Genomic DNA, 118,646 nt, shown 5'->3' on the forward strand with positions numbered 1-118,646 from the left:
CTGAAACAGGCTCCAGGCTCTGAGCTGGCAGTCAGCACAGAGCCCGACGCGGGGCTCGAACCCACGAACCACGAGATCATGACCTAAGCGAAAGTCGGACGCTTAACCGACTAAGCCACCTAGGCGCCCCCCAAAGCTAAACATAGTCTTAAATGTGGGAGCAAGCAGTTGGGTTCCCACCTGTTTACCCAAGTGAGTGGAAAATTCATGTCCATACAAAAACCTGCACATGAACGTTTACAGGAGCTTTATTCATAATTGGAAGCAATCAAATGTCCATCAAAAGATGAATGGATAAACAAACTGTGGCATATCCATGCAATGGCATGGTCTCCAGCAACAGAAAAGAAATGAGCTATCAAGCCACGAGAAAACATGACAGAAACGGAAATGCATATTGCTTCATGGAAGAGTGTCTGAGAAGGCTACCTACTTTCTGATTCCAACTATTATGACATTAGAAAAAACAAAACTATGGAGACGGTAAAGAAGATTAGCGGTTGGGGCACCTGGGTGGCTCAGTCGGTTAAACATCTGATTTTGGCTCAGATCATGATCTTCTGGTCTGTGAGTTTGAATTCTGAGTCAGGTTCTGTGCTGACAGCTCACAGCCGGGAGCCTGCTTTGGATTCTGTCTCTCTCTCTCTCTCTCTCCCTGCTCCTCCCCCACTCACGCTCTATCTCTCTCAAAAATAAACATTAAAAAAACTTAAGAAAAAAACAATGGGGGGAACTGGGGGGGGTGGGGAAGAGGGTTATATGGGAACTCTACTATGTGCTCAGTTTTCAGTAAACCTAAATTTGTTCTAAAAAATAAAGTCTCTTGGGGTGGCGGAGAGGGAAAATGGGTGATGGGCATTGAGGAGGGCACTTGAGATGAGCACTGGGTGTTGTATGTAAGCCAATTCGACAATAAATTATACTTAACAATAAAAAATAACGTCTCTTATGGGTGCGGGGCTGACTCATTCCCTAGAGCATTTGACTTGACCTCAGGGTCAGGAGTCCAAGCCCCCCGTTGGGCACTGGGCTTATATAAATAAATAAACTAAAAAAAAATTTTAACAAGTCTGTTAATTAAAAGAGAGAGTAAACTAACGGATCTGTAAAAGAATTAGATTAAATTATCTCCAAGGTCATTTCCAGTTCTGACTCACACTCCAGCTCCGGGCCTCAGGGTCCGCATGTAGGATAAAACCAAGACGAGTTTTGAGCGCCGCTCGTGCGGAAACGGAGAGCGGCTCTCGAGTCGTCCAAGGGTCCAGAACAACACTGCACAAGCTGCCCCTTTGGACCCCGGGCCTTCCGCGACGACACCACCGCCACCCAGACCTCGCCCCCAACTCTCTGCGCTGGCTCTTCCCAGCCCAAGCGCTCGCAGGGCAGGCAGCTGCCTAGGCCACGCCCCCGCGCGCCATTGACTCTCCGATTGGACGGCTGGGAGGAGGTGTGGCCGGAAGGGGTGAGTCTGATTGGCAGGGCGTGGCCGGCGGCGTGAGGGGAACATGGCGGAGCGTGTCAAGAAGAGGCCTTGCGGTCCGGTAGGTGGCGGGACGTGCGGTCCCGGGCAAGACAGGGGGTGGGGGCGCGAGAACGAGCCGCGTGGGGGCCCGTGGCGGGGCAGTGTCTTGCTTCCCGTTCCCTGTTTGTCGCCCACCCGAGGCCGGAAGCCCCGGGGTGCCTCATGTTCGTAGCCGCGTGCGCCTCTGCCTGGATGAGAACCGGGGGTGGGGCCCGGGCCGGGACAGCGGCAGGTAACCCGTTGCCGAGCCCCCTTGCGGCTACTCTGGGCGGAGCCCCGATTCCGGAGGTTGCACCCTGCCTTCCATCTCCAGTCCTTTCGTGGCGTATCTTCTGACTCCCAGGGTGACAGCAAGCGGGCTCTCTTTCTCTGAGCCGGTTTCCTCTTCTCTCCTTTGAGACCTCATTCAACAACTTATGGATGCTTACTGTGTGCCAGACCTGGTATTAGGCACTAGGGCATAGCAGGGCCCTGCCCCCCGATGTTCTCCCTAGGGTGGCCGTGTGGGGGTGTTCCTCACCAACCCCGTTTTACAGGGAGGGGGCAACTTCGAAACAGAAAGTTGGACTCCCCCCCACCCCCACCCCCTAGCTGTGATCATTCATCCTCACTCCTACACCTCTTCCCATTTCTTCTCCAGGGTGAACACGGCCAAAGGGTCGAGTGGCGAAAATGGAAGCAACAGAGTAAGTAAGGGGCTGGGGGTCAGCGGTGGGGGATCCACTGAACCTTGCCCAGCGCCACTCCAGCAGTGCACTGCTGAACCCTGGGGAGAGCCACCGCGTTTGTCCCCTCTGGGTCCCACAGCACCCAAAATGGGAAGGAAGGGGCCAGAAGCCCGTATGGCTCCTCTGGCTGTTCACTAAACGGCGCTGGAGAGCCCAGGCTGAGTCCTGCTCAGACGCCACCACCTCTTCGACTGCTCCACGGCGCTGTCTGCCCAAGCCCTCTCCCCGCCACCAATCCAGATGTCCTCTTATCCAGAGAAAGAGGAGAAAACGAAGTGGAAGGACCTCAAGCTGATGAAAAAACTGGAGCGACAGCGGGCCCAGGAAGAAGAGGCGAAGCGCCAGCAGGAAGAAGAGGCAGGCGCACAGAGAGGGGACCAGGGTGAGCAGGCCGGGTCCCGGGCAGGGCAGCCAGTGACCCACTGGAAGGGACCTTAGAGTCCAGGGGGTGCAGCCATGTTGTCCTGATGGAGACACTGAGGCCCAGAGAATGGGAGAGGCCGGGAAAACCGAATCCTCACCTCCCACGTAGGTAGGTTTAAATCCTGTGGGCTGTAAGTGTCAAATATCATAACTTCCTGTCTCCAGGACTCATGGTCATCATGATGGTGGTTTTTCACTTTTTCGTTGAGCGCTTTGTGTGTTTTAATTTAGTTTTTCATTTACTTATTTTGATTTTACTTTAAAAAAATTTTTTAATGTTTATTTTTGAGAGAGAGCATGAGCTGGGGAGGAGCAGAGAGAGGCAGACACAGAATCCGAAGCAGGCTCCAGGCTCTGAGCTAGCTGTCAGCGGAGAGCTCAACATGGGGCTCGAACTTACAAACCGCGAGATCATGACCTGAGCCGAAGTCAGACCCTTTAACCGACTGAGCCACCCAGGCGCCCCTTTATATATATATATATTTTAAAGTAAGCTCTATGCCCACCGTGGGGTTTGATCTCATGACCCTGATATCAAGAGTTGCATGCTTGGGGCACCTGCGTGGCTCAGTTGGTTGAGCGTCCGACTTTGGCTCAAGTCATGATCTCATGGTTTGTGGGTTCGAGCCCCGCGTCAGGCTCTGTGCTGACAGAGTTCTGCTAGCTCAGAGCCTGGAGCCTGCTTCGGATTCTGTATTTCCCTCTCTCTCCGACCTTCTCCTGCTCACACTGTGTCTCTCTCTCAGAAATAAATAAAACATTTTAAAAAAAAAAAAAAAAAAGAGTTGCATGCTCTACTGACTGAGCCAGCCAGGTGTCCCTTATTTTGATTTTATAATAAGAATGTGGTTTTTTTTCCCCCGGGGCGGGGGGGGGGGGGCTCGGGGGAGGGCGCGCCTGGGTGGCTCAGTCAGTGGAACATCGGTTGACTCTCAGTTGCGACTTGGGTCATGATCTCACAATTTGTGAGGGCTGCTTGGGATGCTCTCTGTCCCTCTCACTCTGCCCCTCCCCCACTCGCGCTTGTGCTCTTTCCCTCTCTCAACATAAATAAACATCTTAAAACAAGAAACAATTTCTTTAAAAAAGATTATTTTTTTTTATATCATTAATTAATGTCTGTCCAAAACAATCTCCCTTCCTGGGGCACCTCGGGGGCGCGGTCAATTAAGCATCTGACTCTTGGTTTCAGCTCAGGTCACGATCTCACGGTTCATGGGATTGAGCCCCACATCTGTGCTGTGAGCACAGAGGCTGCCTGGGGTTTTCTCTCCTTCTGTCCCTGCCCTCCCTGCTCTTGCGCACGCTCACTCTCTCTCTTTCTCAGTAAATAAATAAACTTGAAAATAAAATCTCCCTCCCCCCCCCAAATACAGAAAACTATAAAGAAAGAAAAAATTCCAGCAAACATTGCAGTGAAAGTTTCTCCAGATGTTATGTTACACCAGCTTACACACGTGCAGGGAACATACAGATACAGTTTTATAAAAGTGGGACCACTTTATCCATGAGCTTCTGGACCTGGTTTTTCTCGTCCCACATTGTAGCCTGGGTGTCCTTGCACATTGGTACACCTGGATCTACCCTGACAAATTGTATCTTTTCCCCTTGTCTACACCCAACCCGCAAGAGGGTTAGGGCGTTATAACATAATCTCTAAGCCATTGGCGACAGAAACTAAGCATGTCAGCTCTTTTACACACCAGAGAAGCCCTTCATGGGTGTTCCCGCATGTGGCTCCCATTGGACGACTCTGGGAGGGAGAGCATGGCAGTCCCTCTAGAGCGAGACAGCCTGAACCCAGATCTCCACCATCTTGCTTTTTGTGTGACCTTGGGCCACAGGTTTGGCCTCTCTGGGCCACAGGTTCTCCACGTCTTGATGGTATCATGGTAATACTTTTTAGGGTTATTGGGTAAATGCACACATATAAAGGCACTAAGAATAGCTGTCTTTACTATCCCCATTTGACAGCTGGAAACGGAGGCAGTAAGGGGCGGAGCCAACATAAGAACTTGGCCAGTGTCCCTAACCACTCCCCAGTCTTACCCAGCCGTATGCCCTCCTCACGGGAGCCTCGGAGACCCTGGGGTCCATCTTCCTCCTGGGGAGATTGAGGCCTGCGAAGGGGAGTTGGATCTATTTTGCTGACCTCAAAATTCCTCCCGGAGGGAAAGTTCTCTCACTCTGAGCCCTGGGATTAGAGGAAGAGAAGGGAGAGCACAGCCCTGGCCTCTCAGACTGACCATGAACAACCCTCCCCTGCCCAGGTCGGCCCTACACCCTGAGCGTGGCCCTGCCAGGCTCCATCCTGGACAACGCCCAGTCGCCAGAGCTTCGCACCTACCTGGCCGGGCAGATTGCCAGGGCCTGCACCATCTTCTGCGTGGATGAGATCGTGGTGTTCGATGAAGAAGGCCAAGATGCCAAGTGAGGAGCCATCCAACGAGGCCCCAGGGTTCAGGGAGCAGGGAGGGGCTGCTTGGATTGGCTTTGCTTCTGTGCTTTTTCGCTGCCTGCTCGCCTGGGCTGGGAAAGGTCTGAAATGCCCCCCAGTGAATCTGGTGGAAGAGTCACAAAGCAGGGGACCGCACAGGTCAGATTGGGTGGAAGAGCTCTTGCAAGGAGCGCAGTGGGCTCTGGAAGCCCTGTCTCTCGCTCTCTCTCCAGGACCGTGGAGGGTGAATTCAGGGGCGTCGGCAAGAAGGGGCAGGCGTGCGTGCAGCTGGCCCGGATCCTGCAGTACCTGGAGTGTCCGCAGTAAGGGGGTGAAGGGCAGACCGGCCTGCATGTGGTGGGGTGGGGAGGGCGGTCAAGGTGCGGGTCAGGCAGGAGGTGGCTTCCCCTGGGAACTTTCTGAGATCTGCGTTCTTTACCAGGTACCTAAGGAAGGCGTTCTTCCCCAAGCACCAGGATCTCCAGTTTGCAGGTAAGGCTGGGGCCGGTGGGGGGGGGGGGGCTAACCCCCGTTTCCCATGGATCATCCCCAGACCCTGAGAAATTGCAGCGCGGTTGGGAGAGCAGGCCCAGGCAGGGCAAGGCCGGTGTCTGGCGGCAGGAGGCAGGTCTGTGACCTGGAACTTGGAACTCATACCGCTGCGTGCTTTTGCCCCCGTCCCCTCACCCCCCAACAGGGCTTCTGAACCCCCTGGACAGCCCTCACCACATGCGTCAGGATGAGGAATCCGAGTTCAGAGAAGGCATCGTGGTGGACCGGCCCACCCGGCCAGGCCACGGGTCCTTTGTCAACTGCGGCATGAAGAAGGTAGGACTTGGGAGCGTGGGTTGAGATGTACGCTGGGGACACGCCCTGGCTTTGGAGGGCAGGGAGGGTCATGTGAGTGGGGAGCCCTGGACCCAGGCATCTGGGTCTGGAATTCCTCCACTGATGGCAGGTTTCGGCCAGAGAAGTGCCCCGAAACAGGGCTCAGTAGATAAAGCCATAAACGGACGGTTTCTTGAAAAGGAAATGAACAGGAGATAGTTCTCATGCTCAAACCCAGCCCAGCCTAGCCCTGCAGCAGCAAGTCCAGAATCCCTCTCGGGCGGCTCCAGTGAGGATGCAGACCCGCACTGGGCCTGGCGCGCTCCTCGGCCGCCTGGCCAAGCTCATGTCTCCTGGAGTCAGAGTCAGAAAGACTTCCATGTGTGGTTCCCTCCCGCAAAAAAAGAGCAGATCAGATATGATTGGCTAAAAGCAGACCAGGATGGCCCAGACCCAGAAGAAAGGAGGAAACACGAGAAGCCTCTAAAGGGAAAGAAAGGGCCCCATATCCTGAATTCAGAGCTGGCGCAAAACGCGGACATCGCTTGTCATCCATCCCACCTCCCATTTACCTCATGCCAGGCCCGGGCACTGGAACAGCCACTGTTGTTTTACGGAGAGTTTCCCGATTGACAGATGAAGAGAGCGAGGCTCCGAGAGGTTAGGTGGCCCGCTCAAACTGCCACAGCTAGTAAATGGCACGGCCCCAGCAAAGACTGGGATTTCATCTCACGAAATACTACCTACTCTGTGCCAGGCCCAGAGCCTTCGTCTCTGCCCAGTGTCCTGGGGTAGTCATTTCACAGGAATGGTCTCTTGTGAGCAGGTCTGGCAGGTGCCACAGAAAGGGGACAGAGGTTGACCTGGAGCCCTTAGGTCCCCGGCCGGCCCCCTCCCCCCAATTCCCCCACATCGGGGAGAGCACTGACCCCTGCTGGTCCTGTGGGGGAATGGCACCCATTTCTCGTGGCTTTTCCCCAGGAGGTGAAGATTGACAAGAACTTGGAGCCTGGACTTCGAGTGACCGTGCAGCTGAACCAGAAGCAGCTCCCAGGTATCTGGAAAGTTCCCAGCCCGGCCAGCATTTGGGCTCAGGGCCGCCGCCTTCCACCTCCTTGTCCCTCGCCCCCTCTTCACAGCCTCTCTGCTTCGTCTCCAGAAAGCAAGACCTACCGGGGTAAAGTCGTGTCTTCGCAGGACCCTCGCACCAAAGCCGGTCTCTACTGGGGCTACACAGTCCGCCTGGCCTCCTGCCTCAGTAAGGACAGAGCTTCCTCCTTTGAGTATCTGGCCTCTCTCTGGGAGGCTACAGAGAGCCTTGCCTGACCCACAAGGCAGACCAGGGGCTTTGTCCTGCCACCTTACTGTGTGACCTTAGGCAAATGCCTTTCCTTTTCTGGGCCTCCATCTCCCTGAGTGCGCCTCCTGGAATACTGTGAAGGACTTCTGAGGGAAACGATCACGATCAATTAGTAATGTCTGCCGCGGGGCTGGGACTAGGACGGAAGGACCAGATAGGAGTTCTTAGAGCCCCTTCCTCCCCACCCTCTACTTGGTTTCCCCAATCTAATGCATGCGTGGGCTCCCCCTGCTCAGTCCCGGACTTCCCAGGAACAGTGGAGGGCCTGGGTGTGGCTCCCTTGCCGGAGTCCCCCTCCCCACCCCTCTGCCCTAGTGCGTACACACACACACACACACACACACAGCTGTGGCACGGAAGCGGGACTCCGGTGAACTCCCACCCCCCAGGTGCCGTGTTTGCTGAGGCTCCCTTCCAGGACGGGTATGACCTGACCATTGGGACATCGGAGAGAGGCTCAGATGTGGCCTCTGCCCAGCTGCCCAGCTTCAGGTGGGTACAGCCCGGGGCAGGGGCTGGGGAAGGAGGAATGGAGCCGGAAGCAGTCTGCCGGGGGTGGGGGGCAGAGCTACACGGCCTGGGCCCCCACCGCATAGCTGGAGGTGGGGGCTGAGCGCTCCGGGGAGCTGCATGCGGTGTGGCCTCAGGGAGCGGCCACTGACCCCCTCCCTCCCGGGGGTGCAGGCACGCTCTCGTGGTGTTTGGGGGCCTGCAGGGGCTGGAAGCTGGAGTGGACGCCGACCCCAACCTGGAGGTGGCCGAACCCAGCGTCCTCTTTGACCTGTATGTCAACACGTGCCCGAGCCAGGGCAGCCGCACGATCCGCACCGAGGTGAGCCCGCCCGCCGCCCCGCTCCCACCCCAGGCTGTTCTCCAGCCCTGCCACCCGCCAGGGGTGTGTCCAACGCGTGGCCCAGCCTGCCCGAGGCTGTGTCCAGCAGCCTGCCCTGGAGATGGTTTCCTCACTGCCTCAGCCTCTGACCACAGCAAATTCCAGCAGGGACAGCGTCTGAGTGAGCTGGGGGGTCGAGAGCCCTGGGTGCTGGTGCCCATCCAGCTGCTCCCAGGCTGGGTGACCCTGGCCACCCCTGCTCTGGGCCTGTTTCCCCAGCTGTGCGCTCCGTGCTGCACTTCCTCACGCGTGACTGTGGTGGGCAGGGCCGCCCTTCCCACTGGGCCTCACTGGCACCTCGGTCCTGTGGGGCACAGCACGGGACACAGTATGTGTGTCCTGGACATCCGGGGAGCTGGTGGACCCATGTGTGAGGTCACACAGGCAGCACACTGTAGGCACCTGGCTTCTGTTACTGTCACAGGGCGGGGAGTAGGCAGGTGGACTGCCCCGGGCTGTCCCCAGGGGTCCTGCAGGGGCCGGCAGCCTCCCAGCAGGAGGCCCCCCCCCCCACACCCACCCCGTCCTAGGGACTGAGAACTTGCTGCCTGTAGCCTCCCCTAATCCTGACCCTGAGAGGCGGGTATGATTCTGACCATCCACACTTAGAGGGAAACCCTGAGGAAGAGCGAGGCAGGGCCCGGCCCTGGCACGGCGTGCAGCCAGCCGCTGGCAGATGGGCAGGGTGAGGCTGAGCCTGGTCTGAACCGCTGAGGGCGGCAGACCCTGGCGGGTAGAGCACTGCCAGGCTGGGAGCCGGGCCCCCGCCAGCCTCCCAGGCCCCCAGCCAACGCGTTGCTTTACTTCTCCAGGAAGCCATCCTCATCTCCCTGGCCGCCCTGCAGCCTGGCCTCACCCAGGCAGGGACCCGGCCCAGCTGAGGGTCCCGTCCGGCCCACGACAGCGGAGCAGCAGCAGGAAAGCCAGAGGTTCCTGAGGTTCCGCCAGCACAGACACGGCCACGACTTGTCTCCAAAAATCACCACCTTTAATGTTAATGCAGCCCGGTTCCCAAAGTCTGGCAGGGTTGCGGCCTTCACTTGCTGCCCGCACTGATGGCCTTCAGGCTGCCTGCCCGGGCCAGAATGTTTGGCACGAAGAGCAGCCCCGAGGCCCGCTCGATGCTCTCGATGGGCACCAGGAAGCGCTCCAGCGGCACGGCCTCGTCCACAGGCGCGTTGGGCATCACGTAGGAGCGGAGCTCGATCTGCCCGCCTGCTGCCTCCAGGATCAGCACCTTGAAGAAGTGGGTGGGCACTGCCACGTGGTTCTTCCCGATGACCTGGTACTTCACGTAGGACTTCCCGTCAGCCTCCGTCCTGCGGGCAGACCCGGGCACACGTGGCCTTTCAGGGCACCTGGTCGGATCCAAGGCTGCTCCGGCAGGACCGCCACCTCAGCGCGAGGCTTCTGGGCCCTTCTAGGCTCCCCAGGAGGCTGGGGTCTCCCTGCAGGGCGAACACTCTCCTACCCTGTTTCCCTCACGCCCAGCCCTGGGGCAGGCAGGGTGGGTGATGGCAGTAAATGTTACCGAGAGAATCGGGCCTCGTGGACACTCGCCTTCCTTCCTGCAGACACATGCTTATGCTCCACCCTCCCCTGCAGGCAAGGTCAACGAATTCCCAGAGCCAGCTCAGGCACCGGTGTCCAGGACACTGGCTGGGTGACTTCCGGTCCTCCCCATTTCAGCAGGCCATAGGAGGCACTCGCTAATTATCTGTGCCTCGGCCAGTCCCTGCTGAGCGCTCATCGCAGTGACTCCCTCCCCCCCCCCCCCCCCCCCCCCCCCCCCCCCCCCCCCCCCGCCCTTGACTCCTAAGCAACCACGAGGTAGGCAGTGGCTGTTATCCCCATTTTACAGGAGAGGATATTGAGGTCATTTGCCCACGGCACTGCCCCGGGCCTGGATTCTATCTCGGGCCTGTGGCTTTTGCCACAACCTTTTGCCTCCCCCATCTCCGTCTTCAGTAAGTAGGCCAGAAAAATCACTGAGCATGCCCAGAGGCGCTCACTCCCTTCCACCTGGGAGGCAGGGCTGCAAAGGGACCGGAGTGGAGACTCAGGGTCAGGGCGATGGAGTTCACACCCTGGCTCCGGGGGAAGAGCGAGGAGGGCTGCTCCAAGCAGGGGAGACCGAAGGCAGGAGCCCGATGGAAGGCTTTCTATCTGGGCAGAGCGGAGTCCGGGGCACATGGCAAGAGGTGAGGTGGGAGAGAGGAGCAGAGGCAGATTTGGGGCCTGGTGCCGTGGGCAGAGGAGACGCGGCCTAGTGGGGCACCCCCACGGGTCTCTGGCTGTAGATGTGGAATTAGGGGGCCTGAAGCAGGGAGCGGCCAGGTGTGTCGAGAAACCAGATGACATGATGTGGCGCTGAGTGTGGACCCAGGGGCTGAGGCGAGGCTGGATGGTGTGAGTGGCAGGAGGGGGCCTCTAGTGGGCGGGAGGGCCTGGCGCCCCCAGCCCCCCCTTTCCCCCGCTCTAGCCTTACCTGGGCAGGAAGAGTGGTCCTGTGCACACGTAGACATTTTGGTAGGTGCAGGTCAAGCTGCGGCTGTACTTTTCCAGATTATTCCAGGCATTCTGGTTGAGGTGGGGCACCTAAGGTTGGAGACGTGGGGCTCAGAGACACGGGCTGGCGCAGTCCCCCACCGCCAGAGGGCAGGAACTGGCACCAGGCTGTGACAGTCCAACAGGGAGTGGGGTGGGAGAGCATGCCGAAGAAACCAAGGTTCAAGGAAGCAGAGACTCCTTTAGAGCACCTGGCCTGGCTGTGAGGGTGGAGCCAGACAGAGCTGGGGGTGGGGGGGGGGGTGCTAGCCTGTGCCCACCTGGAATGGGAGGGACTAGCATCCCAGGATCGGAACCCCCAGGGGCTCATGGGAAGGCTGGCCAGCTCTCCAGCCCTACGTGCTCCTTCCCCAGTTTGAACCACATGCAGAGCCCGGCTGGAAGTCCTGGATCTGCTCCTGACTCCAGCCCTGGAGCTCGCCAATGTTCTAAACGGGCGGGGAGCTGCGGCGCTAGGAGAGAAGTCAGATGGGAGGCTCAGACCCCTCGGGCTTCACCCAGAGCCGCAGGTCAAGTCTCCAGGCCCTGCTGGGAACAGGCCTAGAGGTAGGGCGCTCAGTGACTGCTCGCCGCTGACTGTGTAAATTATTTTCCTTAGACTCCTGTAAGGCTGGCAGGGTAGGGGCCATGGCTGAAAACCCACGTTCCCCCAGACAGACTGCCAGGGTCTCCTGCTGTGTGACAATGGACCAGTCACTCTGCCTCTCTCTGCCTCAATTTCCTCATTACAGAGAGGATGTGCTGAATGCTTGCCATGGACCAGGAAGCGAGCTCAATGCTCTTGTTTGCACTGTCCTGGGTTCTCGGCGCTGCTGCGAGAAAACCGAAGCTCAGGGAGGTGCCCACAGTCAGGCAGGGTCAGACCAGGTGCCGGGCGCCCCTGTGCTCGCTGCCTCCCGCCTGGGGCGCGCGGGGCGACCAACCAGGCGCCTGACGGGAGCGCGCCCCGGGCAGCTCCCCGGCTCCGCAGCGAGCGCGCCGAGGCTCCGGGGGGCGGGGAGCGCGGCCCGGGGCGCGGCGCTACCTGGGGCGCGACGTTGCTCAGGTAGAAGGTATCGTCCATGGCCTTCTGGCTCCAGCGGTGGTTGGCGGCGGCGGCGAGGTGGCCGCGGTCGAAGCCGCTGCCGCGGTAGTCGGCGTTGGTGGCGCGGTGGTACGCGTGCACCGAGTCGTCCTCGCGGAAGTCGCACGAGCGGCGGTCGCCGTCGCCGCGGAGCCGCTCGGGCCGCAGCTGCTCGACCACCCAGAGCGCGCCGCGGGTGCGCGGGTCGTAGCACAGCACGTACGACTCGCGGCTCTTGAGCTGCGCCAGCCCCGGCAGCCCGTACTTGGCCAGCTCGCCGGGGGCGCCGCCCGCCGGGGCCCCGGGCTTCGCGGGCACCGCGGGCAGCTCGGCCGCCGCCGCCACGGGCAGCACGGGCAGCCGGCCCAGGAGCCCCGGCGCCGCCCGCGCGTCCGCCCGCCGCCGCCGCCAGCCCTCGGCCGCCGCGCCCAGCCCCGCGCCCAGCGCCAGGGTCAGGCCGGCCCGCAGCGCCCGCATGGCGGGGAGCGCGGCCCGCGGCGGCCCGGACACCCCGCGACCTCCGGCGGCCGACCCGCGAGCCTCTTAAAGGGGCCGCGCCGGCGTGCGGGGCCCTCGGCGGAGCCGGGGGAGGGTAGGGGCGTGAGGGAGGGGTGCGATGCCCGTCGCTTCCACTCACAAACGCTTCGAGGAACCGGGGACCCCAACTGAGTGGGTCTGGACCGGCGCGCGGCGGACGTCCCAGCGTCCTTTCTTTGCCCTTTTAAGACTCGCACGCCTGGAGGGGGTGGCGGTACGTGTCACCTCTCCCCTGGCTCGTGACTGGCCGCCGCCGCCCGGCTCCGCCCCGCCCCGCCCCCTCACAGGACCGCAGCCGGGGACCCTCCTCCGCGTTGGCCATAGGAGTCCCACTTAAGGGTCAGGCTGCTTCCATCGCCAGGTGATTTAATCTTCAAGAGAGGAAGCTCCTAGTTGGCAGAACAAGGAAACAAGGCCAAGACCCCGGTCTGCCGGACACCAGAACCTACCCTCCCAACCGTTACAGCGAAAGTCAGGGGTTCTAGGACATTGGCAAGTGTCTTAACAGCCCCGGGACAGGACAAGGATGCAGGCGGCTGACGCCAAGTGCTGGTTGGAACAGAAACTGGTTACGATCCCAGAAGTCAGTCTGGCAGTATGCATAAACGCCTTAAAGAGGTTCAGACCTTTCAACCCACTCAGAGGACCGAGCTGGGGAAATGAATGGGGAATGCAAGGATTTTAACCACGAAACCTGCCCCACAGTATTACTCATAAGGGAGGCTGGGATAAGCAAAATATTCCAAGATAGGGGCTAGTTTCAGATACTTTTAGCATACCAGAATACTGTGTAGCCCCAAAAACATTTTAAAATCGTACAGCAACTTGCTTAGCACCTAACGGGAGACGGGACATAGGACATAAAACTATCTAGAAAATGACCACAACAATGTAGCAGAGACGAACGCGTTCCTAGTGATCTTCTCTAGATTGTGGGTATGACTTATCTCTTGGGGTTTTGTCAATCTCAAAAACAGCTTGCGGTGTAATCCACTGCGCAGCATCTACTTCCCTAGCGCCCCCCCCCACCCCCCACCCCCCGCCCTTCTCCGCAGCTGCAAACTTCTTGGTTGAGCTCCAAGACTTGAATGGATTCTTCCAACAAGAACTTCCTGGCCTTGTTCTCCGCGCACTCTCAAGAGCTTCCTGCTGCATCCCCGCTCGGACTTTCCCGGGAGGTCTCAAAGGTGTCAGCCCATCACAGCACCAATGCCCATTGCAAAGAACACATGATTTATTAAAGACAACTTGTCATCAACAGCATTGATTCAAAAAACAAAAGCAGACTCCCATTCTGACCCTGGAATGAGACCTGCAGAATTCTTATAGCCCAATCTGTAAGTGTCCCAAGTCCTAGGGACAGCTCCCCAGCCAGGAAGCCCCTGGCTCTCAGGGCACCTCCCTTGAGAGTCTGGGGCAGGGGAATCACCAAGGGCCTGTCCTTTCCTCGGGCGGTATGCCACTGGGGAGCGCAGTGTAATCTGGACATGGTCCCTGTGCTCTCGATCCTCATCCCAAGGTCAAGGAAAGAGCACTGGACCTAAGTCTGCCACTGAGGCAAATCGGATGCAGTGATTCAAGTAGTATGGCCCCAGGAGGGTAGGCAGGGAACAGGCAAGAGGGAATGCATAGGGTGTGTGGCCCAAGCCTCAGGCTGTGAAGGGCTCGAAGTTGGGACTGAACCACCAGCTGACGAGTTCTGGGAAGAGACTGAGCCGGGCTGGTGGGAAGCAGGGTCTCTGTACCATGCCGGACACCAGCCGCATTGTATCCCTTACACTCAGCTGCAGTACAGAGCTCAGAGGCGCCCCAGCCAGAACCTGCTGGAAAATCAGGAAGGTCCCAGAGGCAGGGGGAGAAGAGGCTGACTCTGACCCTGGGAGGTCAGGAAGACCTCCAGCTGCTTTTATACCTTCCCAGCCCCGTCCTTCATCCTCAAACCAAGCACTTGCCAGTCTGCAATAAATAACCAGGAGTCTGAATAAATACAGTAAAAAAATCTCCCAAGTACGGTGTGTTGGGAGAGGCGGCGGCAAAAAGGCAAGTGCATAAAGTCCCAGCAGCGTCCAAGGAACAGCCTGGTCTAGGAGCCACTGGGGGACAGCTCTTCCTGGGCCCCACAGCCGGGCCTGGGACAGCGGCGCAAAGTCCTGGCTGCCAGACTCGGGAAGGCTTTGGGGACAGAAGGGCCACTGCTGGCCAGTCTGAGGAGAAGCGGAGCCCCTTGCTGCATCGCCCAGCTTCCAGATCCAAACCACCTGCTCCCTGCAGGAGGGAGGGCGGGCTTTGGTCAGAACATGCTCACTCCTCCCACAGCCCCGCAGCAAGAGCAGCCAGCTGCCCCTGCCCCAAATCCTGGGAACAGCCCAAGCAGGTGACCAGGGGCAGGCCAGCACGTCCTTCGGCCGGGGGGAGCCTGGCTCTCCTGGCACCACGAGGACCCAGGGCCTTGAAGCTCAGCTACTCCTGGCCCGGGGAGACTGGGCCCCTGCCCTATGGGACTTGCTGCCCTGGGCTGGGACCTGGAAGCCTTGAGAATGACCGCTAGTTCTGAAGCCCTTGGATCCCAACCCCTGGTACACCATCACTTTCAGGTCCTTTTCCTCTGGGAGAGAAGAGCCTTTTGGGGGATTCTTGGGAAGACCCAGCTCTCCCTCTCCTCCTTCCTTTCCACCCCCGGGCGGAAAGGAGGGTAAGCGGCCCAAAGCTCTGTGGGCCATCATTTCTCAGCAGCTTCTGGTTTCCAAGATTTCTGTCGGGAGCCGATTCAGGACCCTGCAGTGAGGCACTGTGGACTCCCTCCCAGTCTGTGCGACCTGGGGGCCCAGGGCTGGGAACGTGGCCAGGATGCAAAGGCCGAGGTTGGCCCCCAGGGATTTCGCTGAGCCGGACTCCTCATTCTGTCTCTGGGGTTCATGGAGTGGAGGGGAGGGCGGGGAAGAGCTGGGGATAAGGCACCCCAAGAGAAAAGGACAGAGGAAGAACGACGAGAAAGAGGGGGGCAGACAGAGCGAGAGAGTCACACACTCCCTCTGTGAAAGAGGCAGAGGAAGGAGGGAGGGAGAAAAAGAGCCCTCGAGGGACCAAAGACACCCTCACTCCCCTCACATACACACAGACACACACCCCACACCCCACACAGGAGCAGCAGACACCTGGGAGATGAAGAGACACATACACGCCCACCTGTGACTACAGACAGAAGCACACTGGGGGGGCGGGGGGGGACAGAGGGTTTGACCTGGGCCTGGCAGCTTCTTAGCTCCTTCACAGTGTCACCTTCCCCACGGAGAAGCCTAAGCACCAACCCCCAGAAGAAGTGGTTTCTGGCTCAATTGCCAAGCACCTCCCGAGACTGGAGCCCAGAAGACCAGAGCCGGAGAGCAGGAAGGGGGCAGCAGCACAGAGGCAGGGACGGACCCTTGCCGGCGCCCGGTACCCCAACGTGCCCCAGCCCCAGGGAACCACCTCACAAGCTCCTACCTCGCTCAGCAGCCCGGGCCAAAGGTCTCCGGGATGAAGAGCAGGGAGGGGGCCAGGGCAGGGGTCAGGAAGGAAGGAGCAGGGCACAGTGTGGCCCCGGCGGGAGCGGCCGAGGAGGAGGGAGCCAGGTGAGGAGGCCTGGGGCGGGCCACTCCTGCAGCGTCCCCTCAGGCTGGCTGGAATCCCGCGGGCACAGGGGTCGGTGTCTTCTCTCCCAAACCTGGGCCTCCCACCAGGAGGCTACTTGGAGTCCTGGAGCTCCTTGGCTTTCTGCAGGATCTGGCAGACGTCCGTGATGGGGTAATCCTGGGCATGGGGAAGGTCAGCAACATGCCTCGTAAGTCCGCTCACCCTTCACCACCGCGGGCCCTTCCCACTGGGCCCTGTCGCCCAGCTGGGCTCTGGGCCTCGGGGACAGAGACCACAGGCTACCAGGCACCCGCATGCCACCCAAACCTTTGCTAACGCTACACCCGCCGCAGCACTAGCTTAACCGACCCAATCGGCACCAAGCAGTGTCACAGCCCCTTCCTTAGGCCACCCTCCCTCCTCCCTCTCCTGCCATCAAATCCCAGAGCGCCATTCGTCATGAGCCTGGTAATGGGCCGGACGTTGCTCATCCGTTAGCTCAACGGGTCACCTCATCAGTCTGGTGAGAAAGTGACCGTGACTGTCTCGTTTACACACCTGCTCAAATTACTGAAAAGCAACCCCAGGCCGGGTACTGGAGAAACTAAGGTCTGGAGAGGTTGTCGCTTGGCTTGGGTCACGTGACCAGCACAGCAGAACGAAGACATGAACCCAGAGCTATCTACTCCTGAGCCTGAGTCCTTGACCCCTACGCCCCAGCCTCCTCCCCCAGGTCTGAGCGTTTTTGCCAACAAGCACTACAATGTGCCAGGTGCCACTGTGTCCCGGGTAAGATTAACTTAGAATACTTGGACCGGAGATGCCAAATCATTCACTCAGGGCGACACCACTCGAGTGGCAGGACCAGAATTCAAAACCAGATCCCAAACCCGGATCTGCCTCAGGAGTCTGCCTCTTCTGCCCGGTTCCTGACCCCATCCCGTCCTGGAGGCTGGCGTGGGTGGGCGCATGTGTGGTATCTGCCCCATGGCCGGAGCCTGACTGGCCCCTCCGGACCCCATTACCTGCAGGAGCCGCATGTTTACAGTGAAGTCCCCTTCCAGCAACTGCTCCCGGATCAGTCTAAGGAAAACAAGTAGAGGGGCGCCTGGGTGGCTCAGTCGGTTAAGCGACCGACTCCTGACTTCAGCTCAGGGCGTAACCTCACAGTTGGCGAAATCGGGCCCTGAGTCGTGCTCTGCGCTCACAGCACGGAGCCTGCTTGGGACTCTCAGACCCTGGGCCACAGAGCGCCGGCCCAGCAGGCCCCCTTCCTGCCCGTTGCTCACCACCTGCAGCGGGACACTGGCCCGAGAGGTCCAGAGGCCCCTCCTCACGTGTGGCCGCTGCCCCTCTGCTCGCGGTCGTACTCACACGAGCATGGCACAGCACACCAGGAGGAGGAAGTCGAAGCGGCTGTCGTCAGCGAAGAGGGAGTCCCAGATACGGATGACGTCGGGCAGCAAGAACTCCTGGGACAGCAGCAGCGTCAGCCAGCGGAAGGCAAAGAACTGGGGCTTGATGTTCTGCTCTTGCTGGGGAGACAGAAGCGCAGGGTGCGGAGGTCAGCTGCCGTGCAGTGCCACACGGCCTGGCAGACTGGCCACATGTGTCAGCGCCAGGCACACCGTGGGGGTGGGAGGACGGCATGGGGGCCACTGGGAGAGCCTCGCTTGCCCGGAGGGGCAGCCGCTGCTGCGGCCAGCTGGTGCTGTCAGATCTTCGATTTTTTGAGAGGCCAGAAATCCATGCTTTTATATAAGCTCTCTAGATTTACAAGTGGCTTAGGTTCTTTTAAAACATGGTATGGAGGGATGCTGGGTGGCTCGGTCAGTGAAGCATCCGACTTCACTCAGGTCATGATCTCACAGTCCGTGGGTTCGAGCCCCGTGTCGGGCTCTGTGCTGACACCTCAGAGTCTGGAGCCTGCTTTGGGTTCTGTGTCTCTCTTTCTTTCTGTTCCTTCCCCCTCTCATGCTCTTTCTCTCTCTCAAAAATAATTTAGGGGCGCCTGGGTGGCTCAGTCGGTTAAGCATCCGACTTCGGCTCAGGTCATGATCTCACGGTTCACGGGTTCGAGCCCCACATTGGGCTCTGTGCTGACAGCTAGCTCAGAGCCTGGAGCCTGCTTCCGATTCTGTGTCTCCCTCTCTCTATGACCCTCCCCTGCTCACGCTGCCTCTCTCTCTCAGAAATAAATAAAACGTTAAAATTTAAAAAATAAATAAATAAATAAATTTTAAAAATTTTATAAATAAATAAATAAAACTTGGTATGGATTAAGACCTCAGATTTATGGACAGACGGACCACAATGGGGCATGTAGTGTCAGCCTGGCCTCGTGCTTAAAGTGTGAAATACAGGATTTCATTTTGTTACTCTCCAGATAATAGCCTGACAAGGCAGTTACTCTCCATAGGGACAAGCCTTCTGGTCAGCCAGTGAATATTACTAACTGGATAACTGTGTTACAAAATAGCAGAAACATAATTCTGAATCTGTTTAAAGGGATATGTTTATATGTATTTTCTCGTTCACAAAATTGTTTTTATATGGGATTTCTTTTCACAAAAAATAATTTGTTAAAAATGAAGTTCAGGGGCACCTGGGTGGCTCAGTCAGTTAAGCGTCCAACCTCAGCTTAGGTCATGATCTCAAGGTTTGTGGGTTTGAGTCCCACGTCAAGCTCATTGGAGCCTGCTTCGCATTCTGTGTCTCCCTCCCTCTCTGCCCCTCCCCCACTCCCTCTCTGTCTCTCTCAAAAATAAGTAAACATTAAAACAAATTTTCTTTTTAAATGAAGTTCAGGAGTGAGCCACCTGGGTGGCTCAGTGAGTTGAGCGTCCAACTTCGGCTCAGGTCATGATCTCATGGCTCGTGAGTTCAAGCCACAGATCTGCTTCGGATCCTCTGTCTCCCTCTCTCTCTGCCCTTTCCATCTCCGCTTGTGCTCTCTCTCTCTCTCTCTCAAAAATAAACATTTAAAAAATAAATAAAATAAAAATGAAGCTTGCACTTTTTACTCTCAGTGGACTGCTACCAAGCTAAAGTGATTCACCATATGGTAAACACGCTGCAGGGTGCCTGGCACACGATGGGCACCCTATCAACTTCCTCTTCGTGCCCAGCCTGCTAAGCTCCCAAGCCAACTGCTGCCACAGGCTTCCAGTTGCGCCCCAGCTTTCAGGCTGGCACTCCCAGGCGGGAGCAGGCCACTGTCCATTCCCGGACTCAGGCGAGAACTTGCCCGGGGCCTGGGAGGCCTGCTATCCGGGCCCCTTCACGTCCGTCCGCCTCGGCCCCGGGGTCCTCACCAGTTTCAGGTAGAGTTCCATGTCTTTGTCCTTCAAGGTGGAGTACACCTTCTCCATCTTGTAGGTGATGCCACATTGCGAGTCGTCCAGGCTCTTGATGAAGTTGTCCCGGATCTCAGCCATGAGGTTGGTGAAGCAGAAAAAGGTGTCTGCCTCGGCGTGCTCTGGTGACAGGGGTGGGGGCAGCGCAGCTGCAGGGCACCCGATGCCCTCCCGAGTCCCGCCCCGCCTCTCACATGCATGCCCTCTCCCCCCTTACCCCTGAGCTTCTCCGGGCCGCCCACCCTCCTCTACCCTTGACTCTACGCTTGACCAGGCTCCGCCCCCAGACTAAGGACACCGAGTCTTTCTTCTCACGTCTTCTGGCAACACTGTACGTGTCACTTAGCAACTGATTACACGCTCTTCCGATGACAGTTTCCCAATCATTATTTATTTAAATCCCTGTCAGCCATTCAGCTTCCTGTAAGTACATGGCACCTCCTTTACCAGAACTTCAGTTATAAACACGAAGAGATCGATAAACTTCGAACATTCTAGAAAGCCTGAACTGGAGAGGATCTCAGAGACGACCCAGGTCGCCCTCTCACATCTGACGCAGGGGAGATGAAGGCCCAGAGAAGGGAAGTGAGTCGTGCATCCTGATAAGGCCCATTAGCCAGGCTTTCCTGGGTCCCTCTTTCTAGGGGGGGCCCATGAGGGAGGTGGGCAGCCAGGAGCCCTTTTACCTTTCCACTCGCTGTTGGGGTCGGTGGCAAAGGTGTAGTAGAGCGGCCCCACGATCTCATTCATGCCCTGCACGTACGCGATGCCGGGGTTGAGCTTGGCGTAGATGAACAGAATGCGCTCCACCACCTCCCAGTGGGCCTCACAGCCATTGGGCAGCACCTCGTACTCATTCAGGGACGATGGCCCCGAGTTCTTGTGTGGGGAGCACATCTGGGGAAGAGGGGAGGGCCGGTGAGGTGGGCGGTGGTACAGATGGTGTGCCGCTCCCCCCGCTGGAAACGTTCACCACGCAGCCGAGACTCCCAGCTTGGGGTGGGGGGACACAGCACGGCAGAACCACGTAGAGAAACAGGCCGACAAACCCAGAATGCGGGATATTCCACAAGACGGCTGGACTGAAGTCTAATTTATGCTGATAAAAACCAGAACAGCGTTTACCTTGGCAGTGAGGGTTACTGACTGGGAAGGGGCGTGAAGGAACTTTCTGGAAGATGGAAATGGTCAGTGTCTTGAGTGGGCACATACGTAATTAAGGCCTACATGTAAGTAAAAGTTCATCTCGTTGCAACTTAAGATCTGTGCATTTTACTGCATGTAAGTTATTCTTTACTTTTTAAAAAACCTGTAGATATGTAAAAAAAAAACCAGATAACTGGCCAAGATCCTTCAAAAAGTCAAATGCTGGGAGGGTGGGGGGAGGCAGAAGTGGAGGCCTCTTCCAGATCAAGAGACTAAAGAAATGTAACATCCTGATACCACACGTAAAGCTTGACGGGTCCCGGTTGCGAAGTCAAATAACAAAAATATTCTGGGCACAACCGAGGACATCCGATCACAGACTGGACGTCAGGGGTTACTGTGGAATTATCGTTCATCTTCGTAGATGTGATGGTGACAAAGGAGGACATTCTCATTCCCAGGAGACGCCTGCAGGCTGATTTGGGGGTGAAGGGTCTGGGCGTGACCTTACTCTCTCCACATAGAACACACCCACAAACGTGGCAAAACACTCACAACTGCTGAACTTAGGTGGAAGGTATAGAGTTGGGAATTGTATTCGTCTTTCAAGTTTTGCTCACATTTCACAGTTTTCGTGAAGAAAAGGTCGGGAGATGAATAGAAGAGGGACCCCTGCTAAAGGTGGGTCCTCATGCGCCAGAGCAGGGGTCTCGGAGAGCGGGGCCGGCAGGAGCCCCGGGAGCGTGGCAAAGGGCCGGGTGCTGGGGGCGCCCGTGTGAGGAAGTGACAGGCAAACATAGGCAGGCCCAGGGTGCGCAGCCATCCTGGAAGCAGAGGATCCTGAAGACCATGTCCCTCCCCCATCAGACACACACGTGCAAACATATACACGTGTACATGTGTACTCACACACACACATCGCTAACATTTACTGACAGCTTGCTACGTGCAAAACCGTGCTCCACAAGCATTCCTCCAAGAAGCCCTCTGAACCATTGAGAATATCTGTTCAACACCATTTTGAAGATGAGGAAACTGAGGCTCAGAAATGTTAGGTCGCTCACCAAAGTCTCACATTACATGCCGGCAGTGGGACTTGAATCCAGACCGGCTGACCCTGGAGCCTTGTAGCCCAGGCCTCAGACAAGTGCCCTGCAGCCTTCCCAAAATCTTCAGGGCCTCGGCCTCAACTCAACCTCTTGGCGATTCAGAAGCCGGCATGGTGGAAATGATTATGCCCAGTTTACAGAAGAGAAGATCGAGGCCCAGGAAGGAGAACCTGGTATTACTCCCCCAAAGTCAAACACGCGTTCAACTTGAACTAAATTGGCCAACCGCAGCTCTAGGGATGAGGCTTCTGGTCGGGCTCTCTGCCACTGGGACCAGGTGGAGACCTAAACTGGGGAAGAGCTTGGCTCTCGGACTCCAGTTACTGCTGTGAAATGAGGGAAGACAGGTCCCCCTGCCTTGCCCTGTAGCCAGGACATCAGCAGCAAGTAAGAACGTCGCCTACATGGCCAGCCTAGCATTCTGCACCCCCCGGCACGTGTCACTCTGGCCCGGGCACAGGGGACCTGGAACCAGCTGTGAATGGCCCTTGTCGCTCTTGCGGCAGAAAACGGCTGCTGTCCTGGAGCCTCAGAGGCGACATCAGTCACGCACCTGCGGCAAGAGAGCTTCTGCTGTCACGAGTCTGCTGACAGTTACAGAGGATTTTTCTACTGTCAGCGGACAGTGAAAAGTTTTGAGGAAAAACTGGGAGTTCCACGTGCTAAACACAGGTGTAAATTAAGGAAGACGGTAACACGCGTAATTTGGCTACGAGCACCTTCTCAGAGTTACAGGAATCTGCTAGAAGACTGGGGTTCAAATGAGCGCTGTGAGTTGGCCAGTCCAAGTCCTATCAATTCCAGCTCCTAATCTCTCGGGCCCACCCACATTTCACGCCGGCCCCCAACCTCCCACCAGCCACGCCGGGACCTCCATTCCAACCCTCTGACAACACCCACGGGAATCCTTCACAAAAGCTGACCCGAAGCATGTCACCGCATTGCTCAGAATGCCGCGAGGGCTGTCCAGCCCTCAGGACAAAGTCCCGGGGCAGCCTCGCCACCGCGGGCCCTGCCAGCATCCTCGGGCAGCCCCGCCTCCCGCCGGGCCGGCCTCTATTCCCTGAACACACCACGCTCACCCCTGCCCGAGGCCTCCACGTCTGCCCTCCTCGCCACCTGGAATGCACGTCCCTCCTAATTCCTGGACTCTCAGCTGAAATGTCCCCACCTCAGGGAAGTCTTCCGGGACACCAAGGCCAGTCAGGTCCCCACTGCCACCGCTGCTCCCACACTTTCTCATCAGCACGTGATCACTTTTTCAAGAGCCGCCTCCCCTGCTGTTCCTTCAGCGCACGCTAGGACCCTCCCCCGGCACCCCAGACCCCCGGACTTGCAGAAAGAGCCCCAGAAGTGGAGCCCACAGGACCAGGGTCACTTTGGGGAGCTGTCGGGGAAGGTGGCCTGTGGCCAACGCCCCAAGGGAAGCAGGAAGGAAAAGGCTGTCACAGGGCAACCCTGGGGCCCCTGGGCTGGCTCTCACATTGGTGACTCCACTCCGGTTCCGGGCCACGGTCTGGGATTTCAGAGTCGTCTGTTCCACCCGTTTACGAAGGGTCTCAAACTCATTCTGGGGGTCCAGGATAAGGAGGCAGGGGTACTCGGTGGCTCTCTGGAAGAAAGATATGTCCGGGCACAACCTCCTGTCAAGAGAGAACAGGAGGCAGTACTGTTACTCAGGGTGAAGGCTGGGAGCATTTCGTCAGCACCCCGTTGTTGAGTGCGCCACGATTCCGAAAGGCATTTTTTGTGTTTTTAAAAAAATTAGTAACATTTGGGGCACCTGGGTGGCTCAGCTGCTTAAGCGTCTGACTTCAGTTCGGCTCAGGTCATGATCTCACCGTTAGTGAGTTCGAGCCCTGCATCAGGCTCTCTGCTTTCAGAGCAGAGCCCACTTCATATCCTCTGTCTCTCTCTCTCTCTTTCTCTCAAAAATAAAAAAAACAATAATAAATTTAAAAAAATTAGTAACATTTTTTGGGGAGGGGGAGACATAGAGGGCGAACAGAGGAGGGGTAGAGAGAGAGAGGGAGACAGAGAACCCAAAGCAGGCTCTACATTGTCAGCACAGAGCCCAATGCAGGGCTCGACCTCATGAACTTCGAGATCATGACTTGAGCCAAAATCAAGAGTCAAACACAACTGACTGAGCCACCCAGGCGCCCTTGTAACATTTTATTTTTAAAAATTTAGTGGTTTTTTTTTTAACATTTATTCATTTTTGAGAGAGAGAGAGAAACAGAGGGCAGGCAGGGGAGGGGCAAAGAGAGAAGGAGACACAGAAACTGAAACCGGCTCCAGGCTCCAAGCTGTCAGCACAGAGCCTGACGCAGGGCTCAAACCCACAAACCACGAGATCATGACCAGACCCAAAACCAAGAGTCAGACGTTTAACTGACTGCGCCACTCAGGCGCCCCTAATATATCCACATTCTTATTTGTACCTCCATATAGATACACACACATATAAAAGTTTTAAGTGTCTTTATGGCCTCATAATCCAACTCTTCCCTTTAACCACAGCCATCTTTCCATGTCAAAGAAGTTTATCTAAAAAAAAAAATTATCTAATATGTACAGGGTGCCAAGTGTAGTGTGGTTCAAAGTGGTTACATTGATAAATAAACTTAAAGAAAGTGGTTTTGTTGCACGTTGCACGACAGGACAGTAGAGACAGGGCAGCACACAGCTGACGAGGGGGACGTCCACGGCACAGGGAGAGGAAAACTCAAGGTGGGAGAGTCTCCAGAAGGTGATCACATGGGTTTGGTTTGGTTTCCAGTTTTACTGAGATGTAACTGACCTACATCGCTGTCGCTTCAACGGGGAAAGCTTCCCTCGTGTATGTGACTGCAGCACAGGCCCGCTTTCCAGACTTCTCACCCCAAGCGCACTGCAAACCTGCCCCCCAGAAACACTCCAACCGCTCCCAGTGTGAGACGGAACTGGTTTCTCTAGACTCGGGTTCAAGACATGGTTCTTGACGCAAAGACGCAAACGGTCCAGATGCCTTGTGCACTGAGGCTGCCCGAGCACCACCCCGAGAATGCAGGAGGCGAGCCCCCCTTCTGCATCCTGGCTGAGCCGCGCTGGGCTGGGTGTCCAATGGGAGCCATCCGAAGACGGGCCTGGACAAACAGAGCACGGACAGAGGAGCAGCGCCCAGGGGCGTGAGGGCCTGGAAACACAGCCGGCACCCGGGGAAGGCGGAACTGAAACCGGGCAAATAGGCTCCAGATGCCCAGCCCCAGCCACTCAGCCCCACAGCGGGAGCTCCCCGCCACAGCTCCCCACGCAGCCTCGAGGGAGATCCCACCCGCTGCCACACTCGCCGACCCCACAGCAGGCAGGAACGTGTCCCCACGTCCCTCCGCCAAGCGGAAAAGCACGCCCACGCACCCACTGAGGCTCACAAGTTTTCAAAAAAAACACTCATCTGATCCTGTCATTCCAATCCTCAAAACCTTTGCATGCCTGCCCCACGTCCTTGAGATCAAGTCCAAGGTCCAACCCCCGCCTCCCTCTAGTGTGTCTTCAACCACACTGGGGCCTTCACACTGCTCCTTGAACGTGCCTCTGTGGGCTTTCAGGGCCTTCCCGCAGGTAGCTCCCCCCACCACAGCCTTTCCCTCCCTCTTCCCCCAAGGCCTCTCACTCCCGAGACCTCAGCCGAGGCTTCCCCCAAAGCCTTAGAGCACCCCGACCTCTTCCCTCAGAGCACTGACCACAATGCTGACTACACGGCAGATCCGTCTCGCTGAAGGACTATCTAACCATCCTCCCCAGCAGGTTCTAAGCTCCTTAAGAAGAGGGACCGTGTCTGTCAATTCCGTGCGCAACCCTGAGCTCGGCACTGAGCCTGCCACACAGTAGGGCCTCAGTATCTGCTGCAGGAAGTATCCGATGAGCCCATAAATGCCTGGGGCATGACAAACTGAGGCAGGGAGAAAAGACAGTCAGGCACCAGCCCCATTCACAGGCCGATGCCCTGGGGCCTGGACCCACCTACCGGACCACCCTCCAGCAGCTCCTCAAACGCCCACCTGTGGGCATGGGCTGCAAAGGGAAAGGACAAGACTGGGAAACCCCCCAGAATCCCACGGGCCAGCTCCTGACGCCCAGCACCCTGCTTACCGGACATCTTTGTCGATTTGCAGCAGCACCTCGTTGTCCTTGAAATAGGTGTTCCACCGGCTGTCGGGGTTGGGGTTGAGTGGCTGTGGGGAGAAGATGAGCAGCTCTGTCCTGGGTCCAGCCAGGACCCCAGGGGGCAGGTTCTAGTCTGGGGTCCTGAGCAGAGGCCCCGCACCAACAATCCCACCAGAGGCCCAGCGGGGGCTCCGCGACAGCCTGTGAGCTACTGGGGAGCCTCCGACATCACCTTCCGCTCTGAGGACACCCCTGCTGGGCAGGGATTATCCTTTCTGTCTGGAATGCTGCAAATACTAGGTGCTCACTAAATGCTTGTTGAATGAATGCGTGTTGTAATATTAGGTGTCCTCGATTCTAATTCATCAGTATTCTGAATTGTCAATTCTAAACTTTGGAGGATGGGCCTGGGTCCATCCACGTCCACTTTCTACACATGGGGAGGAGCTCAGTATTTGAGGAGAGAATGAGGCTCCCTCCAGGCCACAGGACGATCGCTTATTCTCACTCTTGCCCTGCTCTCTCCTCAAGTATAAAATCACAGAACCTTCCCCAGGGAACAGAGGTGAAGGGAAAGGAGACACAGCACACACAGAGGACCTGGCTCAGTGCTACACACACACTCAGAGCCCAAGGTATGGCTTACATTCCTGACTGGGCCCAGCACCTGGGAAGGAGAAGGGAGAGACAATGGCCTTCAGGGGCTGAGTGGCCCAACACAGAAAGGAAGTCCTGGAAGGGCCAGAAGGCACTGAGACCGGCCACGCCTGTCCTCTGGGGTGGACAGAACTTGCCGGCTCCAAAGCTTACATCCCACCCTACTCTGTAGCCTCAGGGCCTGCTGCGACCCTTACTCACATGGTCCTCAAAGGTCACATCCTCCCTGGACACACCCATGTTGGCCTTGGCAATGCCAGGCTGGATAATCATTTCCCTCAGGAACTGAGAATATAGCTCCCTGCAGGAGAGAAGGGGAGAGAAGGATGGCCCCAAAGGTCTCGTCCAGGGAGCCTGGACCAGAGAAGCAGCAACAGGAGGCAAGACGGGCTCAGCACCTCCTGTTGTCTGATACGAAGGCCCTCCCATCATCCCCCTTTCTCATGGTCTCACCTCTGCTTGGCCAGGATGGAGGTCCATGAGGCTCTCTCCAAGGGGAGGTAGTTCAAGAGAATCTGCACAGAGGGAGAGGAGCAAAGCTCTATCGACTCCCGGGCTCAACCCCAGACAGCAGGTGGAGGTCGACAGGCCTCAAGGAAAACGTCAAATGAAGGCCAGAAGACCAGATGGACTGAAACCCACGAGTGCAGGTGTGGGCTGGGGGTAGCCTCCCCTCTCCTCCCCACTACCTCCTTCCTCCTTTATCCCAAACCCACCCTTTCTTCTGCTTGTTCTCACAAAGATCCTTGCAAACGATCGTGAAACCTGGTGCTGCTCAACAAGACATGGCGTTTCTGCTCCCACCTCAGCTAAGAGCTTTGGCCAAAGCATGGCTTTTTTCTGTCCCATTAAGCATCACTTCCACTGCCCTGTACGGACCAGGAAGTAGAAAGCTTCACTGCCACTACTACGTGTTCCAGCCCCAAGGGGATCCTGGAGGGGATGCCAAGAGGAAAGGAAACCCAGAACTTCCCAGAAAAGTCTCCTCAGACCAGCAAGGAAAAGGCGCAGAAGAAAGGAAAGGGGCCAGGGCGGGGGCAGGCCATGCGGGAGCCCAAGGACCATTGGCAGAGCAGACGCCCCACCCAGCCACACCCACCTTCCAGCAGAGGCACCGAAGTCCACCCTCACAGGGGATGCCTGTGGACACAGCAGGCAAGAGTCACACCCCAGGCCAGAGCCCCCGGAGTCCCCCAGCCCTCCACCTCAGAGTCAATGGGCAAGGAATGGAGTGCGCAAGAAGTACTTCTTCAAGAATCACCTCCTGTCCAAAATGCATGCTAATCCTGTGTATTTCTCTCCACGACCCCTGCCCCCACCCCAGAGCTCCCTCTGTATGGGATGTTCTCTTGAGGATAACGCCTTCTCATCCTTGGTATTTCTTCCTCAGAGCCGCGCTTGCCCACTACCACCACCATCTCTGCCCAATCGGAGCCAGATCTCTCGTTATAAATGATAATGGCTCTACGACTTCTCCTTCATAGCACCCATCCCAGTTGGGATTGTATAACATGGTTTGCATATTTATTTAACATCTGTAACACCAACAGCTGGGTGAACCCCAGAAAGAGATACCACAAATATTTGCGGAATATAAACTAGGCCATAAATGCTAAGTGCTTTGTGCCTTATGGACATTACTTCACTTAATGCTCATTATAACCCTAGTCAGTAGAGAAAATTAGCATTGTCATCCTCATGGTCCAGATAAAGAAACCTATACATAATGACAGGGCAATCAGGGACTCAAACACAGGTCTCTCTTAACTACAGCCCAAACTCAGCACAGAATGGCTCCCCTGAGGCCTGGTAGATTCTTCAGCTCAGGGCACATCCCATGACTCCGTAAGATCTTCAGGGTCTAAATATCACTCTTGAACAAAAAGCAAACGTCTCCTGCATACTGTCAGGAACCTCACTAAAGGAGCTGTTGCTACAGAATCCCTAATACCGTGAATGTGAACATGAATAGGAGCTAATGCCGGCCTCCCTCAGAATCTGCCTGGGGTCGAGAAAGGCAACTGTAACAACTCTTGCTGACAAAGTCACAAGGCAGAGCCATAACAAGAGTCTACACAGGACACCTTAGGATATTTTCAAAGATAAGCGAAAATCTCTGCGCTGGAAGGTTAACCATGCCAGGGAGGACAAAGTCAAACACTGCTGGGCTTTAGCTTCTTAAAGTCAGGGTCTCAAGGCCGGAATTTTACCGTTAACCAAAGTTCACCATTGCCTGAGTCAGCTGTAATTCCCCCAGCCTGGGAGAGAATCAGGAACCGCTCTGCAGCTAACCAAATTCTACAACACAGGAAGTTTGCTGAGGAGTAAGGAAGACCCTGCAGTGGCTCGAGTCTCTTGCCCACTCCAGGCTCCTGCACTGGATTCTCTCTAGTAACTCTCGGCCCACAGCAACCACCGCTTACGCGCCAGGAAGCGTCCTAAGGCCCATAGGCTTGCTCTAGGCGGTCAGGGCAGTCAGGGGTTGCTCAGAGTCCCCGAATCAGCAGGAGGCCCCAAGAGGTAGGCTGACCTACCCTAGAACTGACCAGATGTGGCCTTGGGCACCTTTCCCTCCATCCTAACCACAATGCTGCTCTAGGGAAACCCTGAACGCGGAAAGCTGCTGCTTACCACTAAAACTGAGCTCCCGAAGCTTTTCCAAGGCGATCGTGGGCTCCTTCAGGACCTCCTGGAAATCTGCGATCCTAGAAGGCGGGATGGGAAGGCAAATGAAGCACACCCAAACCCCAGAGTGACAGACTTAGGGATCACTTCTGGAGCCCAAAGCTCTCACAGCATCAGTCTTCAACCTGCTCCTTCCACCCCTTCAGGACATAAAGACAGCAAAGCTGAGTCCACGTCCTGGCCAAAGGCACCTTAGGGGAACTACAGATCACTTCTTCCCCCAAACCCAGAAACACAGAGATAGTCCTGCCTGGAGGTTCTCAAACGAACCCCATGAAATTAGACACATTTCTAACACTTAGTGAGCTGGCATTTATTGGGCACTTCCTGCCGGCCAGACCCAGCCCAGAGTGCCACTAGGAACCAGGAGTAATGTGATCCCGGGACAACGGGCCTGTGTAACCTGCACGCAGCTCTCCAGGCTCAAGAATATAACCACTGGAGGACCTCTGGGCTAGCCGGCAGGCAAGGACAAAAGGTTCAAAAGAACAAGTCCTGGAGGAAAACTGAAGACTTAGCAAAATTTGGCCAGTGCTGCGCTATTGCGCCTGAGGGAAGGAAGACGGGAGAACCCAGCTTCTCCAGCATTCCATGTAAGAACCGGGCAAGGGGAACAGGGCGCATTTGGAGGGGTCGGTACTGGGGCAGAGGATTAATAAGGGGGCACAAAAACGGGGGGGGGGATGGGGTGCTGGAGAACGGGGCATCGAGGAGGCCCTGGATGAGGAAGACACCAGGGGAAAGGGGAAAGCCGGGGTCTAAGATGAGAGACAGACACGGGGTGACACCGGGGAACAGAAGAGGTGCCTCCGCCCCGGGCCCCCTCAGGCCCACAGGCAAATGGTTGGAAAGTGGGCGTCCGAGACCCTCTACCCGGGGTTCCTGATTCCTAGCCGCACCTGCGCCCTCCCTCTGGGGGCGGCCTGGCCAGGAGTGGTCGGCCTGGGCCGGCCCCGGTGGCCCTTACCTGCTCTTGTGCAGACTCGACATGGTGTTGACTTCCGGATGCCCCCTCTGCCGTCGCCGCCGCCGCCGCCGCCGCCCCCTAGGGACGCGGGGCTCCCTGCAAAAGCCTCCGACCGGAAACGAAGCCGCGAGTGCGCGCGTTCCGTCTCGCCCCGCCCCGCCCCGCCCCGCCCGCTGGGCCCGACTCCGCCCAGCTCACGTGCCGCCCCTCCCCGCCACTGCGGAGGCGGGGCCCCGGGAGCGCGGCCCCGCCCCCGTCTCCACCCGGTCCGCGCGCAGGAGACTGCGGACGAACCAGTGACCGCCCGAACCCTGTGGCTACTCTTTGCACTTCCTTGGGCCTCTGTTTCTATCTATGCGGTATTCCTGTCACCCTGACCTCTTCCTTACCCATCCCTCCCCGGCCATAAACTGTTGCGTCATTGTTTCAAGAACGTGGACCTTCCCTGCTAAACTATACAGGCCTTCCGGCTGGTCTTTTCACTGCAGAGTCCTCGACGGCTATGACAGCAGTGCCCGCGCCAAGCACATGGCTCAGTGACTAGGCTTCAAAAACTATCGGATGGAAGAGCCGGACTACACTTCAGCGTTTCCTTGGATTTTGGAGTTAACGACCATGAAATTGACCCTATCAGAACAATAGAAAAAGAAAGCCAAGATTTCAGGATCCTTCTTAAAAGACAGTTGGCAGCCTTACAATGATTTTCTCTACATCCTTGTGTGCACATCTGCATAATTGTGTTTATTTTTTAATGTATCCACGGATGGGTGAAAGCTTTGTCACTGGACTGGAAAGCCTCAAAAGCCCCCTTCTGCTCTCAGGACTTGTCTGTTCCATGAAGCAGGCACACAGATATCTGTCCTTTTATTCATTGAGCCCATGATTTCTCCTCTCACTGTGTGCTACGTAGGGAGCTGTTTCTGTAGAATACTAAATTTACGTTCTTGTATGAAATACAAGAAGTAAATAAATGCTCTCTTAATGGCACAATAGAAAAGCAATATTTTTCCAAATAAAAAGAATATCACGCAGCCTTTTAAAATGTTGGTTAGGGGGCGCTTAGGTGGCTCAGTCGGTTAAGCATCTGACTTCGGCTCAGGTCACAGTCTCCTGGTTCGTGGGTTTGAGGCCCCACATCAGGCTCTGTGCTGACAGCCAGCTCAGAGCCTGGAGCCTGTTTCAGATTCTGTGTCTCCCTCTCTCTCTGACCCTTCCCTGCTCACGCTGTCTCTCTCTCTTTATTTAACATTTTTATTTAATGTTAAATAAAACATTAAAAATTTTTTTAAAAAATAAAATGTTGGTTAGGAAGACAGAAAAAATATAAATGATAATGTTAAGGAAAATACATTTGGCTATCATTTGAAAAAAATAAAGTTCTGTTTTGTTTTGTTTTCTTTTGTTTTTTTAACATCTTTTCACCTTGGAGAGGCAGACAGAGCTCGAGTCGGGGAGGGGTAGAGAGAGAATCCCAAGCAGGCTCCAGGCTCTGAGCTGTTAGCACAGAGCCAGAGCCTGACACAGGGCTTGAACCCTAACCGTGAGATCATGACCTGAGCTGAAGTCAGATGATTAACTGACTAAGCCACCCAGGTGCCTCTAAAGTTCTATTTCTATCTCATATATGACAGAAAAAGAAATTGTAGATTTTTAAAAATTTTGAAAAATGTTTATTTATTTTTGAGAGAGAGACAGAAAGTGAGCAGGGGATGAGTGGAGAGAGAGGGAGACACAGAATGGGAAGCAGGCTCCAGGCCCCGAGCTGTCAGCACAGAGCCCCACGCAGGGCTCAAACCCACAAACTGTGAGATCATGCCCTGAGCCAAAGTTGGACGCTTAACCAACAGAGCCACCCCGGCACCCCAAGAAATTGTAGATTAATTAAAGCTCTGCAACAGGAAAATCTATGGGACTAGAAGAAATATATTTTAAAAATGTTATGATCTTGGGGCGCCTGGGTGACTTAGTCGGTTAAGCGTCCGACTTTCGCTTAGGTCATGCTCTCGTGGTTCGTGGGTTCGAGCCCCGTGTCGGGCTCTGTGCTGACAGCCAGCTCGGGGCCTGGAGCCTATTTCAGAGTCTGTGTCTCCCTCTCTCTCTGACCCTCCCCTGCTCACGCTGTCTCTCTCTCTCTCTCCTAGAAATAAATTAAAATATTTAAAAAAATGTTATGATCTTGGAGAAGAAAGATACAAGGCCCAGAAGCCCTGAAAGATAAGATAGATACATAATTACTTAAAATTTAAAATCTCTATATGGCAAAGTAAATGACAAACATCAATAGGGGGAAATCATACGCACCCTCTGTGATAAAAGGTTAATCTTTCTAACATATACAGAGTTCTTAAAGCAACGAAGAAAAAAAAACACTACCCCCCCCCCTTGGAGAGGAAATAGGCATTCACTCATTGAGAAATTTCTTGAGTGCCTACGATGTGCCAGGTATTTTCTAGTATTTGGAATTTAGACGTTAACAAAACAGACAAAAAATCCCTGTCCTTGGGGCAGCTGAGTGGCTCAGTCAGTTAAGCATCCGACTCTTGATTTCAGCTCAGGTCACAATCTCACAATTCCTGAGTTTGAGCCCCGGAGTCAGTTTCTGTACTGACAGCTCAGAGTCGGCTTTGGGGATTCTCTCCCTCCCTCTCTCTCAAAATAAATAAACTTAAAAAATCTCTGCCCTTGAAACACTGACATTTTAATGAGGCAGACACTTAAAGAAGTAAATAAATAAGACAAATAAGTCGGATGGTGAACAATCCCTGAAAAGACAAATAAAACAGAAATGGGTAGTGGAGGGGTGTTGCAATTTTAAATAGTGGGGTCTGGAAAGCTGCTCTGAGGTGACATCCAAACAAACATCTATCTGTGGGGCGCCTGGGTGGCTCAGTCAGTTAAGTGTCCCGTTTTGGCTCAGGTCATGATCTCTTGGTCTATGAGTTCGAGCCCTGCGTGGGGCTCTGTGCTGACAGCTCAGATCCTGGAGCCTCCTTCGGATTCTGCATCTCCTTCTCTCTCTGTCCCTCCCCCACTCACACTCTGTCTCTCTCTCTCTCTCTCTCAAAAGCAAATAAACATTAAAAAAATAAAAATAAAAATAAGCAAACATCTGAAGGAAGTAAGACAGTAAAGGTCATAAGCAGGCACTTCAAAGAAGAAATAACAATGTTTCACCAAAGCCTGAAATGCCATTAACTTGGGCTTACCCTCAGGTGACTATGAATGTGAACAACCATATTGTCTCTTGAATGGGCAAAAGTAATCAGCATTGATTGCACCCACCATCACTAGGATGAGGAAAAATATACTCTGGTTTCTCTTCAGATCATATAAATCTTTCGCCTTTTACTAGGATGAGGAAAAATGGGCCTCTCTCAAACAGCTTTAAAGTTGAGTTAAACTGGTACAGCTTTTCCCCAGAGCACTTCTATAGATACTAATACAATTGTTTTTAAGTTTTTTGGTTTTTTTTTTTTTTACTTTTTATATTGAGATACTATAGGTTCACAGGAAGCTTTAGAGATAGTACAGAGAGATCCTTTGTAATCAGCCAATTTTCCCCCAGGTTTCATTTTTATTCAATTTTATCAGCTTAGAGGTATATTTGATCTAACATAAGCCGCCCATATTTGAAGTGCTCCCTTATGTAATGTAAGGTTTTATATATACATATATATATGAAATTGTGAAGCTACCACCACAATTAAAATAATAAGCATATCCTTCACCCTCAAAAGATTCTTCCCAACCTTTTGTTTCTTTTCTCTTCTTCCTCTTTTTGTACATCCTGCCCTCCCCCACCCCAGGCAACCACTGATTGACAGAAACTGACAGAAAGCAGTTTCTGTCACTCTAAATTAGGTTGCACTTTCTAGAATTGTATATAATAAGAAGCATATACTATGTACTCATTTTTATATGACTTCTGTCACTTGGCATAATTATTTTGAGATTCATGCATATTGTAGCATGGATCAGCACTTGATTCCTTTTTTTTAAGTGTTTATTTTTAAACATTTCTTTTTAAGTTAATTTATTTATTTTGAGAGAGAGAGAGTGAGCAGAGGAGGGGCAGAGAGGGAGAGAGAGAATCCCAAGCAGGTTACATGCTGTCAGCACAGAGCCTGATGAGGGACTTGAACTCATGAACCATGAGATCATAACCTAAGCTGAAATCAAGAATCGGACGCTTAACCAACTGAGCCACCCAGGCACCCTATCACTTGATTCCTTTTTATTGCTTTCTGGATTCCACTATATGAATACATCATAGTTTTTTTTAATCTTTTATTTATTATTTTTAAAATTTTTATAGTTTATTTTTGAGACAGAGAGACACAGAACATGAGCTGGGGAGGAGGCAAAGAGAGAGGGAGACAGAATCTGAAACAGGCTCCAGGTTCTGAGCTGCCAGCACAGAACCCAATGTGGGGCTCGAACCCACGAACCGCGAGATCATGACCTGAGCCGAAGTCGGACGCTTAACCGACTGAGCCACCCAGGTGCCCCCTTTTACTTATTTTTGAGAGAGAGAGCACGAGCAGGGGAGGGGCAGAGAGAAGGGGGCCATGCAGAGAGAGAAGGGAACAGAATATCTGAAGCAGGCTCTGCACTGGCAGAAGTGAGCCTGATGCGGGGCTTGAATTCACAAACCACGAGATCATGCCTGAGGCAAAGTCAGATGCTCAACCAACTGAGCCACCCAGGCACCCTGTGAATACACCATAATTTATCAGTTTCCTGTTGATGAGCATTTGATTTGTTTCAATTTTTTGCCATTACAACCAAAGCTGCTACGAACATTCATCACAAGTCTTTATAAGGACATATGCTTTCAAAATGAAATATTGGGGGAAAAAAATGAACTATTGGGACCTCATCAAGATAAAAAGATTCTGTGCAGCAAATGAAACAATCAACAAAACTCAAAGGCAACAGACAGAATGGGAGAAGATATTTGCAAATGACATATCGGATAAAGGGTTAGTTTTGAAAATTGGTAAAGAATTTACCAAACTCAACACCCGAAAAACAAATAATCCAGAGAAGAGATGGGCAGAAGACATGAATAGACACTTTTCCAAAGAAGACATCCAGATGGTAAACAGATACATGAAAAGATGCTCAATATCGCTCATCATCAGGGGAATACAAGTCAAAACGACACCGAGATACCACCTCACACCGGTCAGGGTGCTAAAATTAACAACTGAGGAAACAACAGATCTCAGGAGGATGTGGAGAAACGGGAGCCCTCTTGCACCGTGGGAGGTGGGAATGCAAACTGGTGCAGCCACTCTGGAAAACAGTGTGGAGGTTCCTCAAAAAATTAAAGATAGAACTACCTCACAACCCAGCAGTAGCACTACTGGGAATTTATCCAGAGCATACAGGAGTGCTGATTTGTAGGGACACGTGTACCCCAATGTTTATAGCAGTGCTATCAACAATAGCCAAATTACAGAAAGAGCTCAAACGTCCATCAACTGATGAATGGATAAAGAAAATGTGGTATATATATATATATATATGTATATATACACATATATATACATGCGTATGTATACATATACACACATATATATATATACATGCGTATGTGTATATGTGTGTGTATATGTATGTACAATGGAATACTACTCAGCAAAGAAAAAGAATGAAATCTTGCCATTTGCTACAACGTGGATGGAACTGGAGGGTATTGTGCTAAATGAAATAAGTCGGTCAGAGAAAGACAGATATCATATGATTTCACTCGTATGTGAAATTGGAAAAACTTCACAGAAGACCATAGAGGAAGGGAAAGAAAAGTCACAAACCGAGAGGGAGGCAGACCACAAGAGACTCTTTTTTAAAAAAAATTATTTAGAGGCACCTGGGTGGCCCAGGCAGTTAAGCATCTGACTTTGGCTCAGCTGATGATCTCGCAATCCGTGGGTTTAAGCCCCGCATTGGGCTCTGTGCTGACAGGTCAGAGCCTGAAGTCGGCTTCGGATTCTGTATCTTCCTCTTTCTCTGACCCTCCCCTGCTTGCACTCTGTCTGTCTCTCTCTCAGAAAAACATAATTAATTTTTTTAATATTTTTTTTTCAGGGGCGCCTGGGTGGCTCAGTCAGTTGAGCATCCGACTTTGGCTCAGGTCATGATCTCTCAGTTTGTGGTCAAGCCTCACGTTGGACTCTGTGCTGACAGTTCAGAGCCTGGAGCCTTCTTCAGATTCTGTGTCTCCCTCACTCTCTACTCCTCCCCTGCTCGTGCTCAGCCTCTGTCTCCCTCTCTAAAATATAAATAAGCATTAAAATAAAAAAATACTTTAAGAACGGAACTTGTTGGGAAGAGCGCAGGGTGTTGTGCGTAAGTGATCAATCACAGGAACCTACCCCTGAAGCCAAGACCACACTGTATGTTAGCTAACTTAACAATAAATCAAAAAAAAAAAAAAAAAAGGACAGATTCTGTCTTTGTTCTTGGAGTGGAATGGCTGCATGAATTTTTAAGAAACTCCCAAACTATTTTCCAATATGGTTGTGTCGTTTTATACCCACACCAGCAGTGTATGAGAGTCCCTTTTGCACCACATCTTCACCAACACTTAGTATGGTCAGTCTTTTTAATTTTGACATTCCAGTAGGTGGGCGGTGGTATCTTACTGTAGTTTTTAAAAATTTTATTTAACATTAAAAACATTTTTTTAATGTTTTATTTATTTCTGAGAGAAAGAGAGACAGCGTGAGCAGGGGAGGGTCAGAGAGAGACAGATACAGAATCTGAAGCAGGCTCCAGGCTCTGAGCTGTCAGCACAGAGCCCGAAGTGGGGCTTGAACTCACAAACCACGAGATAATGATCTGAGCCAAAGTCAGACGCTTAACCGACTGAGCAACCCAGGGCCCCAACATTTATTTATTTTTGAGAGACAGAGAGACAAAGCAAAAGTGGGGAAGGGGCACAGAGAGAGAAAGGGAAACACAGAACCTAAAGCAGGCTCCAGACTCTGAGCTGCCAGCATAGAGCCCAACGCAGGGCTCGAACCCACGAACTGTGAGATCACGACCTGAGCTGAAGTCGGTCACTTACCGCCTGAGCCACCCAGGCGCCCCATATCTTATTATAGTTTCAATGTGCCTTCCCTTGAAGACTAATGATATTGAGCAGCTTTTCATGTATTCGCCATTCATATACTTTCTTTGGAAAAGTTACCCGTTCAAATCTATTGCCCATTTTTTTCTTAAATGTTTTATTTATTTCTAGGAGAGAGAGAGAGAGAGAGAGAGACAGCGTGAGCAGGAGAGGGCCAGAGAGAGAGGGAGTCACAGACTCTGAAACAGGCTCCAGGCTCTGAGCTGGCAGTCAGCACAGAGCCCGACGCGGGGCTCGAACCCACGAACCGCGAGATCATGACCTAAGCGAAAGTCGGACGCTTAACCGACTAAGCCACCCAGGCACCCCAAATTTCAGAGATTTTAACTTGAGTGTGACAGAGGTCAGGAGTATGGGACAAGGAATGGATTTTAGGGGGTGTACAGGTTCAGGTGAAAGTATTGAATTTGAAGTCCCCACGGGACCTTCAGGAGGTGATGTCTGACAGGCAAATGGGTGTACAGAGAGCAGCCTGGGCTGGAGAAGAAGTCCTGGGAGGCATTGCATTGGGGTGGAACCATCCAGAAATGTGTGACCANGAAACAGGCTCCAGGCTCTGAGCTGGCAGTCAGCACAGAGCCCGACGCGGGGCTCGAACCCACGAACCGCGAGATCATGACCTAAGCGAAAGTCGGACGCTTAACCGACTAAGCCACCCAGGCGCCCCATATCGCCCATTTTTTATTGAACTGCCTGCTTTCTTACTGAAATTGAGTTTTGGGAATTCTTTAGATTTCCCAGAAATGAGTCTATTTTATTTTTATTTCTTAACTGTAGTAAAATAAACAGCATAAGAATTACCATTTTAACCATTTGGAAGCGCACAGTTCAGTAGTGCTCAGTACATTCACATAGTTATGCCAACAATCTCAGGAGCTCTTTTCATCTTGCAAAACTAAAACTCTATACTCACTAAACAGCTCATTCTCTCCTTCCTCCCCTCCCCCCTGCCCCTGGCAACCCCCATTCTACTCGCTGTCATATGAATTTGATCACAGTAGGTACCTCGTATAAGTGAAATCATATAGTATTTGTCTTTTTGTGACTGCTTTATTTCACTGAGCTTGCTGTCTTCACTGTTCATCCACATTGCTGCCTGAGCTAGAATTTCTTTCCTTTCTAAGGCTGAATAATATTCCATTGTACACATGTGCCACGTTTTGTTTATCCATCCATCTGTCGCAGCGTGGGTTGCTTCTACTTTTTGGCTATTGTAAATAATGCTACCATGAATGTGGATGTACAAATATATCTTCAAGACTCTGTTTTCAATGCTTTGGGGCAGATATCTAGAAGTTGAGTTCCTGGTCTATATGTAGAATTACCATTCTATTTTTATGTATTATTTTTTTAAAAAAAGTTTTAATGTTTATTTCTTTTTGAGAAAGAGAGGGAGACAGAGCATGAGCAGGGGAGGGGGAGAGAGAGAGGGAGACACAGAATCTGAAGAAGGCTCCAGGCTCTAAGCTGTCAGCACAGAGCCCAATGCGGGGCTCGAACCCACACACTGTGAGATCATGACCTGAGCTGAAGTCAGACGTTTAACTGACTGAACCACCCAGGTGGTTCAGCCCCTATTATTTTTTTTTTCAAGATTTTGTTTTTTTAAGTAATCTTTACACCTAACTTGGGGTTCAGATTCACAACCCAGAGAGATCAAAAGTCACATGCTCTTTGGATTGAGTCAGCCATGTGCCCCCATTTATTTTTAATTTTTTGAGGAACGACTATACTCATTTCTTTTCTTTTTGTTTAAGTTTATTTATTTATTTACTTATTTTTAAAATTTTTTAGCATTTTATTATTTCTGAGAGAGAGAGAGAGACAGCGTGAGCAGGGGAAGGTCAGAGAGAGAGACAGACACAGAATCTGAAACAGGCTCCAGGCTCTGAGCTGTCAGCACAGAGCCCGATGCAGGGCTCGAACCCATGAACCACAAGATCATGACCTGCGCCGACATCGGCCGCCCAACCGACTGAGCCACCCAGGCGCCCCTATTTATTTATTTTGACAGAGGGAGAGTGCGCGCACATGGGGGAGGGGCAGAGAAAGAGAGGGCGATAGAGAATCCCAAGCAGGCTCCACGCTGTCAGGCTCCACAGAAGGCTCAATCTCCCAAACCATGAGATCATAACCTAAGCCCAAAACAGGAGTCAGACACTCAACTGGCTGAATGAACCACTCACACACACCCCCCATTTATATTTTTTAAATTCAGCCTGCATTATGAGTTTACATATACACATGTTTATAAATGCATTTTAACAGCTTTGGTGCCATATAATTCATATACTACACATTTAGAGAGTACAATTATTTATTTTTATTTCTTTGTTTGTTTATATGTTTATTTTTGTGAGAGAGAGAGAGAGAGAGAGAGAGACAGATCGTGAGCAGGGGAGGGGCAGAGACAGGGAGACACAGAATCCTAAGCAGGCTCCAGGCTCTGTGCTGTCAGCACAGAGCCCCACGTGGGACCCAAATTCACGAGCCAGGAGATCATAACCTGAGCCAAACTTGGATGCTTAAGTGTCTGAGTCACCCAGGCACCCCAATTTTTATTTATTTTTGAGAGACAGAGAGAGAAGGGGAGGGAGAGAGAGAGAGGGGAACAGAGGATCTCAAGTGGGCTCTGTGCTGACAACAGAGAGCCTGATGTGGGGCTTGAACTCACAAACCCATGATCTGTGAGATCATGACCTGAGCCGAAGTCAGTAGCTTAAATGATGAAGCCACCCAGATGCCCCTTAGAGTGTATATTTAAGGTGAACAATTCAGGGGCACCTGACTAGATCAGTTGGTAGAGAGTGGGAATCTTGACCTCAGGGTTGTGAGGTTGAGCCCCATGTTGGGCGTACAATTTACTTAAAAACAAAAACAAAAACAGGGGTGCCTGGATGGCTTAGTTGGTAGAGCAGCCCAGTTTGGCTCATGTCATGATCTCACGGTTCATGAGTTTGGGCCCTGAATCTCTGTGCTGAGAGCTCAGAGCCCAGAGCCTGCTTCAGATTCTGTGTTTCCTTCATTCTCTGCCCTTCCCCCCCCCAAAAATAAATAAACATTTAAAATTTTTTTAATTAAAAATAACTTTTTAATAAACAAAATAAAGTGAATGATTCAGTGTGACTGGGAGGAAGAATTTTCTCTGTCCTTCAAGGTCTTTCTAGCTGGACAAAGAATCAAGTTGACATGAAACAAATTAACAGGAGAAAATCAGATTTACTTTTGTACGTGCGAGGAATCCACATAGATGTGGAAATTCCACAAACAGTGAGGCAGAGCGAGGTATATGTGTCATCCTGAACCAAGGAGAAGTGGGGTAGGAGTCTGAGACTTCAAAAGGAAGAAATGTAATTCGTAAGAAGATGAAAAAGAGTAAATGTTTGATAAACAAGTGTTCGCTGGGCCACCCAGAAGCAATGGGACACCGAGTACTTTGATCAAACAAGTCTTGCTAGGTTCCTGTCTACCACAGCTAACTCTTACTATAGTGTAATTGTCCTTTTGCTGGAGCAGGCACTCTATCAATTCTTTTCAGGAAGTTGAGGGGGAAGAGTATAGAGCTTTCCATAAATCCGCTGGGCTTTAATAGCTATTTTTAAAGTTTATATTTTTATTTTGAGAGAGGGAGAGAGAGAGAGAGAGCACAAGTGGGAGAGGGGCGGGGAGAGAAGGAGAGAGAGAATCCCAAGCAGACTGATGTCGGCGCAGAGCCTGACATGGGGCTTGAACTCATGAACCCTGAGATCATGTCCTGAGCCGAAATCAAGAGTCAGATGCTTAACTGACTGAGCCATCCAGATGCCCCTGGACCCGCAATTGCTTTTTAATTCGAAATAATCTTCAGGCCAATGTGCACCATCCTGGGACTGCCTGCCCTTGACCTCTACAAGTGATTTTCAGAATATTCAGAGTTATACACATATAACTATCTTCTATCATCTCTCCATAAAGAAGTCCTTGTACCCACTGTCAGTCATGCCATTTCCCCCACCTCCTCAGCCCCGGGCAACCACTAACCTACTTCCTGTCTCTATAGAATTGTCTGTTCTCAACATATTAATGGACTAATGCACTGTTATGGTCTTTTGTGACTGGCTTCTTCCATTTAGCACATTTTCAAGGTCCAATGTTGGTGCATATCAAGTCCTCATTCCTTTTAATTCCCAAATAATATTTCATTGTATGAACATACCATTCCATATTCTTGCTATTTACCAGTTGACAGACATTTGGGTTGTGTCCACTTCTAATACTTTTTTAAATGTTTACTTATTTTTGAAGGAGAGAGAGACAGAGCGTGAGTGGGGAGGGGCAGAGAGGGAGACACAGAATCCCAAGCAGGCTCCAGGCTCTGAGCTGTCAGTACAGAGCCTGATGCAGGGCTCGAACCCATGACCTATGGGATCCTGACCTAAGCCAAAGTTGGATGCTTAACCGACTGAGCCACCCAGGTGCCCCAAGTTGTGTCCACTTCTTGGCTATTATGAATTTTGCTTCTATGAACGTTTTCTTTTGGGTATATACCTGGGAAAGGAATTGCTAGGTCATATGGGAACTCTGTTTAACTTTCTGAAGAACTGCCAAACTGTTTTCAAAGGAGCTAACCCTTCTGAAACTCCCATCAGCAACTTACCAGGGTTCACATCTCTCTACATCCTCAGCAATACCAGTTATTGTCTGTCTCTTTGATCAGCTTCTCTCCTAAGAACATGAAGTTGTCCCTTATCGTGGTTTTCATTTTTTATTTTTTTATCTGAGAGACAGAGTGAGTGTGCAAGTGGGGGACAGGAGCAGAGGAAGAGAGAGAGAGAGGGAAGGAGAGAAAGAGAAAGAGAGAGAGAATTTTAGGCAGGCTCCACACCCAGAGCATAGCCCAACTCACGGCTCTATCCCATGACCCTGGATCATGACCCAAGCGGAAATCAAGAGTTGGACCCTCAACTGGTTAAGCCACTCAGGCACCCCTCATTGTGGATTTGATTTGCTTTTCCATGATGACTAATGATGGTGAGCATCTTTTCATGTGCTCGTTGGCCATGTGTGTAATTTTTTTTAGAGAAATGTCTATTTAACTCTTTTGCCTATCGTAAATTGGGCTATTTGCCTTTTTGTTATTTTGTTGCAAATTTCTTACATATTTTGGATGACTAGTACTTTATCAGATATATGATTTGCAAATATCTTCTCCCATTCTGTGGGTTATCTTTTCATGATGTTGCCCTTTGAAACATAATTTTTTAAGTTTTTTAAAATGTTTATTTATTTATTTAGAGAGAGAGAGAGAGCGAGCATGTGCAGTCCACACTGTCAGCATGGAGTCGGATGTGGGGATAGATTTCATGAACCATGATGAGATCATGACCCAAAATGAAATCAAGAGTTGAACGCTCAATGGACTGAGCCATCCAGGAGCCCCTAAAAGTTCTTAATTTTGATGAAATCCAATTTGTTTGTACTTCCTTTTTTCACTGATGCATTTTCTGTTTTATCTAAGAGACCAGTGCCTAACCCAGTCACAAAGACCGACTCCTACGTTTTCTCCTCAGAGTTTCATCATTTCAGCTCCTCAGAGTTTCATCATTCAGGATACACATGCATATTTTGTGTCAATATAAAGGACTAAAGGAGGTACTTACTAAACTGTTAAGAGTGGTCGCTTCTGGGAAGGGAATGAAATTGGGATTCGGTTAGGGTTTGGATGGGATTTTCATTTTTTCCCACACCACGTGTTTCTGTATTGTTTTGCTTTTTTTTTTCCAGGCATGTTTTCCTTTGGTAATCTGAAATCATCAATAGACTCTTCAAAGGATTCAAATTCGTGCAAACATAGCTGCGCGTGGTCAAAGACTAAACGGTACTATGCAAAAAGGAAAAAAAATGCAAAACTAGTTAGGGCATTAGAATGGGGTGGGAGTGTGGGGTCATGTCAAGAAAGTGGCCTCTAACCTGAGACCAGAAGGTGGACGAGTGTGTTGGGTGGAGATGCGGCAAGAAGAGTGAACCGCTGAGAAGACGTTATTTGAGCCCCTAGGAGAGAAGGGGAATCATTAAAAGAACCAATGATGCTTTACGCTGTGTGGATTGGAGAAAGGAAGGGAGAGCAAGTAAGAGGAGGAAGACAGGCTGGAGAGGGAGACAGGTGACAGATGACCCCTGTCACTACGTCCAGAGTTGTAAGCAGGGGAGTGAGCTGATCGGCTCTGAGTCTGGGGAAACACTCCCTCTGGGACCGTGGAGAGAAGGAGGGGAAGGCGCGTGAGGAAGCAGCCGCCGAAGTCCAGGGAGGAGATGCTGGCGGACCGAGTTGGGCACCACTGGGGGAGGAGAGGGGGGCTCCGGACCAGAGGGTCTGAGCGATCGTCAGGACTTGGCGACTGGAACTGGAGCTGAGGGGAACGCGGGGGTCAAGGTCGACTCCCAGATCCTCACCTGGCGGCCCGGTAAGCAGCGGGCGAGGCCGTCGGGCCGCGTGGGAGAGCGCTACAGGCGGAGAACCCGGGGGAGGCGTTCGCTGGGCGCCGGGGTGCGCGGCGACGGAGGGGGCGCCCGGGGAGACGTCGGCGCTGACGCGCAAGGTGGAGTCCGTCCCGCCCCTCACCGCCGCTCGGGCTCCGCTGGCCCGCAGGTCAGCGCGGGTCCCAGGTCAGTGTCACACGGCGGGTCCCCCTCCCTCCCCCCACCCCGAGGCCAGGAAGCACCCCGAGGAGCGTGCTCGCGGCCCGGCGGGGCCCACCCGCGCTCCGCCCCTCGCAGACCCGGCTTCACCGGGAGACAGCAGCCGCGCGCCCCGGAACCTTCGGCCGCCGCCGTCCGTGTTCGCCGCGGGGACCCGTCGAGGGGAACCAGTTCACTGTTGCTAAGGGGCGGCCCCGGAAGTGACGCGCCCGGGGTTTGTTGACAGCGGAGGCGGCGGCGGCTGCAGGCTCCGAGCCTCTGGAGCCGGATCGGGGGAGGGGCCGGGCCCCGGAGCCAGCACCCGGCGGCCCTCGGCCCCGCCCGCAGCCCTAAGGGCAAGGTAACGGCCACGGGGTCCCCCCCCGCGCGACCCCCTCCCGTCCGGGGCTCCAGTCCCCGGGATCCCAAGCTCCGCCCCGCCGACCCCCGTCTCCCACAGACCCCGGCCCTAGCCTGACGAGATCCCCTGTCTCCCCCAGGCGCCCTGGCCCCACGTTCCCCCGGGCCGCATCCTCCGCTTCTCCTGGCGGAGGAAGCGAGCATCCCGTCCGCTCCCGGGGCCGAGGGATTTATCTGCGACCTCCCCCTTTCCCTTCTGCCTCGGGCGCCTCAGCATCGCCTCCGCAACCTCTTGCACTGGTCCAATTCGGCCAATGGTGGGAGGGCTCCCCTCTCTGTCCCTGCTGTCAGGTCTGAGAAGCGTGCCTTTAAAACTGAGCTCCCTTTCTCCAGAAAGAAAATGACGCCCTGTCTGATGCCCCTACAAAATGGGGGATCGATCTAGGACTAAAAGGGCCACCCTCTGCCCCTCCTACCTGTTGGACGAGCTTAAGTTCCTCCAAAGCAATGCTTAAAAGCTCAGGGACGGCTTGGATTCTGGAACGGCTCCCAAAAGGGATGACAAGGTGCAGGAAATCCAACAGGATGAGAAAGGGATGGGCTGGGGTTGCAAACCTGAGGGCCACGGGAGCCTGATAGGTGAGTTGAAAGTGAAACTGACTGCTGGCCACTATAGCTCTGTGGGTGGAAATTGACTTGGCTGCTCTTTGGCCCAAGGAGTCCTAGATTTCCAGTCTTTGCCTGTGCCTGTCAGCACGCTTGCTGTTTAAGAGAGGGAGGGAGGCCTGATGCCTCCAAGGAGAAAATCACCCCATATGATCTTTCCCAGAAAGATATATGCTTAGAGCCGGAGGTGGTTGCCAGTGGTGAGGGTTCTCTGTTTCAGTTCATTGCTTCATTCAGAAAGTTAAGAACTACAAAATATGTAGGATGCAGTAAGTGCAACAGGGAAGAATAAAGCAGGAAGGGCCATGGTGGGGGCCAGAGAGCAGGGTCCCCTTTTTTATAGGCGTTGATCAGAGAAGGTCTCTGATAAGGTGATATCTGAGCAAAGACCCAAAGGGAGGGAGGGAGCAAGCCATGCATCTCTCTACAGGTGGAGCATTCAACAGCAAGTGCAAAGGTCCTGAGGCAATGTACCTGATGATTTCAGGAAACAGCAAGAGAACAGTAGGGCTAGAGGAGAGTGAGGGAGAGGAAGAGTGGGAACCAGATAACGGTGGGGAGAATGTCAGCGGCTGTCTGTGTGATGCAAGGTCATGAAGTATCTAATGGAGCAGCCTCTCGGAGTTGTACTAACATGGTGTCTGGTGGTGAGAGAAAATACAGATTTGTTTTAGATGACAAATAGCCATTGTACTCCTGTCTGGGATTATAAGTACCCTTTTTCCATCTTCGTAATGACCACTGATGGAATTAATACCACAAGGATGGCCATAGAGCATCATAGTGTTAAGTCAGATCATGCAGCTGCTTCTGACTGGGAGAGCCTGAGCAAGAGACCACCTCAGTGTCCTCATCTGTAAAATAGGTTATTGGGCTTACTGAGACCACGCGCACTGCAGTGCTTAGCACACTATTTAGCACGTATTAGGGACTCGGTTATGTAGCACTTGTGATAATGGCAGTGGCCACGATGAGGAACTGTTTGCCTATGTCTACCTCCAAGCCTTTCTTTTTTGCACCAGCTGGTGGTGCCACCAGCTCTGGCTGCCTCCCCGAGCTGGTAGAATTTTGGAGAACAGCGGGGGTGGGGAGACAAAGTGGAAACTTCCTGTCACCCTTCAGTGGGAACCATGGTTGCATATCCTACAGGGAGGACAGTAGCTTGGTCTTGGCTTTCTCGACGACGACAGTAGAAGGGGGCGGGGCCATTTACAAAACAGCCCAGCAGATCCCCATCCTGCCACACAAAATAGGCCGAAGGATGGTGTTGACGGAAATATAACATGGAGACAGGTAGGGAAGGGCAGTCTACGGTGGCCCCTGTCGTGCAGTTGGGCTGTGTGTGTGGCTGATTTGCTGATGCAGAGTGTTAATCCAAGAAGTGCCCAGGAGAGGCTCGGAGTCTGCAGCCTGCCTTATAGGGAGTGGAACAATGGTTGATCTCCCTCCTCACCCCCCAAGCCTGCACTGTATCACCCGGCCTGGGTCATAAGCCGAGCAGGGCGACGGGGCCAGATGATTGAAAAATGAAAAGTCAGAGCACTTAGACGCTGAGAGCCGGCATATCCGAGCAGCGCCTGTGTCTAGAACCTAGGACTGGCCCTCCGGGGACCTGGGTTCAAGCCCCAGCTCTGCTGCTGGCCCACCGTGTGACCTTGGGCAAGTTCCAGTCCCCTGTCTGGGCTTTGGTTTTCCAATCTGTACACCAACTCTGAGGATGAAACGAGACACGGGTCGCGAAAGAATTTGGTGCGCTCTAGAGCTCCCTACCAAGGGGGAAAGACCAGTTCTGGTTATGTTAGTGCCATCAGGCTTCTGCAGCCATATTTTGGGGGCAGAGAGCTTTAGTACCTCGGCTGTTCTTGACTCCTGAAATGCCAGTTCAGGGACCCCAGGTGGGTCGTCTGTTTGCAGAGCAGCATTCTTTTTCTGGCTCCATCACTAAGGCTGATTTTCCACCTTCCAAAATGCAAGAAGGGTCTCCCCGAGCATACGTTCCTAGGAGATCACTCCGTAATGATTGGTCTCCAGCTTCCTGATATCATCTCCTGCCATCTCCTCAGCCCACAAGGTCGGCGCCGTCTGCAACACATTGACCGCCAAGGACCCTGAGGGGCTCTTGAGACAGGTGTAAATATTGTTTGGGGGTCCTGTGCAGCTGGGGCTCCTTCATCTGCCACCAACCAGCCACACACTCGCTGTCATGGGGACCCCAGGGCTCACACAAGGTCCCCACTAAGAAGCTCCCAGACCTGTGGCCAGAATGATAGATGCCCATAAGACAGTGCCCAGCAATAACCTCGCATCTGCGCTCAGTGCCTAAGGACACTCACGGTTGAAAGGAGTCAGCGAAGGCTCATCCGCAGAAAGGAGGCCTGAGGCGGGGAGAAACAGTTCCTGCCCCAAGCGTAACGGTAAAGAGAGCCAGGCCCATACTGGGGGACCTCAGGCAAGTCGTCACACATCTTTGAACCACACGGTTTGTTCCTCTAGAAAACGAGATGATGTGGCCCTCATAGGTTATTTGTGCCTTCACTGAGAACGTGCATGGAAAGCTTGGAACCCTAGGTCTTGAACTAACGCATACCTGCTGTGTACCTATAGACCCTTGTACCTGTCCATAGTCCGTGGCAAATTACTTCGCCATTCGGAGCCTCAGCCGCCTCATCTGTAAGTTGTACGTTTTGAGAACTCCTGCTTCCTGTGGTTGCTGAGAGAATTTAATGGCTTAACATGTAGCAAGTACGTAGCAGAGTTCTTGGAATAGGTGCTCAGTATGGGTGTGATCGTGAAGTTTGAGTGCATCGCGGATCTCAGGTAGTAGCCCCAGGGCCCCTCTGCCCCCAGGTGGGTGCCTTTCTGCCTCCTTCCATTTCCCTGCCTTCCTAACCTACCCCGCTCTGTGAATTCTGCTGTCAGACCCCTTGGGATGCTCTCCAAACCTGGGCTTCACCTTTGCCCCTGGGATACCCTGGCACTTGCCCGGACTCCCCTCGCACCGGCTTCCCACCCCCAATATCTGGCCTGGGATCTGCTCCCTCCTGGAAAGCCTCCAGCTTCTGCAAATAGGGCATTTGTTTGTATTCCCTCCCCCCCCCCCCCCCCCCCCCCCCCCCCCCCCCCCCCCCCCGGCTCTTGGGTTAATATTTCACAGGGTGGGCGCTGCTCCAAGGCTCAGAGCTTCTGGCTCCCCCAGCCTCTCTGTCAGCCAGGTGTCAGGTCGCCGGCGGGGTCCCGTGCTCCCTTGTCTGGACCACAGTTTCTCTTTCCCCTGTGCTGCATGGACAGGAGACCAAAGGGTGCGGCGAGAAGCGCGAGTTTGGTTCAGGACCGCGTCCCCTGTTGTCACTTGTGTGATGGCAGGCAAGCCTCAGTGTCTTCATCAGTAAGCTGGGTAACGGTCAGAAGTCCATACCTCAGGCTGCTGGAGTGAGGTCAGGGCAAAGGCAGACCTTTATTGTGATGCATGCCAGGCACAGGCTGGCACAGAGGATCCCAGAGCCCACAAGCAAAAAGGGTTCTCGTCTTCCCGGAGCTCAGGGGCTGTGGGAGGGGTTGTGAGACAATTGTTATACAAATGACAGTTAGCTTCAAGTGCAGGATCCTAGGGAATGTCACTTGTTGGTTAAATAAGGAACTACATGCCTTAAAGCGGGAGGGGCTCAGCGCCCCATCTGGAAGCACCCAGCATGGAGGCTTCAGCTACTGCTTCTGTTTCCTCCCCACCCCCCACCGCACCATGCCAAAACTCGTAGCTTGGGATGGATCCAGCATAAAGAACCTGCTAGAAAGGGGATGAAGGAAGACACAGGGCTCTGCATACTGTGTGATGTGCTTGGTTGCCACGTTCCAGATGGCCGGTGCTTGCCGCGGGAACGGGGAGCCCTCGTGGGTGGGAGTGGGGAAGGGAGAGATGGCTGTGTCTGGCAGGCGCCAGTGGCAGCCTCAGCCTCCGGCCCCTTCCTCCTCTGGCTCGCCCCGCCCCCAAACAGCAGGGTCCACACTGCCAAAGGGCAGTTAGCAGATGGTACCATCTGCCTGGTATGTCTTTAGGTGGCTCTGGGTGACCCTGGTGGTGTTTTGCAGAAACACCTGCAGAAAAGGCAAAACCCCTGATGGCATCATCTTGTTCTGAGCGGTGAGCGTTCCTCGTGGCCACTGGGGCCTCGCAGTCTCCTGGCGTGGCCGGCAGGGAAGGTACAAGAGCGTGCCTTGTCCCCGGTGCCGTGCGTGGCACAGCTCTCAAGGCCGTCTTGTCCCTTCCACAGGCATGTATGGAAACCCTACCATGTGTAGGCACACACAGGGTGTCCAGCACGTCCTTTGTCCAGCAAACGGCCTTGGAATTGGGCTTCTAGTACCGTCCTCTCTGGCCTCAGCCTGTGCACTTCTATTCCTTCCTCCTGGAACACCCTTCCCTTCTATCCCCACCTCCAGAGTTAACTATGACTCATCTTTTGGGTCCCAGCTGAAGTGTCCCTTCCAAGGAAGCCTGCCCGTGACTCGTCAGTCCAGGGCAGATCCCCTGGCTTAGGCACGCAGGGCCGTAGGTGCCTCCTCCTCCCTCAGGACGCCGGTCCCAGGTACTTGGCGTGGGGCTTGGATGCTTTTAGGTGCATGTCTGTCTCCCCCTCGGAGTGCACGTGCCCCATAGGGGCAGGGCACTTGTCTGGTTTTGCTCAGCACTGATCCCACAGCACCCAGCAGACAGGTACCGAGTGAGCACGTAAGTGACCTGGGCCGGGCGCAGGGATGATGCCACATGAGACCGCAGGGTGCCTGGCCCCGCAGAGCCGGCCGTCTGGCAGGGAAGCCGGGTAACCGAACTAGCATCAGTTCCAAGTGTTAGCTGTCGTGGTGGGGTCGCGGGACACACAGCAGGAGCACCCTGGCTGGGCAAGGAGGGCTCCCCAGAGGAAGTGCGATCGACATGGGCTCGAGATGTACAGGTGGCAGCAAATGAAGGAGAGTTCAAAGGCGGCGGGGGCTGGAGGGGGCGGGTATGCTTCCCAGAGGAGACACATGAATGTGTTTTGGGGGCGCGAGTAGTATTCAGGGTAGAAAGCGGGAGAATTCCTTGAATTGGGATGGTCCTAGTGGAGAGAAAATAGACTGAGCAAAGGTCTGAAGGTGACCCTGTGCTCAGGGCCTGTTGCCAGTACCACGTAGGAGGCGGGGCCGTCTGCAGTAGGGACCAGTGGGCACCGAGCGGGCCAGAACGCCGGCTGTGGTTCCGGAGGCCTGGAGCGCCCGCCGGAAGGGATGGGACTTGGTTTCCTGCAGGGCGGGCCTCGCTGGCGGTGCTGCCCCGGCGCCTGTCACCCCGGAAAGATCTGGAAGTGAATGAAGGCAGAGGAGAGCCGTGCCCAGCGCCCAGGCAGCCTGTTTATTGTGCCTTCCCTCCAGGGTGGCACACGGCCAGTGGGACAGCTGGCACCACAGGCCTTGTGGCAAGGGACCCAGGCCTGGGGAGCACAGACCTTGAACTGGGGAGGGGCAGACTCTGCTGTGTTGGGGCTCAGGGCAGGTGAGTCAGGACAGTGATGATGGTGACAACGATGATAGTAATAATAGCTGCTTCTTATTGAGTAGTTGCCTCGTAAGTATCACGTGCCACGCTGGTATCTCTTGATACTCTCTGTTATCTTCGCATAGTGCTCCCCGTTTTAGAGGAGAACCTGAGGCACAGAGGGGTGAAGACCCTTGTTCACCAAATGCACCTGCTCTTAAGCAGCAGGGCTGGGACTTGAAGCTGGGCAGCCCTGACTCCAGAGCCCTCAAAGCACTGTCGCCAGTTAGTGGTGGTGCCAGAACTTAGACCTTGCGATTCCTGAGGGCACAGGGCTCTGTGGCTGCCCACTGGATTTCTGGAGCAGCCCAGAAGGCTCAGATAGGGACATGAGGGCTCCAGAAAGCCAGGGGAAGTGGTGGGCCCTGAACCCCCTGAGAGTTCTCCAAGGAGAAATATGATGGAGTCCAGGAAACCAGATTCAAATCCCAATTTGGACAGAGTAGCCTCTCTGAGCTCAAGTTTTCTCATCTGCAAGATGGGATCATAACCACCGTTTATTCTATACTTGGTCTCATCAAGCCTGAGACTAAGCATTTCCCCAACATCTCATTTACTCCCAACAGTCTTGTGAAGTGGGGATTATTATCCCCATTTTCCAGATGAGTAAACTGAGGTCCAGAGAGGTTAGGTAATTTACAGTGCATTGTAGAAGTGGGTTGAAACAGACCTGCCCACAGAGTCTGCACGTCAAAACAACAAAAGCAAAAATCAAAAACAAAAAAGACTTTTGAAGCGTAACCTAGGTAGGGCAAAGGAGGCCTGGAAAGTGTGAGTGGACAGTTTGATGAATTTCCTGTCCCAGAGGCCCCCCAGCCACTGTCTAATCATGGGTTCATTTTGCCTATTTCTCCCTCTTTCCGATTTAGACTCTGTTGGAAGGATGGTTGGGGATTAATTCCTGATGTTGCTCGGTTCTATAAGTGGTTGACTGTTTTCTATTTTGTTCACTCAAGTTGCATGTGAAGGTTCAGTTTTCATACTCTCTCAGTCACTTGTGGCTGAAGAGAGACACTCTCAGACCATCACTTAATGGAACTCCAGTCCCTTCTAAATGTTGACCTCTTTGGTGTCTAGGCTATTTTCTTAACTTTTATTGAATTATGCATTTATTTATTTATTGTGTAAGAGAGAGCTGGGGGAGGGCCAGAGAGAGAGGGAGAGAGAGAATCCCAGACAGGCTCCACACTGTCAGCGCGGAGCCTGACCCAGGGCTCTGTCCCATGACTGTGAGATCATGACCTGAGCCACCCAGGCACCCCTGTAATTTACATTTTTAAAAATCACACATCATGATACACAACTCCCAAATACTCACAAAGTGAATATGTATGTCCAGCACTCAGATAAGGGACTAGAAGCTTCTCAGCACCCAGCCAGATCCCCAAAGTAACTGCAATCCTGACTTCTACCACCACAGAACAGATTTTTTTTTTGTTTTTTTGACGGATTATTTATTTATTTATTTTGAGACAGAGAGAGAGGGCGAGCGAGCAGGAGAGGAGCAGAGAGAGGGAGAGAGAAAATCCCAAACAGATTCTGTACCAACAGCATGGAGCCTGACATGGGGCTCAGACCCACAGACTGAGATCATGACCTGAGTTGAAACCAAGAGTAGAACACTTAACTGACTGAGCCCCCCAGGCGCCCCTCTGTATTTTTAAAATTAATTTTATTAACTTTTATTTTGGGGGGGCACAAGTTCGAGGTGGGGGAGGGGCAGAGGAGGAGGGAGGGAGAATCTTAGGCAGTGTCCATGCTCAGCCTAAAGCCCGACATAGGGCTCAATCCTGCAACCCTGGGATGGTGACCGGGGCCGAAATCACATGTCAGAGCCACCCAGGTGCCCCTATTTTATTATTTTATTTTATTTTATTTTATTTTTTTATTTTATTTTATATTTTATTTTATTTTATTTTTTATTTTAGAGAGAGCATGCACTTGCAAGCTGGGAGAGAGAGACAGAGGGGGAGAAAGAGAGAGAGAATCTCAAGCAGACTTCACGCTTGGCATGGAGTCCGAAGTGGGGCTTGGTCCCATGACCCTGGTATCATGACCTGAGCTGAAATCAAGAGTCAGACACTCGGGGCGCCTGGGTGGCTTAGTCGGTTAAGCGTCCGACTTTCGCTTAGGTCATGATCTCGCGGTTTGTGGGTTCGAGCCCCGCGTCAGGCTCTGTGCTGACTGCCAGCTCAGAGCCTGGAGCCTGTTTCGGTCTGTGACTCCCTCTCTCTGACCCTCCCCTGCTCACGCTCTCTCTCTCTCTCTCTCTCTCTCTCCTAGAAATCAATAAAAATATTAAAAAAAAAAAAAAAAGAGTCAGACACTCAACTGACTGAGCCACCCAGGCACCCCAGATTTTGATATGATGTGATATGATATGATATGATATATGCTTTCTTGTATCTGACTCCTTTCTCTAAACATTGGGGGTTCATCCAAGCTGTCGTGTTAACGATAGTTTGTGCGTTCTCGTTACCATTAGTATTTCATTGGTGATTATACCATAATTATTCATTCTAATGTCAGGGACATTCAGATTCTTCTCTGGTTTTGGCTCTTCTGAATAATACCGCTGTGAACTTTCTGGTCTGTGTGTTTGGGGGAACATTTATACGTGCACCTTTGGGTGTGTATCTAAGGGTAGAATTGCTGACCATTCAACATATGTGCGTGTTCCGCTTTGGTAAATAGCGTCATACAGTATTCCACTATACTGTCAATTCACCCAATTTACACTCCCACCACCAGTGTGGGTGACATCCTCTCCCATCTTCACGACAGAACAGGTTAAGTAGTGCCTGCATTGCTGTTTCCAGTTGAGCCATTGTGGTGGGTGGGAAATGGTATCTCATTGTGGTTTTACAGACTCTAATGAGACTGAGCCCTTTTCTGTATGTTTCCATATGTTTTCTATCCCTTATGAAATACCTGTTCAAGTCTTTTGCCCATTTTTCAGTTGGATGCTATGTCCTTTAAAAGAATGATTTTGGGGCCGCTGGCTGGCTCAGTCAGTGGAGCATGCGACTCTTGATCTCAGGTTGTGAGTTTGAGCCCCATGTTGGATGTAGAGATTGCTTAAAAAAATCCTTTAAAAAGATGATTTGTAGGGGCGCCTGGATGGCTTAGTCGGTTAAGCGTCCGACTTTCGCTTAAGTCATGATCTCGCGGTTCGTGGGTTCGAGCCCGGTGTCAGGCTCCGTGCTGACTGCCAGCTCAGAGCCTGGAGCCTGTTTCAGTCTGTGACCCCCTCTCTCTCTGACCCTCCCCTGCTCACGCTGTCTCTCTCTCTCTCTCCTAGAAATAAATAAAACATTAAAAAAATAATAATAAAATAAAAAATTAAAAAATGATTTGTAGAAGTTGTTTATGTATTCTGAATATGAGTGCTTTGTTGGATATATCATTGGAAATATTTTCTAGGCTGTGGCTTGCCCTTTCTCTATCTTTTTTTTTTTTTTTAGCTTTTTTAATGTTTTATTCATTTTGAAAGAGAGAAACAGCATGTGAGCAGATGAGGGGCAGAGAGAGAGAGGGAGATACAGAACCCAAAGCAGGCTTCAGGCTCTGAGCTGTCAGCACAGAGCCTGACACACGGCTCAAACTCATGAGCTATGAGATCATGATCTGAGCTGAAATCGGACATTTAACCGACTGAGCACCCAGGTGCCCCTGCCCTTTCTCTTTCTTAATGATATCTTTTGATGAACAGAGTCTCAACATTTTTAGGCAGTACCATTTATTTCTATATATGGTTTCTGGATTTTTTTCTGTGTGTGTGTGTGTGACCTATTTAAGAAATGATGGCCTACGCTGAAATCATAAGATAGATTCCTGTGTTTCCCTCTAGAAGCCTTATTGTTTTACCCTTCACATATACACCTGTGGTTCACCTCAGATTAATTTTTGGATATGTATGAACAAGTTTCTCCCCTTTAGTGCAGATTGGTTTATCTTTTTTTTCTCCCCTTATGACCCTACTTAAGGAATTTTTACCTACCTCAAGGTCATGAAGATAGTAGGGAATTTTAGGTTTTTAATAACAGCTTTATTGAGCTACCATTCCTATACTCTACAGTTCACCCATTTAACGGAGATGATTCAGTGGTTTTTAGTATATTCGGAATGGTGTGACTATCATCACAATCAATTTTAGGGTATTTTTATCACCCCAGAAGAAACCCCATACCCATTAGCCATCACACCCCATTTCCTTACAACCTCCCAGCCCTAGGCAACCACTGATGTACTTCCGTCTCCACAAGTTTGTATATTCTGGCCAGACACTTCATATAAATGGAACCATACAATATATGGCCTTTTGTGTCTGGCCTCTTTCACTCAGCACCATGTTTTCCAGATCCATCCATGGTATAGCAGGTGCCAATACCTCATCCCTTTTATGACTGAATAATATCCCATTGTATGGATAGACCGTTTTTGTTTATCCCTGCATCGCTTGATGGACATTTGTATTGTTTCCACTTTGGGGCTTTTACGAATAATACCGCTGTGAAAACATTAATGTACAATTTTTTATGGGAACATATATTTCCACTTCTCTCGGGAGGAGCCCTTTCGTTCATTTTCTTAAAGTTTTTTTTTTTAATATTATATTTATTTCTGAGAGAGAGAGGCAGCATGAGCAGGGGAGGGTCAGAGAGAGAGGGAGACACAGAATCTGAAACAGGCTCCAGGCTCTGAGCTGGCAGTCAGCACAGGGCCCGACGCGGGGCTCAAACCCACAGACCGTGAGATCATGACCTGAGCTGAAGTCGGAGGCTCAACCGACTGAGCCACCCAGGCACCCCTTATTTTTTTTTTAAATAGGCTCCACACCCAGCATGAGCCCAACATGGGGCTTGAACTCACCATCCGAGATCAAGATCTGAGCTGAGATCGAGAGTTAGACACTTAACCGACTGAGCCACCCAGGCGCGCCAGAACCTGCATTTTTAGTCATATACGATAACATTTGGTGACAACGTGTCTTTTATAAAACCTTGGCATATACTAAATGCTCACACAGTGACAGCTATTTATAGGTTAGGTTACATAGTAAGGGACACCTCAGTGTAGCTATTAACAAAAGCCCCCGTTATCCTCACTCAAGCGCTGAGTCCCCAACACATGCATGTCTGCCTGCAGACTTGTGAAGGCACACAGATGCTTGGACAAAGCCCCCTGTTCTTTGCAGGTAAATCACACATAGTGGCATCGCAGAGCGAGCAGGCAAGGAATCAGGAGCCCTGGGGCATGCCTCTGCCCAACTGCTAATTTGAGTGTCACATCCGGGGCCTCAGTTTCCCTACTCAGAGAGTGGACACAGGGAGGCCGGTGGTTCTGGCTCTTATGTTTGGCTCACGTAGCTTCTTCCTGTTCCACAGGCTGTGGTTCTGCCAATGACCCTGTGAGTGCCGGGGAGTCACTGCTGCCCCTAGGGGCTCCTGTCGTGGAGTGGCTCCCCCCCACCTGTCCCCAGCATGGCGTCCGACACCCCCGAGTCCCTGATGGCCCTCTGCACTGACTTCTGCTTGCGCAACCTGGATGGCACCTTGGGCTACCTGCTGGACAAGGAGACTGTGCGGCTACATCCGGACATCTTCCTGCCCAGCGAGATCTGCGACCGACTTGTCAACGAGTGAGTGGGCGGGGGCTGGGGCGCGGGCATGAGTCTTAGTGCAAGTGCATGTGGAGGCCCTGGGACCATCGCGTGCCCTGCACAGGGATGCGGCTAGGGACGCGGATGTGTGAGGTGGTGTGCGTGCACTCGGATATCTGTGGGCGAACCAGGAGAACACTGGTATGTCATAACCATAAAGTTGTATGTGTACACGCTGGTAAGTGCATGGAGGAGTGTGCACGTGAAGGAATGGGCATGTGGACACACACGGGGTGTGCTTGGGTAGGTACCTGCAGGTGTGTGTTACAGCTATGAGAGGGCATAGAAACTGCAGAGACGCGCAGGAGTTCTGGGCCGTTCCGTGTGTGTGCGCTTGCCTGTGCCTGCAGACACGTCTGTGTACGCATGGACACACACAGGTTTACCCACTGGTACACAAGTAATGAGTCCACGACTGGGAATTGAATCGTTCAGAAAATCTTTATGGGGGGGGAGGGCGGCTCCTGGGTGGCTCCGTTGGTTAAACATCCAACTCTTGATTTCATCTCAGGTCGTGATCTCACGGTTCATGAGTTGCAGCCCCGCATTGGGCTCTGTGCTGAGAGTTTAGAGTCTGTCTGGGATTCTCTCTCTTCCTCTCTCTGCTCCTCCCCCACTCATGGGTGTGTGTGTGTGCGCACGCGCACCCTCTCTGTCTCAATGAACTTAAAAAAAAAAAGAAAATCTTTACGTGGACCCTCCAAGGACTCCCCACCATTAGAGGTTGCTAACAGCAAGATATGCATTGAGTCTCAGTGCCCAGAAGAGAAATTGGTAGGCCAAACAGTTGCAGATAAAAGCAGGAACTTGTGGGTGCACCTGGCTGGCTCGGTCAGTGGAGCGTGCGACTCTTGATCTCAGGGTTGTGAGTTTGAGCCCCACGTTGCATGTTGGGATTACTTAAAAATAAAACCTTAAAAAAAAAAAAAAAAAAGATTGGAACTTGTATGTGACCTGAGGACAGAGGCCAATCTATAGTCATGTTCTGAGCATCTGACGTGGGTCAGGCACTTGCTTGGGTGCTTTGCAGACCAGAGTTATGTCCATCTTACAGATGAAACTGAATGCTGGGGAAGTCCCATGACTCGTGTGAGGTTGCCCACGTAGTGAACAGCCAGGCCAGGATTTAGATTCCAGAGTATTCGACTCAAAGCCTTTTCCACCAGACCAAGATTCCTGTGTTAGCTGGCATCTCAGCAGGGTTTTATGAGTGTCGCCCTGGACCTGGTTGGGATCCTTAAACTCCTTGGCTTCAGCTGCCTGTTGGAAAGCATCCTGGGAGGGGCTGACCAAGGAACCAGAAGTTGGCTTAAAGATGAGCAGTGTGGATGTGTATGTTTGTTGTAGATGTGTAGGGTTTTGGGGGGAAGAGCTTAGAATTGGCTGTTGATAAGAGGCCCCTTCATCACCTTTGCACTCCTGGTGCCTGGGGCCACTCTTTATCTTACCTGCAGGGTGTTCACGATCCAAGTAGGTACAGTTAGAAAGGCGGGGGGGGGGGGGGGGGGGGGGGGGGTGGGGGGGGGGGGGGGTGTGGGCTTGAGTGGCTTAGTGTGTTAAGCATCTGAATCTTTTTTTTTTTTAATTTATTTATTTTGAGAGAGAGTGCGCATACATATGCATAAACAGGGGAGGGACAGAGAGAGGGAGAGAGGGAGAATCCCAAGCAGGCTCTGTGCTGTCAGCACAGAGGATCGATCTCATGACTGCGAAACCATGACCTGATCCGAGATCAAGAGTCAGAGACCTAACTGACTGAGCTGCCCTGGTGCCCCAAGTGTCCAACTCTTGATCTCCGCTCAGGTCTTGATCTCAGGGTCCCAGCCCAAGCCTTACACTGGGCCCCACATTGGGCCCTGCACTGGGTGTGAAGCCTACTTAAAAAAAAAAAAAAATCAATAAAAGGAAAGAAAGAGGGGCAGGGGATGGAGGAGACGGAGTTGCTGACCGGTGATGAAGGAAGCTATAGGAGCGGGAGGGCTGGTGCTGAGCCTTGAAGGGAGAACGCGGGTCCCTGCCCACCCCCCCCGCCCCCGCAAACCAGGCTTTGCTCCTTCCCAGGTATGTGGAGCTGGTCAACGCCGCCTGCAACTTTGAGCCACACGAGAGCTTCTTCAGCCTTTTCTCCGACCCCCGCAGCACCCGCCTCACCCGCATCCACCTCCGTGAGGACCTGGTACAGGACCAGGACCTAGAGGCCATCCGCAAGCAGGTGAGACCCGCTGTGCCAGCCAGCGGGGATGGCCGCGGGGAGGCTGGCTCTGGATGACCCGTGAGCCGGGGCGGGGCCGCACGCCTCCAGCACTAGGATCCAGTGCGCCCCCCGCCTCGTCCGCCGCCCCCCCCACGCCCCCCCCCCCGTCCCTAAGCTCAGCTGCCGTCTGGGGCCAGGCCTGGGGCCGGGAGGGCTGTGCTGGTGACGCAGCTGTGCCTGCTCCCAGGACCTGGTAGAGCTCTACCTGACCAACTGTGAGAAGCTGTCCGCCAAGAGCCTCCAGACGCTGAGGAGCTTTAGCCACACCTTGGTATCCTTGAGCCTCTTCGGCTGTGCAAACATCTTCTACGAGGAGGAGAACCCAGGGGGCTGTGAAGACGAGTGCCTCGTCAACCCCACCTGCCAGGTGCTGGTCAAGGACTTCACCTTTGAGGGCTTCAGCCGCCTACGCTTCCTCAACTTGGGCCGCATGATCGACGGGGTCCCTGTGGAGTCCCTGCTACGGCCGCTCAACTCACTGGCGGCCTTGGACCTCTCGGGCATCCAGACGAGTGACGCGGCCTTCCTCACCCAGTGGAAAGACAGCCTGGTGTCCCTCGTGCTCTACAACATGGACCTGTCGGATGACCACATCCGGGTCATCGTCCAGCTGCACAAGCTGCGGTGAGCTGCTGACCCAGAGCTCACCGGGGCGTGGGTGGGGAGGGGGGTGCTGGCAGGCCCGCGAGCTTCCGTGAGCCCCCGCAGTGGGGCCGGAAGTGGGGATGGAAGAGACCGTCCCCTTCCTTAAACCCAGTGTTCTGGCTGCCTCAGGGCTTCTGGGGCCCAGCAGGCTTTCTCCCAGAATGCCCTGGAGCAGCTGCGGCAGGGCTGGCCCCTCCCCTGCCACGGGCCGCAGGAGCAGGGGTCTCCGAGGCGGCCCCGACCTGTGTCCGGCTCTGACCTGTGGCCCCCGCTCCAACCTCCAGACACCTGGACATCTCCCGAGACCGCCTCTCCAGCTACTACAAGTTCAAGCTGACTCGCAAGGTGCTGAGCCTCTTTGTGCAAAAGCTGGGGAACCTGATGTCCCTGGACATCTCTGGCCACATGATCCTGGAGAACTGCAGCATCTCCAAGATGGACGAGGAGGCAGGGCAGACTAGGTGGGGACCCACCTGCCATGGTTGCCGGCGGGTGTCTGTCATTCAGCAAGCATTTACCGAGTGCCCTTCTGCCGAGGCCTGTGCCGGGTGCTGGAGATAAAGAAACGAATCAGACCCTGCCCTCTCGAATCTGTGTGAGCTAGTGGGGACAGATGAGTCATTACTAGGACGGTGATAAGAGAGGCACAGGGCTGTGGGGTTGCCCTGAAGATCAGGAAGGAGGAAGGAAAAAGGAGGAATGGCATCCACGCCGTCCTAAAAGCTCTGTCTAAGGCTGCCAGAGGAAAGGTGTTCCAGCAGAGGGAATAGCATATGTAAAGGCTGGAAGGCGCAAGCTTGAGGAGCGAACGGGAAATTGGGACACTCAGACTGGATAGGGCAGGGTGGGGGCGTTAAGACGGCCGGCAGTGTCCACCGCACATTAGGTGTCACAGCAGATAGGTGTCTTCCTGGCTTGGTTGGTTGAGAGATCGGATTCAAACCCCTCCGGCCGTAATTGGCTGTAATCCCTACCCTCAGCCATACTTCAGCGGGGTTTGCCTGATGGGCATGTCGCTTCATGACTGTCGGTAGAACCAAAGGGTGGCACATCCTCACCAGAATGGCAGATGCTATTTCCCAGAGGTGGCCGCAGCAGTATCTCCCGCCCCACATGTTATACAACGTGACCTTGCCACCCTTCCTTTTGGGGGGGGGGGAGCGTCTATGTTCCTTGCCCTTAAAAAGGAAAAAAAAAAAAAAAGATGAGGCTGGAGGGCCTAGAAGAGGGCCCCAAGTAAATGGCTAGCCACCCCCAGGGAGAAGCCCTTCTAATCGCAGGGCAGCCCCGGTCCACGGGCCACTGACCCCGGCACGCTCTTCCCCCAGCATTGAGCCTTCCAAGAGCAGCATCATGCCTTTCCGGGCCCTGAAGAGGCCACTGCAGTTCCTTGGGCTCTTCGAGACCTCCCTGTGCCGCCTCACACACATTCCCGCCTACAAAGTGAGAGGGAGTGGGGGAGGGGAGGAGTAGGGAGCCCTGGGGGGAGGGGAGGGGTGGGCTGGGGACCCCAGGGTGTCTGCCCTGGGGCTAGGGGCGGAGCTGGGATCCGAGGATCCTACCGCTTGGCCTCTTCCAGTGGCTCTGAGCACGTTCCGTTCCCAGGTAAGTGGTGACAAAAATGAGGAGCAGGTGCTGAATGCCATCGAGGCCTACACGGAGCACAGGCCTGAGATCACCTCACGGGCCATCAACCTGCTTTTTGACATCGCACGCATCGAGCGCTGCAACCAGCTTCTGCGGGCCCTGAAGGTCAGCCCTGGCCCCGGGGGTCCTCGGTCTCCGGTCCATCCCCGCCTGGCAGGTCGTGGACTCGGCTAGCCATGTCCCCAGAGCCCCCGTCCCCCCTCTGCTCGTCCCCCTCATCCCCAGGACACCGGCAGTCCTACCCCCCTCCCCGAGCCCCAGCCCCGGCACCGCAGGGTCGCCCTGGTTTCTGCCCCCAACCCTCCCTTCTCTCAGAGAACAGGATAGGGGTAAGCTGCACCCCAGACGACCCATCTGCCCCTCCTGCAGAGCCCTAGGCATGGCCCTACACAGCTTTAACAGGACTCGCCAACCCAGGCCCGTACCCTGTCTTCACACAGCTGGTCATCACGGCCCTCAAGTGCCACAAGTATGACAAGAACATTCAAGTCACGGGCAGCGCTGCCCTCTTCTACCTGACCAATTCCGAGTACCGCTCCGAGCAGAGCATCAGGCTGCGCCGGCAGGTCATCCAGGTGGTGCTGAATGGCATGGAGTCCTACCAGGAGGTGACGGTGAGCCCCCTACCCGTGACAGCCCCGCATGCTCTGGCGCAGCCGCCCCCCTCCCTGCTCTCCGCGTGCCCCAGCCTCACCAGCCGGCTTGCAGTCCCTCAAGGGCCATGCTTGCTCTCACCCTGTTTTGCCTGGCTGTGCACTGCCTGCGCTCCCCCCCGCCCCCCGGCCAGCCCTCTTACCCACGGCATCCCTCCCAAACTCTGGGACCTGGCGTTCAGGGCCCCATAACCCAACCCCACCTGATCAGTCCGTAACCCACTGCCACCCGCCACCCAGGGACCCTCATCTGCCCCTGGGCCTCCGCTCATGCTGACTCCTCAGCCCTTCATAACACTTTGCTGGGGGTATTTTTCCCCCCAAGAGCTGCTTTTATTATAGAAGTAACAAAACTATGGGGGCACCTGGCTGGCTTAGTCAGTAGAGCATGTGACTCTTGATCTCAGGGTCGTGAGTTCAAGCCCCACACTGGGTGTACCGCTTACTTTTAAAGAGTATATATTTCTTTAAAAAAAAATAACGAAACTTTTTACTGTAGAAAGGTTATAATTACGGATATAAAGAAAAAAAAAAACACCCATAATCCCACCACCCAGAATAGCCACAGTTGATGTTGAGTACTTGTTGTTCAGGATTTAGCCTGTGCGTGTTTATTTAGTAAAGGGGATCATTCTGCACTTACTGTTTGTATAATGTGGATTTTTATTTTAACAGTGTCTTCCGCATGTGAACATTCCCATAATCCACAAACATTTTTACAAGGGAATTTCTTAAACAATGTTTCTTTTCTGCTCACAAAATTAAGACACCTAATGCTTAGAAAACAAACATGTTCAAGCACAGCTGACCTTTGAACAACACCGGTTTCCACTGTGCAGGCCCACTTACATGCCAATTTTGGCAAAGACAGTACAGTACTGTTAGTGTATTTTCTCTCATGATTTGCTTTCTTTTTTTTTTTTTTCCGAAACTTTTTTTTTTTTTTTAAATTTTTATTTATTTCTAGGAGAGGGAGAGAGAGAGACAGCGTGAGCAGGGGAGGGTCAGAGAGAGAGGGAGTGACAGACTCTGAAACAGGCTCCAGGCTCTGAGCTGGCAGTCAGCACAGAGCCCGACGCGGGGCTCGAACCCACGAACCGCGAGATCATGACCCAAGCGAAAGTCGGACGCTTAACCGACTAAGCCACCCAGGCGCCCCATCGAAACTTCTTTTTTAAAAGTGTTTTTATTTTTGGTGAGACCGCACATGTGCGCTTTGGGTCGCACAAGCCGGGGAGGGGCAGAAAGAGAATCCCAAGCAGGCTCCACACTGCTCAGCTCAGAGCCTGATGTGGGGCTCGACCTTATAAACCGTGAGATCATGACCTGAGCCGAAATCAAGAAGTCCATTGCTTAACCGACTGAGCCACCCGGGTGCCCCCCCTCCCCTTATGATTTTCTTACTAACATTTTCTTTTCTCTAGCTTACCGTACTGTAGCACTACAGGATATAGAGCACGCAATGTGCAAAATGTGTGTTAATCCACAGTTAATGTTATCACTAGGGCTTTTGGTCGGCAGTAGGCTATTAGTGGTGAAGTTCTGGGGGGAGTCAGAAGGTATATGTGGATTTGCAGCTGTGCGGCAGCCAGGGGTGGGGGGCTCGGGGGCCCCTAGCCCTCGAGTGGTTCGAGGGTCACGCGTACTATGAAAATGTGTCAGCTGCGAAGTGGAAGTTCACAGGCCAGCTCTCCTCCTCCCCACAGCCAGGTTTAACCATTGTTTTGTAATCGTTCGTGCCCGAAGGGTGTTCAGCGTCCTCATTCAGGGAAGGCCCCTCTGGTGCCGATTGTGCTAGAGCTGGGAGGTGGTGGCCAGGCCCTGCCCACAGAGTAGCAGGACAGGCTGGCCCCGAATGTCTGGGCTGCAGGTACTGAATCAGCGCCCATGGATGAACAGTTTGGTTGCTTTTTCATTTTTTGCCAAATCAAATAAGGCTTTGCTGACCATGCTTAATGGATCATCCTTATAATACGTGACTGGGACTTGCTGGGACAATGGGTAGGTGTATTTTTAAAGCATCTGGGATGTATTCTCAAGTTATCCTCCAGAAAGGCTATGGTGGTGATGCAGCCTCTCCAGAGATGAGAAGGTCCGCTTTCCCACTGCCTGCCTACCCCAGACTTGAGAGCAACTTACACACTGAGATTGATTTTAGAGAAACCGAGAGCTTTCCCCATAAGGTCAGGAACAAGACAGGGATGTCTGCTCTCACCACTGTTATTTGGAAGTCTTAGCCTCAGCAAGCAGACAACACAAAGAAATAAAAGGCGTCCAAATCGGCCAAGAGGAAGTCAAACTTTCACTCTGCACAGACAATATGATACCCTATGTGGAAAACCCAAAATATTCCACCAAAAAACTGCTACACTGATCCATGAATTCAGCAAAGTTGCAAGATATAAAATCAATGCACAGAAATCGGTTGCATTCCTATACACCAACAATGAAGCAACAGAAAGAGAAATCAAGGAATCGATCCCATTTATACTTGCACCAAAAGCCATAAAATACCTAGGAATAAATATAACACTAGATTGATTTTTATAATCAGGTCCAAGGGGTGTCTTTTTTTTTTTGACAAAAATGCTAGTCAAAGACTCCCAAATTAATAAACTCTATCAAAGCATGAAAATTAAAATAATAAGATATCATCTCAAGAGACCAATGATCCCCAACATTGACAAAGGCCAGGAAGGAGCACTTCTGCATGTTTCCCCCTGGTGAGGTATGTACCGTACAACCTTTTGGGAGGGCAACCAGCAGAATTTGCCAAAAATGTAAGTGCATTTATCTTTAGGTCTAGGTATTCCACAGTTGAGATGTTTTTAGAGGAAACCAGAATGTTAGCAATAGAGACCTAGAAAAGTATCATACAGTCCACCCACACACTGGGACATTATGGTCAATCTGTATGCCCTAATGTAGAAAGATGTCCAGTGCATGTTGATATGTGAGGAGAAGTTTTGGGCCAATATGTATAATACCTTTTTTGCCTCTCCTCTCCCCCAAATATATATTTGTATTTGCGTGATAGAAAAATCTAGAAGGACGTGCTCAAAACTTTTAACAGTGGTAACTTCTGGGGAATAAAGGGAGAGCCTTTAACTTTTTGCCCAAAGAGTACTATTTGAACTTTTTTTTTTTTAATTTTTTTTTTTAATGTTTTATTTATTTCTAGGAGAGAGAGAGACAGCGTGAGCAGGGGAGGGTCAGAGAGAGAGGAAGTCACAGACTGAAACAGGCTCCAGGCTCTGAGCTGCCAGTCAGCACAGAGCCCGATGCGGGGCTTGAACCCACGAACCGCGAGATCATGACCTAAGCGAAAGTCGGACACTTAACCGACTAAGCCACCAAGGCGCCCCCTATTTGAACTTTTTATAGTGACTATTGCTGTCGTAATTAAAAATAAATTTTTTCTCAAATTAAGAACGAGATGTGTATTTGGGGGTAAAAAAGACAAAGAGTTAACTAAGGGTGGTACCCTCTAAGTTACGTAACTAATAAAGTATGACGATCTCCCAAAATCTCATGAGAAAGGATGATGGAAGCCAATCATAGGCAAATGCACTGCAAATACTTAAAAAAAAAAAAAAAAAAGGCCCACAGACAACACAGAAAGAAATAGAAGAGGTCGAGCAGCTTGAGGTCTCCTGCTCTGCCGGTGGCTCTGTGAACTGGTTCAGGGCGTTGGCAGACAGTCTGGTGTTACCTGGTAAAGTTGAAGACGTGCACGTGGTGTGGCCCCGGAGCCCCGCCCCTGCGCCTGTGTCCTGGAGAAGCCCGTGTGCGCGGATGCCGGGACGCATGCACCAGACATTGAGGTGGCCGAACCCTGAAGCCCCCCTCAGATGTCCGCCCACAGTGGCGTGGACGAATAAATCGAAGTGCCAGGCTGCAGCGGAAGAATGAATGCTTTTCAGCCACTTACGACAACACCGTTGATCTGGCCAACCTACGGTTGAACGAACATAAGCAGGATGCTGGAGAATGCCCCAAACAGAAATGCAGGAATAGAACTTCCCTCTGGTGGGGAGGGGGGGTTCTGATCAGGAAAGGGACCTGTGGGGATTTCCGGGTGCTGACACTGTTGTTTCCTGACCCAGGTGGTGGTTACACGGTTGTTAGAAGGCTTGTTTGCTTCATAAATGCTTCTAAAGCATCTATACGTTTGTGCTTTATTATGCCCTCTTCTGTACGAAGAGTATATTTCATGGGTTTGGCTTTTTTTTTTTTTTTTTTAATGTTAAAAAAGAAAAAAAGCCCCATAGTCTCCTCTTTGAGAAAGCCTTCCGGACCAGCACGGCTCGGGCTGGCCCCACACCTCTTACGGAGCCCTGGAGCCCCTGGAGTGTGACCCTGACTGCGCCTTGCTTGTCTCCCGGCCCGGCCCCAGGTCCAGCGGAACTGCTGCCTGACTCTCTGCAACTTCAGCATCCCCGAGGAGCTGGAATTCCAGTACCGCCGCGTCAACGAGCTGCTGCTCAGCATCCTCAACCCCACGCGGCAGGACGAGTCGATCCAGCGAATCGCCGTGCACCTGTGCAACGCCCTGGTCTGCCAGGTGGACAACGACCACAAGGAGGCTGTGGGCAAGATGGGCTTTGTTGTGGTGCGTGCCCGCGGCCTGCGCCTACCCCCACCTCCCTCCCTCCCTCCCACCTGCCCGCCCCCCTTCCTCTTCCCTAGCTAGGCCAGCCAGACCCAAGGACGAGTCTCCTAACCGTGAATGTGGCTTATGTCCCTGGACGTTTCCTCCATCTGGAACACTCTGGCACCTTCTCTCTCCATCCATCCATTTGATCCCACTGTCCAAGCCACTCCTGGCCCCTCAGACCAAGTCCCCTGTGGGGTCTTTCTTTTTTTTTAAATGTTTTTTTATTTATTTCTAGGAGAGAGAGAGAGACAGCGTGAGCAGGGGAGGGTCAGAGAGAGAGGGAGTCACAGACTGAAACAGGCTCCAGGCTCTGAGCTGGCAGTCAGCACAGAGCCCGACGCGGGGCCCGAACCCACGAACCGCGAGATCATGACCTAAGCGAAAGTCGGACGCTTAACCGACTAAGGCACCCAGGCGCCCCTCCTGTTGGGTCTTTCTCACTGGGGTGAAATAAGCATCTGAGGGACTGTCTGTGTCATGTGGCCTCCCCGCTGGGTTGTGATTCTGTGGGGAAAGGCACATGCTTGTCCCTTCCTGCGTCATGACAGCCCCAGCACTTCCTAGTGTGGCGCCTGGGAGATCAGTGTTTGCTCAAGAGCGGGAGGAAAGAATGAAGCAGGAACATGCAGTCTCCCATCTTACTTTACGGCTGGCTAGGCCAGAGCCCACAGAGGCCAGGGCCACATGGGGGATTGAGGTCAAGCCAGGACTGGCCCCCAGGCCTCCTGCCGCCAGAGCCCAAGCCTGTGGGTCGCACTTCTTCAGAGCAGACAGGCGAATCTGGTCTTGTCTGGAAGCATCCGCCAGGAAGAGAACTGCTGTGCTGACTCTCTCTCTGTCTTGGGGGGGGACACGGTAGCTCTCGAGCCCTGGTCCCCTGCAAGTTCTCTTCTCTGCCCACAGACCATGCTGAAGCTGATTCAGAAGAAGCTGCTGGACAAGATAGTAAGTCAAGTTTTCATGAAGCTACTCTGCCCTTCCCCTAGCCCACGAGGGGACGGTCTGCCCCTGGAGGAGACCTATATTTCGTCAGGGGGACCCCCGCAGCCTGTGGGGCCCTCCAGGCGGGCTGTGCTGAGCCCTCCCTTGCCTTCAGTGTGACCAGGTGATGGAGTTCTCCTGGAGCGCCCTGTGGAACATCACGGACGAGACGCCCGACAACTGTGAGATGTTCCTCAACTTCAACGGCATGAAGCTCTTCCTGGACTGCCTGAAGGTACTGCCCGTCTCCAGCGGCAGCGGCCTCCCTGGCCACCCACGTGACCGCTGGCCCGTCCCCAAGCTTCTCACCAGCCCCATCTGTCAGCAGCCCCTCTCCCCACAGTTCCTGGGGAAGGGCTGACTCTCAGGCCCACCCTCTCTCTTAGAGCCTCCCTCCAAGGGAAAACCCAGCCCTGTCCTTCTTCGCAGCAATTTCTGGGCTGCCCACAGTCTGGCTGGGGACCACTGGGGAGTCAGCTGGACAGAATTCTGTCCAGTAGATGGCATTTTATTTTATTTTATTTTATTTTATTTTATATTTGTTTACTCAGATTGTAATTTTAAGTAATCACTACACTCAGCCTGGGGCTTGAACTCACAACCCCGAGATCAAGAGTTGCACACTCTAGCTACTGAGCCAGCCAGGCACCACCAGTAGGATGGTCTTTTTTTTTCCATCTTTCTTTCTTTTTATCTTTCTTTTTTTTTTTGTTAAGTTTATTTATTTAGAGACAGAGAGGAAAACTGTACATGAGCAGGGGAGGGCAGAGGGAGAGGGAAAGAGAGACTCCCAAGCAGGCTCAGTGCTGTCAGCATGGAGCCCAAAACAGGGCTTGATCCCACGAACCGTGAGATCATGACTTGAGCTGAAATCAAGAGTCCGACCCTTAACCGACGGAGCCATCCAGGCACCCCTCTTTTTTCTTTTTTTTTTTTTTAAGTATGCTTCACACCCAGCACAGAGCCCAGTGTGGGGCCTGAACTCACGACCCTGAGATCAAGGCCTGAGCTGAGACCAAGAGTCAGACGCTCAACTGACTGAGCCACCCAGGCGCCCCAGGATGTTCTTTTAAAACAGGGGCACCGTGGGGCGCCTGGGTAGCTCAGTCGGTTAAGCGGCCGACTTCAGCTCAGATCATGATCTCACAGCTCGTGAGTTCGAGCCCCACGTCGGGCTCTGTGCTAATAGCTCAGAGCCTGGAGCCTGCTTCCGATTCTGTGTCTCCCTCTCTCTCTCTCTCTCTCTGCCCCTCCCCTATTCATGCTCTGTCTCTCTGTCTCTCAAAAATAAACAAATGTTAAAAAAGAAAATTTAAAACAGGGGCGCCTGGGTGGCTCAGTCAGTTAAGCGTCTGACTTCAGCTCAAGTTATGAACTCACAGTTAGTAGGTTTGAGCTCTGCATCAGGCTCTGTGCTGACAGCTCAGAGCCTGGAGCCTGCTTCAGATTCTATGTCTCCCTCTCTCTGCCCTCCCCTGCTTGTGCTCTGTGTCTCTCAAAAATAAAATGTTAAAAAAAAAATTAAAACTCATCCTGGGGATGCCTGGCTGGTTCAGTCGGTAGAGCATGTGACTCTTGATCTCACGGTTGTGAATTCAAGCCCCACATTGGGCATAGAGCTGACTTTAAAAACAATAAATAAATGGTAGCCATTATTAAACAAATAAATAAAACAAACTCATCCTGTATTTTCTTGCTCTAGTTTCTACAAAGATTCCCTTAAACTGTATTTTGAGCTTTGGCAGATAGAACCATGTCTGTTCTATTTGCAGTTTTATAGGTCAGCTCTCCGCTCAGCCTTTGATTTTGTGGCAAGGAGTCCCCACCATTTTAATCCCATATAGTATGTGGCCAACACTGTCCCAGGTGCCTTAGAAGACATACGGGCATATTGCTCACCCTCTTTGTCAAGTCGGAGTGGCCAGACAGATACCCATCAAGTTTCTAGGTTAACAAAACCAGACACTAATTAAGTACTAACTGATGTGGTCCCAATGGCTCTCATTTTGCCAGGAATTCCCAGAGAAGCAGGAACTGCATCGGAATATGCTAGGACTCTTGGGGAATGTGGCAGAGGTGAAGGAGCTGCGGCCCCAACTAATGACTTCCCAATTTATCAGTGTCTTCAGGTTAGTATTTCTTTCCTTTCCCTTTTTGCCTTGACTGCCAGGATGCTCAGAGCTCTAATCTATGCTTGAGTTGCAGTAGTTGGTCTTAGCCTGGATTTCTGTTAGAAATGTCCCCGATGGTTTCTTTCAACCCTCCATAAGAGGTCCTCTTGTAGCTATATTTTAAGCGATCTCAGATCCTAATTTTTTAGAAGTCATCTGCGTACAGATAATAAGGGATAAATCAGCAGTACCTCTGGCATCTGGTTTGTAAGCTGGGGTCCAGCAGCTGGTGTCTGAAGAGGGACTTAGAGGGATTTTTCTCTCTTCTGGGCAGCAACCTGCTGGAGAGCAAAGCCGACGGAATCGAGGTTTCGTATAACGCCTGCGGCGTCCTCTCCCACATCATGTTCGACGGGCCCGAGGCGTGGGGCATCTGTGAACCCCAGCGGGAGGAGGTGGAGGAGCGCATGTGGGCAGCCATCCAGAGCTGGGACATCAACTCACGGAGAAATATCAATTACAGGTGCGGAGGGAGGAGGGGTGGCTGTGCGAGGGGGCACCGTTTGCAGACAGGACACTCGTTCCCAGCAAGGTCTGGTGAGAGCTGCTTGCCTTTCTTCTAGTCGCCATCAGGTCTCACTGGGGTCCACGCACAGCACACGGCACACATAGCACCCATACAGCTTTGTGCACGTTTCATGCACATCAGCAGCTGCGTGTACCCAGAGCTTCCTGTTTACAGGCATTTGATACATGCATGTCTGTGGGATGAAAAAAGGAGAAAATAACAGACTCACAATAGGAAATAAAACCGAAACCATTCATGAGCTTGGTCCCTGCAAGGACCTCTCCTCACAGTCTTGTGACCCCCTCTTCCGGCAATTTCCCTCTGCACGGATTTAATTCTGTGCAGTCCAGCGGGCATCAAGTCTTCCTAGCTTGTGACTGAGTTTCCAGCCACAAGGGATGGGACTCGGTCACTTTCAATGTGCAGATGGGCCATCTTGCGCTGATTGACGCTGACGCTGAAAACCCACATTGGGAGGAAGGGGCGCCTGCTCGTGGCCTTGCTAATGCTCCAGTTGCTGTCGTTCCCAAGGAGAGACGGAGTGAATCACTGGGCCAGGGGGTCTGTCTGCACATACATTTTTTTTTAATGTTTCTTTATTTTTGAGAGACAGCGTGAGCAGGGGAGGGGCAGAGAGAAAGAGAGACACAGAACTGGAAGCGGGCTCCAGGCTCCATGCTGTCAGCACAGAGAGCGATGCGGGGTTTGAACTCATGAACAGTGAGATCATGACCTGAGCCGAAGTCAGAGGCCTAACCAGCTGAGCCCCCCAAGCGCCCCTGGACCATGACTCCATAGGGCCCACAGAAGGCCATTCTACGAAGTGTCGGGGTGTCTGGGTGGCTTAGTGGGTTAAGTGTCTGACTTTGGCTCAGGTAATGATCTCATGGTTTGTGAGATCGAGCCCTACATCGGGCTCTCTGCTGTCAGCACAGAGCCCACTTCAGATCCTCTGTCCACCCCCCTTCCTCCGCCCTTTTAAAAGTAAATAAACATTAAAAAAAAAAAAAAAAAAGCCATTCTAAGAAGTGCAGTCACACTTCTGTTTCTCAGGGTACTTCTCCCTGCCTCCCCCAAGACTGGGTCTTTCCTTCTTGCCAGGGGCTCTGTTTCTACACCACCTAATCTGCGTCCCTCCTACCTCCCGTGCACGTCCGTGCTCTTGACCTCTCTCACAAGGGAGCTCCCTTTGTGGAGCCTGAAGTGCACTGACAGGCGAGATGGCCCTGTATCCATTGTATCCTACTAGCCGTTTGGGTTGGCTACAGGACCCTCCAGAAGGAGAACCCTCCACAAGAGAAGATGCCCCTGGCATGAGATATGACCTTGATTTTTCTTTCCACAGGTCATTCGAGCCAATTCTTCGCCTCCTTCCCCAGGGCATCTCCCCTGTCAGCCAGCACTGGGCCACCTGGGCCCTGTACAACCTCGTGTCTGTCTACCGTGAGTACCCACTCGTCCTTTGTTCAGACGTAGGGATGCTCCCCTGGCTGCAAGCCGGCTTGCCCTCAGGGAGCTTATAACCAGATGAGGAGCACTAAGAGCGCACAGCCCTCCTCTTCCCAGAATGTTCGGGCCGCCCAGCATAATGGCTGGCCTGGCCTCATCTCCAGAAGCAAGCCAGGCAGGCCAGCCGGCCCGTCCAGAGCTCCCAGACAGCTTTCTTAATGCCTCCTGCTTCCAGATAAGTGACTAGTCAAAAATCTCAGTGCCTTCTGGAAGATGGAGTAAAAGCAACCGCAACAGAGAACCAACCCCCGAGGAAACAGACTTCCCAGGGAACAGGAGAGAACTTTAAAGCAATCCTAACTTTATTCCGCAAAGAGAGTCCTGCCCTCCCCTCAAAGAGACTGAACGTCCTCTACTCAGTGGCTTTGGGTGGAGGAGAGAGAGATGCAGCACTAACAGACCTTGATGACAGACCAGGTTTGACCCTCGATGCCTTTCTTCCTGGTCATGTGACCTCTTGCGAGTTATTCAACCTCTCTGGGCCTCGGTTTCCTCATCTTTAAAATGGGATAAACACAGGATTGCTGTAAAATCAGATGTGTGTGAAGTGCTTAGAACAGTGCTTGGCCCATACCAGCTCTCCAATAAGCATTCGCCTTTTTCATTACTGCTTGAGGTTAGCCTTACGAAAATGTAGTACCTTCTGTCAGAGAGGCAGCGTAGGACGGAGGAAGGCGCCCTGAGCTGGGACCCCCTTGGACAAGCCTCTGTCTCTCTGAACCTCCGTTCTTTCATCTATAAAATGGAGGGGATAAAAATAGCTCCTACTACGCAGAGCTGCGGGGGCCGGGGGTGGGGGGTTGGGGGGGCGGTGGTCCACTGAAATGCCCGTGTTCTCCACAGAGTGTAAAGCCCTGGGTCCTGAGCACTAGAATGTTCTTTATCGGCAAGAACCATGAAACCGCCCAATAATAGGCACGAGCGGTGGTTCCAACCTGGCTGGTCACCAGCATCGCCTGGTGGCATTTTGTTAAAAATACAAACAAATACAGGCATGCAGGCTCCTGGGTCTGTTGAATCAGAATGCCCGAGTGCAGGGCTTACGAATCTGTAGTTTTACCAAAGTCACCTTTTCCAAGGACTCACCCCTTGATCCCGCAGTAAACCCAGGAGCTCAGGCCCAAGGGGCCGGGCAAGCACGCCTCCTCCCGGGTGCAACGGAGTCCTCACCAGGCCTGTGTCTGCACCCCACCCCTCTGGGCGGGCGGCCCTCACCGCAAGGGTGGGTTCTGGGCCACAGGGTGCTGGGAAGACCTCCCCTGACCACCTGCTGTCTGCCCCTCCCGCAGCCGACAAGTACTGCCCCCTGCTGATCAAAGAAGGGGGGCTGCCCCTTCTGAGGGACATGATCAAGATGGCCACCGCCCGGCAGGAGACCAAGGAAATGGCCCGGTAAGATGGGCAGTGTTTCCACTTGCAGCCTTGGTTTAGGGGTGTGGGGGACACCGCAGGCGGGGGGGAGCTCTGGGGGTTAGGGCTGGCTGAGATTCCCAGGGGCAACGCAGGAGTTGAGCGTGGAGTGGACAGTGTACCCCACGTCCAGCAGGGGCCTCCCTGAACGTCATTTCGGCCACAGTGTGGCTGGAAACTAGATCATCCGGCTGCAGACAGAGCATCATTGTCCTCATTCGTAAGCTTCGCTTTCTCTTACTCCCAACGATTTCTTCCTCTCTTTACTGGCCCTTAGCAAGTCAGGTCGGAAGTCATCATTTTTTATTCATTTATTTATTTTTTTAACATTTACTCATTTTCGAAAGACAGAGAGTGAATGGGGGAAGGGCAGAGAGAGAGGGAGATGCAGGATCCAGTGCAGGCTCCTGAGCTGTCAGCACAGAGCCCGACACGGGGCTCGAACCCACGAGCTGTGAGATCATGACCTGAGCCAGAGTCGGAGGTTTATCTGACTGAGCCACCCAGGCGCCCCAAAATTCATCATTACCTTTTGGCCAAAGACCTTCCAAATAAAGAGAGGCCACGGGGTGGTAGAGCTCACTCGAGAGCTGGCGGGCAAGTGGGAGTGGGTTTCTGGGTGCAAAGGCTCCCAGAGCCGCCAGGCCCGGCTGCTGTGCAGTTTTCACGGCCGTGTCTGACACCTCGGCAGCCCTGGTCCCGCACCCATCAGCGCACGAGCCACCTTCATGGACCCTGCACATGGCAATCGGTAGTACCGACCTCGCTCTCTCTGGGATCCATTCCAGAAGGAAGCCTGCTTGCATTTACCCCGGTTGTGAACACGGTGTAGAATCAGGAGCATCAAGGAGGAGGGCCTGGAGCTAAGAGGCTCTCAAACAAGGTCTCGCTGGGCTGCCGAGGGCCGGCTGTTTCTGCCACTTCCTGTGGCAAAGGCACTTCATAAACAGTCATTGACAGATTTGTCTGAGTCTGAGAATGGTAAACTGAGTGGTTCTCAAACTGAATCTCCCTAAAGAATCACGGGAAAAGATTCTTAAATATGTACAGGCCTACCCTAGATTTTCTTTTCCGGTGGGTCTGGGAGCTATCAGGAGGGATTGCAGGAGATTTGAGAGGCTGGGAAAAACTGACCCATAAATCTACCCCAGTCCCTTTGAACATCCCCGTAAGACCTGAGATGTGTATCCAAGCTGGCCAGCCCATCTGAAGCAGATGTGAGTGACACTACAAGGGAGCTCAGGAGTCACTCCACCCCTCCCGCTCCTGCCCTACCCTGGGCACCTCTTCAGCATATATATGGGGCTGCCATGAACACTGCCCCTGGCCCCTGCCCAACCCAAAAGCTTAGTGTTGAATGGGAAGGCCATCTGGGGTCCAGGGTGACTACAGTAGGGCACTGCTTCTCGAGGGTCAGCCCAGAGGGGGCGAGAGACTGGGGCCCTGAGTCCCAGTGGTAGTTCCCGACCGCTGCCCGGGGCCTGGCCTTGCCTCTGCAGGGTGTCAGGGACCCTCATGCAGGGGTGGTGCCACAGCCCCCACCCAATCACCTCGAACCTTTGGGCAAATGTGACACGCAGGCAGTTTGGGGCCCACTGGTAGACTCTGTAGAAGAAAAAGGCCCAGGTAGGGGCGCCTGGGGGGCTCAGTCGGTTAAACGTCCGACTTCGGCTCAGGTCATGATCTCACGGTTCATGGGTTCAAGCCCCACGTCGGGCTCTGTGCTGACGGCTAGCTCAGAGCCTGGAAACTGCTTCAGATTCTGTGTCTCCCTCTCTCTCTGACCCTCCCCTGCTCATGTTGTCTCTCTCTCTCCCTCTCAGAAATAAATAAAACATTAAAAAAAAAAAAAAAAAAGGCCTGAGTAAGCAGGGGGAAAGGAAGGAAGACAGTGCTCAAGAAAGGAGCAGCGGGTCGTGAAGGTCAGGCCCGAGCTGCTGCAGGGGAGCCCCTAACCACAGAGGCTCTGGCGCTGAGGCAGGGGGAGCGGGGAGGGGAGCACAGGGCGCCGATGGTGTTCATGGCCGCAGGTAGTGTTTTCCTGGGCATCCCTCAGGGGCCTGCGGGTCACCTCAGCCAGCGTCCCTGGTGACATCTGCTTCATCAGCCAGGCAGGGCTGGGCCCACCGTGACCTGAGGCCGCCCTCTCATCCTGTCTCTCCCACGTCTCCAGCAAGGTGATTGAGCACTGCAGTAACTTTAAAGAGGAGAACATGGACACGTCCAGATAGAGGCCTCCGTCCCCACGGCCGCCACTGCTCTGGACCACGAGGCCAGGAGGAAGCTCTCAAGCAGCCCAGCTGGCAGAACCCCACCGGGGAGCCTCCCGCCGGGTGAAGGGACACAGGGGGACTTTTGCACAACCGACGCTTTTCCTTAACATTAGTGAGATATATATATTATATATATATTATATATATATATTATTTTTTTTGGTTAGGAAGTGTGAAGTTTTGTGTGTATGATTTCTGTACAAAAACAAAAAGAAACACTCCTTGAGTCCCCGCAGCTTCCTCGGCCATCCTCAAGCCCCAACTCCAAGCCTTCATCGCTGCCACTCACTCCTGCCCCCACCAGACTAAATGCCTCTAACGTTGTGAGAGTCCAGTCCCTTCCCAGTGACCTCAGACCCTGGCCTCACTTCCCATTAGGAGAGGCAGCAGGCTTTTAACAGCCCACTCCAGCACCCCAACCCACCCCCCCAAAGCCTGAGAACCCCATCTGGACTCCTGGGTGTGGCTGACGGGGTTTGGGATGAAAACTAGCCCCACCGGGTCTCCTAGATGCCTTGGTGCTCCGGCTGTGGGCCGCCTGTAGCAAGGAAGTGAGTGCCCAGGCCCAGGCGGGCCCGGCCCCAGAGGACGCTCAGGAGCGGGGCTCGCAGCCGCGTCGCCGTTCTCCGGCCAGGCCCGCCTGAGGCCACGCTGCTATGGAGGTGCCTCCTGGTCTCCCACCAGGTCCCAGGCTACTGAAGGCCCCAGCCCAGGGCTGGCCAGAACTCAGGCAGATTCCACTGCCTCTTCTGCCGAACACATCCCGCACCTGCCCCTGCCCTGGAAGCCAGCACCTCTGGGGCCGGGGCTTGCCCCTCCCCCCCCAGCCCTTCGCCTGCCCGCAGTACTCATGGTGCCCAGGCACCCCACCAGCAGAACTGAGCCGGCCTCATTCGCTCCCCACCCGCCCCGCTGCCTGGAGGAGCCCACTTGTCTCTCTGTGAGGCAGGAGGTCCCCGCCCCGGCCGGACCCGCAGCAACAGCTAACTGCCTCCAGACCAGCACCGGGCCCAGCCTGCAGGGGCCCCGCCTGGCCCTTCCGAGCCTCTCCTCCTTGTCCCCAGGCTTCACCTCGGGAACCTCCGTGCTGTGTTTCAGAGAAGTGTGAGCCGCAGGTGTATCTCGAAATACCTTCTGGTCCTCCCTTGCTCCGAATTGCTTCTAGCGAGACAGGCGGTGGTAAGGACACCCTTCCAGAGCAAGGCGCTGGGGAAGCAGGGCCGACTCCGCAGGCATCCCTCCGGGGGTGACCTTTCTTCCTTCCTCCTTCCCTGGGCCTGGTTTTGGATTCTTCTGGCATTTCTGCCTCCGGGCAGGACAGGCTGGACGAGCAGCCCCCGGGAGAGGCAGCAGGCCTTCTCCCCCGAAGTCTGTCCCCGCCTGCCCTGGGAAGGGGGCGGCTGCCCCGTGCTCCCCAAGCTTGGCAAACAGGCCACATCTGCCCCTGCCCTCCATGCTCACCTGGCCTGAGCCAGACCCGGGGCGGGGCTCTCATCGCGTTGCTTTACCACCTGGGGCCTGAGTAAATGTCTGTACTTTGGGATGTCACAGAAATACATTTTTGTGCAAAGTGGAGAAGAGCGGAGTGTCGTTTTTGCAGAAGGGACGGGGTCCGGAGAGGGTTTGGGCACTGGGCCGAGTGAGGGGACCTGCGGCGGGGAGGGTACATCGGGTCGATATGCGTGCCCGACCCGGAGGGCCAGTCAGTTGCAGCCTGGGGACAGGTGGCGGATGGGGCTGAAGTTCCTGGCTCCTCTGCATTCTCTCCACAGCCCCATGCCAGCCGACACTGGGGTACAGCTGACAACAGCCCAACGGGGCCCCTGCCCGGGGTGGTGGCGTCTGATGGTAGAGACAGCGCTAGGTGTGAGATTACGCCCCAGCGTGCAGTGAGCAGGGAGCACAGAGAGGGCGTCCCTTGTGGGCTGGTAAGCACGGAGGGGGGCCCTGGGGACACTGGAGTTAGCTGGGCCACAGCGCAGCCATGGGGGAGGGAAGAGCACCTTCAGTGTGGACGCAAGACACAGCATGGTGTCCCCCAGCAGGGAGGGAGGGAGGCTTCGCACCAGAGGAGACCTTGCAAAAGGCAAGGCTGCCGGGCCGGCAGGGTGGGGAACATCATAGACAGAGGGCCCTTCTAGAAGGGCCTTATGGGGAGAACCGTGAAGCACCCCGTGTGGTTGCAGCCGAGTGAAGGACAAGGGCACAAGTGGGAGGGGCCGGAGGCGTCGCTGGAGTCCGGCTTTGTCCTGGTGTGACGGCCAGCAGTGCCCTCGGTGCCCCTGAGTACCACTGAGGCAGCGCCCGGTCAGGGAGCGCTCTTCCCTGAACAAGTCTAGGTGCCAGTAACAGATCGAAGGGGATCAACCGCACACGTGCCAGGCGGGTGATGTGCCCAGTGTCCAGAAACAAAGACTCACCTCTTGAGCAAACTCTGGCCAGGCTCTCCAGAGCCCTCTTCTCAACTAGGCCTCAACCTTGACCCAGAAGAACTACCTGGGTCAGGCTCTGACCACACCTGACTTTGTCCATCTCCCTCCCCCTACTTTATTTTATTTTATTTTATTTTATTTATTTCTAGGGGAGAGAGAGACAGCGTGAGCAGGGGAGGGTCAGAGAGAGAGGGAGATACAGACTCTGAAATTGGCTCCAGGCTCTGAGCTGGCAGTCAGCACAGAGCCCGACACGGGGCTCAAACCCACGAACCGCGAGATCATGACCTAAGCAAAAGTCGGACGCTTAACCGACTAAGCCACCCAGGCGCCCCTCCCTCCCCCTACTTTAAAAACCATGATCGCTAACACAGCTCAAGGTCGCACCCCTAAGATGACCCCAGCCCCCCCTTAAAACGCCTGTCTGAAAAAGCTCCAGGCTACCTTGTTAGAACTCCCACACCACCCTTAGAGCATTTACTAAAAAGGGCCTCCGGTGGCGTATACTTCTGTCCCTGTGAATTCTATTTGTATCATCTACAACTCAGGAGACCTGAAGGCCATTCCTTCAAAGTGTAACTAATGTTTGGGAAGGCTCAGGCCTCCGTTTCCTAGTTCCTGTGGGAGGACAGGCACCTAACTTCAATTACTGCCACCCAGCACACACCGCTGGCCTCATCAGCACTACACTGAGCAACCCTTTGTCATTTTCACTTCCCTGCCTTGTTGAGCCTCTGCTGTTCTCTCTCTCCACTCCCTGAGCCTACCTTTAAAACGCCCAGTCACCTGGGCATTCAGAGTTGCATTCAGTTCACATTGCAAGAGCATATTACTGATAACATCTGTCCTTACCACTTTAACTAGAGTCTGACTTTGTCTCTCTTCGACACCAGCACAAGGCCTGACTCCCGGAAGCTTCAGGATTATTTAAGTGTTTCCACTCAGCACACTAGCTTTCCATTGCAGTAACCAAGATTGATTTGAAAGTGAAAGCCACACAACGCAAATACCTATGCAGGCTAGTCAAAGGTGGGAGGGAATTCATTGACTGACGCAACCGGGAGAATTAACATTAGCTTCAGGAACAGCTGGATCCGGGGCCCAGTCAATGTTGCTAAGACTGTCTCTCACTCCCTCTTTCAGTGCTGCTTATCTCTATGTCTCTATAAGGTGGCTTCATTCTCTCCTGCCACAGTCTGTCTCCACATGGTGCAAAGGTAGCTGCCAGTGCCCTTATATCCCATACTTTAAACTTGAGCTCCAGAAGAATGCCCCTTTCTCAGCATTTATACAGCACTCTCGGAATGATTCTGATTGGCCCTGCTGAGTCACATGTCCACCACCTAGAACCAATCACTGGGGACATTGAAATAGGGAACCAAGTTTGGCCGTCTGGAGTCACATGCCCACATGTCTCCTACCACCCTGTGGAGTGAGGGACACAGTACCCCCAGAACCACGTGGAATGGGGAAGCGTCAGTTCCTCAACAGAAAATGGAATGCTGGGCTGGCAAAACAGTGGATGTCAGAAGAGTGTACTGTAGGGTCAGTTGGAGAAAGAAGGTGGATGCTGGTATCAATGCGAGGTGTGAGTGGAAAAGCCAGGGAAGGGGGAGCCTGGGTGGCTTAGTCGGTTAAGCGTCCGACTTTCGCTTAGGTCATGATCTCGCGGTTAGTGGGTTCGAGCCCCGCGTCGGGCTCTGTGCTGACTGCCAGCTCAGAGCCTGGAGCCTGTGACTCCCTCTCTCTCTGCCCCTCCCCTGCTCACGCTGTCTCTCTCTCTCTCTCTCCTAGAGATAAATAAAACATAAGAAAGAAAAGAAAGAAAGAAAGGAAAGAAAGGAAAGAAAGGAAAGAAAAGAAAGGAAGGAAGGAAGGAAGGAAGGAAGGAAGAAAGAAAGAAAGAAAGGAAGAAAGAGAAAAGGCAGGGAAGAATGGGGAATGCCCTGGGGACACAGTTGAAGGAGTGTGAACAGTGAATGCTGCAGAGGTTTCCTCTGAAAATAGCCTGAAGCCTCAGGTTGGGCAAGTCCTTCTGGCAGGGTGAGGTGTTGGCTTTATAGCAGGGGAGAGGACAGTCCGTGCTAGATATTGTAATTATTTAATCCTCCCAACCACCTTAGTGTGTGGGGGGTGCTATTATCAGTCCTCACTATAGACAGAAAACAGCTCAGAGTGGTTCAATAATTTGCCCAAGGTCGTGCTGGTATTTCTGACTCCACTTGGTCCCTTCTACCCAGGATCTGCACCACGGATGACCACTTAGCTCTCATCCCATTTGCAGTATCTATTTTTTTTTTTAAGGTTTATTTATTTTTTCTTGAGAGACAGCGAGCACAAGCAGGGGAGGGGCAGAGAGGGAGAGGGAGACACAGAACCCAAAGCAGGCTCCAGGCTCTGAGCTGTCAGCACACAGCCCCACGTGGGGCTGGAACCCACAGCGTGATGTCATGACCTGAGCGGAAGTCAGAGGCTGAGCCCACCGAGCCACCCAGGCGCCCCCATTTGCAATATCTAAAAATGAATAGCAAGGAGATAAGGGTGTTACCACAGAGCAACCTAGGACTAGTCCTGCCCCTCTAGAACTCAACCATGTCTTTGAAGCCGGCACAATCCTGCAACCCTGGAGTCGCACCGAACACCTTGAGCGTGGAAGCACCCAGGGGCCTGCACGCATGCGCGAGGCCAGGGGCTAGGGGCGGGCGGGGTGGGAGCCCAAGGGGGCGGGGTCAAGGCTCGCGCCTGCTTCTCCGCTTTCGAAAGTTACCTGGCTGGTGGGGGCTGGGGTTAAGGGAGTTACCAGCTGCGCGCGCGCCGGCCCCGCCCCCAACCTCTTCAGGCACCTGTTGGCTCGAGGGCCTACTCGGCCGCAGCTGCCATCCAATAGGCAGCCTCCCCGACCCAAGAAGACCCCGCCCACCCCCAGGATCCACCAATCCGAGAATGGCTGCGGCCTCTCTTCCTCAAAGGGCCCGCCCCTCCCGGCGCTTCTTCCGGGTGGGGCCCCGGGCGGAGGAGATGGCTCCCTGGGCGCTCCTCAGCCCAGGGGTCCTGGTGCGGACTGGGCACACTGTGCTGACCTGGGGGATCACGCTCGTACTCTTCCTGCACGATACCGGTGAGCCGGACCCCGCGCGACCCCGGACCCACCCTATTCCTCGTGGTTCCCCAGACGTTTGGGTCTCACTGGGTTCCCTGCTGAAGTCCCAGAAATCCCTGGATTCACCCGACTTCCGCCAGCTCCTGAGCCTCTTCTCCATCTGTCATTCCAAGAGCCACTTGCTTTGTGCCTAATACCCAGTTGATCCCTAATTAATCCCAGCATCTTCCTGATCCCTGCCAGATGCCCTGCCCATCCCAGGACCCAACCGGTGCCCACCAGATCCGACGACGGACTTGAGCCCCCATCTCCCCTGATCCCGAGACCCACCCGGTCCTTCCCAGGATTTGACTCCCAAACGTCCCTCCGTAAGATTCCGAGGATCAAGTAGATCAAGGACTGGCACCCCGCCCACCTCCATGGCCACTAGCGGCCCAAGTCCAGGCTCTCCACCTTCCAGGGCAAGAGAACACAGAAGGGAGCGGCCTGTCCCTCATTTCTCCATCCTCACTTCTTGCCCTGAGTCCTCGTCCACCTCACTGACCCGCCCCCACTAACATCCTTCCCCTCTTTACCTGGCAGGCTGCTTCCAGCCCAAGTTCTCAGCCTCACTGCCACTCAGGGAAGTCTCACTCCTGCCTCCTGGCTCCAGCCTCAGCCCCTGGACTGGGGGTGTTCACTTTTCTCCCAATACCTTCTTAAGTCTCCTCCACCGCTTTCACCCTTAAGCCTAAACACCTGCTCAGTGTTTTCATCAGAAAAGACCCCCCCCACCCCACTTTCCTTCTCTGCTCCTTTTCACATCCAAGGGGGTACCAAAGCTGTCCACACTCTGTGATCTAACTGTCCCACACCCTCACGCCTCACCTCCTCCCTCCATCCCCCCCATCTTAATTCACTTCCATGAGTTGGGCCCTTCCTGGCCCTGCCCTCCTTTGTCTCTATCACATGGGCATATCAGACCTAGCTGATCGCTCCCTGTCATGGAGCCAAAATCAGGGACCCCTCCTCCCTCTCCCCTACATCCAGTCAAGTCTGGCCCCTTCACTCCCTTACCCCTTATCTATCAAGCCCTTTGTCTCCACTCTTCCTGCCAGTGCCTTTGTCTGGCTACCCTCCTCTCCCTCCTGGATAGGCTCTGCCCCTAGGCTTCCCCCTGCTCCCCTATCCATCTTTCCTCCAGCAGCAGCAGGAAGGTTCTCAGAAACAGATCTGACCCTATAACCTTCCATGGCTCCCTACTGCCCTACAGATAGAATCCAAATGGAGTTTTTTTTTGGGGGGGGGGGTGCTGGGCCCAAACTCCTCCCTCCTGTGCTCTATGCAGTGGCCACACTTGACCACTCAATACACCCCATCTCCAGGCCTTTGCTCAGCCAGGGACATACTCCCCACCTCCAGATACACCCCTACAACGCGGCCTCCTGTTCGGCTCTGGCCCCAGCCTCACTCTCCTTCTCCGGCCTCCCCAGCGCTGCGGCAGTGGGAAGAGCAGGGGGAGCTGCTCCTGCCCCTCACCTTCCTGCTCCTCGTACTGGGTTCCCTGCTGCTCTACCTGGCCGTGTCGCTAATGGACCCGGGCTATGTGAATGTCCAGCCCCAGCCCCAGGTAACCAGGGGGTACCCTGGGAGCCTGAACCCTTGCTTCCACCAACGGGACACCCAAGGCCCCTGTAACAGTTCTTGCGCCAGGATCTATGCGGAGGGCTTTCCTGGGGCACCTCGGCGAATCCTCTTAGCAGCCCTGCAACCCCTTCCTCCAATGAGGAAATTGCCAAGGCCCAGCGAAACGACTGTGACAGAGGTCACAGCTTCACTCAGGCCTGGGCACTGTGCCCCACCCTACCGCCTCCGTTACACTGGGGGTGGGCCCCGCATGCACCCCCAGGGCTAAGCTGGCCCCCCAGGGAAACGTGCACGAGTGCCATCTCCCTCCCAGCCTTATACCCCCTCCCCCGTTTGCAGGAGGAGGCCAAGGAGGAGCAGACAGCCATGGTTCCTCAAGCCGTCCCCCTTCGGCGCTGCAGATACTGCCTGGTGCTGGTGGGTGACCAGGGACCTCCACGGGAGGGCGCAGGGGCAAGGTCTCGGAGACTCCTTGACCTCCCGCCTCCCCCCCCCACTCCTGCTGTGGCCTCCCCCCTCCAGGATGCCCTCCCAGATTGGGGCCCCAGCCTCCTGGCCTCATCACTCCCCTCAGTCATGAGCCCAGAGGGGGGCCGACATTGAGCCCACCTCCCTCCGTGCCCACAGCAGCCCCTGCGGGCCCGGCACTGCCGTGAGTGCCGCCGCTGCGTCCGCCGCTACGACCACCACTGCCCCTGGATGGAGAACTGCGTGGGGGAGCGCAACCACCCACTCTTCGTGGCCTACCTGGCGCTGCAGCTGGTGGTGCTTCTGTGGGGCCTGTACCTGGCGTGGTGGGTTCCGGCGCTGCCCTGGGTGTGGGGGTAGGGCGGGCAGCATGCACCTAGGAGGTGCCTCTTTAAGTGCCTCGGGCCTTCTCCCAAACAGCCTGCCCAGCGGGGGCTCCTTGGGGCACCCCTGCCCTCCCCCCCCCCCAGCCTTGGTCTCTGTCTCCGTCCTGCCCCGCAGGTCTGGCCTCCATTTCTTCCGGCCCTGGGGGCTGTGGCTGCGGTCCAGCGGGCTGCTGTGTGCCACCTTCCTGCTGCTGTCCCTCTTCTCTCTGGTGGCCGGCCTGCTCCTCGCCTCGCACCTCTACCTGGTGGCCAGCAACACCACCACCTGGGAGTTCATCTCCTCGCACCGCATTGCCTACCTCCGCCAGCGCCCCAGCAACCCCTTTGACCGCGGCCTGACCCGCAACCTGGCCCACTTCTTCTGTGGATGGCCCTCCGGGTCCTGGGAGACCCTGTGGGCCGAGGGGGAGGAGGAGGGCGAGGAGGGCAGCAGCCAGGCTGTGTAGGGTTGCTGGAGGCAAGGCCACCTTCTTGTGCCTGCAAACAGAGGGGCCGCCCCCACCTGGGGGTCAGCCTTCGGAGGGCCTGGGGCTCTTCGCTCCTGCCCGCTCCTCCCAGGCCTCGGCAGAGCCGAATGACAGAACCCTGCCTCAGTGGGCAGTCCTGCCCTCTGAAGGAAGGAGGCAGAGGACCCGTGGAGGGCTTGGGCACAAGCAACCTGGGCTTCCCAGACCCCCACCCCGCCCCCCAAGCCAGGATGCCTCCAGTGCACCGTTTTATAAGTTTAATCATCCAAAAAGCGAGTCAAATATTAAAAAACCAAACCAAATTCTTCCTTGCTGTGCCATCCTTCCTGGTCCAGGCCTCCCAGGAGATGGAGGGGGGGCGGAGGGGAGGGGATGCTGCCCAGTAACTGAGCAAAGCCCCCCACAAGCAGCCCCGCAGCTGCCACTTCGAGACCCAAGGCCCACGAATACCCAGCAAGGCCTGGGCCTCCAAAGCAGGGCACGCGGCTGGGCAGACGGGGCGGACACGCCAGAGAGGCCGTCAGGGCCCCAGGAATCCCTCTGACACAAAGTCGAAGTCCCGGAAGGCAGCCTGCTGGCGCGCCGTCAGGGGGCTGCGGGGGTCAGGCGGGGTCAGGGCCGGCGGCAACCCCGTGAACTCGCCCTCGAAGTACCGCAGGTCCGTAGGGCCACGGAGGGTGGGCAGGAAGGGGGGCTGGACGGTGCGGGCGAGCAGGGCCTGCCAGTTGGTGGTCTGGGGGCGAGGGCAGAGCTGCCTGAGACAAGGGCCCAGCGACCCACATGGCCAGGCGACACCTCCCACCGTGCCGGGCACCTGGGGCCACTCACCCTGAAGAAAGGCTGGGTCTTGATCTCCTCAGCATCCCGCTCACCCGCCCCGAGGCGCTGCTCCGGGCACTTCTGGAGGAGCTGGGCAAGAGGTCTGGGGTTCACGGAGGGCACTGCCCACCTGCCCAGGTGTCCCAAAGGGGCTGGACTACAGGGGCCCGGCGAAGATGGGTGGGGACAGGGCAGCTGCAGCCCAGCCCGGCCCCCACGGTGATTACCTTCCGAATGAGCTCCAGCCCTTGCACCGACAGAAAGTGGGGATACGGGGCATCCGCGTTGACAATGCAGTCAAATACCTCCTCCTCAGTGTCCCCAGGGAATGGGCACTATGGGGAAGTGGGCTCAGCAGGCTGCATGGGCCACCCCCACCCTGCCCCAACCTAGAGGCTCCGGCAGTCCGGGTCCAGTGCTCACCTCGCCCACCAACATCTCATAGAGCAGCACACCCAACCCCCACCAGTCCACGGCCCGTGTGTAGGCCTCCTGGGTCAGCACTTCCGGGGCCAGGAACTCCGGGGTGCCGCAGAAGGTGCTTGTCCGGTCCCCGAAGCCGATCCCTGCAAACCAGCACCCACACTGATGCCGGCCCGACGGGTCTCATCCGCATAACCTCAGTTGTAAGAATCAACAGCCAACTCCTATGACCTCAGGTACCGCAGGGCAAGCCAAACCCTGTGCCGAGCCCTGCCCTGAACTTTTGGAGGTGGGGACAGTTTTTATGCCACCTCACAGGAGGACACAGAGCCTCAGCCAAGCTCACAAAGAAAGGAGAACCCGATGCCCCCTCCCATCCCGCATACACACTCTCTCCCCTGGCTGAGGGCAAGCTGGGGCTCTTTGAGTCTCTAGGGCTGGGAAGGAAGCACCAGTGTGCCCAGCGGTCCCTGGAACGCAGGCCGGGGTGAGTAGGGGAGGCCACCTGCCCACTACCCTGCTGGCCTGCGCTGGGCAAGCAAGGCTGGAGGACACGGGATCCTGGACAGGAAGCGCCCACCTTCCTTACACAGCCCGAAGTCCGCGATCTTCAGGAAACCCTGGGCGTCCAGCAGAAGGTTGTCCAACTTAAGGTCCCTGAGGGCGAGGGGGGCAGATCGAAGGAGCCCAGGAGCATCGCAGGAGGAGGGCAGCCTCTGCTCCTTCACCTACCCCGCCCCCCAGCACCTCTGGGGCAAGTTACCTATAAATGATCTTCATCTCGTGTAAGAACTGCAACCCAAGGACCACACAGGCCAGGTAGAACCTATGGGTGGTGTAGGGGGTAGTTCAGGGCCAGGACTTTGCGGGGGGGACAGGGCAGGGAGGCACCAGGATGGCCATGGCTAGAGATTCCTGGATGTCCCAGCCAGAGTCAGCTTGGACGAAAGCCTGATGCCAGGGGTTAGGGGGTGGGGAGAGTAGGTGCTTCTCCGGACAGTGGCCCCAAGGTTGCTGCCCACTGACAGCCTACCCTTCTTGGGCTCTTTGATTGTGCCAGGAAAGATGCCATGTGTTCTGATGCCTTCCTCTCCTACCTCCTCCCAGCCACCTGCTGTTGATAGTCATCATGTCTATTTTTCAGATACGGATCTGAGACTCCAGGTAAGTGATGCCCCCCCGGGGTCACAGAGCTATTGGCAGACTTAGACTCCAGAGCCTCCATTCTGGTGGGCAAGAAATAACGCCAGCTGCCATCACTTACTGTTGACTGGTTCCTGCGCCCAACAGTTTAGTAAACATTATGTCCATCTACACCACAAGCCTATGAAAGAGTTATTATCAGTCCATTCACAGCCGCATAAACTGTGGCCCAAGGTCACAATGCTTTGGGAGTGAGAAGACAGGTGATAATCAGGATCTGAGCCAAGGCCTCCCTGACTCCACACTCTTCTGCTGATGCGTACCCTGGAGGAAGCGGGATGAAGGGAGCGGGCATAGGGAATCAGGGAAGGCTCAATGGAAGAGGCAGACGAGGGATGGGAACCCACCGTGCCTGGGGCTCAGGGAACACATCCTCATGGATCTGCATCATGAGGTCACCACCAGGCGCAAACTCAGTCACGAAGCAGGCGTGGCTGGAGGTCTGGAAGCAGGCAAGGAGGGACAGCAGGAAGGGGTGCCCCGTGCGGCCCACAGCCTCCAGGATGCGTTTCTCGCAGTACAGGCTGCGGAGGGCCGGGGGTGGGTTTTAGAGGGAAGAAACCCCTCTGCTGGCTGCACCCTGCCACCCACACAACACCCTTGGCTCTCTGGGTCTTAAGTGAAAATGCCAGGCAGGTAGAATGATGCTTTCTACGTATTGGGCAGAGAGAAGAGGCGACCTGCCCGAGAGCACGTGGTCAACAACTGCAGGTGCTCAAAAGAGAACTCAGGACTGGCTGGCCCCCGAGGGTCACCTCTTCAAAGTCCCAGGAGCACTCAGCTGCCCCGGCCAGCCATCCAGGGTCCCCTCCAGGGCTAGGTGCCCACTGTCCTGACTACACACCTCTCCATCTCGTCCCGGTTCAGCACCTCGTGCTTCTTCAGCGCTTTGATGGCATAGTATTTCCCTGTCCCCTTGAACTGGACCAGGAGGACCTGGGAACCAGAGAGAGCTTGGGCTCCAGGTGGACAGCGCAGGGGAGTCTTTGCTTCCCCCACCCACTGCCCCGTGGGTCACAGCATTCCCCCCCCAGCTCAGGTGCTGGGGTCCACTCACCCCTTTCCACAGCACCCTCCTCACCCCCCCTACCTTCCCGAAGTGTCCCCGGCCCAGCACGGCCAAGCAGCGGAAGTCCTGAAGCCGGGGGGGTTTCCTGCAAGAGACAAGCACAGGAAGCCCCCTGGGGACAAGAGCTGGGCCTCCACGAGGTGCTCCAAACCCTCCAGGCCTGGTCCCGGGCTGTCCCCACCAATAAGGCTGGAAAGCCTAGGGGTGGGGGACGGGGGCGGGGGTCCTGGGCCAGCAGTTTCCTAGAGTCTAGAACGCAGCTAGAGCTCAGTAAGACGGGTGTCAGGAGTAAGGACCTGAGCGCAAGGAGCATCAGGTGATGTGTGGATGGACACGCAAACACCCAAGTGAGCAGACAGATGCCTCAAGCATAGAAGTGAGCCTGATGGCCGTACCTGGTGGCAGAGGCTGGAAGCGACGGCCCGAGTCGAGTCCTGGGCTCCATGTGGGGGCGTTTGGTGCGCTGTGAGGGCAGAGGGGCTCAGAGCAGAGCAGGGCTTCCTTCCCCGTTTCCCTCCAGCCCTGCCATCCCCACCCCAGCAGCCCCCAGGACTGCCGGCACCCCCTCACCGGTATCTCCTCGAGGGTTGGCTCCCGGGGCAGGTAGAGGCGTGGGGGCTTGGGCGGGGGCTTCGGCTCTTCTCCCAAGGGGCTCTTCTTGGGTGGGAAATTGCTGTGTGGAGAAAGCAGACGTGCGGCAGGGCACGGGCAGATGGAACAGCTGTGGGGACGGCCCCACCATGATGCCAAGAGACAGACGGAGGGTCACAGGGAACAGAAAGACGCCAGCTGCACGTGGTGGGAGGCAATCGTGTCAGAGAAGCAGGCAGCCACGGCGAGGTGGCTCCTCACCTGGGCGAGGCAGGGTGGGCAGCTGCCCGGGGCGTGGCCGGGGTCTGGGGGCACGTTTTGGGGGGGCTGATCGTGCTTGGGGAGCTGCAGGGGGGCAGCAGGTTCATGACCAAGCGTCCCCAGGCCGCCATGTTGAGATTCATCTGCGAAGCCCTCAGAAAGTCCTGACCTGGGACAACAAGGCGGGGCTCAGTCCCACGGCCCTCCAAGGACCCCACCCTGCCCCCTAATTGCACAGCCCCCCTCCCATCCACACCTCTGCGTTTACAGAAAATGCGTTTCTGCCTCTGCAGCCGGGGCCTCCTCTCAATGACAGGGTCACAGAAGGTCACCTGCGTGGACAGAGGGTGGGCTGGAGACCAGTCCCCTCCCACTCCAACTGCCACCAGGGTACCTCCCTGGCCTCCAGGATTCCAGCCTAAGCCCCCGGCGTCAATGCTGCAAAAGCCAGAGGGGCCCAGAGGGATGGATTCAATGTCCACCTTGGTACCAGTGGGGAAACTGAGGCCCAGAGAAGAGAGACATTTATCCAGGGTCACTCATGAGGCTAGGCAAGTCAGGACCCAAGATAACAGGCCTCTGGGCCCCCATGCGATCCCCAGAGAGGGGCTGGGAATCCTTAGTTCTTGGACACCTCCTCCCTCCGGCCCTCAATTTCTCCTCCTCTGTGTGGATGAATCAAATAGTTTCGAAGGCCCTACTAGCTCGGACGGAGCCGGGGCCCGTGTCATCAGGGTGCAGGGTAGGGAGCACCTGGGTAAAGAGCAGCCCCTGGGGCACCAGACTGAGGGAGAGCTGGTGACAAGCGTTGTCCAGGAAGTCCTCTAGCCGCAGGAAGGCCACGCCACACAGCTGCCGCCAGTCTCGCCAGTGCACCCCAATCTCCAGCTCCCGGGCCTGCGTTGGGGAGCCCAGGTTGAGGAGTGGGGCACGTGTCCCTTCTCGGCCAGCTTTCCGTTCCGCGACCCAAAGTCACCCCCGCCCGCACCAGGGCCAGCCTCACCCGCTCCAGGGGGACAATAAAGGTCTGGTCCCAGGACTGCTTGGCCACCGGCCCCCAGCCGGTCTGGCCCACGACACGATTGTCCACCTTCAGCACAGCCAGCACCTCACCTGCAGGGACAGAGACGGAGCTCAGGGCAGGCGAGGAGGAGAGGGCAGGTGCTCTCCCCCAGCTCTCCGCAGCCCCCTACTCACTGGCCAGGTCTCCACCACGCGGCTGCTTGGCCTTGCCCCGAAGCCAGCCCTGCGAGGGGCTCCCGGCCAGCGCAGCCACCGGGGAGCGTCCAGGCACAGCCGTCAGCAGCTGCTCACAGCCCAGGAGGCGGACCTCCAGCGTCCCTGCGGGGAGCATGGGGGAAACACTGTCAAACCTCTGCTACATCCAGGTCCCCTGGGGCCCCAGGAAAGCTACCTTCTCCTGAAGATGGCTGAACCCAGACCTTGCCCCCATTAGTTGAGGTGTTGAGCCAGGAGACCGGACATAAAGTGGCCCCAAGTAGTCAGCCGATTTTAGACGTTTTAATAAGCCATTCACCCCCACCAACTCCCCCAGCTTGTGTGCGCAGCCAACTCCCCAAAGCCCTTCAAGACTACGCATAGACACCACCTCCTCCAGGAAGCATTCCTCGATTCCCCAACACCAGGTCAGGAGGCCCATGCAGCCCCTGTACTTCCCCTTCTCAGCTCTGCTCACAACGGGATGTGGCCTGTCTAACCTTGAACCAGCTGAGCGGGACGGTGCTGGGCAAGGTAGGAAGTTTAGGGTTTCCAAAGTCAACATGCTCAGATGATTTGTTGGTTACAATTCAGCCACCGCTACCGGGTGACGGATCCAGCTCAGGGATAAGAAGGAACTTTCTAGTAGTCCAAACTTCCCAGGACTGGGTGCCCAAGGCCTCCAGGGCTGTGGGGTCCCCTAACACTGGCACTTTACACATGGTCATGGCTATTCGCTTAAATAATAGCTTCACCAATGCGGTGCTGACCGGCACTGTGCCTAGCGTTTCACGTGCAACGACTCACTGAATTTTCACGGCAACCCCACGAAGGAGGTGCTGTTATCACCCCCATTTTACAGACGGCTAAACTAAGGGTCCAAAGAAGGGAAGTCAGTTGCCCCAGCTCACATAGCTCGGGGGTGGTTGGACCCGGATTGAAACTCCTCTCCAAAGTCCTCCCCCTCTGTGTTCCAGGATGCGCTTTGGAAGGAAGGCAGAGCCCTGAAGTGGGGGGGACTGACGCCCGGCTACCTGTCACGGCGGTGGGCTTCACGAGCACCCCTGAAGGCTGGGGGCTCCCAGACCCAGCAGTGCGCAGCTCCTGGGCCACTCTGCCACGCAGAGGATCAGCAAGAGGCAATCCCTCCAGCAGCTGCTCCAAGGCCAGCCGCAGGAGATCCAGTTTCTGGGAGGACTCCAGGAGCTGGGCCTGAGCCTGCAGAGGAGATCGGGCAGGAGGGACAAGCCGGTGAAGCACAGCGGCCAGGGGACGGTGGCTCAGGCCGCCTGGAGACACACCCCCACCCCTCCCCGCTATGGGGTCCAGACAGAACGTGCCTCCTCTTTCCCCACTGCCACCCCTCACATCCCGCCCGCGATGCCTCCCGCTATGGCGGAGGGTGGTGTGGAGACAGACAGACACTCAGAAAGAGGCAGCGATGGGGGCGTCTGGGGGGCTCAGTCAGTTAAGCGTCCGACTTCGGCTCAGGTCATGATCTCACGGTTTGTGGGTTCGAGCCCCGCATCGGGCTCTGTGCTGACAGCTCAGAGCCTGGAGCCTGCTTCGGATTCTGTGTCTCCCTCTCTCTCTGACCCCCCACTGCTCATGCTGTTTCTATCTCTCTCTCAAAAATAAATAAAACATTTAAAAAAATTTAAAAAAAGAAAGAAAGAAAGAGGCAGCGATGGGAGGGGACCATGGCCTGACCTCAGCCAGTGCCTTCCGGTCTTGTGCCCGCCGGCCACCCAGCAGCTTCACCACGTTCTTGGCACCCTCGGCCACAGCAGCCTCGATGCGCAGTCGATGCCTTAGCTCCTCTGCCAGCAGCTCAGGACCTGCAAGGAGGCAGTCAGCCCCCAAGCCCTGGCCTGCCCTGCCCTGCCCTGCCCTGCCCTGCCTGTCCCTGCCCTGCCCGTCCCTGCCTGTCCCTGCTTCCCAAACCTCACCTGGTTCAGGGGACCCGCTGGCTTCCAGGCTGCTGATCTTCATTCGCAGCAGGGCCACCTTCAGCTGGCTGTCCTGCAGCATCTGCTGGGCAGCCGCCAGGAGCTTCCTCTCCTAGGGGGTCATGACATACGCCCCATTGGACCAGGGCCGGCCCAGAGCCTCCCCAGGCAGACCAAGGTGGAGGCCAAGCCCCCCTTGTTAGCCTAGATCTAGGGCAGGGCCTCCCCCATCAGATGAGACAAGGGCCAAGGTCAAGCTTGCCACACCATGTCAGAGTCCAGCTCCCCACATCATTCTGGGAGTTGGGACTGGGGTGGAGGGGCTTCCCTACTAGACTGGGCTAGGATTTCCCCATTTGACCGAGTTGTGCCTTGTCTGTTAGATTAAGTGTTCAAGCCGTGCCTCCCCAACCAAGCTGGGATTTGGGGCTGTGCCTCCCCCATCAGACTAAGGGTTAAGATTGTATCCGCTTTACAGGGTCATTGGCACTCTCTATCAGAATGGGGGCTGAAAGCCCAGTCTCTCCCCATCAGACCCCAGGAGCCTTACCTTGGGCGTGCCACTGGCATAGGTGTGCGTCATGTTCTCCGCCCCCTGCTTCACCTTCAGCTCTACCTGCAGCTGCCTCTGTAGAGCCTCCAGGTGCCGAGCCCTGGGCTGCTCAGCAGGCGGCTGGGGTCCCGGGGCCGCAGGTTCTGTGCCTAGCGTGGGGCACACGAACCCCTTACCCAGAGCCGAGAGACTCCAACCCTATGACCTTGCTCTCCCCACCTCCCACCCCCGCTCTCTTCTTGTCTCAGGGGACACCTGAGGAGGCTCTGAGAGGGGTCAGGGCAAAGGTCGAGAAGCTGGGTGGGCCCAGCGCCTCTTGTCCCCAAGGGCCTGCTCAGACTCCTCACTCACCAGCCAGGTCAGGCCCAGGGCCCGGCAGCAGGATCCGTGCGTGCAGCGCCCTCAGCTCTCCGTGCAGCTGCTCCAGGCGGCGGTTGGAGGCGCGCAGCAGCTGCTGTACGTGGCCCAAGTGGCGGCGGTCCGTGGCCACCCTCCGCAGGTTCTCTACACCCTCCTTGATTTTCAGCTCCTTCTGGATGGCCCGGCGGATCGCCTCTTTCTCATCCTCTGGGGGCCGCTGGTAGGCCCCAGACTGTGGAAGGGCCAAGGAGTCATGCCCTCGGTCCCGCCAGCGGCCTCACATCTCCACCAATAGAGAGGAAGGCGTGCTCGGCACCCAGGGAATCCCTGACCATGCAGCTAGTACCCCTGGGCCAGACAGAAACCCCAAAGCTCTGCAGCCTGCCCACGCTCCTGTCCCCGCCCATTAGGGAGAAGGGAGAGGGATAAATTGTTAATTGTTTGCAGTGGACTCTTGAACAACACAGGTTTGAACTGCATGGGTCCACTTATAAGCAAATTTTTTTTTTTTTTTTTTTAGTTTATTTATTTTGAGAGAGAACAGAGAGAGTGTGAGCAGGGGAGGGGCAGAGAGAGAGACAGAGAGGGAGAGAGAATCCCAAGTAGGCTCTGTGCTGTCAGCACGCAGAGCCCAACGCAGGGCCCGAGCTCACTACCTGTGAGATCATGACCTGGACCGAAATCAAGACTCAGATGCTTAACTGACTGAGCCCACCCAGGTGATCCTACATGCAAATTATTTTCAACTGTAAAAGCAAATTTGTTTACAGAACCATAAATGTATGTATTTTCTCTTCCTTATGACTTTCTTAATATTTCCTTTTCTCTAGCTTACTTTATTATAAGAATAACGTATGATACATATGATGTAGAAAATATGTGTTAGCCAACTGTTGATGGTATCGGTAAGGCTATTATTAGTTAAGTCTGGGGGGAGTCAAAAGTTATATGCAAATTTTCAACTGCCGGGGCAGTCGGCGCCCCCAACCCCTGTGTTGTTCAAAAGTCAATGGCACATGGCGCTAGTGGGTGCCAGGGTCTATTCTCAGAACTTTGCATACATTCATCTGTCAGTCTGCACAAGAATCCCATGAGGATGGTGCAGGTACTATCCCCATTTTACAGATGAGGAAGCCGGAACACAGAAAGATTAAGGAATTTGCCCAAGGTCACAACACCGAGAAGGAGATGCCAGTCTCTCCCTGCCAACCACGCTTAATCAGGCTGCTTAAGGTTGCGATCCCAGCTAAGGCTTGGGGCCAGCAAAGAGGCTAGGGAACTACCCAAGGTCACAGAGAGAGGGCAGCCAGAAGGCTGAGTCGGGGCCAGTGATGTTCCCTCAGGTAGCAGAGCAGAGGCACAGAGAGAAGCTGAGGAGGTCTCTGGGGGCCACTCCCAGCTCAGCTACTGGGCGGAGGTAGAGACTCTCTCACTCCTTCACCCCAGGTTGGAGCAAGGAAGAGGAAAATCTCAGAAGCCGACATTTCAGACCAACCAGTGCCAAAGCCGACCTCAGCACAGGGTCGCCCACGATGCCCTCCACTCCCCATGGACCCCCGTGCGGCCTCCACCTTACCTCTCGGCTCTCCATCTCCTGAGCCCAGTGTGAGGGGTACCACCCCAGCCTCAGGGAACCCCCCACCCCAGGCCTGGGCTGGCCCTCTGGCCTGGCTGTCAGAGGGCAGGGGCGGGGCTCAGGAAATCCTCTGAGGGCCCTAGGCCAGAGGGCCAGAGCCAAAGGCCTGAGCAAACAAAGATCCCATGGAGCGGAGGGCCCGGCCACTGGGGTCCTGAGTCACCCAGCTGCCGCTGCTGGGCGGAGGTTCACAGGAAACTGGAAAATGTGTACAAGCCACTGCTGGAACAGGCGGGGGGGACCTCCGGAGGAAGGGGTGGGAGGGGGCAGACGCAGTGCTTAAGGTTGTTGCCACCGATGGGGTGGGGGCGCTCAGGGAGTCTTCTGGAAGGCACTTTGCCTTTGAGCATAACCCCTGGTCCTGTCTGCTCTGGGCTGGAATCGTGCCACGTGCACGCGCGCCTCCCCCTTTCTGCTCTACAGCGGGGACCCTATCTTCTACACAGATGCAATGACCCCACCCCATTTGCTCTGGGTAGACCTGAACCCCTCCCTCCTCAGTAACAGCTTTGGCCGCTGTGTCCACCAGCACGTATCGCCAGCGCTGGCAGGAACCCCGCCCCCCTCGCCATTTGGACTGGAACCCTCTGTGTACCCGGAGGTTCCTGCCCAGGTGCTGGGCCAGCCCCCCCGCCCCCTCCCGCCCATCTCCATGTGCCCTATCCCCACATGCCTTTGTGATCTGGGAAAGACCCCTCCAGTGCGCAGAGACTGGCCCCCTCCCGGGCCTCCCTCTCCATGCACACACATTCCTCTCCCCCCCACCCCCTCCCCGGACTCGTCCCAAGCTGCCCCCATGGTCCCTTTTGCTTTCCAGGCAGGTTCCCACCGGTCTTAACAGTCCTACCTGTGAGAATCGACTTGGGGGAACTTTAGGGCCCATCCCGGTGGCCCTGACTGCGGATTCAGACGTGCTCATGCGCTGGCCTCACTAGAGGCTCTGAGTCACTTGGGGGTGATCTGGGGACGTTTCCAGGGGGCACGAACGACTCACCCCCATGCTCAGGTCTGCCCCGCGAGGTGTAGCGAAGCGCGGGGCAGGGGGCGGGAAGGGAGGGACCCGGGAGGGGTTGGGGGTCGGATCTAGGGGACGCGACCGGAGCTTGTGGCGCCCGCGGCGTGAATGAGACTCCCCGACCCCCTTGGCCCGCGCCCGCAGCCCGGCCTCTCCGGGCGCCGTTCACCTGCCGCGGCGCCCCCTCCTCCATGGCTCCGCTCCGGCCGCTCGGCCCCTCCTCTCGACCACCGCCGTTCCGGAAGCCCCGGCCCCTCCGCCAGGACTTTCAAACTTGAAACTTCCCGGGAAGGGGAGCCGGAGCAGCGGGATCGGGCGCCCCCTCCCGAGGTCCGCTGGCCCTCGCAGGACCTGGGAGCAGCGCCGCCTCTCGGCCGCGAGGGGTCGGCGCCGGGGGGACCCCGCTCCGCAACCGCAGGCCCCCGCCTCTCCCCGGCTGGGACGTTCCGCGGGCTCTGGGGCCCAGCGCCCCTTTCCCGAGGCCGCTGACCCCCGCCCCGGGGTAGAAGGGCAGGAAGGGACATTTCCCGAGCCGGGGTGCTCTAGCTGCCCTAAGGGGCGGCCGAGGGGCGAGAGCGCCGCCTGCCGGCCGCGGAACGCCGCCAGCGCGTCCGGGCGGCTCCGGGCTGGGTCAGCCCCCTTCCTCCGAGCCCCGCCACCACCTGGTTCCCGCCCCTAAGTTTCTCTTCGTCTTGGATCGTTGGTGTAAAATGGGCTAGTCCCCAACCAGTCGCCCCTACGGAGTCTCGGCCTTGTCTAGAGTCACTTTAAGAACGTAAAGCCTCATCCAAAGCCTGCCAAATCACAAACGACAGATGAAGAAACCAAACCCTCTCCGGCCACCGCCAGCCAGAGTGTTTTCTGTTTCAGTCAGTCACCCTGCCTCTCTTGTCCTAAAGAACCCATCTAAGCAGAAGACACATTGAAACTCTAGGAAATAGCCATTACTTCAGGAAAGCCAAAATGTGGGCACTGCCCTGGCAATGGCTTGTCATCCCTGTGTAAGGAATCCTAATGGGGCGCCTGGGTGGCTCAGTCGGTCATGATCCCACGGTTTGTGGGTTCGAGCCCCGCCTCAGGCTCTGTGCTGACAGCTCAGAGCCTGGAGCCTGCTTCAGAGTCTGTGTCTCCCTTTCTCTCTGACCCTCCCCTGCTCGTGCTGTCTCTCTCTCTCAAAAATAAATAAAACATTTATTTTAAAAAGCAATCCTAGTATCCTTGCTAACCAGCACTGTGCTAGCACATCACAAAGGAGCCTGGTCCAAAGGGCTGCAAGTGAGCAGGGGTCAAATATGGAAGGTGGGTGATTTGCTGACTTGGAATAGGTGCCCTCCAGTGCTTTCACAGAGAGAAACCAGGCCCGGTCCCCTCTGCTCTGACCACCTCCCTCACAATGGAGTGAGAAAAGTGATGCAGGCAGGCCACAGACAATCCTGCGTCACCCTGCAAATGACACCAACATAAGCAAAGGAAACTTGGTTTGGTAGGGTACATGCCTACACTTCATAATCAGAGGCAAGCGCAGCCACTTTCACTCATATGCACATCAGAGTTACCAAGGGCTTAGACAGTAATAGCACGTAGTAGGCTCTTTTAAATGGGAATTATCACAGTGCACTGGGGTGAATGTTAATCATAATTTAGAAGCAAAAAGGCTATCTATCAGCTTCTGACTGCAGGTCATAGGTTTGAGGGAAAGAAGGCACAAACTAGCAAAGCTCCCCTTTTCAGGAGGGTGACTATCTCCCATCTTGAGAATCATTTATCTACTCCTACAGCCAAGAAAGTGGAATTATGTGGAAGAACTCAGAAATGATTTCCCAAGTTTGCTGTGTGTTTCACTGGCTCACTGGTCAATAAGGGAAGTTCAGAAGTAGCAGAATCCATGAACCCCAGGCTGGGCAAACCCACAAGGAACCTCCAGGCTGATGGAGGAGTCTGACCAGAGAGCTGCTTCCTGTGTCTGATGGCGAGTGTACTTCATGAAACTAACGCAGGAAAACTGAAGTTCACATTCACATTCACCATCCAGTGGACAGTGAATGGTGCAAACAACTCTCTAGCTAATTGGCTGTTCAAAATGTAAAAACACCAACCCGAAAGGAAAGTAAAACTTCCTAGCAGTGTACATTTTTTCCCTTTCTATATTTTTTTTCCTTCCCCGTATTGTAAGCACCAAGCCACCTACGTTTTAGATTCGCCTTTCTTTGGTAGTAGGAGTACACAGCGTCACCAACTAATCAGCTTGGCACATACCCTCCACTATTCTAATCACAAAACTGCAATCCTTTTCCCCTCCGACCTGTTAAGGAGTAAACTTGTCTTCACGAACAGTCACACATTCAGAAGGAAATGGTGGTCGCTGCTGGGGTGGGAGTGGGGGCCGGGAAAGACTTAAAAAATGATTAAGATGCCCGCTCTAAAGAATTGGAATGGCTATTCATTGGTCTCCTAAGAACTTGTCTTGATCTTCCGGAAATCCTCAGTCTTCACCCTTTGCAACAGAATTCCATTCTTGCATGAGCCAGAAAGAGTTCATAGTAAAACCTAACAGAAAAGGCAGAAAAAACCAAACCTCTTTCTGGCACCAAGTGAAGCCACGAAACCAGTTGTTACAAAGCAGTAATGGTAATAAAGACTACCAAAAATGAATCCAGAAACACCAGTGACTAAAATCCTCTGAAGCCCAAAAGGCCCCCCAAACCCATCAAGTCAAAAACTTGTAACTTAAATCTCACAGCCAGAGCTACCCCAAGTGAAACAGGCTTTAGCAAATGTCAGCCTGAGAAGACAGGCAGGCTTGTGGACCAGTTAAACTACATCCTAGAGCCAGAGCTGGGTGAAACCGTAGGGGCAGGGCACAGAGGTCAGGGAACAGTTAAGTCTTTTAGAAATCAGGACATCATCGGAGAAACAAATAATCTCAAGTGTAGGGATGGTCTAAAATAGAACATTCCGTGGGGTTTGAAGTTAAATGTAAACATGTATTACCAGCTACCATCTTCCATGCCCCAGTTCATGTAGCTCGTCCCTCATAAACAAGTTTGGCACAGCTTTGGACGAGGGTGTCCCCTTCCCAGAGAAAACTACAAGTCAGTATTTATTTACCTTTTTCCTTTGAAATGCCCTTGTAGGAAAGGAGCTTTAAGCCATTCATCTGGCACTTTACACACTTGCCTAAGGGTCAGCCTGAGAACTACTTTTGCAGTCGGGCCCAAAGCACATTTGCTACTTCGTGGCCACTTTCCCCCCCTTTCCTTTCTCCCCGCCTAGCATTCCTTCACACCATTCACAGGCACAGGGCAATCTAAAAGGTGATGGCCAAGAGGAGGTGGGGGGGGCTTTTATCTTTTAAGGACTATGTTTTTAACTACATTCCCAAAAGTAAAAGAACATTTTACGGTCTGATTAAATGGGACCTATAACCTGAGAGCAGCAGCCTACTACCTCACCAGCCCGTCAGCTTTAGTAAAGCTGTTAACTCTGTGAAACAAAAATTACAGGCTGACTTAATGAGTAACTCATTCAAGGGACTCTTTTTCCCCCTTCGTGAAGAGTCTTTTAAATGCTGCGACTTCGATATGAAAATGCTCACCCCCTTCACGAACTGACATTCCCAAGAAGTTATTTTCCCATGACCCTTAGACACACCCTAATGGATAGAGGTTACCTCTGCTATACTGAACGACTTGAGTCTACTACCCCCTCCCCCGGTCACTATGAACGCAAGCCACACAGAAAACCTAGCTTATCATCTCAATCCAAAAGCAAGTAACATTTCTCTACAAAACAAGGAGAATGACCCCAGTCAAAAAAAATCTTTATGTTCCTTTATTGGAGCAAGATTCCTGACCGGTATACAGTGATGTATATTACTGAACATGACCTGTGCAGAAATTACATACTATCCATCTAGACAGGTTTTCATTACACTTTGCCTATCGATGGAATAGTTCCATTTATAAAGTTTTATACATCAAAAAGCTTTGAATTTGACCAAGCTGTCCATGAATTCACCTCTGAAAAAGTTAAGTGGCATTTAATTTTAGCTACTATAATTTACAGCATTAAAAAGCTTATGCATTAGGTAGCTTCCCAAAACGTTACTCTATGCACAATGGCATTTAGCAGAGCTGAGCCCGTCCTTCTCACCCCGATTCACACAGACAGGCCTCACTTGAAAGCTGTGTGCTAAATAGCTAGTACGTTGAGACAAAAGTACTCCTGAGTTTACCACCAATAGGGACTTCTTGTCTGAGAGTCTGTCTTCTCAGCCACATTTCACGGTGCCAGTGAAGACACGCCAGCAACTGCCCTGTGTGTAGTTCGGCATTAGAGCACCAGGTCTGTCTGACGGCGGTGGCAGGCACTATTATTATATCCATGTAAATAAAGGCCCATTTTTTAAAATGCCAATTTGAGATACAAATCAAGGGCACAACATAATCAGAACTGACTGCTGAGCAATCTGGTACCCCGAATGAGGTGGAAGATTTCAGAAACTGACGGCAAATCATACCCATGATGGTTCCCGGATTTGGAGACATTAATACATTGATTAAAATCCCTTTCTCGGTCCACACAAGCCCTGAGGTCACCCTGCAAAGTGCGTATCAAAAAATACGGAGTCAGGGTGACAAAGTTTGACAATACGTTATACAAGTCAAACTTGGAAATCATAATTAAATACATCTGTTCTGAGAGAAAAGCATCAAATCCTTTGTGTACACATTTAGTTTTATTGTAACAAAGCAACTTGTACACTTTTAACGTTTAAAACTGAGCATCTTTCCTTTCCAGTGAAACAAAAAGAAAATTTAAAAATAAACAGGAACAAAATTACAAGAGAATGTCAATTCCAAATAAGATCCTACGGGTTCTGCTGATTCTCCCATCGAGTGGCAGGGCTCAAGTCATCATTAGGAGAGAATTTTATTTTAAAAGTGTCATCTTCAACTGCAAGGATGTCCGTTAAACATCACAATTAAACATGCCAAAGGAGAAGCCATGTTGTCAAAATGCCCACTTAACCCACCCAAACATCTCAAACCCACCCTTTGCTGACCTTCTATAACCCCATTTTTTTAAAGTTTTTTTTTCTTTTTTTAAACAAGAGAAAGTAGACAGATACATGTTGGTAAATGCTAACTGTCCATATTCACATAGAGACACAGTGTAATCTCTGAGCCCAATATACAGAGAAAGGAGGAAAAAAGCTAGAATTCTATGCACTACTACACAGGGGCCTAGCACCCTCCAGCTTCCAGCAGAGCTAAGGGAGCAGAAGGGTTTTCTTTTTTCCCACAGAGCACGGTGGTGTTGATTCCATAGTTTTTGTTGAGACAGGAAGGGATAAAAATGAATTTGGAACAGAAAGGGGTAGAGATTCTTTTCCCACTGTATTCTGCTCAAGGTATTTCCCCCCAAAATAAGTTGAGAACCATGTATAAAGGGAGAGAAAAGAGACTTCAAAAAACAGGGCGAATGAGCACAAGAGGAGGAGGGGGAAAAAAAAAAAGACTGCAAGTTGCTCCCAGGGACTGGAGAAAATTAAAAAAGGAAGGTTGGAATCCATCAGTGTTCCATTAGTCATCTTCTCCTTCATCCTCCTGTAAGAAAGAAAGTGGGCAGTTAATCTTCAGGGTTAACTCTAAGGTCATTCCCCAACATTCTCACGGACACTTAGGGACTTCCGCAGAACACACTGATGCGCTATGAGGACATGTCATTTTACGAATGAACCTACGAATCAGTCTGCATCAAATCTCAATTAAAAGACCCAGTGATGCTCTTTCATATAAATTAGTTTAACTTTTCAGCACTAACCGAAACCTCTGACCTCTGTCACACCAAGTAAAACAAACCAAAAACCAACCTATTTCAACCTGACTAGAAGAGTTCCAGTGTTTGTCCAAAACCGGCAAACCTGCTATTTAGATTTCTCAGAATTTGACCGGCTGCACATATCCGTATCACTTTCATTAAGCACAAGTTAGGGGACGGACAGGACAGAGTACTAACCACAAAAGCGGAACTAGTTATAGTTAAAAATCACTGCTATAAGGACCTTATTAAAATTTTCCTCCATCTCAAACAAAAAATTAGCTCATCTCACCTACAAATCCTCGAAGTTGGTCACACCTCTATTATGTATATTATACAATATATGTGACCCACAAAACAACAAGGTAAATTCTTTCCAGATTATCCTTTTTGGACTTAACCAAACCAAATTTTCTTTTACCTCTCCTTCCTCCCCCTCATCATCATCTTCATCTTCTTCACCTTCATCCTCATCTCCTTCTTCATCAATATCTTCCAATCCTTCCTCCTCTTCATCATCATCATCATCTTCTTCTCCTTCCCCTTCTTCATCATCCATATCAGGAACCTTCAATAAAAAAACAAAAAACAAGTTACCTTAGGAACTCATTTTCCAACAAATGACACAGATAAAACCCTGAATAAAAAAAACATTCTTGACTTACCAAGTAGTACTGTAATGGATTTGGCCAAATATCATCTTTGATGACCTCTCCTAACTCATCTGCACCTGCATCAGAATGGTCAGTAAACCAGGTAAAAAAGCTCTCTGGTTCCTCATGCTGTCTCTTCCTGCTGGCTTTATTCTGCGTTTGACTTGAACGTTTCGTCAAATCCTAAACAAAGACAGAAGAACTCTTGACGTAGGTTCTTCACAGCACTTAAAATCCACCATAACTTCAGATTTTAACACAAAGCGGGGGGGGGGGGGGGGGGGGATCACACTAGTGTATTATCCACACTCATTATCTAAAAGAAATTATAAAACGTATACCAGATAAAAACAAAGTCCTAAGATTCTACGTCTGCAAAGACTTGTCAAATTTGTACAAGCTTTTCCCGCAAAGGCACCATCTAAATTTTGGCTTCTTTACAAAATTAGTTCCACTTTGATAACCAGTACCCACAACGCAGTATAACTGAAAAGGGGCTCACCGCATAAATGTAGATATAAATGCAGTCTAGCAACTACCAAGCCATTTGAAAAGCTCGATAACCAGTGTAGAAATAAACTTTAGCCTGTTTCTTGAAAAACTTGCACTATAATTTGACAGCTCCCAGCTACTGTATCTGGCTTTAACACACTAGAGTTTTCTACATTTTAAGGGTTTGCAATGAGCACATTACCAAAGCATGGAGTACTTGGTAAGTGGTTCAACTAAACCAAAATACACAAAATGATACTTCTGCCCAACTTTCCTCAAATACCTTTCCAGATTTCCATTTGATTTCAGTGGACTTTGAAGATGGATCACCGCTCTCATTCAGATGAAATTCTTTGGAGAGAACTTTATTTTCGAAGTAAGGGTTTTCATCAAAATACTGCAATAAAGGATTAAGAATTGGAAATCAACACAAACAGCCCTTCTAACCAAAGCTCAAATTAATTTCCACAGTGGAAAAAAGATTAGTTACCGATACTTACAAAATCTATTCTGTAACCTGATTTAATATCTTCAAATTCTGTCACTTCAACTCTTGTCAAATAATGCAGCGCCTCCTCGTCCTCCTCCCCAAGCAGTGCTGACACTGGTCCAGCAGATTATAGGAAACAAACAAGAAACAGACAATCTTAACAATCCAAGTGATGCCTTTTAAAACTTCCCAAAGTTAGTGAGCATCTTTGACTTCATAAATCCATTCATGCAAACCAGATGGCTCAGTGTCAGAGCTGTCACTCTCTTTTACCAAGTAATTATGGAGAATCTCAAGTTAGGACATAGGTGTCTTCTAAACAGAGAAAGCATTAAACGCAAGCCTCCCAAGCATTTTAATCTCTGCATGTAACCAACATGTAGGACTAAGTTCTCAAGCGAAGTCCCTCCACTCTTTAACAAATGGACATCCTGGACCCCGCAATAGGGCTCTGCCACAACATACCTTGTGGATGGTTGACAAATGTTGTTACCCAAAAATTTGGGATTTTGGCGATCAATTCCGACCTCTTCTGAAAAAACGGTTGGCGGAGTTTGTTATATTTCTGTTCTACTTTCAAAATCTCCTCACTGGCTTGTTCATTAAGTCTGAAGCAAATGAAAAACTATGTTGACAATTATGGTATTTGACAAATACAAAAACTGCTCAAACTACAGAATATTTACCTGCTAACTTTAGAACAGTATAAAGTACTCAACTCATAATAACCAAAACACCTAGGTTTTTGCAGTGAGAGCTGTCAAAGCTAAGATGACAAATTGAGCTACTTCACCAACAGACACTCAATAGTTGACAGTTCCCAAAGTGCCCCAAATAAGCATTTTGGTAACACTGTGTATTTAAGTTGCCAACTCTATCTCCAGGCTAACATCAACTGTTTCCCTCAAGCAGATTAAGTTTAAAAAAAAAAGAAAGAAAGAAAGAAAGAAAATAGAAGAGGAAAGAAAGAAAGAGAGAAAGAAAGAGAAAAAGAGAGAGAGAGAGAGAGAGAGAGAGAGAGAGAGAGAGAAAAGTTGCTTATCAAGTAACAAAGTTATAACCCAAGCTGGAGCAACACTGATGCCTTAAGGCCAAACTATCAGAAGCCCCAGGCACTGCAATTCAGACAACTTGTAGCCTCTGAAAGCAAATCCCAAGGTCAATTAATGTACTTCCTTTCTTCAGAAACTTTTAAATCAACATACAGTATTTCACAGAATAGTAACACCAAACTTTCAAAAATATTTCCAACTAAGTAAGAATCATCTCCACTTGGCCAGCGGATACAGATTTGACCATAGTTTCAATGATTACCAGACCGGAAGCTGCATCTCAAAAAACTTCTCCAAAGTACACTAAGAAAAACTTTACCTGTCTATTTCATTTTGTACTTCATCAATATGTTCAATTGCTTCTTGCTGTTCTTTTTCTGCAAGAAAAGATGTATAGGACTCAATACTAATTAGAACATAAAATTAGTTTTCCTGATGTTAACACACAATCCGTGATGTCACGTACATCAATAAAGCAGTGTTTAAGAAAGAAACTGCCTACTACATGGCATGCTCTCCACGTGCTCACGACTGTGGCTAACAAATTATTTTTTAATTAAGACTATTCACAAATCACACAATCTGCTAAGCTACTCAAGTTTGCAGCACTTTTTCAAGAGTTCCCTTACAAAAAGGAGGCCAATTATTAAAGTTTCTATTATGAAAGGTAATGAATAAGCCTTGTTCTGGAATTCTTACTGTTTGCTATTCATCACGTTATATACCTGCAACACAATCGTGCCAGCTGTTAAGTCCAATACGGAAGCTAACCCATGACCATAACAAAAAATGAGGGCACCACCTATCTGAGCCGTAGGATCACTTTTTACACAAAGTTGAAAATACTGCTCGGTATCGATCACAATTAAGACACCAGACATGCCCGACAGATAAAGACCTGGGATCTGCCCAACCATCGTAAACACTCGATTTTACCTTCTTAGAACAGGAACCCTCAGATTCGACCCTGACCTTTCTCTCCCCTCCAACCCAATTTCAGGCGGGCTTATCTCAGATGCGGCCCCACACTTACAGGAAGCAAGCATGAAGTCAGAAAACTATGAGCCACAGAGGGTAGAGGAGGAAAAGGGGGTGTGCTACGGAAGAGGTGCCCTTTTGTCCGGTGGCGGCTGCAGAACCTACAAAGCTAAGTGGGCGTGAAGGGGCCTGATCGCGCGGTTCATTTCCGGTAACCATCCCGGGTTTTGCAGCCCCCCTGCCGCGAAAGCCTTTACTGCCAAGGCTGGAAGGTTCGCTCCGGGCCATTGTAAAGCCCCTCCGACACGCCGGCCGCCGGGCCAGGCTGCCCAGCGCTCTGCCGCGACGGGGTGGCCGCCCCACGTGGGAAGTGTGCCCGGGGCCGGCCAGAGCATCTTCCTGGGCGCCCGGGGCCCGGTGCTCGGCCAGCCGCGTGCTTCCCCGCGCCCCCACCCCGCCCCAGCTCGAGGCGGAGGGCCGCGCCGGGGCCGGCCTCCGGGTGCGGGTGCGGGTGCGCCGCCCGCAGGCCGGGCGCGAAGGGGGAGCCGCGCGGAGGCCCGGCCGCGGGGCCGCGTCCGGCCGCACCATGTGGCGGCGGCGGCGGCTGATGGGAGCGAGGCATCATGGCGGAGCACAATAAAGAGAGGCTTCTCGGGAGGGAGGGAGGGGGAGGAGAGCGAGGGAGGGGGGAGAGGAAGGGGGGGTCTCCTCCGCCCGCGCCGAGCAGGCCGCAGCGCCCCCGCCTCGCAGCGCCGTCCGCCGCCGCGGCGCCACCCCGGCCCCGGCCCCGCGCGCACAAAAAAGGGCGCCGAGGCGCGCGCCGGCCCGTCCGCCCAGCGCCCCCCGCGCGCCCCGGGCCCCGCCGGCGGCCTCCGGGCCGGGCGGGCGGCGAAGATGGCGGCGCGGGCCGGCCCCCGCCTCGCCTGCTCCTCACCTGAGGTCTCGTCGGCCCCGTCGTGGTTGGAGTTGAGCTCCTTTTTACTGACTTTGGCCGCCGGCGCCGACATGGTGCTGCTCCGCGGTCGGGGGGGAGCGGGGAGGGGGGAGAGAAGGGAAGGCGAAGGGGGCGGGCAGCGGCTTCCCCTCACGCCACACGCGCGGGCGCTCGCTCGGTCCGGCCGCCTCCTCCCGGCGCTCGCTAGCTCGCTCGCTCTCCCTCCCCCTGGCTCGCGCGCGCTGCCCTCGCGGCCTGACGACGAGGGAGGGGCTGGGGCGGCGTGCCGGGCCCCGGCCCGGGCTCCTGCTTACGGAGGGGAGGCGGCGGCGGGCGGGCAGGCGGCTCGGCTCCTTCACTCACGCTCCGCGGTCCAGCTCGCTGCTCGCTCTCCCCGAGCCGCCTCCTCCTCCACCTCCTCCTCACCGCGAGGGGCGGGCGGCAGGGCGCAGGCGCGCCAGGCCCCGCGCGTACGCCCCGCCCCCGGCCGGAGAGGCTCGCGCCGCCTCGCCATTGGCCCGGGCGCCGGGACGAGGGGGCGGAGCCGCGGCGAGGAGACACAGGGCCTGGCCGAGAGGCGGGAGGAAGGAACGCCGCGACGTACGGGGCCGGCCCCCCGCGCCGCGCTCCCCTCCCCCGCTCTCCCCTTCTCCAGCCCGACCCGGGACATTTGCGCGCTACGGGCGCGCGGCGGCCCGAGGGGCGGGGCCTTGCCGGGCTGCGTGCAGGCCCCCCGGCGGGCGCGTCACGTGGTGGCGGAGCGGCTTCCCTTCTCCGTGGGGTGGCGCGGGGCGCGGAGGAGAGGGGCGTTACAGCCCCCCAGAAGTGCAGGCCTTGTAGTAGCCTAGCTTCGCACCGGGGCCCAGAAGTACACCCGCCCCGGGTTCGGCGCCCCGGGCCGCTGCTGGGGCATCCTTCTTCGTGGGTGAAGGAAGGCGGCATCTCCATCCTATTTTCCAGCTGGGGACGGTGCCCTGCGGACTCAGGCTTGTTTGTAAACCCCGAAGCTCTCCAGTCCGCTTTCAGGGCCTTTTCCTGGCTTCTAGTCCAAGCTCTGCCCAGAAGGCTGTGTGCACTTGGGCAAGTCACTTTTCTCCTCTGTACCTGTTTCTGTTATGAAATCATATAATGCAAAAAAAAAAAAGACTAAAACGGGGGGGGTGCGGGGGCTGGGGAATTGTATCAGTGGTGACTTTTAAGAAGGGCCACGCCACACTGGAAACCTGAGGGCAAGAAGTTGCCACGTTCGCAGCGGATTTGTTGGGGGGTTTTTTGTTTTTTTTGTTTTTTTTCTTCCCAAGTCGGTGCTTAAATGCTTGCTGGAAACAGCAGGGTGCTAAGCGCCAGTCCCAGCAACAGGAGTAAGTCTCACAGAGGCGCACAACTGCCCGAAGGAAGACCGTAGGCGGTGTTAAGTTCATTTCAGGCAGTCAGAGATAGGGCCTACACCACTTTGCGTTAGAGTTCAACTCTTGAACCACTGAGTTAAGGTCAAGGCATTTCTGTTTAAGTAATGCTTTCTGGGAGCGCCTGGGTGGCTCAGTCGGTTGGGCTTCCGACGCTTGATTTTGGCTCAGGTCGTGATCTTGCGATTTCGTGGGTTCACCCACCTGCGAGGGACTCTGCCCGGACAGTGTGGAGGCTGCTTCGGATTCTCTCTCCCCCTCCCCCCCTCTTTCTGCTCCTCCCCCACTCGCGCTATATCGGTCTCTCTCAAAATAAATAAACTTAAAAAACATAGTTTCCAGGTAATGCAAATAATACACCACTGCTTCTCTCCTCGGCCAGAGCCCCAAGGCTGAAAATCTCTCCCTGGGCCTTTCCAAGCAGAATTTGGGGTTGGATTATTTGCCGTCCAGCACTCACATTTTACCGTCAGCTCTTAAAGCTCAAGCGGTGTCTCTAATGTTCAAGACAGTCCATCGGTGGGTGATCGATGATGATAAATGTTAAATAAATGGCATGCACTCCATGGGTAGAGAATACAAATGTCTTCTCGGAACTTTCTCCCAACCCCAGAAATTCAACCAAATCCTTTCCCTCCAAAACCATTCTCAGCTGAGCCCAGCTCAGTCCCACACCTGTCTCAGTTGGACAGGCTTTCTAAAGGGAAGAATTATGAGCACCAGGGAGAAGCTGGTAAATGTTTGACAACCAGCTCCCAGAAGAGGGAAAAAAACACACCAAAATGCCTGATTTGTAGCATTTGCTGATTTCAGTGGTGTATAAATACTCTCACCACGGCCAATTTCCTGCCACCACTGTGATGTCACTGAACAGCGCTGGAATAAAATACTGGGCTCCAGTGCTCTGCTGAAACATGTACCATGGGCCACAGGCTGTGATAAGTACATGCGCTTTCTCATTTAATCCTCACAAAATACAAGGTAGGCATTAATATCCTTATCTCACAGCTAAATTCAACTTTAAAAAAAAAAAATGTACGTGGCAGAACTACAAGCCTAAGCCATGCTAGTGGATGACAAGGCCCCTTCCCTAAGACTGGTTTTCCATTCCTTGACATCTGACATCGGGACTCAGCACACACCTAGACAAAAATAATACCCTTACTAAGTGTGATGTGCCTCTTAATTTTCTACTCTGTTTTCTTTAAATGCAGGTCAAACTCCACTAAATTGATTTTGTGACCCACTAATGGGATGAAAGGGTCTGAAAACCACTGGGCTTGCCGTTTTCAGCCAAAGCCCACTTACATAGCCTTTGAGTACCAGTGACCCAGAGCATCTCCTAAGTGCTTGATCTACCTGTGTTTCGCACGCATCTGCAGGGACTTCCGGGGAGCCTTGTAATGCCTTCTGCTTAGGCGGTGGGCCTCAGGGCTCTTCTCCAACCCCCCCCCCCCAGCCCTGAGAACCATCCCCCTCCTCTTCCTGACCTTCCCCGCAACACTTCTTAAGATGAATACAGGGAGCACACACTAGGAAGTGGAAGAGAAAGAGAAAGCAAAAGGGCAAGAGTTTCAGTAAACAAGGGAGTGGCATGGACACACCAAGAGATAATTCACCCATGGTGAATTAGTCACTGAGGTCTGCCCCTCGCCACTCGCCACTACGAGGAGCTCTGCGTTCTCTCCTTGGCCTCTCACCTCCCTCCAGAAATTCCTCCCTCTCCTCACCTCCCCAGCTTCCTTTGAAGGAGAGCCCTGCAGCCTAAAGATTGGAGGAGAGATGCAGGTATTCTCAACAACACAGCAGTGTCCCAAGATGACTGGGAAGTCGTTGCCAGGATAATCTTCAAAACCCACCCCCTCCACCTCTCTGAGCCTCCTTTTTTCTGATCTGTAAAATGGGATTCTTCACAGCTTCGGTTATGAGGGCTGATAGAGAAGTGCTTAGCACTGGCTGGCTGGTGCCCAGTTGAGTGGCATGAGCTGTCATTTGGACTTAGATGAACTACCTTGGCGGAACTATGATTGTACCTTCCAATCCCTTCTAGTCTCCCAGGAAGCTAAACAGAAGGCACCCAGGAGGACTCATCCACATGTTACTGCTCACAAGTGGGAAGATATTTACTATCCATCAGGAGCACTGATTATGAGCCATCCGATGTGTTAAGTGTTCCCTATCTGTTTAAGCTGCACAGCAAACCTAACAGATGGGTTCTGTTGAGCCTATCTTACAGAAGAAGGAAGCACAGGTTATGTCACTTGCCCAACAAAGTCACACAGCCAGCCGAAGCCAGGAGTCCAACCCCAGCTTTTACCACAGGTGGCATCAGCTGGGCAGGTCTTTTGCATCTCAGTTGGAAGGGGATGGACGAGACCCATTCAGAGTCAAACTTGCCATGTCACCCAGCAGACCCATTGGAGCATCACGACAAGAACTCTTGGTCCAGTGCTCCTTCCACAAGCATGGCTGGATCTCAGCCACGTCAGCCAATTCGGAAGATCTATTGAGCTCTGAGCCGCTCCCCTCTGCACTGAGGCCGCCTGCTGTTTTCCTAGGACGTCACTTACCTGTCTTCTACTTTTCCAAACCCAACCCCTTCGAAGTCCCCACCGTATCCCCACTCCATCGGAGAGGCCTAATCAGGTGAAGAAACCACCTTGCGACTGGCTCCAAGCAGTGTGTCTGGAAAACACACCCTCACCTCCAAGTTAACGTTTAATGGGGGGGAAGGGGCAGACGTGAAACTGACAGTTACAGAGTAATGAGGAAGGGCCGGGCTGGGGGAGTGACTCTGGGCTCCTAACCCCCAGCAGCTGGGCTCAGAGAGTGCTTCCCAGCAGAAAGCTGCAGAATGAGGAGAGAGCACAGGTAAGGAGAGGAGAGTTATCCAGCCAGAGGAAAAGTGGGCCTGGAGGCGAGAGAGAGGAAGGGAGGCACCAGAGGGAGTGTGAACCTGGAGAGGAGGGCAGGGACCAGGTGGACTGGGAGAGGTCTCTTAGTGAGTATCTCCAGGGCCAAGGGGAGGCGAGGAAGGGTTTTAAACCAGGAGTCATGTGATTGGCTTTGCTTGGGCAGGATGGGGGGAAGGGGGAGGAGGAAGCTGGAAGCAAGAGGAGTGGCAGTAATCCGGCCAGGGCTGTGGGCAGGCAGGCGGCAGCCGCAGGAAGGAAGTGGATGGATGTGAGAGGTACTGACAAGGAAGAATCACCAGGACTTGAGGATTTGTCTGGAGGAAGAGGGGTTGAAGGAGGGGAAAGGGGTCGCGCATGACCCAGCCTCAGGCTGGCGGGTGGTGCCACTTACCAAGGCAGGGAACTCCGGAGGAGTGAGTCTGGGGGCCGAGACAGCCTAGCCTAGGTGTGGGACGGGGGCGGGGAGGAGCCCCCACGTGCTCCAGATTTCCCAGTTTCATCCCTTCTGTTTTTTATTCACGTCGACCTGATTCACTCACCCCGTGCTGAAAAGCCTTCAGGGTGTTTGGGGTCTTATCTCAAAAGGCATGGGGAGGGGGGAGGAGAAATCCCTTCAGTCTCCAATAAAGTGTAGTGTAGAACGTACCTCCCTTCGGCAAGTGCTGAGAGGTGGGCGTCTCCTCCGGCTTGGGGGCGGCGGGCGGCCTTGGTTTCTTCTTCGTCTGAGGCAGGAGTGAAGACTGGCGTTTGGGGGCCATGCTGTGAGGAAAGTCCACAAAACCCGGACGAACACAGTTCTGGAAGAAGCTCCGATTACTGGAGCAGCCCCAGGTGGCGGAGGTTTAAATCTACCAGGAGCCCCCTCCCCCCAAGGGATATTTTACATGAGCATGGGACACACACACCCCATGCCCTCCCCCAGCCTCATCCCTTCCCTCCCGCCCTCCGGTAAAGATCAACCTCTTTTAGTTGCTCTCTGTACTTCCCTACGGGGCCTTCTTGGCTCTGGGTGGGTGAGAGGAGGTATTTCCTGTGGGGGCAGTTCTGTGCCCTCTAGAACCCTCTGGGTCTTGACTGGAAACACCAGCAGCCTTTCCCGAATCCTCTAGAGAGGCAGAGTTGCTCCCATTGAGAACTTGGCCTCTTCCTCTCCCCAGCCTTTGGCCTCCAGATTTAAACATGCCACATACCTCACCTCAGCCTGGAACATTCTTCAGGGCCATTACCCTCACCCCCATCCCCACGTCTGGCTGATTCTCACCCAACCTCCAGGTGTCAGCTTGGAGACATAAATGGATGTTGAAATACAGGATTCCCAATCAAGAATTACCAAGGAAGAGGGAAAAAAGCAAGTACCCTTGAGAAGACTCAGAACCGCCATTCATTCTAGACTCCTTTTGGAACAGGATAGAAGGTTGAGTTTGAAAAACTTCTGAAGGCATCCCGTCCGGAGGGACAAGGAGAGGAAGGTCACAAACTTCAGCACCTTTTGCAGCCTGTCAGGTAATAGCTATGCCTGAGCAAGCAACTGGACTTCATGACAGCTGGTGGAAGGTGGGGTGGTACAACACCTGGGGAAATCTTGCAGCTCTACCACACTTGAACTTGGGTTAGCACTTCTACTGCTGGTTATTTTCCGGCGAGAATCGCAGCCCTGTATACTCTAGTATGTGCGATAAATGTGTCCAAGAATGTTCAGGGGCACCTCAGTGGCTCAGTTAAGTGACCAACTCTTGACAGCAGCTCGGGTCTTGATCTCACTGTTCATGAGTTCGACCCCTGCATCAGGCTCTGTGCTGACCTTGCAGAACCTGCTTTAGATTCCCTCTCTCTCTCTCTCTCTCTCTCTCTGCCCCTCCCTCACTTGCTCTCTCTCAAAAAAATAAATAAAAATTAAGGGGGGAAAAAAAAGAAATTTTCAGAGTGCCCGCGTGGGGTGGTTCAGTCGGTTAAGCATACAACTTTGGCTCAGGTCTTGATCTCACAGTTCATGAATTCGAGCCCTGCACCAGACCCTGCGTTGACAGTGCAGAGCCTGCTTGGTATTCTCTCTCTCCCTCTCTCTGCCTGTCCCCTGTTCTTGCTCTCTCTCTCTCCCTGAAAAATAAGTGAATAAACTTTAAAAGAAAATTAAAAATTCCTAAAAAATAAAGAATATTTAGAGTGAGATTCATAACAGTAAAAATCTGGAAACAATAAAAATATCAATAGTTGAAGGAATACATTTGTGAGATATTTGCACAATGGTATATGATACAGCCATGAAAATAAAGGAATCAAAGCCACCTACCAACATGTAGTTGAAGCCTACAAATGTAATATGGAATGAAAGACACGAAACACAAAATAGAAGATGCTGTGTGATTTCATTTACATACAGTACAGAAACAGGCAAACTGATCTACGCTAGTAGAAGTCCGGAATGTGGTTAACCTTGCCTTGAGGAGGGACGTCATTGAAAGGGGACATGAGGGGCCTCTAGAGTCGTGGTTTCTGGATGTGGGGCTTGCTGTGCCACTGTGTCTGCTTTGTGAAATCTGTGTTGCCACATGTTTGGTTTTCCTAAAGAGAAGCCAGAGGTACACATTTTTATGTGCACTCTCTGGAGTATTATTATTATTATTTTTAATATTTTTATTTATTTCTAGGAGAGAGAGAGAGACAGCGTGAGCAGGGGAGGGTCAGAGAGAGAGGGAGACACAGACTCCGAAATAGGCTCCAGGCTCTGAGCTGGTAGTCAGCACAGAGCCCGACGCAGGGCTTGAACCCACGAACCGCAAGATCATGACCTAAGCGAAAGTCGGACGTTTAACCGACTAAGCCACCCAGGCGCCCCTGGATTATTATTATTACTATTATTTTAAGAGAGAGAATCCCAAGTAGGTTCTGCACTGACAGTGCCTGGGTAGCTCAGTCAGTTCAGTGTCCAGCTTTGGCTCAGCTCATGATTTCATAGTTTGTGAGTCTGAGCCTCATGTCGGGCTCAGTGATAACAGCTCAGAGTCTGGAGCCTGCTTCGGATTCTGTGTCTCCCTGTCCCTCCCCAGCTCTTGCTCTGTCTCTCAAAAATAAATTAATAAACTTAAAAAAATTTTTTTTATAAAAAGCCACTTTTTGGACCAAATAAAACATGTTGTCAGGGCACTTTCATTCTATAAGCCATGAGTTTGTAACCTCTGGGATAGTGCAATGACTTTCCATCTTTTTTTTTTTTTAATTTTTTTTTAATGTTTTATTTATTTCTAGGAGAGAGAGAGAGAGAGAGAGAGAGCGCAAGCAGGGGAGGGTCAGAGAGAGAGAGAGTCACAGACTGAAACAGGCTCCAGGCTCTGAGCTGGCAGTCAGCACAGAGCCTGATGCGGGGCTCGAACCCACGAACCGTGAGATCATGACCTAAGCGAAAGTCGGACACTTAACAGACTAAGCCACCCAGGCGCCCTGCAATGACTTTCCATCTTTAAAAAACTGCTTGGGGCACCTGGGTGGCTTAGTTAGTTCAGCGTCTAACTTCGGCCCAGGTCATGATTTCACAGTTCGTGGGTTTAAGGCCTGCGTGGGGCTCTGTGCTGACAGCTCAGAGCCTGGAACCTGCTTTGGATTCTGTGTCTCCCTTTCTCTCCATCTCTTCCCCACTTGTGCTCTGTGTGTGTGTCTTTCTCTCAAAACTAAACATTTTTTAATGAAAAAAAAAACAACCCTGTTTTTCCCCAGCAATTACCCCCATTTTAAAAAATGTTTATTTTTTTATTTAAAAAAATGTTTAATGTTTTATTTATTTCTGATTGAGAGAAAGACAGCGTGAGCAGGGGAGGGTCAGAGAGAGAGGGAGACACACAGAATCTGAAGCAGGCTCCAGGCTCTGCGCTGTCCGCACAGAGCCCGACGTGGGTCTTGAACCCACGGACCATGAGATCATGACCTGAGTCGAAGTCGGACGCTTAACCGACTAAGCCACCCAGGCGCTTCCCCATCAATTACCCTCTTAAGAAAATAAATCTTAGGGGCGCCTGGGTGGCTTGGTCGGTTAAGCGTCCGACTTTCGCTTAGGTCATGATCTCGCAGTTCGTGGGTTCGAGCCCCGCGTCAGGCTCTGTGCTGACTGCCAGCTCAGAGCCTGGAGCCTGTTTCAGTCTGTGACTCCCTCTCTCTCTGACCCTCCCCTGCTCACACCGTCTCTCTTTCTCCTAGAAATAAATAAAACATAAGAAAGGAAGACAGGAAGAAAGGAAGAAAGAAAGAAAGAAAGGCAGGCTCAGGCCACCATTTACAAAAAAAAAAGAAAATAAATCTTAGTCATAAGTCAATGATGTTAATATTGATAAAAAGTTCAGCTCTTCCTGGTGGAAGACCCCTCCCCCCCACACACACCTCTTGCTTCCCTTCATTCCTCCATTCTTTGTCAGTTTCTGGGGGTCTTTGGGCTCCTTCTAAGACATTTTTAAGTCACAGTGTGTTGATTTCACAGATGAGCAAGCTAAGACCTGAGAGCAGTGACTTGCCTCAGGTCCATAAGATCATGAGGAGAATAGCTGAGTAGCTAGAACCAAGGTCTTGGACTCACTTGATCACGGGAATGCACCTTCTCACCGGCCTCAGTCTCACTGTTTATACCTATAAAATAGATGATGATAACGCCTGCCTCTCTGTTTTAGGATTTTCAGTGTGAGGACAAGGGCTCATCTTTCCCCAGCTTTCGCCACAGAAATTGCCCCAAAACAGGAGGAGAAACAAAAATGAAAACTCTCTTCTGATGAAATTGAGAGTCGGCTCAACCCCAAACCACAGAAGCAGGTGTCCGGTTGGCCAAAGCAGTGGAAAAGAAACAGGATGTGAGCAGGAGGAGAGGACAGACACCTTGGCTACAGATTTCTGGGAGTATCAAGCAAAGGAAACTTCTGGAAGCTGAGGGGCAAACTCAAACTCAAAATCCTTTGCAGCCACAAAGGGGTGTCCTGACAGGACGCTGCACTGGATAGATTTCTAGAACAAAGAAGGGGCTAAGTGAGGAGTAGCCCAGAGGAGCCTCCTAAGACCAATACAAATTTGAATTAGCTTGAGATTCCTTGTTTCTTTTTCTTTTAATTTTAAAAAATAGTTCATTTATTTTTGAGACAGAGAGAGACCGAGCACGAGTGGGAGAGCGGTAGAGAGCATGGGAGACAGAAACTGAAACAGGCTCCAGGTTCTGAGCTAACAGCACAGAACCTGATGTGGGGCTCGAATCCAAAAACCGCGAGATCATGACCTGAGCCGAAGTTGGACGCTTAACTGACTGAGCGCCCCAGGTGCCTCGAGATTCCTTGTTTCTTACCCACCAAGCTGAGATCCAGAGATTCCTTGTTTCTTACCCACCAAGCTGAGATCCAGAAGTTTAAAAACATCTTACCTTGGAGAGGGTGTGAACAGAGGTGCTCTCTATATTAGTGGCAGCTTAAAAGGATATAGTTCCTTTGGAGGGCAATTTAGCCATCAGAATATCTGTGGCAAGTGTGTAAGTACTACCCTTGACCCAGGAATTCTCCTAGGAATTTGTCCTACAGAGTCATTGTATTGCAGGCAGATAGCACATGTGCAAAGCAATTCATTGCAACATTGTAAAAGCAAAATACTGGAAACAATCTAACAGCTTCTTTATGACCTTAGGGACCAAAGGATATATCCAAGCCATGGAACAGCCTTGCAACCATCAAAGCAAATAGGGAACCAGAGCTGTGTTCAGTGAAATAAGCAAAACCGAGTAGTTAGTACTTACCTTTTGCGTTGGAGGGAGGGGAGGGTAGAAAAAGAATACATACTCTCTTATTTGCCTTTATTGCCTGTAATACAGCTCTTGAAGGACTCCTGTGAAGGCTATCACCCACCATCCTTGGGGAGGGGACTGGCTAGTGACAAATGAGAAGACAGGAACATGAGGGAAATATTTCTTTGTTGTACATTTTGAAGTTTGAAACTTCTCAATATCTTATATATGTCTATAAGCATGATGATAACCAAAGATTACCTGAGCTAAAATACTTAGAATCACTTAAATCACCTAAATACCGCACCCACTTGGTACATGTCAGCATACACCCAATCATGCAAGACCCCGCCTTTCCTTCCCTCTACAGCTTCCAAAATTTTCATTTCCTGGATTCCCAGAGGTGTTACTAGGCAACTATGCAACTCTGCTTCATTCCAGGACAGCTGCGGACAAGGTGGGGGAAAGGCAAATAGCCTCCCTCCAACCGACCCAAAGGTTAACAGGCTCCCGATGCTCTGTAACCCTGGGACCAGGTTCATTCTGGGAACCAGAAGTTTCCAAAATATCCCAAAGGCCCTATCGTTTAGTTATCTGCACGCACCACAAAATAGCTATAAATAGCTATCATTTATTGAGCATTAGTGGTATGAGAGGTACTCAGTAAGCATTTAAATTACCCTTTTGAACCTTCCTATCATCCTTACCAGGACAACATCATGTACTTATTTTGCAGATAGGAGGATCAACCCGAATGAAGAATCAATACTCAAGAATCTGATCCCAAAATAAAAGGGATAGAAGAGTCAGGATTTGAACCTGTGTCTTTCTGACTCCTGCATATCGCTTTCGGCATTAACGTGACACAAACAAGTTGCTACCCAGAGCTTGATGGCCAGGTGAGCCCCAAAACACACCAAGGCTTGTCTCTGAGACTTGCAGAACCTCGGGAAATCATCTCTGGCCCTCTCCTGGTAGATTTTCCTTCCCACTTCTTAGCACAGAAGAAGCACTTGGATTAAGGCGATCTGTTTTCTTTTTCTTTTTAATGTTTATTTATTTATTTATTTATTTATTTATTTATTTTGAGAGAGAGAGTGAGTGAGCAAGGGAGGTGCAGAGAGGAGAGAGAGAGAATCCCAAGCAGGCTCAGCACTGTCAGCACAGAGCTAAGGCAGGGCTCGAACCTACAAATGGGAAGATCGTGACCTGAGCTGAAACCAAGAGTCGGATACTTAACCAACTGAGTCACCCAGGTGCCCCAAGAGAAGTTTTTTCTTAATTGGGTGCGAGGGCCTGAAGGCACTAGGTTCCTCTTTCATCGCCCCTTACGCTGTGCTCTGGCTCCTTAGTACTTACTAAATTATCAAAGGGGCACCTGGGTGTTTCGGTCGGGTGAGCGTGCGACTTCAGTTCAGGTCATGATCTCTCGGTTTCTGGGTCTGTACCCTATGTGGGACTCTGCCGACAGCTCAGAGCCTGGAGCCTGCTTCAGATTCTGTCTCCCTCTCTCTGCCCCTCCCCTGCTTGCACACACACTCTCTCCCTCAAAAATAAGATTAAACATTAAAAAGTAAATACTATTGTGATAAAAGATTATCACAATAGTATTTTTATTACAATTTAGAAAATTAAAATAAGACAAAAAAGTATACACCAAAAAAATAAGTTAAAAAAATTATACACCAAGACATCACAACTACTAGTATAACCTACCTACATATAAGTCATGTCATATAATATATTCTTGCGCATTTTTTTAAGTTTATTTTGAGAGAGACAGAGTGTGTGTGAACGAGCAGGAAATGGGGAGAGAGAGAGGGAATCCCAAGCGGGCTCTGCACTGTCAGTGCAGAGCCTCACACGGGGCTTGAACTCACAAACCATGAAATCATGACCTGAGCTGAAACCAAGAAGTCGAATGCTTAACTGACCGAGCCAGCCAGGTGCCCCATGTTCTTGTGCACTTAAAACATGAGAACTGTGAGGTGCCTGGGCAGCTCAGTCGGTTGAGTGTTGGTCTCTTGGTCTGGGCTCAAGTCATGACCTCTTAGTTCATGGGTTCAGGCCCCATGTCGGGCTCTGCACTGACAGTGCATAGAGCCTGCTTGAAATTCTCTCTCCCTCTCTCTCTGGCCCTACCCTGCTTGTGCTCTCTCTCTCTCTCTCTCTCTCTCAAATAAATAAACTTTATAAAAAAATAAAATAAAACATGGGGACTGTAGTATAAAACTGGGGTTTAGTCTAATTTTTCCCATTAACAAATTTTCTTTGCCATTTTTTCTTGCTGTTATATACAATCCCATGACGTTTTTCATTGCTGCATCGTTTTCTGTTGGGCAAATGTGCTTTAATTTTTTGTTCAAGATTTTTTGGGGCGCCTGGGTGGCTTAGTCGGTTAAGCATCCAACTTTCGCTTAAGTGATGATCTCGCGGTTCATGGGTTCGAGCCTCGCGTCGGGCTCTGTGCTGACTGCCAGCTCAGAGCCTGGAGCCTGTTTCAGAGTCTGTGTCTCCCTCTCTCTCTGACCCTCCCCTGCTCACGCTGTCTCTGTCTCTCTCCTAGAAATAAATAAAACTATTTAAAAAAAAGATTTTGTTTTATTTTATTTTATTATTTTATTTTATTGAGGGGGGAAGGGCAGAGGGAGAGGGAGGGAGAGAATCTTAAGCAGACTACACACTCAACACAGAGCCAGACTCAGGTTTCCATCCCACAACCCTGAAATCACAACCTGAGCCCAAATCAACAGTTGGATGCTCAACAAACTGAGCCATCCAAGCACCCCAAGATTTCTTTTTAAATAATCTCAACACCCAACATAGGTCTTGAACTCACAACCCGAGACCAAGAGTCGCATCCTTCACCAACGGAGCTAGCCAGGTTCCCCCTAAGTGTGCTATAATTTATTTAAATGTCAGCAATGGAAATTTAAGATGTACCTACGAATTTGTCATTTTAATCAACGTGTGATGAACATCCTAGCAGCTAAATCTTGGCACACATACATGATTATTTCCTTAGACTGCATTCCTAGAACTAGAATTGTTTTTTTTTTTTAATGTTTTATTTATTTCTGAGAGAGAGAGAGAGAGAGAGAGAGGCAGCATGAGCAGGGGAGGGTCAGAGAGAGAGAGACAGACAGAATCTGAAGCAGGCTCCAGGCTCTGAGCTAGCTGTCAGCACAGAGCCTGACGCGGGGCTCGAACCCACAAACCATAAAATCATGACCTGAGCCGAAGTCTGAGGCTTAACCGGCTGAGCCACCCAGGTGCCCCTAGAACTAGAATTGTTGAGTGAAAAAGTATGTAAAATAATCAGAGCTTTTAATGTGCTGCCCATTCGTTTAGCTGCTCGGCTGTGCCATTTGTATATTTCCCCAAACCTGCTTCATTCTCTGAAGTTTGGATTGGGTAGGTAAAAAGTGTTATGTCAGAGTTGGTATGCTTAGTGAGACAGAACAGTTTTTCGTATGCATCTTTTCTGATGCCATTTCTTCTTTTGTAAATGGTGAGTTCACATCAATTGGCCCAATTTCCTATTGGGATGTTTTTCTTTTCTTTGTTAATTTCTAAGTATATTTTTATATGTTAAGCATATAAACTTTCTCTGTTATATATACCAAAATATCTTTCCCTAGGTTTTCTTCTCACTGTATTTTTAGTGACTTTTTACTTCTGGGGGAGACTCACTAAAGTATTTTATTTATTTTTTTTTAAAGCTTTTATTTATTTTGAGAGAGAAACAGCATGATTGGGAGAGGGGCGGGGGGGGGGGGGGGGGGGGG

The 118,646-nt window shown here is 53.1% G+C and overlaps 7 protein-coding genes across 12 annotated transcripts; 3 read left to right on the forward strand and 4 right to left on the reverse strand.

Annotated features, from left to right (window-relative positions):
• The first annotated feature begins 1,484 nt into the window (after positions 1 to 1,484).
• SPOUT1 (SPOUT domain containing methyltransferase 1) lies at positions 1,485 to 9,170 on the forward strand. Its single transcript, XM_039229527.1, has 12 exons — positions 1,485 to 1,541; positions 2,163 to 2,208; positions 2,507 to 2,632; positions 4,944 to 5,103; positions 5,344 to 5,433; positions 5,553 to 5,602; positions 5,808 to 5,938; positions 6,920 to 6,992; positions 7,098 to 7,196; positions 7,688 to 7,790; positions 7,983 to 8,130; positions 9,003 to 9,170. Exons 1-12 carry the CDS (start codon positions 1,506 to 1,508, stop codon positions 9,069 to 9,071), a joined length of 1,131 nt encoding a protein of 376 aa, XP_039085458.1. The 5' UTR covers positions 1,485 to 1,505; the 3' UTR covers positions 9,072 to 9,170.
• On the reverse strand, positions 9,162 to 13,503 carry ENDOG (endonuclease G). Its single transcript, XM_039229528.1, has 3 exons — positions 11,783 to 13,503; positions 10,679 to 10,788; positions 9,162 to 9,509 (listed from the first exon to the last, which is right to left on the reverse strand). Exons 1-3 carry the CDS (start codon positions 12,296 to 12,298, stop codon positions 9,227 to 9,229), a joined length of 909 nt encoding a protein of 302 aa, XP_039085459.1. The 5' UTR covers positions 12,299 to 13,503; the 3' UTR covers positions 9,162 to 9,226.
• Positions 13,504 to 13,574: 71 nt separating this feature from the next.
• On the reverse strand, positions 13,575 to 30,130 carry TBC1D13 (TBC1 domain family member 13). The gene is made up of 12 exons (XM_039229526.1): positions 30,040 to 30,130; positions 29,019 to 29,092; positions 27,487 to 27,527; positions 26,841 to 26,902; positions 26,589 to 26,688; positions 25,716 to 25,798; positions 23,065 to 23,224; positions 20,013 to 20,223; positions 19,285 to 19,448; positions 17,345 to 17,505; positions 16,996 to 17,053; positions 13,575 to 16,147 (listed from the first exon to the last, which is right to left on the reverse strand). The coding sequence occupies exons 1-12, from the start codon at positions 30,060 to 30,062 to the stop codon at positions 16,082 to 16,084; spliced, it is 1,203 nt and encodes a 400-aa protein (XP_039085457.1). The 5' UTR covers positions 30,063 to 30,130; the 3' UTR covers positions 13,575 to 16,081.
• A 13,944-nt stretch (positions 30,131 to 44,074) lies between these two features.
• On the forward strand, positions 44,075 to 76,374 carry ZER1 (zyg-11 related cell cycle regulator). Of its 2 annotated transcripts, none has more exons than XM_039229632.1 (16): positions 44,075 to 44,195; positions 55,817 to 56,070; positions 58,153 to 58,303; positions 58,533 to 58,969; positions 59,275 to 59,451; positions 60,319 to 60,433; positions 60,596 to 60,742; positions 61,078 to 61,251; positions 65,687 to 65,902; positions 66,851 to 66,892; positions 67,044 to 67,163; positions 68,942 to 69,057; positions 69,374 to 69,562; positions 70,953 to 71,050; positions 72,406 to 72,508; positions 74,700 to 76,374. In XM_039229632.1, the coding sequence occupies exons 2-16, from the start codon at positions 55,913 to 55,915 to the stop codon at positions 74,755 to 74,757; spliced, it is 2,301 nt and encodes a 766-aa protein (XP_039085563.1). In that variant the 5' UTR covers positions 44,075 to 44,195; positions 55,817 to 55,912; the 3' UTR covers positions 74,758 to 76,374. The 2 variants fall into 2 exon arrangements, with proteins under 2 accessions (XP_039085563.1, XP_039085564.1); XM_039229633.1 differs by having other exon boundaries at positions 61,078 to 61,245.
• Positions 76,375 to 80,205: 3,831 nt separating this feature from the next.
• Positions 80,206 to 83,580, forward strand: ZDHHC12 (zinc finger DHHC-type palmitoyltransferase 12). Of its 3 annotated transcripts, none has more exons than XM_039229672.1 (5): positions 80,206 to 80,349; positions 81,804 to 81,940; positions 82,297 to 82,374; positions 82,585 to 82,750; positions 82,948 to 83,246. In XM_039229672.1, exons 1-5 carry the CDS (start codon positions 80,250 to 80,252, stop codon positions 83,148 to 83,150), a joined length of 684 nt encoding a protein of 227 aa, XP_039085603.1. In that variant the 5' UTR covers positions 80,206 to 80,249; the 3' UTR covers positions 83,151 to 83,246. The 3 variants fall into 3 exon arrangements, with proteins under 3 accessions (XP_039085603.1, XP_039085602.1, XP_039085601.1); XM_039229671.1 differs by having other exon boundaries at positions 80,207 to 80,349; positions 82,588 to 82,751; positions 82,927 to 83,580; XM_039229670.1 differs by having other exon boundaries at positions 80,208 to 80,349; positions 82,585 to 82,751; positions 82,927 to 83,580.
• On the reverse strand, positions 83,522 to 94,711 carry PKN3 (protein kinase N3). 2 transcript variants are annotated; one of them, XM_039229668.1, is made up of 22 exons: positions 94,545 to 94,711; positions 91,716 to 91,956; positions 91,362 to 91,513; positions 90,812 to 90,923; positions 90,573 to 90,700; positions 89,897 to 90,080; positions 88,842 to 88,985; positions 88,648 to 88,757; positions 88,398 to 88,541; positions 87,901 to 87,976; positions 87,645 to 87,813; positions 87,363 to 87,465; positions 87,188 to 87,255; positions 86,814 to 86,877; positions 86,568 to 86,659; positions 86,071 to 86,247; positions 85,284 to 85,346; positions 85,101 to 85,177; positions 84,521 to 84,663; positions 84,325 to 84,432; positions 84,107 to 84,187; positions 83,522 to 84,011 (listed from the first exon to the last, which is right to left on the reverse strand). In XM_039229668.1, the coding sequence occupies exons 1-22, from the start codon at positions 94,566 to 94,568 to the stop codon at positions 83,799 to 83,801; spliced, it is 2,673 nt and encodes an 890-aa protein (XP_039085599.1). In that variant the 5' UTR covers positions 94,569 to 94,711; the 3' UTR covers positions 83,522 to 83,798. The 2 variants fall into 2 exon arrangements, with proteins under 2 accessions (XP_039085599.1, XP_039085600.1); XM_039229669.1 differs by lacking the exon at positions 94,545 to 94,711 and adding an exon at positions 93,301 to 93,755.
• Positions 94,712 to 98,190: 3,479 nt separating this feature from the next.
• Positions 98,191 to 105,236, reverse strand: SET (SET nuclear proto-oncogene). 2 transcript variants are annotated; one of them, XM_039229642.1, is made up of 8 exons: positions 104,798 to 105,236; positions 103,205 to 103,262; positions 102,299 to 102,441; positions 101,844 to 101,947; positions 101,627 to 101,740; positions 100,864 to 101,034; positions 100,661 to 100,766; positions 98,191 to 99,984 (listed from the first exon to the last, which is right to left on the reverse strand). In XM_039229642.1, the coding sequence occupies exons 1-8, from the start codon at positions 104,868 to 104,870 to the stop codon at positions 99,977 to 99,979; spliced, it is 777 nt and encodes a 258-aa protein (XP_039085573.1). In that variant the 5' UTR covers positions 104,871 to 105,236; the 3' UTR covers positions 98,191 to 99,976. The 2 variants fall into 2 exon arrangements, with proteins under 2 accessions (XP_039085573.1, XP_039085572.1); XM_039229641.1 differs by having other exon boundaries at positions 100,620 to 100,766.
• Positions 105,237 to 118,646: the final 13,410 nt, after the last annotated feature.

The sequence above is a fragment of the Hyaena hyaena genome, unplaced genomic scaffold, assembly GCF_003009895.1.
Source record: "Hyaena hyaena isolate Hyena2069 unplaced genomic scaffold, ASM300989v1 scaffold_38, whole genome shotgun sequence".
NCBI classification, from domain to species: Eukaryota; Metazoa; Chordata; class Mammalia; order Carnivora; family Hyaenidae; genus Hyaena; species Hyaena hyaena.

Coding starts and splice junctions, on each gene's coding strand:
- ENDOG (XM_039229528.1), bottom strand. CDS start 12,298: ATGCGGGCGCTGCGGGCCGGCCTGACCCTGGCGCTGGGCGCGGGGCTG. Junction 10,789..11,782: donor TGAGCAACGTCGCGCCCCAG/GTAGCGCCGCGC, acceptor CTCCAACCTTAG/GTGCCCCACCTCAACCAGAA. Junction 9,510..10,678: donor GGACCACTCTTCCTGCCCAG/GTAAGGCTAGAG, acceptor GTCTGCCCGCAG/GACGGAGGCTGACGGGAAGT.
- TBC1D13 (XM_039229526.1), bottom strand. CDS start 30,062: ATGTCGAGTCTGCACAAGAGCAG. Junction 26,903..27,486: donor TTCGGTGCCTCTGCTGGAAG/GTGGGTGTGGCT, acceptor CCCTCTGTGCAG/ATTCTCTTGAACTACCTCCC. Junction 25,799..26,588: donor ATGTGACCTTTGAGGACCAT/GTGAGTAAGGGT, acceptor TTCTCCCCACAG/CCACTCAACCCCAACCCCGA.
- ZER1 (XM_039229632.1), top strand. CDS start 55,913: ATGGCGTCCGACACCCCCGAGTCCCTGATGGCCCTCTGCACTGACTTC. Junction 60,434..60,595: donor CACACATTCCCGCCTACAAA/GTGAGAGGGAGT, acceptor TTCCGTTCCCAG/GTAAGTGGTGACAAAAATGA. Junction 69,563..70,952: donor CGGAGAAATATCAATTACAG/GTGCGGAGGGAG, acceptor TTCTTTCCACAG/GTCATTCGAGCCAATTCTTC.
- ZDHHC12 (XM_039229670.1), top strand. CDS start 80,250: ATGGCTCCCTGGGCGCTCCTCAGCCCAGGGGTCCTGGTGCGGACTGGG. Junction 80,350..81,803: donor ACTCTTCCTGCACGATACCG/GTGAGCCGGACC, acceptor CGGCCTCCCCAG/CGCTGCGGCAGTGGGAAGAG. Junction 81,941..82,296: donor ATGTCCAGCCCCAGCCCCAG/GTAACCAGGGGG, acceptor CCCCGTTTGCAG/GAGGAGGCCAAGGAGGAGCA.
- SPOUT1 (XM_039229527.1), top strand. CDS start 1,506: ATGGCGGAGCGTGTCAAGAAGAGGCCTTGCGGTCCG. Junction 7,197..7,687: donor CCGCCTGGCCTCCTGCCTCA/GTAAGGACAGAG, acceptor CCCACCCCCCAG/GTGCCGTGTTTGCTGAGGCT. Junction 7,791..7,982: donor GCCCAGCTGCCCAGCTTCAG/GTGGGTACAGCC, acceptor CCGGGGGTGCAG/GCACGCTCTCGTGGTGTTTG.
- SET (XM_039229641.1), bottom strand. CDS start 104,870: ATGTCGGCGCCGGCGGCCAAAGTCAGTAAAAAGGAGCTCAACTCCAAC. Junction 101,948..102,298: donor ATTTGTCAACCATCCACAAG/GTATGTTGTGGC, acceptor CTGCTGGACCAG/TGTCAGCACTGCTTGGGGAG. Junction 101,741..101,843: donor CAGGTTACAGAATAGATTTT/GTAAGTATCGGT, acceptor CCTTTATTGCAG/TATTTTGATGAAAACCCTTA.
- PKN3 (XM_039229668.1), bottom strand. CDS start 94,568: ATGGAGGAGGGGGCGCCGCGGCAG. Junction 90,701..90,811: donor CAGCGGGTCCCCTGAACCAG/GTGAGGTTTGGG, acceptor GCCTCCTTGCAG/GTCCTGAGCTGCTGGCAGAG. Junction 86,248..86,567: donor AACCGGGACGAGATGGAGAG/GTGTGTAGTCAG, acceptor GGCCCTCCGCAG/CCTGTACTGCGAGAAACGCA.